Source organism: Periplaneta americana, chromosome 5 (assembly GCF_040183065.1).
Source record: "Periplaneta americana isolate PAMFEO1 chromosome 5, P.americana_PAMFEO1_priV1, whole genome shotgun sequence".
Classification (NCBI taxonomy): domain Eukaryota; kingdom Metazoa; phylum Arthropoda; class Insecta; order Blattodea; family Blattidae; genus Periplaneta; species Periplaneta americana.
In genome coordinates this window covers 64,079,433-64,196,895 of record NC_091121.1, presented here as the reverse complement: position 1 = coordinate 64,196,895, position 117,463 = coordinate 64,079,433, and the positions used below count along the sequence as shown (strand labels likewise).

At 35.4% G+C, this 117,463-nt stretch overlaps 1 protein-coding gene across 1 annotated transcript; it reads left to right on the top strand.

Annotated features, from left to right (window-relative positions):
* Nucleotides 1-35,854: 35,854 nt before the first annotated feature.
* On the top strand, nt 35,855-100,584 carry LOC138699778 (uncharacterized). The gene is made up of 4 exons (XM_069825906.1): nt 35,855-35,951; nt 84,223-84,292; nt 92,035-92,102; nt 95,444-100,584. Exons 2-4 carry the CDS (start codon nt 84,253-84,255, stop codon nt 98,741-98,743), a joined length of 3,408 nt encoding a protein of 1,135 aa, XP_069682007.1. The 5' UTR covers nt 35,855-35,951; nt 84,223-84,252; the 3' UTR covers nt 98,744-100,584.
* The last annotated feature ends 16,879 nt before the right edge of the window (nt 100,585-117,463 follow it).

Below are 117,463 nucleotides of genomic sequence, written 5' to 3'. Positions count from 1 at the left end.
TATAGACCTGGAACCAGTGGCGGCTCATGAACTTGTGGATTGGGAGAGCTGCAGTAGATTTCGGTACATACAAATTTCACTTCTTGGTACCATTACTAATAAGTATAGGACAAAAATAAATGCACTACATATCGAAAAACCAAAACTTCCTGACTTAGTTGGGAGACGTCTGTGGGACCATTTGCTAATCCCTAAGAAAAACTAATACCATCGATTTCAGTCTGAATTTCAGATCAGCAGACACTCAACTTACAATCTACCAGTTCATTCTGAATTGTCTTAGAATAACCTTAAACAGTGGCATGTTCCAAATGATTTTTGAGAGGCTCGTTTAGATTACTCACAAACTGTAGCAACCCACGAAACACATCAGGGTTCTTCTAATCGTTTTTTCATCATGTCCCCTAAGGGGAAGTTCATATTGGCCACAAAATTTGATACAATCAATTTTTTTTAATAATTTCACGATTTTTTTCTCACTTCTTGATTATGTTTGAGAATGTTTGTTCCGTTCGTTTCACTTAATTGCACAGCAGTATGAGTTGCGTAACATAGCCAATGAAACAACATTTTTCAGGTGAGACTGCAAAGATTCGTGCATTTTGCTTTTTAGGGGCAAATGTCCGAAATCTGTCACACCACTCCTAGTCCATGCAGCATCGCCACTGAAGAGGAGGCAAGGAAAACAAAATACAGATTTTTTTTGTTCACATCCACGTAACCACAAATGCTTAGCGTAAATTTCATTGTTATACTTCCTTACATATATGCACTATTTCGGCAGGATGAAGCTTAAGTAAGATTTAAGTCGGGTAACGAACGACCCTTCAATTTCACTTCATTACAGCAATATTCTCCGCAAGGGAAAGTTGAGAAAAATAAAATAATATTCTGTAATTCACACACACTCATGCTTGCAAATTTGCACTGGAGACGTCACACCAAAGCAACACTCAAATATACTGATGGTCAACAATTTTCTAAAACTGGAAAAGAAGTCTCTTTCATATTTTACGTGCTATATCAAAAGGATTCTACTCGTGCAATCATTTTGAGTTAAGGCAAATATTAGGTTTTGCTGGAGGCTCGATATATACGTAATAATAAGGCAAAAGAGAATTTAATTTCATAATATTAACTCGATAAGATTCTACAACAATAAGTATGTGAAAAGAAAATAAAAATTTTGTCATTAAGTTTCAAGGGAATAGAGAATCCATTTGACGCAGCATTACAATAGCGGTGTGGGAGGAGAGGAAAGATCCCTTATGGCCTAGCGGTGTGGGAGGAGAGGAAAGATCCCTTATGGCCTGGCTCTGCAAGCCATGCAGCGAGATATGGGTTTTAAACAGCGGCAGTTTCCCCTCTGCTTCCTTTCTCCTCTCTACCCCCTGACCAAGCAAGACACACTCTCTATGAGCTGACCACCCTGCAGATCCCAGGACGACTTTGAATGCAGTGTCAATACCAATACAGTCGACGCGCAAAAAGATTATGCATAAGATAATAGTACATATTCCCGGCCAGATAAAATATAAAGCACTTTACCAATAAAAGCTGTAACAATTCTTCTAAAAATTAAAATGAATATTATTTTTATTTTCTGTCAAAGCAGGGAGTGCTGCAGCTCCGCAGCTCTTATGGACGAGCCGCCCCTGCCTGGAACTGTTTAAAAAAAAATCAGAGCATGCTCCGTATTGACTTTTTTTCAAATTTTCTCGAACACTATCTCATGTCATACACTTTTCTGATTGTCGGAGTTCAACACTTTAATAGATAAAGGTAACTCCTTTAGATGCCATGAAGGGACATGCAGGTACAGTTCTGTGCTATCATGAACTTCACTCAACTTGAGAATGAGGTGGTATGGCTGGCATTACAATCTTAACTGTATTTTTACCTCTAGAAAAGAAGTACTCATGTTGCCAGGAGGTTCAGCAGACCTTGCTTGGCATGATCCATTTTTCTGAGAGAGTACTGCAAGGCCTTAGTTCTGAAGGTTGTCATTTATTGATATAGGGGAAGGGGAGACAATAAAGGTCAACCATTTGCAATGGCGGCTGATTGACTGAGGCAAGTGAGGCCGGGCCTCAGTCACTTGGCTTAACTGAAATCAAATTTTGTGTTTTTATATAATGTATTAGTTATTTGAATGAAGCATATATCGCTGTAGAAGCATTTGAAAACTTTGTGATGTATATAGACCTGTTTAGCAGTAAAATTTGCTCCTGAGGCCAGAATCGCTCGTGCCGGGTCTGGCTTGTGATGTATATAGACCTGTTTTGCAGTAAAATTTGTTCCTGAGGCCAGAATCGCTCGTGCCGGGTCTGGCTTCTGAATTTCCTCTATTTTCGCGGGCTTTCAGCTTGCGCTTAAAACATTGTAGCTGAGGCACAATTCGTCTGGCCTCGTGGCCTGGTCAGGTTTCACTCCTCCAATCCATGGGCCGGCCTCAAGGGTAGAGTGGGGTGGGAATAGCAATGGTGACTTGTCTTTCTAAATAGGCCATAAATAACATAAATTCCAGCTCTTTGGAAGGCAGAGACCCACACTATTCTCTCCCCTTATGTCTTAGTTTATAACTTAAGCGAGGGTGTTGTACTTCGTAGTACAGTAGTGAATCTGGGCCAATGTTGTTATGTATTTCGAGAAAATATAAACAGAAACAAATGCGAGAAATAATGCTGGTGTAGTTAATTCAATGTTAGAGCGTCCTTTTCGAGAAGAAATAAAATTCAAAGAAAGGAAGTTTTAAATAAAGAGAGAGTCTACCAAGATACCTACGACATCGCTGACAATTTTTCTGACAGATAATCTTAAAACGCGAGTTTCTATTGCATCCTGGTATGGGCAACATAAATGGTTAAGTGGTAATGTGGTGCAAAATAAACTTCTCTGTTGGCCTTGTTCGTTGCTGTCAAAGGAAAAAAATAAAATGAAAAGAAAGAAAGCAATTTTCAACATATAATGTGGGTAGCTTCATCACACTGAAACAATCACTGAAACTCACAGCATAACAGCTTATTTGGTGAAATTATTATTTTTCATTAATAGTAGGATGATATTAATAATATCATAAATAAACATTTCCTATCGGAGGCACTTAAACTAGTTGCATCTGGCCTCACCGAGGATTTCGATCACCGGCCGCCCATTTGCATGCTCATTGCAGCATAAAATTCTATGGCAGTTGTTAACTGCTTTCCACACGCGAGAATATTATTGATGACTAGATGCAATAAGAAATGAATGATATCTAATACGAAACAGGAGTTGGATCACCGATATAGTCTGTGCTATTCTTTGTCAACGAAGTCAGCACATTTTCTACCTTGTACACTGGTGTTCAAAGATACCTGATCCCTACTAATCGATAGTGGTCCATCATTTGTTCGTGTAAGTGTGGCTTCTTTAATTATTACTTCTGTTAATAGATGGTGAAGACGACAGTCAATGTCCCCAATAGTACATAAATATACCCGCATTATAAAATTCAAAATTTCATCCCTCTCTAATGACTAAAAAAACACTATATTTAACGGGAAACCGCTGATACTGTCAATTATAAGAATAATCTATGCTTAATCTACATCAGTACTTTCCCAAACACTTTTTACCCGTCACAATAAACCGGGAACGACAACGAAAACGAGAACGGAAATAATGTTAAAATAAATGCATTTAAATGTGAGCACAATAGTTAATTGTAAATGCTCACATTTAAATACATGTATTTTAACAATATTTCCGTTCTCGTTGTTGTTTCTGTTTCTGGTTTATTGTGAACCAGCCTTAATAGGCTTACCTAATGAGAACTAGCGGAACTATTTCAAAGTTTGTCAATTTGTTATTTCTTTGGTTCTGACTAATCCCGTGGTTAGAAAGTTCTCTTACAATTACATGATCAGAAAATTGAAGGTCAGATAGGCCTATCTTTGAACGCTAGTGTACGTACATACATTGCCCATCCTACTAACACTATTCAATTATCACCACACCATCTTTACAGCAATTCCTGAATAGCCTCTGAAGTTTAAAAGATCGTTAAGTGAATGTAGGCTACCTCCATACGTTTCAACAAGCACGGCTGTGAATACAAACGGACTAATAGTGGCATCACGAAGGGGTTACACTGCTTTTCACTGGTTGCTTACGTGAAACGAAATTCAATTAACATCATTTGAGATTCTGAGTTTCATTCTAGCGATTATGTTATGTCGATAACTCTTTCGTTATTTTTTAGTAAAAAAAAAATATGGGAAACTTTATATTTGTAATGGCGAAGGGTAATGGGAGAAATCAGGGAATGTCACTGGACAGCATTATTGAAAAAATCAAGTTCTAATACCTGAACATTCCTGGGTTTTAACCAGTGTAGCCTGCCAAATGTTTAATGTCACCTTATAGGCCTACGAACATTTTCACTTTTGAGCTCTTTGTAATTGGACAGTTCTGTAGTTCCAGTTGTCACTTAGAGAATGCGCTATATAGGCCTACCATAAAATTGCTAAAAATAGACAGTCCATGTTTTCTCCTCTTACCCTTCGTATATTAAATGTAACATGTTTCTGATGTATTTTAATTACAGTACTCATAAATATGGTTCGGATAAAGTAGCTGTATCAGAATAGGCATCCTTGGTCCGTGCGTTTTGTTTACAAACATTAACTAATTGTATCCCCCAGCCCAGTTCACTGATGTTTTAGCTAGGGAGTGGGGAACGCTTTTCTCAGAAAGTAGCTAGTGGAAGGGGGTAATGTTCTGAAGCAAGTCAAGGCATTATCCTATACAGCGTATCCTGATACAGCTACTTTATCCGAACCTTACTGATAAATCAATATTCTGTTTAAAAACAATACACGAGACAAGCAAACAGCCCTAATTCATGTAATAGGCCTATTAAAGTCCAAAACTTTCTCTCAACATTTTGATTGTGGTAATAAATCTTTCAACAAAAATATCATTGCTCCAAATTAAACATGTTTCGAGACAGGTCGTCCCCGGATGTAGGCGATAGTGGCTACCCTATTTGTCTCTCAACCCAAAGTATGTGGGTTCAGTCCCGGTTGAGGGTGATGAAGTATAGACTACATACAGGGTGAATACTAAATTCCATCTTCTTATTAACATGGAACGTTTAAGTAGGCGCCTGCTCGGGAAGAAAAAAGTCCGTTGCCATTTCTGTAACACTCTACGCGCCCCTTGCTCCTTTGTGGAAGCACGCCGATACAACCCGCAACATATCATTGCTCCTTAGCGGCAGCGGACTGATGCAACCCACAACATATCATTAAAAAGATAAATGAGGTTTGAATATTATCTTCGTATATGCATTACATTCAGGATACTATTAGCGACCTGAGCAACCATGTTCTATGCATTACAGGAATTCTACAATTTCCTGCCTTCCCTTTTATTTGAAAGATTGCTGCCTTCTAAAATACGTAATATATGTGATATCAAATTTATATAATTCAATTTAAGTATATAATTTTAGCTGTTTATATTTTAATTCTAAGATACCGTACCTGTAATGAAATCAAATTTTGCATAAATATGTAAGAAGAAAATCCACACACGATTAGGGAAAACACGGAAATTTTTACTTGAAGAAAATATAGCGATAGATCTGGAAGTAAACCCCGAAAAGACGACGTATATGATTACGTCTCGTGACCAGAATATTCTACGAAATGGAAATATAAAAATTGGAGATTTATCTTTCGAAGATGTGGAAAAATTCAAATATCTTGGAGCAACAGTAAAAAATACAGTATAAATGACACTAGGGAGGAAATTAAACGCAGAATAAGTATGGGAGATGCCTGTTATTATTCGATTGAGAAGCTTTTGTCATCTAGTCTGCTGTCAAAAAATCTTAAAGTTAGAATTTATAAAACAGTTATATTACCGGTTGTTCTATATGGTTGTGAAACTTGGACTCTCACTTTGAGAAAGGAACAGAGATTAAGGATGTTTGAGAATAAGGTTCTTAGGAAAATATTTGGGGATAAGAGGGATGAAGTTACAGGAAAATGAAGAAAGCTACACAACGCAGAATTGCATACATTGTACTCTTCACTTGACATTATTAGAAACATTAAATCCAGACGTTTGAGATGGGCAGGGCATGTAGCACGTATGGGCGAATCCAGAAATGCATATAGAGTGTTTGTTGAGCGGTCGGAGGGAAAAAGACCTTTGGGGAGGCCGAGACGTAGATGGGAGAATAATATTAAAATGGATTTCAAGGAGCTGGGATATGATTATAGAGACTGGAATAATCATGCACAGGATAGGGACCGATGGCGGGTTTATGTGAGGGCGGCAATGAACCTCCGGGGTCCTTAAAAGCCATTTGTAAGTAAGTAATATTTAGGTACATAAGTGTAGCTATCCATATCTTAATTCTAACATTGCTGTCCACTTCTGATGTGCCTATAAAATGCCTAAAAAGGTATTTATAGCCTATTTTAATATTTTAAAATATACTTTAGGTGTCTAAACGTGCTTTTTCTAAGTTTAAAAATATATCCACGGTATATGAATAAAATCACTGCTATGGACTGGGCGCAGATGGACGGACAGAATCACGAAAATCACTTATTCGTATTTAGTGATGATGATGATGATGATGATGATGATGATGATGATGATGATGATGATGATGGATGGGTTATTATTATTATTATTATTATTATTATTATTATTAGTAGTAGTAGTAGTAGTAGTAGTAGTAGTAGTAGTAGTAGTAGTAGTAGTAGTAGTAGTAGTATCACTGCAGTACCATTTACTGTTGGGACGCTACACACTGCGTTGAGAAGAGTACCACATGCTGCTTACTAATGCTTGTCGTCAATACAGCGGAGAAACGTCAGAAACAATGCTGGAAGCTATCAGAAATTACACACCGTGAGAGGTTTAATGAGAAGGAAAGCATTATGCTTCTGTATCTCTCTGTCTCCATTTCTCTCCCCAGCAGCAACCCATTGTCACAAGCAGGTAGTTGAAAGCTAACATCTCACATCGACCCGCGCGTTCAAATTCATCCAGAGTCAAACATGACACAGTACTCGTATAAACACAAAATGACGAAATACTGTGTAAGGAAAAGCAATAATAATTACTTCATCAGGTGTTAGATTCACTGATGGCGGTTGATGGACACTGCCACCACCTCTGCACACTGATGGAAGATCTGCTACAGCGCTGGACATCAATGACGTCATCCCTAAAATTCGGAACACCGTGATGCCGACTGCTCAGCGCTGAGATTCGGAATACGCTCTTACTTACGAATGCACAACACAACTGTCCTACTCCAATAAAATCTCACGACTGACAGCAAGCTTGAAGAGCCCCGATTTCATGCAGAAGAATGTCAGCGATCGCATGAGACTCGGCCCGCCGACCGACCGGGCAATGTTTCGGGACTTTTAAACTGCCCGCCCTGTGCAAGAGTCTAACTTATATAAAATATTACATATATTATATTATTATGGCGTTAATTATATCATTTATGTCGAAGAACGGTACCATGAAAATTCTTAAATAATTTAAACCCGCCACTGTAAACCGAATTGGCAGCACGTCTGATGGAGAAAGGAAGCGTGTGGGATATACACAGCACAACGACCTTGCTAAGTTTCCCAGGTATGTGTTAGAGGGATATCCTGAACTAGTACCAACAGATGCGCTTTGCATGTGTATTTGTCATTTGTTTTCCAGTATATAAACATTGAGGATTTACGTAGTGTACTAGTATATTAAATACTCTTAAAAACAACTAAAAATGAAAAATTGTTGTTGTGTTCCTATATGTAAAAACCAGGGAAAGCTTTTTGCCTCCAATCAGGTCCCGAAAGATTCTGAATATATGCTTTCAACCTTAAAAATATAACTAATTAAATTGCGCCTCAATATTAAACAAAAGAACTACTTCATGTAAGAATTGCTCGCTACAGTTCAATTTTGGAAGAGGGCAAAGAAAAATTGTAATAAAAATATATGCAACCCCGACACTAAACTATGTTTGCTTAGATTATATTCAGTAATGTCTTGTAGAAGTCTCCGAAGTTCATGCCTACATTTTACAACGGGGCGATACTAGGGCTACAGTACTCTCGAATAACTGGGATGATTATTATCCAGGACAATCCGTAGTGAAAAAATATATAGGCCTCTAAATAATATAGTCTATGTATAAAATAAGAAAGTAAGGGAACCTTGACTCCAAAAATCCATTTTGTGAATAAAGCCTTTAATGTAGACTAACTATTAAAAATCATGTTTTAATTTCAAATATTCCACACCTGTGGAGTAACGGTTGGCGCGTCTAGCCGCGAAACCAGGTGGCCCGGATTCGATCCCCGGTCGGGGAAAGTTACCTGGTTGAGGTTTTTCCGGGGTTTCCCTCAACCCAATATGAGCAAATGCTGGGTAACTTTCGGTGTTGGACCCCGGACTCATTTCACCGGCATTATCACCATCTCTTTCAGATGCTAAATAACGTAAGATGTTGATAAAGCGTCGTAAAATAACCTACTAAAATAAATCAAATAAATAAATTTCAAATTTTCCGAATTATCCTACATATTCAAAACTGCATGTCCTTAACCTACAAAACCCACGAATAATCGTGATACTACTGCGATCATATTTTATCATCCTATTACAAATTGCATTTGATCTTTCTGCAACTAGAGAAAAAATACGAGGAATTCCCTTCCATATATACAAACACATTGGTGGCTGCATATCATATTTTTCGCGTACGGTACTTACAATACTAATGATTAAAGAGGCAAAATTCACCTTCGACAAATTTCCTATTTTTTTATTCGTACACCTCGTTTAGATTCATAAACATTCAATTTACTCGTATCTATAGTATATTCTGCATACTGCATACATTTTTCCATCCATCCCTTAAGGGAAATCGCTCAGTATTATACAAATTTACGCTATTATCTATTGTGAATTAAATTAAATTAAATTATGAGGTAAGAAAGTACTGAATGAAATTGAATTATACTAGCTTATACAAAATAGCATAACTATAATTTTGACACGCACAGAAAACCAACAAACGGGAGAACATAATGAACTGTAGCATATGACATAATTATAGCCCTATAACATGTTGTGCCGTATGGAACGCCCCTGCCATCTAACAGCAAAACTTTGCATAAGATATCCCTATTACTAGAAATTCTTGGTTTGGCAACGATGCTGCTTGCTGCGACAGAGCTCAAGATAGAGCGACGCTTCTGTAGTAGATTTACTGCATGTATTAAGGTCCCTTCGTTCATGAATAAAGATAAATAAATGCAAAATTCGATATCCAGCCCCACGTTACTCTGGCCTCAGCTCTTGGTAACAGATGTAACCTAGATAACGAAGAATGGGAGCATGTTGGTTCATAATCTCGCTGGTCGCAAATCCCGCTCTTTTACTAGTACGAGGAACACAAATTGAAAATGGATATCAATTAACTCGAAATCAACCGAAATATACCCAATGCTGTAATTGTATAGTACTCAACCAAACATATTTAAAGACATATGTTTTACACTATTTCATTTGGAAACATTTTTATTTACAAAAATTAATAATAATAATAATAATAATAATAATAATAATAATAATAATAATAATACTAATAATAATAATAAGAAGAAGAACAATAACAATCATATTCTTTCACGAGTGTAGACCTAGTGATCTATTTTGGTTTCCAAGTGGATTTCGTCTGTTCGTCTTTTCAGGAGTCTGTCAAAACTTATAATATTGTTCTAGAACTAATGTAATTTCTAATTTCTGTACCTATCTTCATTTCTTTCAATATCCATTAAGTTAGCTATATCCCACTGCTTCCTGAGTAATTCCATTTCTTATGCTCTTAATCCAGCGGTCGGCAACCTACAGATGTGGACAAATTATTAGACCAAATTAATTACATGTGCAACGAAGCTGTATTTATCGGTAGAAATAATGAATAAAAATGTATTTTGCACAGATATAATGAACAGAAAATTGAGTCTTGAGGTTACTAATATTTTGTGAACATTTCCTTATTCTTTATTAACACGTTGATTTTGTCAAAGTTTGACACTTTCTTTGAATATCAGCATCATTTAGCAAGATATCATACAGTGTTTAAATGAGTCCATGTTTTATTGTAAGCCTCTTTTTGTACACTTTCTTCTTCATTATAGATCACAGATTTCAATTTCGTTCATGTCCGGTCTTCTTGCAGGCCATGGGCGAATATCTTCTACAGTATGATTATAATTAAAACGCTAGTAGTACCAACACAGCCAGAAAAAATATACTTAACCATTGGAAAAATATACCAGAAGATGTAAACAATCATATTTACAACAATAGAGACTCTGTGAATTACACTGATAGTTGATATGACGAATTATATTATGTTTCCAAGAAAAAGTTTTAGTCTAATAATTTGTCCACGTCTGTAGTATAGTCCATTTCACTTCATGGAGTGCAGTTTCATAGAAAGGACTTTTCCGACAGACCTTCTACTGCCCCCTTACTAATTGGTTGTCATAAATAAATGTCTTCCTTACTGTGACAAAATCTTGTCTTCGCCTGTTAGTAACAAATCACAACCCTCGTTCAGAAGAATTGACAGGCTCCCGTCAAATCTGAAGCAAAAGTTCAGGCAAATAGTAGCACTAAGTGAGGTATAAGATTGGTCTTTACATATCTCTAATCTTGCTAGCTTTTGGCTAAGTTACGAATAAAATGTAAGTTAAGTTGTGACTCTGGATACAAATTGTGCGTTTTCTACCTACTACGAGTAAAATCGGGCAAGTATAAGTGAAAGTGAAGTTGAAGCGATGTTCCTGAATACTGTCCTTAGTCTAGACCAATTTACCGTTAGGGATCTTCCTAAGCATAGTGAGATGTCTCTGAATTTAAATATACTCATATACTTTTCTCATCTCACTCTTCTTTCCCAGGAAGTTGTACGTATAATAGTTATACCGGGACATCATTTTATTTTACTAACATTTCCAATATTAACCTGCCTATACCATTGGATTAACGGTTGAGAACCGGACTGGAGTTCGATGATACTGGCGTAAAATACAAACAAATCATTTTACTAGGTAAGGAGGGAAGAAAAAAGTAGTTCATCCTTTTACGTAAACTATGAAATATCACGATTTTGAGTTTGATAATTTTCTTTAGGTTTTTGTTTAATCAAAATTCAGTACAGTATTAATAATAAGTGTTTTTACTCACAAACTGAGCTATCCATGCGGATGTATTCATTATGCCATGTATGTTATACTGTATACAGCGTACAATATAGAGAATGAAGTTAAATTGAAAAATAATTAATCATAATATGGATATTTAAACACATTTTTTTAAAATGGTGGCCGTTCATTTCGATACAGGCTTCAGTTCTTTTGTGAATATTATCGCACTATAGACTATTGTACCTAATTCCAATTACAGCTTCGTCCTTCGTACTAGTAACTCATGTTGAAATATTTCTGTACCTACTCCATAAAAGAGTACCTTACGTACTGTAAATTCAATCTTCACTTCTGCCCGATCCGAAAAGATAAAATTACTCAGACATGCTATCTACTGTCCGTCCAAATGGTTTTGTCGCAGAGTCGTAGAAAGAGGGGAAATCACGTGATAGTTAATTATTTAACGAGGTCCTTTTATTTAAGTTATTTTTAACAGTTGTATAATATTACATAGACGCCCAATTCCTAACAGACATTAATGTTTTCAGAAAAGAGCTAAGACAATCCAGCCACTAGCCTTTACAGAGGGGCGAGCAGAAGTGGGTAGGGGAAACCGGTATGCGATGTAGGCAAACGGACGACAGTACCTGTGCGAAAATATGATTCAATATTGAAAGCTCTTTCGTCACTGGAAAACGCGAACATACTTATTTCTGGAACATACTATACTCACTAACTCAGTACTGTTTACTATCACCGTAAGACGACTTTGCCTGCATATGCGGTCTTGGTTCTGTGTGGAAGACGGATGAAAGTTCACTAGTAGGAGGAGAGGGAGTGAAGTACGTTAAAAAACTCAGGTACAATAAAAATTGAAGTAAAAATAAAATGATGTCCCTGTATTAGTAACTGCAGTGCAGAAAGTTGTCTGCAGAAACATTTCAATCCATAGGTAAAATATAGGCAATAAATTACTGTAAATATTTATCAATCTCGTATGAGCAGCTCTACTTTCAAACACGAATATAATATGCTCCCTTCCGTACAATACCAGTTCAGGAGAGACAAAATAAATGTAATGCGAACTGTTTGGTTTCGAGGTGGGTCCGACCGTTGTTACGGAACGTAAACAAACATGCTGTAAAGAGTCATCCTACTTCGGCGCGAGCTTTCCGTTTTCAGATTCGCGGCATAAAACTTGCGTTATCAGAGCTTATAATGAGGAGGAAGTCGTGAGTCTTCCAGACAGAAAGTATTGGCAGGTGGCTAGCGCAACGCGCTACATTTCTGGAACACGATGGCGCTTCCCATTTTCCGGAAATCACTTCTGCTTCCAGAAATATGCACATGGCAATGACCGTTGTTTGCAACAGATTGTAAACTTTCATTAAGTTGAGGCTGCAGGTGATACGAAATCTCGTATGTAACAGGTACAATACTGTTTCCTTGTAAGTTACAGATAATTCATCTTCTGTATTGCCGCCCACCCACCCACCCACCCACCCATCCATCCATCCAACCATCCGTCCATCCATCCATCCATCCATCCATCCATCCAGCCATCCATCCAGCCATCCAACCATCCGTCCATCCATCTATCCATCCACTCACTCATCCATCCACCCGTCCATCCATCCGCTCACCCACTCATCCATCCATCTACCCGTCCAACCATCCATCCATCCATCCATCCATCCATCCATCCATCCATCCATCCATCCATCCATCCATCCATCCACCCACCCATCCACCTATGCAGAGTTACCAGGCGTTCTGTATACAAAGGACATGTCTAATGATTTTGTCTTGCATCCTGCATTGGCTTTGTCAAGACGCCCGAAATATCCTGTATCGGTATTTATATTTTCCCAATAGATTACACAAATATTATCAATGGACGGTATTTAAAAAATTCTTCATGAAGAAATGCAAACAAACCCTGAAGTATAGAAGAGCAAGTTAAGCCACGAAAGATGGTATTTTGTGCTTCAACAACTGAAATATGAGAAGCAATTCTCAGAATAATTAGCTTTGTGACAATATAGCTTCATAATGCTAATATTGAGCATGATGTGTCATTAATGCTGTATTGTATTGTATTGTATTTATTAACATTCCATGGTATTCAAACATTCTTACAGCTAGAATACGGAACAAGTCAAAAAACTTAATACTATTATAAAATCTTAATTTATAGTCACAGTCTATGTAGATGAAATATATATAGACGATATTTACAATATAGTCTACTAGTAAAACACAAAGTTTTTGTATCAATTTCATGAAGTGTTATTGAATGTCATGAATTCACCTACAGAATAGAAGGCGTGAGAAATTAGGTACTTCTTTAATTTGGCCCTAAATAATTTTATGTTTTGAGTTTCATTTTTTATATCGATAGGGAGGCTATTAAAAATTGTTACTGTCATATAACGCACTCCTTTTTGATACCACGATAGACTTGCCGATGGTGTATGAAAGTAATTTTTTTGACGTGTATTTATGCTATTAACTGTTAAATTAGTTACAAAGTTTTCACGATTACATACGAGGAAGATTATTAATGAAAAGATATAATGACAAGCCATGGGCATTATTTGTAGTTTTTTGAAAATAGCCCTACACGATTCCCTAGATTTTGCACCTACTATTATTCTAATTACTCTTTTTTGTAATAGAAATATATTGTTACTATCTGTGGAATTTCCCCAGAATATTATTCCAAAACTCATTACAGAATGGAAGTATGCAAAATATATTGTTTTTAAGGTATTGATATTTGCTATCTTTTGCATATATCTAATAGCAAAACAAGCTGAATTTAGTTTGGGGGTAATTTCTTTAATATGATTTTTCCAATGTAACACATTATCGATGTTCAATAGACGAAAGAGCGAAATAAGTTGGAACCAGAATTTGAGCTTTTATATGTCCAATGTCCAATGTTCAATAATAATAATAATAATAATATAATAATTTTTTATTATTATTATTATTATTATTATTATTATTATTATTATTATTATTAATGAAGTCCCGCGCTGTGGCGTCGTGGTCTAAGGCATCCTGCCTAGGACTCGCGTTACGGAATGCGCACTGGTTCGAGTCCTCATGGGGGAAGAAATTTTCTCATGAAATTTTGGCCAGTTGGTATGGGACCGGTGCCCACCCAGCATCGTGATGCACTTGGGGAACTACGATAGGTAGCGAAATCCGGTTGCGAATACCAGCTATAACGGCTGGGGGATCATCGTGCTAACCACACGATACCTCCATTCTGGTTGGATGATCGTCCACCTCTGCTTCGGCATGTGGGCGTGAGGCCAGCAACCGGCTCGTCGGTCTAGGCCCTTCACTGGCTATAGCGCCACGGATTATTATATTATTAATGAAAGGAAATTTCTGTAATAATAATAATAATAATAATAATAATAATAATAATAATAATATTATTATTATTATTATTATTATTATTATTATTATTATTATTATTATTATTATTATTACAGAAATTCTCTTTCATTTTCGGATGGAGCGGATCAAAATCCTTCTGTACTATTTTTTTTTATTAACGTAGAATAAATTGACGAATAAAACAGTAGACACTACATGTATTATGGACAATGGATCTCACCTTAGTCATCTTCGACATTGCTTATTGATCTATGTTTCTGAGCATTACAAAGAGAAAGTTGCGTAATGGCTGACCATTTTCATATAAAATAATATTCTTTATGAGAAGAAATAATATTTCTTTTTACAGATTTTTGTCGAAGCTAAATGAACTGGGAATTTATCTAGAATCGATTATATCTGTGATAGCGAGACGATATTTTGGCGAGTGATATTGAGAATTTTCCGAAAGATTATCTGACATTTGCCTTATAGTTGAAAAAAACACTTAAAAACCCAACTAGATAATCAGCATAAGAGGGATTCCACCACACGCCCGAGCTCACTCTCTTATCACAAGTTCGGCTCGGTATCCTCGAGCAACGCCGATGGTATGGAATGAAGCGAGAGTCAGAATTCATGCAATGATAAGTCCGTACTTTGACACAACTACAGGGAAAACATATGGACGTTAGCAAGTAGTAGAGACAGCATTCTTAATCACAAAAATCTTCATGCTTTCTATGATCGCGCATAACACATTAACATCAGAATAATTATCGGTCACAATCTTATAAAGAATGCAACTTTCCCTGCTGTATGAAGAGGCTCACTATCATGCAAAGCCATCATTACGGGAATCCCATTATGTGTCTAATATGTTAGATTGAAAAATGCCAAAAATGGACTTGCGGATGAAAACCCTACATTGGTGTGGAAAATCTTCTTTTGATAGATAGTTCACATCCATTTCACTTGCTCTTACGTCAGATAATTGTTCTTATAATTTGCTTCAACAGTTCGAAAGTTAACGGAGCGAGTGAAGTTGGAATATCACGAAACTTTAATGTCTGAAAGATAGCAATTAAGACTGCTCTTTTATTGTTTAACTGTTGACGAAGGAATGTAATTGGCGCGAATTCGTTTTAATTGCGTTTCATCAGTCAATATTAACAACAATTTAATTTCTGTCACAATTCCGCTAAAAAAATGCGTCATACGAAATAGAGTTGCCAGGGCACACACAATTATTTCAACCAACTTTGCGGGAATATAATTCGATATACCTATAGAATTATGACTTCAATCTAAATAATGAAAATAAGTTCCAAAACAAAAAACAAATCACAGCTGCACTAATACAAAAAGTAAGCACTATATGTATGTATTACGTATTTGCCTATGTATGTACATATAAATGTACGTATGTGCGTGCGTGCGTCTGTGTGTATGTATGCATGTATGTATGTATGTATGTATGTATGTATGTATGTATGTATGTATGTATGTATGTATGTATGTATGTATGTATGTATGTATGTATGTATGTATGTATGTATGTATGTATGTATGTATGTATTCATTTATTCGTTAAATTATGCAGTATGCTGTATTGTATTAATAATAATCAATGCTTTGTTTCTTTCCAAAATGTCCAAAAATCACGAATAAAATAGTCGTGTTTGTCGATTTCAAATGAAGACCCATTCATGTTTACTAAAAATCTTATATTTTATATGCATGATTTCCAGATAAATTGGCTCGTAGATATTTAATATGAACAAAACAACGTATAACAATTCAAGAGAAAAAAATGGTTTAACGACGCTCGCAACTGCAGAGGTTATATCAGCGTCGCCGGTGTGCCGGAATTTTGTCCCGCAGGTGTTCTTTTACATGCCAGTAATCTACTGACATGAGCCTGTCGTATTTACGGGGAGTCTGTACTGCCTATCCCAGCAATGTAAATTTCATCTAATTCAGGTGCACTTTTCTCAGGACTTACATAAGATACACATTTGAAATTTTTAGGGGCTATTCTTCAAGTATTATTGTATGTGACAGGCTAAAATTACGGTCATTATCTTTTATTACTCTGCTTTACGTTGATGGGATGTCAGTACAGACTCCCCTTAAGCACACTTAAATGCCATCGACCTGGGCCAGGATCGAATCCGCAACCTCGAACACAGAAGGCCATCGCTATATGGACTACGCTACTCAGGCCGACTTCAAGACAAATGATTGTACATAAAATAGACTGAGAGAGAAAGCTATCAAAACCTTTTCTTTTTTGGCATGAGGGATCCTGAAACATGTATTCCCGTGAAAGCCTTTCATTTTTTCCAGAATTTCAGCGCTTTGTCTACCTAAGTATGTTTCGTATTATGAGAAAATAAACTTCATGTTTCCTTTCTCATTGTGCCATTTAATTTTGTATGCATTATTTTAAATCCTAGCGTGTCTTAAAAACTGCATAGCAGTAATTTCTATTCGTATTTTTTTCTTTTCGATCGGTGTTCAACATCCACGCGTATAAAATAGCGAAAGTATTGCTAAGACTGAATTATATTTTAGAACAGCTTTGAACAGTTTTCTAACATTCGTTTTATTGTGCGGCGAAGAATACAACGATTCATTTATCTTGTATGTTAGTAGAAATCTTCCCCCTCTTTCCAATGTTTCATAGTCCTTTACTATCTTCTGCTCTTACTAACACTGTATTATTTATTTCTACAGAGTGTCTCCCAGCTGGGCTGAACACATATTATAGATATATAAATAAAAGTAAGATTTCATGGTTTATTATTTCGAATGTCTACACTTGAGCCCATGTAATCATAAAAGAAGTTGTAAACAAACGACTCTCTAATAGGCCTACTGTTGAAAGATGCAAGTCGTGATTTCACGGCAAATTTTCTCTCTTAGAAGACTCAACAGAACGACAGATGCTCAATAGTTGTCAGGAAGTCAGACTGTTTCCTTCCGATTTCAAGTGTCAAGTATTTAAACATATGGTGATGACACTGAATTTATGCCAGAAGTATAATATTACATTCTTTTAAACTGAGCGAGATTAAGTGCGACAAATTATTAGACTAAATTAATTATATGTGCAACGAAGCTGTATTTATCGGTAGAAATAATGAACAAAAATGTATTTTGTACAGATATAATGAACAAAAAACTGACCCTTGAGGTTACTAATATTTTGTGAACATTCCCTTATTCTTTATTAACACGTTGATTTTGTCAGGGATGCTGGAAACCAAAGTTTGACACTTTCTTTGAATATCAACATCATTTAGCCAGATATCAGACAGTGCTTAAATGAGTCCATGTTTTGTTTTAAGCCTCTTTTTGTTCACTTTCTTCTTCAGTATAGATCACAGATTTTCAATTTCGTTCATGTCCGGTCTTCTTGCAGGCCATGTGAGAATATCTTCTGCAGTATATAATTAAAACACCAGTAGTACCAGCATAGTCAGAAAAAATATACTTAGTCATTGGAAAATTATACCAGAATATGTAAACAATCATATTTACAACAGTAGAGACTCTGTGAATTATACTGATAGTTGATATGACAAATTATATTAACTTATGTTTCCAGGAAAAAGTTTTAGTCTAATAATAATTTGTCCATGTTTATATTTTATTAAGCGAAACATTATTTAACTGAATTAAATATGATATATTTTATAAAGACCTGATTTATGATTGTACAGGATATTCACGGAAGAAGTGATTATTATACAAATACTGTCTCATAAGTAATGACGGTTTTTGAAGCAAAATTTTTGTTGGAGTGTGTTGTGACAAGAAATTAATCTTCAAGTAAGGGCCATTAGATTCTATGGTCTTGAGCCACCTCTCAGCGAGGTTTGTTATCCTGAGACAGTACCAGTTTCTGGTTTCTGGTGCAAGAATTCGGTAACATCCATTCCAAGTTTTGGAAATTTTTCCAGGTAGAAAGTGGGCTTTCGATCAAAACAGATGGTAATCTGAAGACGCCACGGTAATTATAGTACGTATATCCATTTTTCATCACATGTGACAATTCTTCTGATAAATCTATCATCCATGGGATTAGCGATAAGCTGGCGACGGAGTTGAGCCTATTCAGGTGTCAATTCATCAGGTATGGATCTAAAACTTCTGTACGATTTTCTAAGCGTCTTAATATGGCGATATATTGTATCTTTTGAAGCACCAAGTTCTTCTGACAACCTACGAGTAGGCTTTTTTGTGGATTTTCTTCCAAAACTCTACGTGTATTCTCAATATTCCATACCTTAGGTCTTCTAGGACGTTGTAAATCTTTAATTTCTCCTCCATTATTGAAACACTGGAACAATGCTAACTAACGATACCTTCACCCTCAACTTCACATATTCTTAGAACTTCGGCGGCAGCTTTATAATCTTGTTTTCGGTAATACTTTAGAAAGACTCTAATCTCATACGTCCATTTTATATTCTTTGTATTAACAATTGACGGCTGGCAATAGTAACTACAGCGTCCTGTAAATTACATTTCCCGATTAAAGAAAATCATTAAAATCTTACAAAACACCAAATTTAATAAGCTCGAAGAACCAAATGCATAAATATCAAAACCGAAAAATCATTATTGACGAGATATCCAAGAAAATTAATCAAGCAAGTCTTGGACCAATTACCGAAAGAGTAAAACAGAGGTTACACAATACACAGTGTTCTTGATAAGAATGGTGGGTTTGCAGTGATGCATAACGTAATAAATATATCGAAAAACAAACAACAAATATCATAACAGCAGTCGTATTATTTATATGTAACTTTAATATCCTGTGATGTTGAACGAAAGTTCTCATAGTACAAAAACTATTTAAGTGATCGCCGCAGGAAGTTTACTTTTCATAAACTTGGTATGTATTTAGTGCAATGCCAGCAATGAAACCGCAGAGGAGGAGGGGACCTTGCATATATAAAGCATGTATCAAGTACTTCATTTTCAACTATAATCGGCCTGTACGACCTTTGTTTGTGTCCGACGCGTGTTGACGTATTGCGTCTTATAAATAAATGTATAGTAAATCGTCGTTGTTCCTGCAATAACTCCTATGTGACATATTTATCCATTTTCAGTTTTTTGCTCTATTAAATAACTTAAATAGTGATACAGCAAATAATAAAATCTCCTATATGTAATTATATTTCTTTCTTTAGAAAATGCAAGAATTCACAGTCTCCTATGTACGGCTGCCATAGGATGAATAAATGTGTTTTCCTTCCTACTGAAAAATTTTATATTTTGCACATAGGAGTTATTGCAGGAACAAAGACGAAATGCTTGCGTGCATTGATCCTAAGATATCCCGGATCCTATTCCTCTAAAGATTTAAACTGTTAAGTTCATGGTAACAATAGAAAAAATGATTGAAGTAGATGATGTCTTAATGACGTTGAAGTTAAAGTTAGTGATAACAATGAAGAATATGATTGAAGTAAAGAAGATGATAACTGTAATGACGTTGAAGTTCCGAAGTTAATAATAAACAATGCAGAAGACTATTAAAATAAAGAAGACGATTTAATTACGTTGAATTTATGTAGTTAATTATGACAACGAAAAAAATTATAATTGAAGTTATGAAGTTAATTATGATAAGAAGACGATTAAAGTAAAGATGAGAACTGTAGTGACGTTGAAGTTATGTCGTTAATAGTAACAATGAAGAAGACTGTTAAGTAAATATGAAGTTAACGATAAGGATGATGTAATGACGTTGAATTTATGTACCGTCGCGAGGGGTGACTTTGTGCCATTCGCGAAAATCATATGGAAGTATTCTTTAAGACCGTGACAAGGTTTTAAAGTCTACTTCCTTACGATTAGTAGTCTTTAAAACCTTGTGACGGCTTTAAAGACTACTTCCTTACGTTTTTTATGAAATTCGCGAGTGGCACAAAGTCACCCTCCTGGCATAAAGTCACCCCGCGCGACGGTAGTTAATTATGACAACGAAAAAAATTATGATTGAAGTTATGAAGTTAATTATGATAAGAAGACGTTTAAAGTAAAGATGAGAACTGTAGTGACGTTGAAGTTATGTCGTTAATAGTAATAATGAAGAAGACTGTTAAGTAAATATGAAGTTAACGATAAGGATGATGTAATGACGTGGAATTTATGTAGTTAATTATGACAATGAAAAAAAATATAATTGAAGTTATGAAGTTAATTATGATAAGAAGACGATTAAAGTAAAGAAGATGACAACTGTAGTGACGTTGAAGTTATGTCGTTAATAGTAACAATGAAGAAGACGGTTAAGTAAATATGAAGTTAACGGTAAGAATGAAGAATGGATTTAAAAAAGAAGATGATGATTGTAATGATGTTCAAGCTCTGAAGATTACAGTGAGAAATGTGATGAAAGTGAAAAATGAAGGTAATAAAAAGACGATGATAAGAACTATGGAGGCGATTATGGCGAAAAAAATGACAAAGAAGTTAAAAATGAAGAATATAAATCTAGTGACTATGAGTAAGTCGATACTTTATTAGAAGTAATAAAAGGGGCTCATATGAAAATAAACGTAAAGAAAACTAAATAAATGAGATTAAATAGTAAAAAGACAGATAAAGTTATAATAAATAATAATACCATTGATACTGTTCAAGAATTTAAATATCTGGGTAGTATAATTGACAAGGATGGTGGAGCCTTTGAGGATGTAAAAAACCGAATAAAAAATGCAAACAGTGCATTTGTCCAGTTGTACCCAATATGGAAATCTTATATTATATCTAGATCTACGAAAATTAAAATCTTTAACAGTAACGTGAAATCAGTCTTATTATATGGCTGTGAGACATGGAGAACAAGTAAAATTATACAAAATAAACTGCAAACATTTGTTAATAGATGTTTACGGAGAATCTTAAAAATTAGATGGCCAGATATAATCACAAACTCAGAACTATGGAAGATAACAAATCAGAAAGAAATCACAATAGAAATCAAAAGACGAAAGTGGAATTGGATAGGGCACACAATCAGGAAAGAAGATGGAGCAGTAGAAAGAATGGCTTTGGATTGGAACCCCCAGAGTAGTAGAACAAGAGGAAGGCCAAAAAATACATGGAAGAGAACAGTTTTGGAGAAAATTGCTAGGGAGGGGAAAACATGGAGCGAAGAGAAGAAGTTGGCTACAAATAGGGTCCGATGGAGGCACTTTGTGAATGCCCTATGCTCCTCATGAGGAGATACAGGAGTTTGATTGATTGATTGATTGATTATAGTAACTAATGTACTTTCCATATGCTGTAAGACATCGAACTCAATTTGTTTTTACTAGTCTCAAATAAAGAACAAATGAACGTCGTATTGTTAGACGATGGCTACCGTGCAACAAACGTTCAACGACCCTCAGTCGTTCACATTCCAGTTAATACGAGTAAATAGACCAGCGCGCGTGCGCCCAATCTGAGGCCCACATCTCATTAATTAAACGGAGCAATTATCACTATGCAGCACGCACACCACCATCTTCAACAAATTGGATGAAAGGACGAAACTTGAAGACGATGTCAATGTTCTCGCGAAGAGAGTTCCATGGAGTCTCCAACAATTGTGGAGATGTCCACCGCTGTGGAACAGCAATAGTGCATAATAAATGATATCAAATACAACGGTCTCAGACTCAAGTGAATCTCCTCATGGGAGATAGCTACGCGAATCTTATCTGCAATTTTCCATGGAGCAATAGAATGTTGGAAGTAGTCCCAAAGCTGCGCTTTAAACAACACAAATCTCATAGCTGTAGCTGATTCTGTGGGGGATAAAATTCCGGTGATGTTCTATGAAATCCGCAGCAATCTAAGGCCGGATCTGAACCAGTGATGGAGCACAGTTAGTAAATGAATACCAGAAAATGGAAAGATTCAATTTGAAAACTCACTACTAAATCGAAATACAAACAACGAGGAAGAAGACGCAGTTACAAGATGAAATACCAGACAAAAAAGTATAACTGGTAAAAAGGGCGAATGGATATGTATATGAGGAAGGAGAAGAAAATTAAAATTTAGGTATGATTTGAAACTTTTACATACAATAAATAATGTTAAAATGTTCAATCTTATGACTTATCAATTTAATATTAACATTTGTTAATACATATTAAATATAAATAATGTAAAAACGTTTTCGCCTTTTACGGCATCATCAGATACAATTTGCTTCTACGATATCTCAATTACATAGTGGAATTTTTGTTTTCTCTTATAGTAAACCATCAATTTGGTGTTATAATAATAAGTAATAAAGACTCACGAGTTTTATGTATTTTACTTGCTGGATTTTTTTTTTTGTTTTTGTTTTTTTTTTGTTTTTTGTTTTTTGATTTTTTTTTTGTTTAACTTTTATGCTGTTCAATATGCTGCAAGAGTTTTGAGAATCTGCACCATGTCATAGGTATAGAGAGATACAAAGTTTCGCGGCTATATATCCGCCCCATCAGCAGGAAAAACACGGAGATTAGCTAAAGGATCCAATAAATAGGCTGTTACTTTTCTGCTTTCTCTAATGATAGAGCCGAAATGTAGTTCCGAAAATTTGCATGTTTCTACACGGTACAAGTACTCAAAAACTCTGACACAGAAATTAAAAATACGAAAGAAGATTTGTTGTGATTAGTAGATTTAAATCATAAAATAAAGGTAGTAGTAGTAGTAGTAGTAGTAGTAATAATAATAATAATAATAATAATAATAATAATAATAATAATAATAATAATAATAATAATAATAATAATAACAATTATGTAGGCTTATTATTAGATTTATATAAAAAGAAGACTGCAAGTATTACTATTTATGGGTCGATGTCGTTACAAAGGAGAAAATGAAAGCTTTCATCTTACTGATAGTTCGATGTATGCAGGAGAATGAAAGAAAAGGAAGAAAGCTTCACTCATTTAGGTCGATGACATGAAGAATAAGGACGATTCTCTCTTATGATAGATCGAAGTTGTAAAAGAAACGAAAAGGAAGAAGAAAGTTTGTCTTTTTGACAGATCAAAGTCAAGAAGAAGAAGAAGAAGAAGAATACGAAGAATATAGACAAGAAAAAGGAAAACCTTGTCTTACTAGTAGATGGAAACCATGAAGATAAAGGAAATGAATATCAGAAAGGAAGAAAACTGCTCATCTTATTGGTAGGTCGAAGTCACGAAGGGAAGGAAAAAAAGAATAAAACAATACGAAGAAAACTTCTACCTTATAGTAGGTAGAAGTCATACAGAAATAAAAGAGGAATAAAGTTATCTTTTAGGTAGAAATCACAAAGAAACAGAATAAAAATGAAAGGAGTAACATGAATTTCTTTATTTAAATGTCGAATTCATAAACAAAAGGATGATGGCATAATGATAATGGTGATAGTGATCGTGTTGTTGATGAAACATGGTAATGGTGATGATGACAATTGATATTATAATGGTGGTAGTAGTAATGATGATAATGCTTACAATGTGGTGATCGTAATGATCACTTTGATGATGATAGCGGTAGTGATGTTGTTGATGGTGATGATAATGATGATAGTTTTTAGTTGGTTATTTAATGGACGCTGTACCAACTATTAGATTTATTTAGCGCCGATAGAATTGGTGATAGCGAGATGGAATTTGGCAAGATGAGGCCGTTGATTCGCCATAGATTACCTAACATTCGCCTTACATTTGTAGAAAGCCTAGGAAGAACCCGACCTGATGACCAACCCAAGCGGGAATAGCGCCTACGCCCGAGTGCAGCCCCGGATCAACAGGCAAACGTGCTACTGCCTGAGCTACGCCAGTAGCTCTGATGGTAGTGGTTGTGATGATGATGATGATGATGATGATGATGATGATGATGATGATGATGATGATGAGGATGAGGTCAACGTCTTGCCGGTAGGACGACGTCTAGGTCCGGGAACAATGAACAGAAAGCGAGTGTCTTGAGGACTCGAGCGCACGTTCTCCTAGATGGCGCGTTTGGTTATATTGGACACTGTGACAATGTAGACGTGCTGCGCCACTTGCCTCGCATGGGCGTGAAAGCGCGCGTGATAGCATGTCGAGTCACTCCCAGCGCTTATTCGGGATTCGATCATATATCGTGTATCATGTGCTGCTCGCTGGTACTTTCGAGAGAATGCGTCTTACAGGTCTTAAACACACATAAGTTAAGAGTTTCTACATACAGTACTCAGCTCGTTAACCGTCTAGCGTGACTTACGACTGACTATTGTAAGAATTAACACATACGCCATAACAATAAGTTATCAACAACATCAGTGCAGTGCACTTTGTATTTAGTCTCCACCATGCAAATTACTCGTATTATCTGAATACATTACACTGCACATAATGCGATTTAGTAACGTAGGATAGGATAGGATAGGATAGGATAGGATAGGATAGGATAGGATAGGATAGGATATGATAGGATAGGATAGGATAGGATAGGATTAAAATAGACATCATGGGGAGACCTGGAATAAAGAAAACTATGAAACGAGTGTAATGGGGTGTAATATGAAACAAAATGAAGTACAGTATAATGTAACGGAATGGAATGAAGTGAATTGTAATGGGGTGTAATATCAAAGAAAATAACATTGTGGAACGGAATGAAGTGGATTATAATGGAGTGTAATATCAAAGAAAATAACATTGTGGAACGGAATGAAGTGAATTGTAATGGGGTGTAATATCAAAGAAAATAACATTGTGGAACGGAATGAAGTGGATTATAATGGAGTGTAATATCAAAGAAAATAACATTGTGGAACGGAATGAAGTGGATTGTAATGAGGAGTAATATCGAAGAAAATAACATTGTGGAACGGAATGAAGTGGATTGTAATGAGGAGTAATATCAAAGAAAATAACATTGTGGAACGGAAGGAAGTGGATTGTAATGAGGAGTAATATCAAAGAAAATAACATTGTGGAACGGAATGAAGTGGATTGTAATGAGGAGTAATATCAAAGAAAATAACATTGTGGAACGGAATGAAGTGGATTGTAATGGGGAATAATATCAAAGGAAATAACATTGTGGAACGGAATGAAGTGGATTGTAATGGGGAGTAATATCAAAGAAAATAACATTGTGGAACGGAATGAAGTGGATTGTAATGGGGAGTAATATCAAAGATAATAACATTGTGGAACGGAATGAAGTGGATTGTAATGGGGAATAATATCAAAGGAAATAACATTGTGGAACGGAATGAAGTGGATTGTAATGGGGAGTAATATCAAAGAAAATAACATTGTGGAACGGAATGAAGTGGATTGTAATGGGGAATAATATCAAAGGAAATAACATTGTGGAACGGAATGAAGTGGATTATAATGGGGAGTAATATCAAAGAAAATAACATTGTGGAACGGAATGAAGTGGATTGTAATGGGGTGTAATATCAAAGGAAATAACATTGTGGAACGGAATGAAGTGGATTGTAATGGGGTGTAATATCAAAGAAAATAACATTGTGGAACGGAATGAAGTGGATTGTAATGGGGTGTAATATCAAAGAAAATAACATTGTGGAACGAAATGAAGTGGATTGTAATGGGGTGTAATATCAAAGAAAATAACATTGTGGAACGGAATGAAGTGGATTGTAATGGGGTGTAATATCAAAGAAAATAACATTGTGAAACGGAATGAAGTGGATTGTAATGGGGTGTAATATCAAAGAAAATAACATTGTGGAACGGAATGAAGTGGATTGTAATGGGGAGTAATATCAAAGAAAATAACATTGTGGAACAGAACGAAGTGGATTGTAATGGGATATAATATGAAATAAAATAAACTACAGTGTTATAGACTGGAATAGAGTGGAATTTAATGATATTAACACGAAGGAAATCTAAACATAAAGTTACGGAATGGAATGAAGTAGATTGTTGTACGATTAATACGAAACAAATTGAACTAGAATTTTATGGAATGGAATGTAGTGGACTGTAATGAAATTTATTTTAAAACCAAATTAACTAGAATGTTATGGAATGGAATGAAGTGGGTTGTAATGCGATATAATATGAAACAAAATTAATTATAACGTTACGGATCGGAATGAAGTTGACAATAATGATAAGTTATATGGACAAAAGAAAATGAAATGTTATGGACTGAAGTGGATTGCCCTGGAATCTAGCTGGAATAGTATAGCATGGAATGAACTAAAATAGAATTAAATATAATTAACTAAAATGGTATGATATTTGTAATGAATTGGTACGGGTGAAATGTAATCAGATGGGATAGAATGGGATGTAATGAACTGAAATGGTACCAACTGTAACGAATTGGAAATGTATGAAATATAATAAACTGGTATTGTATGGAATGTAATGAACTGGAATGATATAAGATGTACGAACAAAAATTTTATTGAATAGAGTGATATGGGACCTTTGGAGTGGTAATATCGGAGGTTAAAGCGAACGATAATTTTATTGATTAGTGTGAATGAGACTGATATGGGATATAATGACTGGAATTATGTAAGATGATATGAATAAGAATTTTACTGACTAGAATTAATGAGAATGATATGGGATGTAATGATCTGGAATTTTATACGTAGATGAGAATGAACAGGAGTGGTATGTGGTGTAATGAACTACAATGGTATGGATTGTAATGAATTTATATGCCATTGAATGTAAACAACTAGAGTGATATGGACTACAATGAATTGGTATGGCATTGAATGTAAAGAACTGGAGTAGTATGGACTATAATGAATTGATATGACATTTAATGTAAAAAACTAGAGTGATATGGACTATAATGAATTGATATGACATTGAATGTAAAAAACTAGAGTGATATGGACTGCAGTGAATTGATATGCCATTGAATGTAAACAACTAGAGTGATATGGACTGCAATGAATTGGTATGGCATTGAATGTAAAGAACTGGAGTAGTATGGACTGTAATGAATTGATATGACATTGAATGTAAAGAACTAGAGTGATATGGACTGCAGTGAATTGGTATGACATTGAATGTAAAAAACTGGAGTGGTATGGATTGTAATGAATTGATATGACATTGAATGTAAAGAACTGGAGTGGTATGGACTGTAATGAATTGGTATGACATTGAATGTAAAGAACTGGAGTGGTATGGACTGTAATGAATTGGTATGACATTGCATGTAAAGAACTGGAGTGGTATGGACTGTAATGAATTGATATGACATTGAATATAAAGAACTGGAGTGGTATGGACTATAATGAATTGGTATGACATTGAATGTAAAGAACTGGAGTGGTATGGATTGTAATGAATAGATCTGACATTGAATGTAAATAACTGGAGTGGTATGAACTGTAATGAATTGATATGACATTGAATGTAAAGAACTGGAATGGTATGGATTGCAGTGAATTAATATAGCATTGAATGTAAATAACTGGAGTGGTATGGACTGTAATGAATTGATATGACATTGAATGTAAAGAACTGGAGTCGTATGGACTATAATGAATTGATATGACATTGAACGTAAAGAACTGGGGTCGTATGGACTATAGTGGATCAGTATGGCGTTGAATGTAAAGAACTAGAATGGTATGGACTATAATGAATTGATATGACATTGAATGTAAAGAACTGAAGTCGTATGGACTGCAGTGAATCAGTATGGCGTTGAATGTAAAGAACTAGAATGGTATGGACTATAATGAATTGACGTGATATTGAATGTAAAGAACTGGAGTAGTATGGACTGCAGTGAATTGGTATGACATTGAATGTGGTATGGACTATAATTAATTGATATGACATTGAATGTAAAAAACTGAAGTCATATGCACTGTAGTGAATTGGTATGGCATAGAATATAATGACTGGAGTGGTATGTACGGCAATGAATTGAAATTATTTGGTTTAGAGTGGGCAAATATGATATGGAATGAAATTTAATTGAAGGAGTAGAATTAACTGAGAAGGTGTGGAATGGAATGAAAAGGAATAAAATTAAATAGAAAGGAAATTACTGTAATGGAAAGGAACGGAATAGAAATACTATACTAAAAATAGTAAAATATAATTGGATAGTAGTTAAAGTACAAGACAGGTACCGTACAATAGTCTTGGTTAAAATGGGGTGGGTAACGATAGAACCGATTAAAGAAGAACAAAACAATATGCATCCTGTCAGGATATTTATCCTTCTATATTTTCTGAAGGCTCTTCAGGTTAGGATCCACTCGATCGGCGTCCATTTCTTCAGCAGGAAACGCACCGTGACAGTTCGCATGTATGAGAATTCGCCGTGACAAAGATGAGATGTCATAATTGTGTTGGACACAGCGCCTAACACTCGCGTGTTCGAGCGCGGATCGGTCACTCAAGACGGCATCCATGGCCTCAATTCATTCAGCATGGACAGCCCATTGTTGTAATGTCAAGGTTGCAACAAGCCGTCAATACCGAATTTTGTCTGGAAGGATGCTTTCTGTCCTGTTTCAGACACTTGTAAAAACTACTGTATGGGTGATTTACATGGAGAACTAGCATCATGCATCACTAGTTTGAGACATTTTCATGAAACCGTACAATCTTCTTCTTCTTCTTCTTCTTCTTCTTCTTCTTCTTCTTCTTCTTCTTCTTCTGGATAGACTTAATTTCAATTCCAAAGTTGAACACTCCCTCTTCACCTCTGACGTTCATTATTACTTCATCTTTTAAGTTTATAACTATTTTTTATCGTAACACTCCAAGCAGAAATTCAATGGGTTCGATTCCCGATGGGATTACAGATTATTTTTCCATTGATCTAATCCTTTCTGCCGCATTATAGTCCTCGGTTTGCTCAGACTCTTAACTTAAATGAGTACCAAGTGGTATTTCTGGAGGTAAAGTCGGCGGGCACGTGGAACTAATACCCCTACTGCCATTAATGCCTGTTGGCTGTACAACCTCCCGCTACTTCATGGGTCTTTATGGCGTGTAATGGGGGTAATCTTATAAAAATATTTTACACTAGCCGTACCCGTGCGCTCCGTTGCACCCGTTAGAAATAAGTATAAAGTAATTACATAATTAAAATAGGACGTTTGATCCAGGGAACATTCGTGTTTGATAGAAAGATAAATCGTTTAATATGTTACTTAATTTAAATTGCATCCAAATAATTAAAATGCGAGACACTCATTTGGTACAATGACAATTTCTTTAACCTGTTTCTTAATTTTTATTACATGCAACCATAGTTTAATGAAGATTGACATCATTTAGATTTAATGTGTATATTTTATTTTACTTGTTATAGGTTTCCATTGAATTATGGCAATAACTTAATTTTAACCCTTGTTTTCTACGTATTCAGTAAATGGCGCTTGGCCCACTATGGTTGTGAACCCTTCAAATAACTTAAATATTACATATTATATTATATTATATTATATTATATTATATTATATTATATTATATTATATTATATATTACATTATATTACATATTATATTATATTACATATTATATTACATATTATATTATATTATATTATATTATATTACATATTATATTATATTATATTATATTATATTATATTATATTATATTATATTATATTATATTATGTTATATTATATTATATTATATTATATTATATTATATTATATTATATTATATTATATTATATCAGAAGTTACTGTAATAACATTATAGCATTATGTCCATCTAGAGAAACTACACTTTCCAATGGTGAAATAATAATTAATTATACAAATCGGTTAATTTAGCTTCCGATATTACTTCATACAAACACAGAACATTCTCTGTAGGCTATCTTTCATAGCTTTCGATTGTTGCTGTCCAAGGCCCCTTATAGACGAAGTCATTTGTTTTTTAATTCATTACACGGCCTTAGATGGCAGTTATTTTAATTTTAAAACTCATTTATCTCATTAAATATCAGTCCTATCAAAATTTTTCAAGGAATAAAACTTATCGCAAATTAGTTTTAAAGAAACGTTTGTTATGTAACATTTTTCACAAAAATCAATAATAAGCGAGATATTTCGATTTATTTAATTCAGGCCCCCTTATAACCTCCCTTTTAAATAAAGTATTTTGAATGTCATATAGCCTAAAATCTAAGTTACAACGAACTTAATTTATATTCCAATGTTCATCGAAATCCGTTCAGCCATTATCGCGTGAAAAGGTAACAAACATACAGACAGACAGACAAACAAACAAAAATGTCAAAAAAGCGATTTTCGGTTTCAGGGTGGTTAATTATACATGTTAGGACCAATTATTTTTGGAAAATCGAAAATTACCAGAAAAATTTCGGCTACAGATTTATTATTAGTATAGATTATATGAATAAAAACACTGCACTATTGTATGACTTTAAATATATTTTTATATGTGAAAATTTGATTTTACTATTTTTACAGTCATGTTCTTTCCATCATTTTAAGTATTATTTTCAGTAGGACGTGTAGTATTTAAGGTATGTAAATTAAATTGTTTAAAATAAACAGGAAATTATGCTTATGTTTCCACAGCCCTCTTTGAAATTAAAGTTTACATAAACTAAGCATATATCATTATAATTTGATATAATTGTGCCGACATACTTTGATCCGAACAAATGTAACATTTTAAAATTCCTTTGCAGAATGAAAAGTTACATTTGTTTAGATCAAATTTCTGCACAATCAAAGGACAAAACTAAAATTCTTTCAACCATTTATTAACATAATACACTGCTCTCTTAAATTGACTTAACATACTTCCCAAAACACTCTATGGAATGTTTCATATAAAACAATTTCTATCTCGAAAAGGAAGCACAAACGAGCAAAACTGTATCAAGTCTTTTTCTGTTTGAAATACCTCAAAGAATAACCCCCTGAAATTAATGGCATTACTTACGGTTCACCTTGTATATTTGTAATAGCAATTCCATTTCTAGTTCTCGTTTTAATTTTAACTTTTAAGGCGATAATCGCTTATTACATAGGACCACAAAAATTGCCATTATATTTTGTGAATATGGGAAAAGGTGTTCACAATTTCTGATCGGTCAATGAACGTATGTATAATTATGTAGGTCTACATGCTCTAGTAGAGGTCGAAATACAAGTTCACGTAAATATTTCAAGGTCAAAATTCGTAGCTATGTAATACGTTCTTCTAATTCATACCATATTATGACGAAAACAATAGAACAGCGAAATGTCCCAAATGCTAATCTCAGAGAAAATCGTATCTTTGAGAGTGATGTCAATTCTTCGTGCTGATCTGTTAGCAATTCAATTGTCCAGCAGTGAATTTTATTCATCCCATTCTTATTCGTGCTGTGCTCGAGAAAGCGACCGAAGAATTTGTAGAGTACAAAGAAACATTCACATCTTAAAATGTCATTACAGAGAAATCTGTGACAATCCAAATACAATGAACCGTAACGCAGGGGAGGTAAAAGGAATATTTTTACAACTGCAATTATAATTCTGGAACATGTCTGTAGTTTGACTGTATCTTCCACACCACGGTGTTCAATGATAGATCCGGTGTTCTTTATTACAGGCATATACTCTATGTTGTCTATGGGAGTTGAAGTCATAGACAGCATTCAGTCCTACATTTTTCAGACAAGAAGCAGCACATGAATGATCGAAAAAAACACTCGAGGCATTTCATACATTTGAATAGGCTGTATGACGTCATGAACAATGGCTGTTTTAATTTCCGCCTTGCAACTGGACATGACTGCTTGATGTATCTCCATCGCTTCGATATTTATCCAAATCCAACCTGCACCCTTTGCGACCTTCAAGAATCGATGAATAGGGATCATCTCCAACGCTGCCCAGCTCTAAAATCACTGACAGAATGTGCCAGATACTGGGAAGTGAGAAGCCTCATGCCTCTGTTTAGTTCTTAATTCTTTATGGATTTTGTTTAGTTACTTTTTCAGATTTAATTTTAAGTTGTATAATTTTTTTTTGGTTTTAATCTTGAGATTGTGATTAGGTCAAAGATAAGTTATCTATGTACCTGTGATTAGAATGAATGAATGAATGAATAAATAAATAAATGAATGAACGAATAAATAACTAGCCTAAATAAATAAATTAATCAATTAAATAAATCCATGTATTGTGGGTCCCTATCACCACGGCATGGCGCGTCCTCAGGTTGCGGATAGAGGAGACTGCCTCCAGATATGGAGGGTAGCTACGAATATATTGAATAAGCAGTCGTGGACAGCCGATAAGGGATGGTCCTCCAGCTTAGCGGTTGGGCGAAGGACTAACAACCTATCACCGTAAAAAAACAGCACGTTACGAAACCAAAAAATAAGCCTCGGAATGGGAAAAAGACCTTTGGGGAGGCCGAGACGTAGATGGGAGGATAATATTAAAATGGATTTGAGGGAGGTGGGATATGATGCTAGGGACTGGATTAATCTTGCTCAGGATAGGGACAGATGGCGGGCTTACGTGAGGGCGGCAATGAACCTCCGGGTTCCTTAAAAGCCATTTGTAAATAAATAAATAAATAAATAAATAAATAAATAAATAAATAAATAAATAAATTCATTCAATCAATCATTCATTCATTCATTCCAAGTGTAGAAAATATCGAATGAAATCGTACTCGGTCGGAAGAAGTCTATTACGCAATTAGTCTTTATTGCTTAAAACGCCATGTTAACCAAAAATAATAAACATAGTCGTTGTTACCATCGTTATAGTCGTCGTCATAATCATCATATATGGTGTATGCTATAAGCCTGTTTCGACTTAGGACAGTTGGGACGACCATCTCTTTCTTGAACTGGCCTGATCTCCTCTCCCTTCAGGGATATAGTCCAAGATTAGTCTTGGTATTTTTTTCTTGTTTACAAGGGTTTTATTTTAGTAGCTATTTTACGACGGTTTATCAACATCTAAGGTTATTTAGCGTCTGAACGAGATGAAGGTGATAATGCCGGTGAAGTGAATCCGGGGTCCAGCACCGAAAGTTACCCAGCTTATATTGGGTTGAGGGAAAACCCCGGAAAAACCTCAACCAGGTAACTTGTCCCAACCGGGAATCGAACCCGGGCCACCTGGTTTCGCGGCCAGACGTGCTAACCGTTACTCCAAGGTGTGAACTGTTTACAAGGTGATCATTCCACTCTTTCATATAGTTTCGTAATTTATTTTAGAGGGCAGTTACTTTAAGTTCCTCTCAATTATTTTTATTTCATACTTGGTCCAGCAGTGCACATCCTTTAACACTTCGTGAGAACTTCACTTCCGCTGATTGTAATTGTTTCTATTCTATAATTCTCATTATACAGCTCTCACAACCATATAAAGTAGGACTGATCTAACCGTGACTTTATAAAATTTTAATAGTTATTTCTCCATATAAAGTGACAAGGTGTGACAGAATCCCTATGATTGTATATATAGGTACGTCTTCGTTTTGTTTTGTATTTTTTGTTAGTTGTTTTACGATGCTTTATCAACATCTATGGTTATCTAGCGTATGAATGATATGAAGGTGACAATGCCAACGAAATGAGTCCAGGGTACAGCGTCGAAAGTTATCCAGCATTTGCTCTTAATGGGTTGAGGGAAAACCCTGGAAAAAAACCTGAACCAGGTAACTTGTCCCAGCTAGGATTTGAATAAGGACCTGCTCGTTTCGCGGTCAGGCAAACTAACCGTTACTCCACAGCGGTGGACTTGTATTTTATTATTAGTATCGTTAGAGATGTTGTTTAGTAACTGTCCGAAGATAGGTCTGAACCTCACAAGTGATACCAACAAGGCACAACTTATGAGGCAAGTAGGCCAGGGAAATAAAGAGGTAGGGTGGCCAGTTCCTTTTCCTCTCCATTGCATACATCGCCGATTAGCTACATATTACACTAATCAGACTTCAGATGCATACAAACAATAATATTGTTCTTCCTCTGACATATAATATGGTTTTTTATTGTTTAATTTTTTTATTGTATTTGGTTTTGTTTTAAGGATATGATTGAGATTTTCTTTAGTCTCTTTTTACTTGCAAGTACTCGTAGATTACGCAACAATTGACAGATGACAGCACGCGTAGCTCTATTTCCATAATAAAAACGTGAAGTTTTATCGGGGTCACCAGTTATTTGGATAATAATGAAATCTTTATTACTTTCACAAGAAGATAAATTCAGAATTATTTATTAATATAAAACATACACAACAAAGTAACCAAGACGAAAACATAATCACGGCCAACTTAATGTCAATAGCTACACTAGCTTTGGAGTATGCGTGGCAAAAGAAGATCTTTTACATAACGACAATTCGACTGCGCATAATGTATGGGTATCCAGCTTGGACATCGTTAAAGAAAAATTAATGTGTAAATTTCAAGATGTTCAAAGAACAGTTCTATCGTTAAAGAAAACTTAATATGTAAATTTCAAGATGTTCAAAGAACGGTTCTATCGTTAAAGACAACTTAATGTGTAAATTTCAAGATGTTCAAAGAACGGTTCTATCGTTAAAGAAAATTTAATGTGTAAACTTCAAGATGTTCAAAGAACGGTTCTCCGTACATTTAGCGGAGCTGATTATAATTATCTTACCTCAAATGAATTTCTTCATGCAGTTTTTAACATTGATTCTATTGAAGATTCTTTCTCGAAATCATAGAAGTAGTTCACTCTATCAATTTTAAGCAATTCAAATTACTTAATAAGTGAAAATAAAATATGTTTATACCCAGTCATTACTCCGACCACATCTAACAAAGTATCGGTATCATCAGTGACAAATATCCAGAAACAGGAAGAGGAAGAAAACAACGTAAACAACTTCAAAGACGCAGCTCCCAATAGGAGTCAAAAACTACTCAGTTTGATCTTCAAAACCAAATCACTGCTAAAATTGGGAAAGGAGCTCCAAATTCTTACAATTAGCCTACACTTTATTGCTCCTTTATCGCTGATAAAACTTTCATGTGTCTACACAGAGCAATAATTGGTTTCTACATTAATCTGCTTACTAACATTAAAATTTCGGCAACGTCTTTGTACTGGAATTGAACCCCGAGACACTTTTTTTTTTTCTTCTCACACAGCGAAAGTGCGAGATACACCCCCTACTACCCCCACCTCGATCAGCCGGTGGACCTACTTTCCGAGCCGGAGAAGATGCGTCGCTCGTGAAGGCTCGCAGTTCATTGTCGACCCAACCGCTCCGCAAGCATCACACACACCGCACATCAGCTGGACTCTGCGAACACACTTCTACCTACCGGTGAGTTTTTTTTACACATGACGCGTGAATCACTATTCAAGGATTTGGTGCACTTTTATGGTAAGTCACTTACTGTATTTCTACAGGAAGCAGATTAAATATTCAAATTTCTACTTATATTTGTTACTTTTTGATCTACAACTCTAAAAAAAAATAGGGAGTACTTTAGGGCTAAAGTACAATGTGAATTCAATGTGTATTTAATTTTTAAATAACTGTGTTAATAGATTATAGTGACAGGAAGAAAATCATCAATGCAATTGAGCCAATTTTCTATGAATTCAAAATTTGCAGAAAACTTGTTATACTAAGTTATTGTTATTTCTCAATTTCGACAGACATCACGTTGTATTGAACGCTTCAATTACTATTTATTCAAGTTTCCATTCACAGCACAGTGTGTTACGAAATCAATGACAAATGAGTGACTACAAGTTTCTAGGTTATCAAATTTATTTTAAGACTAAACATATAATTTAAGAGTCATTTTCAATTACATATCTCAATTCAGAATTGTAACACGAAAGCTATAACCCCAAAATTTTTCTCAAATTACCTAATGTAGCCGTTTAAAACGTAGCTTAAAAAAGTATAAACATATTCGAAGTATTATTGAAAAAAAAACAGCGTACGAAATATTATCCCTGCTTTAATTATATCATACATTTCTCTTTATATTACATATACAGTGTTTGAATTCTAAATTAATGTTTATAAAATGACTTAATTAAGGGAAAACAAATACTTAATTTTAGTGAATACAGTCGAAACCGTTTATAGGGACATCGCTTTTAACGAAATATTGGCTATAACGTCGAAATTTAACGGTCCCGTTTAATTCTATATCCTATAAACACTGTATTTTAAAAAATTGCTTAGTACGACATCGCTTATTACAACTTATCGCATAAAACGACGTATTTTTATCACATTTTCGGAGAAATTTATCGGGTATAATGTCCAATGTTAATTTTTGTTTGTTACGTATTTGGGGATTACTGACAATGTAATGCTTATTTTCAAATTCTTGTTTTCAGTTAGATTGTAGACAGTCTTTGCTGTGATTGTAGAAAACCAGAGAATTAAATTCCAATAATGTGTTATTTTTTCCAAAGTACAGAGGTGGAATAATAGTGTATTCGTTATTGATGCTTTGTGGTTATGTGTGTTGGATTTTTCTAATGTGTGCGGTACAAGACATCACATTTGTAAATTTTAAAAAAGAAAACAGGAGAACGTGTAGGCCTTCGTATAAATTAAGTATAGGTACTGTATTTTCATTTTTGTACTGTTAATTACGTAATTTTTGTAATACAGTAAACTGGAACGAGGATGTGTCATTCATGACTATTATACTACACAGCACTTTCACTAAGTTTAAAACATGCTCAACATTTTATCTCATTCATTAGTCAAGACCGTGTGTATACTACATTATTGAACAGTTTACATTGTTGCTACTTCTTTTCTCACTTATAGGTTTTATATTTTGCTGGCATATTATTGCTGTACGTACTGTATAAACATTAGAAGAAAAATTCCTCTTCAGTCCCTCTCCACAAATACTGTATTATAAATACCGGTACTATACGTACTGTACTTCTGTTATTTTTTTTTAATTTTAACTCTATTCTGTTCATTAGCCATGTAATTTACAGATATGAAATTGTTTAGCAAAAAACAAAAAAACAAAACCGGTTTGTGAGACTATCGGCTATAAAGATCGTAAACTGGCGGTCCCTTCGGAGTCGTTATAACCGGTTTCGACTGTAGTTGCATGTAATTTAGATCCTCCTTTTAGGAATAGAATAGGCCTATACTTGGTGTTGCACTACAACTACAAATGCGTATTATAAATTGATTTTTTTTCGATTAATACTTAAAATGTAGCTTCATAACGTATTTAAAAATTTCCTGCCACTTACGTCAAAACGATTCACGTACATTCTAAAAAAATTGCCGGTTCTGGTTATCTCACAAACTTATATTTGTTATAGGCCTACGTTGATTACTTTGCTTGTGAATTTTATTGAATTTAAAAAATATCTAAAAGATTAGAAAAATGCCTTTAAAATATTTGTGCTGTCCGCTACTCGTAAAAAACAGTAATATTTCAAGCTTAACAGTGTATCAAAATTTATTTAAGCTTCCTTATAAAATGAACTTAATCTATCGTTTTAAATAAAATCGAAAATAATAATGTTCATGCAATATAACTATTCGGACAATTAAGTTACCACTACTTTTAAGTATTTAGAGCATGAACAATAACTTTTATAGCGTTTCAAATATTAAATCACGCGTAAATAACATATAATTCCGTGCAAGTCACTGTAAAAAATGAAATATTATGTAGTCAACAGCGAAAGTGGAAGTCACAACATGCGACTCGGTATGACTACAGAACTCTTCCTCTAATTTATTTCATTGCAGTCATTATCTTCGGAATTCATTTGTGATTCAATTATGACTTTGGACTTTGGCGTTCGAACTTCACATAAATTTAATGAGAGAAAGTAAAAAAAAAAAAAAATAGCAAGAACAAGTTTAGTTAGAAATGAAAACGTACTCGTACAATACGCAATTTAAGACCTGAATTGATGAACATCCCAAGTCCACTGAAGTAAAGTTTTCAGGAGAGCATAAAAACTATGTACAGCGTGATTAAGTGAACTTTGGGGATCGATAGATCTCGCAATGAGGATCATTTTTCGAAAGTTCTCCGATGCCTCGTTTAGGAGCTAAGAGACATCGAAACAAAGACAGGTTTTAGAGACATTTATTTGAATATACAATTTCTTGAACCCTATTAGGGTTATAGTTATAGCCTGAGTTTATATTATTATGAGAATTCTTTTGACGCGGGTAACCCAGTCTTGCTACTTAAAATTAACACTTATATCTACTACAATAATTTGAATTATTTACACGTTCTTAAATATATTACATATAAAATTACATTGACGTGGGTAACCCAGTCTTGCTACTTAAAATTAACACTTATATCTACTACAATAATTTGAATTATTTACACGTTCTTAAATATATTACATATAAAATTACATTGACGTGGGTAACCCAGTCTTGCTACTTAAAATTAACACTTATATGTACTACAATAATTTGAATTATTTACACGTTCTTAAATATATTACATATAAAATTACATTGACGTGAGTAACCCAGTCTTGCTACTTAAAATTAACACTTATATCTACTACAATAATTTGAATTATTTACAAGTTCTTAAATATATTACATATAAAATTAAAAAACTCTTTATAACAGCACGTTTTTGTGAACACATTGAATAGTGGTTTGTCATATATTACATTACAAAAATGTAAATGTCCGACCAAAATAAATCTTTTGTTTTCGAACACTGGACAGTGATACAAAAGGTGATCCACAGATTGCTGTTTGGTGACAAGTTGCAGTTGTTCAAAGTGTCTACCTTGAACCTCATTACATTCATTACACCGTCGTAGCAGTGGTTATCGGCCTGTGTCGAATTTGATCAAAAACAGCTAATACTCGCATAGTCGGTTCCTCTCCAGTGTAAATTCTTGTAGTGTATTACTTCAAATGTCCAAAAAGAAAAAAAAAAGATTAAGGGTGTGAATTCGGGTGATCACGCTGGCCACGCAACAGGTCCTGCTGTCCCTATCCATTGCTCCCCGTAGATGTTGTTCAGATGTGCTCGTACAACCAGGATGAAGTGCGTTGGGACGTTATGTTCAATCACATGTTCCCTCACACCGTGAAGAGTACATCCTCCATGAGCAGCGGAAGGGTGTTTCGAAGAGCGCTCCATTCAAACGGGGCAGAAAAATGACAGGATATCTGTAACCTGTCCGCAAGGGTGCTTGAAGAAATAAATGAATAAATATTTCATAATGAACTATAAATGTCACTAAAACCTGTCTTTTTTTTTTCGACGTCGCGTAGCTCCTACTTGAGACCTGCAAAACTGCGCACACAACCGGTTTACATTCGACCGGTCGGAGCTCAACCGGCTACGATGAACATCGGGCCGAATAACTCGGTTGTCGAGCGATTACGCCTGATGTATTGCGGAGTAGACAGAACATCAGGCGCATTTACATGAAAATAACGTTTTTCGAGTACACAACCGGAGTAACAACGAAATTTACGTTGTCTTATTGAAAAAAAAAAAAGTGTTTGCAAGTATTCTTACAGTTCATTCGACACTATAACACATATATTTTCTTTATTATTCTGAACTTGCAGTAACTTTATAAGTATCCTTTATATTTTAAACTTTTAGAGTTTAACTAATGAAAGTTGCTTATAGATATGTTAAATAATGTTATAGTTTTTCACAGAACAAGACGTGCACGAGCCATGTATATTTTTCTTACCAATAAACGCTACATAGCTGGCGTTGTTCTATACCAGTGTTAAACAGTATACGTCATAACTTCATCATTTGATTACGTTGTAACTCTTTCTCGTCACATATTGACTGAATCTTGTTCGATTTGTATAACCCAATGATCGATATTACATAAGTTAATGTAAGATCGCGGATTATTTAGAACACAAATCTCACACAGAAAGAAATGGTAAGGAGGAAGAAAATACGATCTCCAAATAACACCAGGTACATTTCATCATACAATAACTCTAACACTTTCTCAGTAGGCTATACAAACAGAGTAATAACATTGAAGGATATTTATTTTGTTTAATTACAAAAATATGTTTACTTCAAATAGGAATACAAATAATTTAACACTTTAATACATTTATTTTTGTATTTCGAACTTGCAGTAATTTGACTAGTAACAAATAAATGAACAATGGATACAGTGACATCGAAGGAAATAGACGTAATATATAATATGAAATATCATAATGCAAACATATTCAAAAATATAATTACAATTCATTATAAAACAAAATAGGAAAGAAGTACATAAGTCCATTATGACTTTTGTACTTTAAACTAAAAAAAATGTATAGGCCTACCTCTAAAACAATAGTTGCATGCTTTTTAATTATTCTAATCAGTTGCAATATTATTTATTAAGAAATCAATTAAAAAGATAAACAGTAATGTTATTTTCAACAATACGATTACTTTGGCTCTCAATGGTTGTTGTTCTGTACAAAATAAGTATAATTTACACATTTCTAAACTACGAATAACAAAAGAATAGCAAGGTTTAGAAACAAATCATTCTGTATAGAAAAGATCTACTTCAGAAAAAACAAGTGTCATTAAAAGAACTATTTCATTACACACGTGCTAATATCAACTATTTGATGTTCACAATTATTATTAGGGCCTATTATCATAGACTACATGATCAGAGTTGACTTCTTGTGTTTATGTATTAATAAATCTCTGTTACTAGTCTAAAGTTACGCTCGGTGGAAACACTTATTCATGGAATGGCCAATATTCGTTTCACAAGTGTTGCTAGAGAGGCTAGAGTTGTTTGGTGATCTTTCCATCAATTTAGTATGTAGAAAATGAAATGAGCATAATGTATAATGTGAGATATAATAAGTAAATAAATCCAAAATAGAATTACAATTAATCACAAAACATAAAATTAAATAATTATTAACTCTAAATGCATTCCTCCAAAACAGTAGCTATTCATACACAGAGTAGAAATGAAATAACCCTGCAGATTGTACGGGGCGATAAGGTTCACTTAAATGAATGGAAAACCTATATTACGTTTAATTCTCTAGTCATAGTAAACATACTAAAAGCATTGGTTGTAGTAGGTTTCAGAATATATAAAGTTATTTTTGTTTTAGTTTTACTATTGATCGAGTTTACTGTTTTTTAAGTGTGTCATTATTGTAATATTATAATTCAGTTTTCTAGTGTAAGCAAAAATTACAACCTTGGTAATTTGTGGATACCGAAAGTTTTTTTTTCTGCAATTTAAACTTTACAACGTCTGTAGTTTCACGCTGCATGCTGTTTGTTCCTCTTGATGATCCGCAACTATGATATCTGAATGGTTCACTGTGATCTCCATTTTATACGCCAAAGCCGTCCACCCACAGAGAGATCGTATCAACTCGAATACACGTTAAACCGAATACTCAGGCAGTACGCAAGCAGATGTACTTCGCATACTGCCTATAAAGCCAGGCGTTCAGTAGCGCTATGCAAGTTGGTTCGGTTTTCAACCTGTTTTGGAGGACTCTAGCTCCTACACGAGGCATCGAAGAACATGGTTGTTCTACAAAAAATGACCCTCATTGCAAAATCTATCGATCCCCAGAGTTTGTTGCAGCAGTCCTGTATAGGCTTGCCATATAAGAATATCGAAATAAATATTTTTTCATGATCGTGATTTTTGTTGTATTTACAGCTGTTGTTAGGCGTTGAAAGTTAGAATTCCCACACATAAAACTTGTTGCTAGGGATATCATTATTCATAACATAAAACTATACAGAAATAGATCCATTACCTACATTGTAGTTATTATTACTTAGTTACCATTAAAGTATAGTTTTGCGAAGGCTTTGGAATAATATTGCTCTAAATTTTCAATACAAAATATATTGGATTTACAATTTTAAAAATATGATTGTACAACAATTGTTTGTGAAGTGCATTACAAAATCTCAGACATTGAAAAACTTGCTTTACTCGTTTTTCGAACTTTTCCTAGATTTTGTAAAAGGTATTTCCTAACCTTGTATCGTAATAATACTATTGTATGGCTAAAAAAAACACAGATTTAGAGTCGGACTGGGATATTCTTTTCTACGAGATGGTAATCTATGCAAAACAAAACATATGTCGGGTAAAAAGTCAAATTAGGTAAATATTGGGCTTACGATGTTTCCAATTCAGGTCTTCAATAAATTGTGTTAAAAACATCAATGACAACAATGACAGTGAACACCACGCTTCAGGGTCGAATGTTTATTGCTATGAATAATAATTTCATCAACTGCATATAGCAAGAAAACGTTTACTATTTTCGTTAAAAACAATCACACATGACATGTCTCAAGCCACTCTTCAGGTTTATTACCAATTCTATAGCGTGTCTGGTCATTTCATGGTCTTCTGTAACGGCAAAACTGCAGTCAACAGAGCGTATCTGACACAGAAAGAATTCTAACAGCTTAGTATCGTAAATATTGCAGCCAACACCGTTACTGAAGGAAACGGAGAACTCTATTGTCCTACAGCATAGTAGATCCTATACATCATTAAACAAAGAATGAGATGTTAGCAAAGAAATCCGAGATAATGATTTTAGCCGCTGACGTTCTAGAATTATCATGCTTCGTACGAATTTCAATTTTATATGGAACCAAAAATAATTTGAAATTTAAGCTCCGGTTCCCCTGTGACATTCAAACAAATCATCTCATCTCATCGCGCGTGCAACGTAGACCAACCTCTTATGGCGTATGATGGGCAACGACTCTGTCGATAAATTGGTCTATACTACTGGCTTCATATGGGTGAATGATGAATAGTCAAGTATCTTCCATTAGATGAAAAAAGAACAATTTGTAGGCCTATATTCAAGCTATATGCCACAAAGATTGGCACAAAATTTAGTCAATATATCAGAACAGGAAATAATTTTGAAAATATAAGGCAATACATTATTTTTTGGATTGTTCATATTTTATTGTAAAAGAATATAACACTTTCCGGATCTGCTTTTTAGAAAAAACTAGATGTAACTGGAGTGGAACTTCGGTTAGCGGATGCCTCGTGTTCTTGGTAGGCCTTGGAAAATCAACTATTTAACTGTCAACTTTAAGTTGTACAGTTGCATAAAGCTTGGAAAATTAACTCTGTAACCTGCCAAATTTAAGTTGTACAGTTGTACAGAAATTATTGGTAAAATAAAAATCCAACTTGTAAATTTTAAGTTGCCCAGTTCTATAGACCTCGGAAAATTAAATAGGCTATCTAAATTCCAAATTTTATATTGCACTGTTGTGTAGGCCTACGAAAAATTTAGCATATAACTCGTAAATTTTAAGTTGCACAGGTGTATACATGTAAGAAAATTGAATTAATTTATTCGTATTTTAACTTCATAATATGGCACCGGGACATATCTGACCGAGCTAATTCGTTTAATTGTCGATAATATGTAATCCAGTAATGAAAATGTAAATATTGCTGTTATTGTGATATTTTACCGTATTAAATACGGTAGTTGACAAAGACAGAAAAACTACCTTATATCAGTACGCCACATGAAAAGTGATATCGAAAGTGTTGCAATAAATATTGGACGAATTCCAGTGACAGTCTCCTAGCTTTCACTGACAGTTCATGTGACTATTTAGGTTACATATGCATTGTCGTCATATACAATATTGCTCAATTTATTATTAGATTACTTCTCTGTTTTTGAAAACCTGTTCTCTTTCGCAACAAACTATTTACGAGTCTACTAGAATTATTGTCATTTTCAAATATTTACGCAAAATGTGATTACAAATTTTATTCTCCATGTAAAACTTAATCTTTGAGTTTATCGGAGAAAAGTTTAACTCCAACAATCTAAGGCTCCATTATGTATCCTCATTCATTAAAGAACATAAATTACGAAATTTCGTAAAATAATTGTAATGAATTGAACACTATTCAATAAGTAATCATCATCATCCTCATCATCCTTAATTAATATCAGACCAAGGTCCTATTCATGATAGGATAACTAATAACTTCACAGGTTGATAAATATACATATATGTTACTGTAAGTTACAGTTTACATGACGTGTTACACAGAAGAGAGAAGTTAATACTTCTTCCTTTTTTACTCATGAAAATGGTTATCAAGTCAGTAATAATTTTGTCAAAAGTTGTTTCTTTGTTATCTTCAATTTTTTTAATCTGCTAATGACAAAATGACTGTTTAACAACTTCAGGGAACTTAATTAATTTACTGTTTACACAACCGTATCAACACAAGAAAATACACTAATTTTAGGAAATATTTTTCCACGTTTTCCACTATATGGCACTAACTCCCAGTGTTTGTCCAATATTAAGCCACATAGATTGAAAGTGCAATTTTACTGGTAAAGTCTTACTTCTACAGATTGGATGGTGAAGTAAATGCTTAATGTAATTGAAAAACGACTCAACTTTTTTTATGCTCGGCCATGCCGAAATGTAGTAATTATACACCTGGTAGCAGTCCTTTAATGTATGTCATTAAAGTACACCTATTCATTAAAGTTCAGCTTTTCGATTATTCTCGGATATGCAATCGAAAGACAACTAGGAAAATGTCACGCAGGCTGGAAATCCAATACTGTCGCAGAAAGTTATGTTCTGTTACTATAATAATTAGCGTTAATTGTAAATAATATTCAAATAAAATCAATTTGTCATCTCGTTTTTCAATGTCGAATTCAATTTCAAGGTTATATCAAGTTTAACGTTTATCTTATTCTCTAGATTATATCAAGGTCGTCGACATTCGTTGCCCGGAAAAAAATCAATACTTTCGCGTCTGCGCACATCTCACAATTTACGAGGTTGCACAAGATCAGTTCGCTCCCCAGTCACATAAGAATAACATGAATACTTATGAATAATTTCAAGTTAGAAATATGGTCGAGCATAAAAAGTCGTATGAAACTTACCTATAATGGTAATTAAGACACTCTTATGAAAATTATGAAACTCACTTGCGCTCGTTTCATAAACATCCTCGCGTCTTAATTACTATCATTATAGGCTCGTTGCATAATGTAGCCTACTATTAAAATTAGGTCTGAAATGCTCAGGGAATTATACAATACTGTAAAAGTAAATGTTAATGCGATTTCAAAATGTTCTTGGACTGTGGTAAAGACGAAGTTCCTTTCTTCCCTCGTCATCATCAAAACATGAGTTGCGCTCGAGCGTGGGTCGAATCCCGCTTGGGCTGATTATCTGGTTATGTTTTTTCGAGGTTTTCCCCAAATGTAAGGAGAATGTCAGGTAATTTACGGCGAATCCTCGGTCTCATCTCGTCAAATAACATCTCGTTATCACCTATTCCTTAGATACTAAATAACCTAGACGTTCATTAATCATATCTAAGTAACGTAGTTAAAGATAAGTAAGATGATCAGATTAACATAATTACAGTATTTATGTCTCACTAACATTTCACTTACCTACACAAAATCAATTAACTTTTATGTGAACATAAAGTGCAAGAACTATTAAATTATTTCTACGACTGCAAAATGAAGTTTCTTAGCTTATAGACATTATTTTCGAATCAAACTCAGGAAGTTCGAACTATAACTTATAATTTTCCTACTCAACTTAAACTCTAAGGGCCGTATTCAAAGACATTCTTAGCGCGGGCTTTCGGTGGATGATCAGCGAACTAACGTTTTTCGTATTCATAAACCAGTGTCAGCGATACGATGTGATATGAATCCTGTTTAGCACGCTCGTAGCCCGGGCTAGCGAAATGTCTATGAATAGCACCCTAGCTATAGTTTTGTGAATCATCTATAGGTAACAATATCTAAAGTTTGTTAAATATTTACTCTTAACATGAGAAGGAATATTGGAGAATGCTAGGTTTGAAGTGAAAGACTTGCTCTTGGACAGAAAACTATGAATGAATGAATGAATGAATGAATGAATGAATGAATGAATGAATGAATGAATGATAGTTTAAACTTTATACTTTTGTAAAATAAAAACTATGTGGTCTATCTAGAAGAAGAAATTCATTTCGTTTCTAAAATGCTTCAGAATATAATATTAAAAAAGTACAGAAAAATTCAGAAAAGGTGTTGGCAATACTAATTTAAATATTTATTTATCTCGTAACAAAAATTAATACTGGACATTCGTAATTTATACAATGCAAATTTAATCAGTAAAAATATTATTATTATTATTATTATTATTATTATTATTATTATTATTACTATTATGTAGTAGTAGTAGTAGTAGTAGTAGTAGTAGTAGTAGTAGTAGTAGCGGGAGCGGTGACGTCGCGATTAAGATGTTACGCTGCAATCTGGAAGGTCTTGGGTTGGATTTCCGATTCGGTCATGAATGTTTTCTATGGGTTCCCTCTGCCTCTAATAGAAATGAATATCAAGTAGTTTTGCGGCAAGCAAGTAGGGCCGACATCCCTACTGCTACTAAATACCGATTCGCAGCAAGATGGGAGACTTAACTTTCCGCTACCCTGTGAGCCTCCATGGTATTTAATAGTATCCGCCTTTAATTGCAGGAGCAGTATCAGCAACAGTAGTAGGCCTAGTGGTAGTAGTAATAATATTCTGCTCATTATTAGCTTATTATTATCATTAGTATTATTAGTACCGGTAGTATATTATTATTTAGTTGGTTATTTAACGACGCTGTATCAACTACTGAGTTATTTAATGTCGATGACATTGGTGATAGCGAGATGGTAGGCCTATTTGTCGAGATCAGATCGAGGATTCACCATAGATTATCTGACATTTGCCTTACGGCATGGGGAAAACCTCGAAAAATCCCAAAGAGGTAGTCAGCCCAAGAGGGAATCGAACCCACGCCCGAGCACAGCTCAGAATCGTCAGGCAAGCGACTCAGTCAACTGAGCTACGCCGGTGGTCTATTATTATTATTATTATTATTATTATTATTATTATTATCATCATCATCATCATTATGTAATATCTGTAGTAGTAGTAGTAGGTAGTAGTAGTAGTAGTAGTAGTAGTAGTAGTAGTAGTAGGCTGATATGTGTGGAAAATCATAGGATTAATACATTTTAAGATCCTATAAAAGGGGACATAGATTGTGAACATACGTATGAATGTTCAAGGTGAAGTTCAAAATATTCTCCAATAAAATCTGAACGGAGTTACACGTCATCAACGGTACTTATAAGTCATTCGTTACCTCGTGAAACCAAATGCATGAGTGCGCCATAGCTTACAGTAGGGACGTTATGGTGGAGGTAAGCGAGCAAGCTATACCAGTAAATCGAAGCATAGCGAGGGAGGGAAGCTTCTCAGTCCACCTTCTTCTTCCCCTTACGCGCAGGTTGGTTTCACGAGATAACGAATGACCTATACAAAAAACAACTAGATCATTCAGACTGCCAATTAACAATATGCAATGGTTTATCTGTGTTGTATCTAATTGGAACAAAATGTGGCGAGGAGTAAAGAGGTTACTAAACAACGTCTGGTGGTTATAGGTACGAGATTATCTGCGGTGTCAGTCACGTCAGGCGTCCAGATTCGAATTTGAGCGCAGGAATAAACATGAAGATGTAATACAAACAGAGCGGAACTAAGACGGTGCGAACTTTAATCAAGTCGTGATTACTACGTACACAACGGAAAAGTCGGGTCCGCTCCCTGGAGGTTGGACACGTTTGTTACAAACGTCATACCGAGGCGGTTAATATTGGTTAGAAATGCAATCATAAGTCAAGCGCAGAATTATGAAGATGGTCGGTTGGTTTTCAATGCCGAGCAATTGACAACCAAGTCGTTGGCTCTTCTCAATTGGTCTGGACTTAATTTATGATATTTTAAAATTGTGTATGGCATACTAGTGTGTCGGTGGAATCATTATACATTTGGTTCTGGATATGGATGCATTCTCCTTTAACAGAGGTCTCTAGAATTTTTACAGGAGTGACATCTGTTATAAATAATTAAAAAACTGAAGAATTCCCGATGATAAGGATATAAGAGAGAGAAAATCATTTCAAGAGATGCAGTTGTGATCCTGAAGTGAAATCTCATATCGTTAAGGATTTTACCAGAATGTCAAGGACAAGCACTGGATAATAGTGGAGAAACAATGTAACACATCGTTTCTAAAATAATTATATTGATGTTGGTAGCCGAAAAACAGAATGAGTTTGAATATGTGTAACTCTCATCTATTTTGTTCTACTCATATTACCCTTGTTCTCCATGCATTCCTCTTTCCCTTCTTGTATTCCCTTCGTTCTTATCGCATCCCCCCTATTTTCCTTGCATTCATCTTGTTCTTCTTATATTCCCCTTGTTTTTATTGTCTTTCCCTTATTTTCCTTGTATTTTTATTGCTCTCCTTGTATTGTTATCCTTGTATTCTCCTTGTTCGCCTTGTCTTCATTTTGCTCTACTCGTATTCCCCTTGTTCTCCTTGCACTCCCCTTGTCCTCCTTGTAGTCCTCTTGTCCCCCTTGCATTCCATTTGTCCTCACTGGATTTCTCTTGTCCTCACTGCATTCCCCTTGTCCTCCTTCTGTTTCCATTGTCCTCTTTGTATTCCCCTTGTTTTCCTTGTTCCGCGCGCTTTTCAACAAGTCCTTCTACGTAAAGATGTGCACCTGTCGACAGGCGATCGAACCTACACAATGTTTTACATAAAAGTATGTAGCACTGTAAAGGTATGTACTTTTCGATTTATTCCCTTCAAAATACTCGAAGTTGCTCCAACGGAACGGCGAAAAACGGGATGATACAAGTGGCCAACAAGCTTGGAGCTCACACACATTCTTCCTCACAACCCCAAATTCCTTTGCAAGATCGCGCGATCGTGTATCTTTTAATTGTTTATCCTCCTAAATCCTACATATTAATTAATTCATTCATTGTTTCAATCAATCATTCATACATACATACATACATACATACATACATACATACATATACATACATACATACATACATACATACATACATACATACATACATACATACATACATACATACATACCTACATACATACATACATACATACATACATACATACATACATACATACATACATACATACATACATACATACATACATACATACATACATACATACATACATACATACACTCATGCATTTACGAGTATATGTATCCAAATACGTCAGCAATGGTTGGTTAAGTAATCTAAAAATTAAATGGATATTATATACAAGATTTTTGTTTTCTTTAATAAAATATAAGCCTTTCAATAACACCCCTTTAAATTTCTTTTGTTTATATAATTTTCCAATTGACCGGTATAATCGAAATGTGTTACTAATTCCAATAATAAAATGATATTCAACGTTTTCTAGAGAATATAACCGCAATAACAATAGGTAGATTCTGATGCAATGGGCACACTTCCGCATTTATTATATCAACTATAGCTTTGTCTTGCTAAAGAATGCTTTCTACCTCGCAAAGCGCCATATTTGCTCATGCGTGTCGCATTTCTCTCATTAAACTAAATTTAGAGATCACTCTTCTCAATCAAAAGGCTCAACAAATTACTATTTCCATCATTAACCAACTTTTTTAAAACAAATGTACCTTATAAGATGTATGAAAGTACTGTTAATAACTTCCGCATATTTAAACGACTGTAATCAGATTTAGAATGCTTACGATATCAGTTCAGTTTTCTGAATATAATCCGAAACATGAAGACATGATCAAACTCGGACGAAAATAATCGAGATGTATGAAAATAATAATTAGGATCTATATGTTATGCAAAATTATTATGAATAATTTCCTCTGATTTCACTAACCCAAATTCCATAAATTCTGTAAGATCTCACGTCATATAAAGCAAACATTATAGGTAACAATAGGAAGTTTGATTGTGGATTCTGTTGAATAATGGGGCTTCTTGGACTGTGAGATCCGATAGGCAGTGAAGTTTGACTGCGGAGTCTGTTGAACATGGGGCTTCTTGGACTGTGAGATCCGATAGGCAGTGAAGTTTGATTGTGGAGTCTGTTGAACAATGGGCTTCTTGGACCGTGAGATCCGATAGGCAGTGAAGTTTGACTGCGGAGTCTGTTGAACAATGGGGCTTCTTGGACTGTGAGATCCGACAGGCAGTGAAGTTTGATTGTGGAGTCTGTTGAACAATGGGCTTCTTGGACCGTGAGATCCGAAAGGCAGTGAAGTTTGACTGCGGAGTCTGTTGAACAATGGGGTTTCTTGGACTGTGATATCCGATAGGCAGTGAAGTTTGATTGTGGAGTCTGTTGAACAATGGGCTTCTTGGACCGTGAGATCCGATAGGCAGTGAAGTTTGACTGCGGAGTCTGTTGAACATGGGGCTTCTTGGACTGTGAGATCCGATAGGCAGTGGAGTTTGATTGTGGAGTCTGTTGAACAATGGGCTTCTTGGACCGTGAGATCCGATAGGCAGTGAAGTTTGACTGCGGAGTCTGTTGAACAATGGGGCTTCTTGGACTGTGATATCCGATAGGCAGTGAAGTTTGATTGTGGAGTCTGTTGAACAATGGGCTTCTTGGACCGTGAGATCCGAAAGGCAGTGAAGTTTGACTGCGGAGTCTGTTGAACAATGGGGCTTCTTGGACTGTGATATCCGATAGGCAGTGAAGTTTGATTGTGGAGTCTGTTGGACACTATTGCTCACAGTCTAAGGAATAAGTAGACGCGTATGCTTAAAAGTGAGTATCAAATCTGGGAAGGATCCTGAATTTTTCTGGAGAGATGAACGTAAAATAAAATCAATGTGTACAGAATGCACTAGATATGTTGTGTAGTACAGTTTGGGACGTTTAACAATTCTTACTTTACGAATACGAACTATAAAGGATTGTATAATATGAAGCATTATTCGAAATCCCCCCCCCCCAAATAATCTTGATTTTTACATGATAATGCTATTTGCAAATCTACAATAGTCCGCCATGATCATGAAATACTCTTGATTAACCACCAGAATATTTTAATCTAATTGTGGTGAAGTTCTAAGTGCTGCATATTTACCTTCATTATTCACGAGTTGAAAATACTGTCATCGCAGAAGCTGAAATTTCTTTGTTAGTGTCATATTGAAACAAAAATTATGCTAGAAGCAACAGATATATTGGAAGTTACTTTCAATTCTAAGAATCATTTTAAATCATCTGGAACTCTGAAATAAATAAAATAGCGACAGTGACAGAAATGTTGACTTCGAGAGTGATAATAAAGAATAATGCAAGGGAAGTGGATGACACCATAATGATAAGAAACATGCCAAATTTGCAAATGGCCTTGTGTATTGTCACAAAATATGTGGAGCGTTGTTCCGTGAGTCATATTCTTTGGCCCCTCGTTACACTTTGGGCCTCCAGGCCCTGTTATATGTGATTAATTTCTGTATTATCATCATCATTATCATTACCATTATCACAATCACTACCATATTATTATTATTATTATTATTATTATTATTATTATTATTATTATTATTATTATAGAGAATGAATATTGGCTCGAATAGATCAATAACTTAGTCTTTCTCTACGCCGGAATTACTTTCAATACTACTTTACATTAGTGAGATAGAAATTCAATAAGCATCTGTAATCTGGAATTCTGTTACAACTGACTCGGCTAATATAACCTGTGTATCTTTCCACCTTTGAAAACGCATTAAAACTGCAAAATTGTGTAACAAAAATATTATCCATTCACATTATAAATTTATAATATGCACAATGGTAAATACGAGTATACAGCATATTATGCATTACTATTGTAAGTATTGTTGTTATGAAGATTGATAAATTTTACATTTTTATTATTATTATTATTATTATTATTATTATTATTATTATTATTATTATTATTATTATTATTATTATTATGGTCATTCCTTGCACTCACTTACTCTTAGCTAATAACTATTGGATAGCATATTAATATAAATAAATGAATAATATAAGCTTAGTGGTAATCTGGTAACGAATACACACTTGTAATTACCATATAAATAAATTAAAAAATAAGTAAACAAATAAACAAAAATAAATAAATAAATAAATAAATAAATAAATAAATGTAATTCTTATTCCATTAGTTTCAAAAGCAGACTGTAAAAGCAAATATTTACAATTAATGTAGCAGTAGTAGTAGTAGTAGTAGTAGTAGTAGTAGTAGTAGTAGTAGTAGTAGTAGTAGTAGTAGTAGTAGTAGTAGTAGTAGTAGTAGTAATAATAATAATAATAATAATAATAATAATAATAATAATAATAATAATCTGTCCTGTCCGACATTCTGAAATTCAACACAATTTCAGCAGATGATAACAAGAAACTAGGATACCGGTACCTACTTTCCATCAATCTTTTTCTTATCTTTTAAGTGGACTTTGCTTCGTGTACGTTTTCTGCTAATTTCAGAGTACTGTATGTTTATAGCAAGTTTCTAACAGTTGTAACTGTAAAAAAAGTCCTGCTAAAAGAGCAATTTCTCTTTACCTACAGAAAGTTACACATATTCAAACGCATTCTGTTTTTTCGGCTACCAACATCAATAGAATTATTTTAGAAACTATGTGTTACATTGTTTCTTTACTATTAGCCAGTGCTTGTCCTTGACATTCTGGTAAAATCCTTAACGACGTGGGATTTCACTTCAGTATCGCTGACGTGTGAAATGACTTAAGAGATTTCAGACTGATGAAATTCCAGTACAAAACTTCTCAGTTCTTTTGTTAGCAATATTCTTAATTCCCATTGTTGCGGTGTTATTATGGCAATTGTCTTTGCGTAAAATGCAAAAGAAATGTCATAATCCGTGTCGTTTTTGTTTACGCTAGGGTTCATGACCAGGAATATCTTCCCCGCTACCACAACTATAATCTATACTAATAATAAATCTGTAGCCGAAATTTTTCTGGTAATTTTCGATTTTCCAAAAATAATTGGTCCTAACATATATAATTAACCACCCTGAAACCGAAAATCGCTTTTTTGAAATTTATGTCTGTCTGTCTGTCTGTATGTTTGTTACCTTTTCACGCGATAATGGATGAACGGATTTCGATGAAAATTGGAATATAAATTATGTTCATTGTAACTTAGATTTTAGGCTATATGGCATTCAAAATACATTATTTAAAATGGAGGTTATAAGGGGGCCTGAATTAAATAAATCGAAATATCTCGCTTATTATTGATTTTTGTGAAAAATGTTACATGACAAATGTTTCTTCAAAAATAATTTCCGATAAGTTTTAATCCTTGAAAAAGTTTGATATGACTGATATTTAATGAGATAAATGAGTTTTAAAATTAAAATAACTGCCATCTAAGGCCGTATAATGAAATAAAAAACAAATGATTTCGTCTATAAGGGGCCTTGGACAGCAACAATCGAAAGCTATGAAAGATAGCCTACAGAGAATGTTTCTGTGTTTGTATGAAGTAATATCGGAAGCTAAATTAACCGATTTGATTAATTAATTATTATTTCACCATTGGAAAGTGTAGTTTCTCTAGATGGACATAATGCTATAATGTTCTTCTGATATGATATAATATAATGTAATATAATATAATATAATATAATATAATATAATATAATATAATATAATATAATATAATATAATATAATATAATATAATATAATATAATGTAATGTAATGTAATGTAATGTAATATAATATAATATAATATAATATATGTAATGTAACATTATAGGATATAATTTAAGTTATTTGAAGGGTTCAGAACCATAGTGGGCCAAACTCCATTTGCTGAATACGTAGAAAACAAGGGTTAAAATTAAGTTATTACCATAATTCAATGGAAACCTATAACAAGTAAAATAAAGTATACACATTGAATCTAAATGATGTCAATGTTCATTAAACTATGGTTGCATGTAATAAAAATTAGATACATGTTAAAGGAATTGTCATTGCACCAATGAGTGGTCTCTGGACCAAAATGATCGCATTTTAATTATTTGGATGCAATTTAAATTAAGTAACATATTAAACGATTTATCCTTCTATCAAACACGAATGTTTCCTGGATCAAATGTCCTATTTTAATTATGTAATTACTTTATATTTATTTCTAACGGGTGCAGCGGAGCGCACGGGTACGGCTAGTCATAAATATAATCAAAATCATCGTCAAAACAATCAAAGTAACACCACTCATGTTAATATTTAGTTTCATTTTCAATATTAAATACTGCTGCTGCTGCTACTGCTACTGCTACTGCTGCTACTACTACTACTACTACTATTAATAATAACAACTAATAATAGTTGATATAATAAGTTGATATAATTATAATTATAATAATAATGACAGGATAATAATTATTATCCTGTCATTGCTTGAAGAAATAAGAAGAGAATGCATAAGCGTTGTTATTCGAAATTGCTAATACTTTCGAAATCGTTTAAACTTAGTTCAAAATAAGATCTCATACAAATAAAAAATAGTTTATTCGGTCAACCAGTTAGGGTAGAAGTGCTACAATGCTGTGTATTCACACAGGTGTTATTAAACGGTTTCTCTTGACCATGAGTTCACAGGCAATCGTGGTCCTCAGTTTTTGCCTTCAAGAGGTGGGTTGGATCCCATTTCAGATCCTTTAACCTTGAAAAATATTTTGTGTGATAGCTGGACCTCGGAATTTAAGCTCTAAAAATGTAGATTTAGGCACGTAAAATAAACTCCAAATCTGTAAAAATAGCTTCTAAAAAAAAATTTAGGCTTTTAAAATGTGTAATACCACATAATATCACTATCATTAACAGAAAAATGGATGTAAGAAATATGAAATTAATAAAATAAATAAAGTTAATTAACTATAGTAAATCTATTTATTGACCACAAAATAAAATTTTTGTCATGTTGTACATTATTTCAATGCTCTCATTCTCCTGGTGCTATCTTATTCATAGGAAGCATTAAAAGTCAACAGTTATAAAAAAATTAACATAACTTTAAATATGATCAAGTACATATACTAATTTTAATATGTGGAGTGTTTAAGGGGTTAGGTACAACATTTAACATTTTTTTCCTCCATTACTGTACCTTGTACAATAATCAAAATTAGTATGTATAAAACATTGTTCTTCTGCTATATGAAAAAGAAATATATTTTTACGATTAAAAAAAATTATTTACATTTATTTTAATTCAGTTTACTGTGCAGTGATGAGCTTTTCCCATATAACTCAAAACTAACCAACATTCTGTGATGAATTTTTTGTGTGTATTTATGCATGTCATATATGATGCAAGATCAGTTCTCTACCTTTGGTAGATTGTCTGATAAAAAATAAATTCATTTTAAAAAAGGTTAAATATCAGTATTTTCTTCTAACACAAAATAAAAAAAATATTATTTATTAAGGAATGTAGTTGAAAGAGCATGATATTGTAAACATGAGTTTCAGCAATGAAATAAAAGAGAGAGAACATGAAAAAGTTAACAAGGTTATGAGTTATGAGGGAAACGCTTCATCACTGCATAATGAACTGCCACAATTTTGAATTTTGAAAAAAATTATATATAGTGTTAAATTATAAAATTATTTTTTCATATAGCAGAAGGACAGTGTTTTACATATACCAATTTTCATTATTGTGCAAGATACAATAATGGAGGAAAAAAATGTTGAATATTTCCAAAAATTTTACTGCTGAAAGCTGTACTTAACCCCTTAAAAATATCGAACTTTAATTTTTCCCGCGTAATTAAATGGAGCATGGTATTGGTCCTTCGGTGGAGATACGTAGGGGATATTCACGCTCATACGTGATTTTTTTCCAGCTCGCAGAAAGGATCAGTCGCTGGCAGTGGGCCTATAAGTGAGAAAGCGTAGTGAACACCCCGTCGAGTTGTTAAATGAAACGAATTGAGCAGCGATATTGCATGTCATTTTAGTATAAGTATGGCGATATCAAAGTGGAAACTATTCACAAGATTCAAATAATTTCATTAATGAAAAAAAAAATCCCTTGATTACAACTTAACTTCGTACTTTCCCGAGAAATTAAAGATCTCCATAAATATTTAATTTAGGCAATTTTAAGCTCAAAAAACAAAATAGGTACTAAACGGTAAAATAGGCATTTTTAGCCACAATTAAACTCTGCCAGGTGGTGTAATTTTCATGAAACAGTTTTTGTTTGAAAAAGTCAGATTTTTTTTAAACACACCACGTGCTTTTTGGCTGCCGTGTCTCGTACTCTTTGAAGCAGTTAGCTGAGTAGCTCCTGGGGACCTTGGGGACCGGCCGGCCCAAAGAGTTTGTAATACTTACTAGAGACACATACCCGTGAGTGGCAGGCAAGAAAAATGTCACAAATTGAATCGGCTAGCATCCGCCATTAAAGGGAGTGTTTGCGGCGCGAAATTAGAAAACAGTACCACAATACATTGATGTAGCCTGGTGATAGACACTGTTTTAAAAATCTTTTACAAAGGATGAGTCGTGATGAAATAAACATGAATGGCATAGGAGCGCTATATTTATTAAAGTATTATAGTGATTCATCTTTGGCGATATTCTCAAAAATAAATTAAATCACCCATATACACTCGGGATAAGTATGTGAAATATTGAATAATGGCAATAATGGTATTACTAGTATTGTTTTAAGGACATAATAATGGATATTTACTGTAATATTTAAAATGATCTATATTTCAGACCTTTCATGCAAAGGAAGAGGAAGGTATATGGTGCTTAGAAAATATTTAGTGGTGAAATAAGAGATCATAAAAATTCTGGAAACTGATTTAAAATATAATGAGAATAAATTTTATCATAAAACAATTTATTCATTGTGTAGTTGATGACCACCAAGTTAGAGGTCTGTACAGACTTTTTAATACAATTAGTAGCGGTAATAGTAGGCCTAGGAATAGTGGTGATAGAAGACCTAATAGTAGTGGTAATAGTAGGCCAAGTAGTAGTGGTAGTAATAGGCCTAGTAGTAGTGGTAATAGGCCTAGTAGTAGTGGTAATACGAGGCCTAGTTTTGGTAGTATTAGTAGGCCTAGTAGTAGTGGTAATAGTAGACCTAGTAGTAGTGGTAGTAATAGGAGTAGTAATAGTGGTAATAGTAGGCTTAGTAGTAGTGATAATAGTAGGTGTAGGAGTAGTGGTAGTAGTAGGTCCAGTTTTTGTGGTAATAGTAGGTCTAGTTTTTGTGGCAATAGTAGGCCTAGTAGTAGTGGTAATAGTATACCTAGTAGTAGTGGTAATAATAGGCCTAGTAGTAGTGGTAATAGGAGTAGTATTAGTGCTAATAGTAGGCCTAGTTTTAGTGGTAATAGTAGGCCTAGTTAGTAGTAGTGGTAATAGGCCTAGTAGTAGTGGTAATAGGCCTATTAGTAATGGTAATAGGCCTAGTAGTAACGGTAATAGGAGGCCTAGTTTTGGTAGTATTAGTAGGCCTAGTAGTAGTGGTAATAGTAGGCCTAGTAGTAGTGGTAATAGTAGGCCTAGTAGTAGTGGTAATAGTAGACCTAGTTTTGTTGGTATTAGTAGGCCTAGTAGTAGTGAGACCTAGTTAGTAGTAGTGGTAATAAGACCTAGTAGTAGTGGTCATAGTAGACCTAGTAGCACCGGTAGTGGTAATAATAGGCCTAGCTAGGCCATCAGCTATATTTTCATTAATTTCTTTGCATTTAATACAACCAAAAACTAGAAGTATATACTGTAAAATACGGAAATTACATGATTAATTCATTTATTGTGAAACAAAACAGTTTTAGACAGATATAGTCTGAGGATTTTCTTATGCACTCTGCTGTTATAATCCACTGTAATATGATGGCACCTAACCCTTGCATACATTGTTGGAACCAACCTTATAAACCTGATTAATGTGTTTCTGGAAAAACTTTATCCAAGAAATATTCCGACATTTTGTAAACACATTCAAAGGAGAAACTGCATTTGGAACATTCTTCCAAATATTAAGATATGCATGGTTTCCTGAGCATCCTACAATAGTAGCTATGTTCGAACAATCATTTGCGGCGCAGTATTTCACCATTTTCTTATTATTTCCCTTCAAGTGTGCTTATGTTTATTCGTACTCCTCAAAAATCATGAACTGCTCGCACTCCCGGCGAAGCATCAACTCCCTTTAATGGCGGCCAAACAGCGGTTCAATTTTGTACACGAAACTAGCGCCGTTGGTGTCTCTAGTTATATATTACAAACTCTTTGGGCCGGCCTCACGGTTAAGCGAGACGGTGAATCGAGAGACGATAATCGAGGTTCTACTGTATATGGATTGTATGCAGAGACGAAGAGAAGGGCTGCAAAAAGGGACAATTGACGAAGAAGAACTTGCCCTTGGGCAGAAAACCATAAATGAATTAATGAAGCCTATAGAATTAACATAAAAATGAACAACAAGAAAATATCTTTACATGCTCACTCACATTTGTGTTTCCATGCAGGCCCATATTTAGAATATTGTTCTTTTCTGCTGTCAGAATTGGTATAGGCGGTACAAAAGTGTGTTTGCCTGGGATACAGAACAGTGTTTCAATCAAATTCCGGGATAATCCCGCCGAAAGCTGGACGGATGGCAATCCTACTTAAAATTATGGTAAAGGTTACTTATGTCCCGACCACTATAGGAGACATAGGCTAGTTTTACACTAATGCTAAACATCTTTAGTATAACTTGTTGCTTGTGAAAAACCCCGAACCCCTCCGCCAATCCTAAGAGCACCAGTCATACTCGTCAGTCAAGGTCTATTGTTAACAATAGATATCTCAGTCATGACAACCTCATAAAATATCCAGTCAACTGAATAATCGATCTTGCTACGTACAACATTATTACCCATTTCAGCGAGTACTGACGACCATTGCTGAAATGGGTAATAATGTTGTACGTAGCAAGATCGATTATTCAGTTGACTGGATATTTTATGAATAATCGATCTTGCTACTTACTGATAATACTTACTGTATTATGGGAAGGAAACGATAATCACCAATTAGGAACAGGATTCTCTGTACATAAAAGAATAAAATCAGCAGTAAAAAAGGTCGAATTTATCAGTGACAGGTTATCGTATTTAGTACTTAAGGGTAGATGGTGCGATATCGTAGTTATAAATGCTCACGCCCCTACAGAATAGAAAGACGACCATATAAAGGATAGCTTCTATGAGGAATTGGAACACACTTTTGATCAGTTACCTAGATATCACATGAAAGTTTTATTGGGGGATTTCAATGCTAAACTAGGAAGGGAGGATATTTTTAAACCTACAATTGGAAAAGAGAGCCTGCACGTAAGTAGTAATGACAATGGAGTTAGGTTAGTCAACTTTGTCACATCAAAAAATTTAATTGTCAAGAGTACAACATTCCCCCATAAGGATATACATAAATATACTTGGACTTCTCCAGACGGAATGACTCATAACCAGATAGATCACATCTTGGTAGATAAAAGAAGGCACACTAGTATAGTAATCATTCGAACTTTCAGGGGGGCAGACTGTAATTCTGACCATTATTTGGTAATTGGAGAATTAAGAGAAAGACTATCAGTAGCCAAGCGAGTAGAGCAACAAGCTAATATTAGTAGATTCAATATTTTGAAATTAAAGGACGAGGAAACTAAGCAACATTATCAGGTTGAAATTTCAAATAGGTTTGCTGCTTTAGCGACTGTTGACGAAGCTGAGGAAGAGTTAGATGTTAATAGCGTGTGGGACAATGTCCGAGATAATATCAAAATTGCAGCTGAGCAGAGCATAGGTTATTATGAAACTAAGAAAAAGAAACCATGGTTTGATGAAGATTGTTCCATTGTAGTAGATAGAAGGAAACAGGCAAAATTGAAATTCTTCCAGGATCCAGTTGAGGAGAAGAGAGATAATTATTTCAATGAAAGATGGGAAGCAAGTCGTACACTTAGGAATAAAAAGAGAGATTACTTGAAGGAAAAACTGAATGAGGTAGAAACAAATAGTAAGAATAAAAACATTCGAGATTTATATAAGAGTATAAAGGAATTTAAAAACGGATATCAGGCAAGGGTAAACGTGATCAAGGATGAGAATGGTGACTTACTTGCAGACTCTAATTCAATCCTGAACAGATGGAAAAACTATTTTGGGCAACTACTAAATATACATAGGCCAAATAGAAATGATCAGGACGAAATTCAAATACAAACTGCTGAGCCATTCATACCAGAATCCACACTTTCTGAAGTCGAAATTGCGATAGAAAATCTGAAAAAGTACAAGTCTCCAGGTATTGATCAAATTCCAGCAGAATTAATGCAAGAGGGTGGAAGGGCATTATCTAGCGAAATTTATAAACTTGTACTTGCAATTTGGGAAAAGGAAATTGTCCAGAACAATGGAAGGAGTCCATAATCGTACCTATTTTTAAGAAGGGGGATAAGACTAACTGTAGTAACTTTCGAGGAATATCACTTTTGTTGACGTCGTACAAAATGTTGTCGAATATCCTTTTGAGAAGATTAACTCCATATGTAGATGAAATTATTGGGGATCATCAGTGTGGTTTTAGGCGTAATAGATCGACTATTGATCAGATTTTTTATATTCGACAGATATTGGAGAAAAAATGGGAGTATAAGGGTACAGTACATCAGTTATTCATAGATTTCAAAAAGGCGTATGACTCGGTTAAGAGAGAAGTTTTATATAATATTCTTATTGAATTTGGTATTCCCAAGAAAATAGTTCGATTAATTAAAATGTGTCTTAGTGAAACATACAGCAGAGTCCGTATAGGCCAGTTTCTATCTGATGCTTTTCCAATTCACTGCGGGCTAAAGCAGGGAGATGCACTATCATTTTTAACTTCGCTCTATAATATGCCATTAGGAAAGTTCAGGATAATAGACAGGGTTTGGAGTTGAATGGGTTACATCAGCTTCTTGTCTATGCGGATGACGTGAATATACTAGGAGAAAAATCCACAAACGATTAGGGAAAACGCGGAAATTCTAGTTGAGGCAAGTAAAGCGATAGGGTTGGAAATAAATCCCGAAAAGACTAAGTAGGCCTATATGATTATGTCTCGTGACCAGAATATTGTACGAAATGGAACTATAAAAATTGGAGATTTATCTTTCGAAGAGGTGGAAAAATTCAAATATCTTGGAGCAACAGTAACAAATATAAATTACACTCGGGAAGAAATTAAACGCAGAATAAATAAGGGAAATGCTTGTTATTATTCCGTTGAGAAGCTTTTGTCATCTAGTCTTCTGTCAGAAGGTTTCAGAACATAGTGGGCCAAGCGCCATTTACTGAAGACGTAGAAAACAAGGGTTAAAATTAAGTTATTACCATAATTCAATGGAAACCTATAACAAGTAAAATAAAGTGCACACATTGAATCTAAATGATGCCAATGTTCATTAAACTATGGTTGCATGTAATAAAAATTAGATACATGTTAAAGGAATTGTCATTGCACCAATGAGTGGTCTCTGGACCAAAATGATCGCAATTTAATTATTTAAATACAATTTCAATTAAGTAACATATTAAACGATTTATCCTTCTAACAAACACGAATGTTCCCTGGATCAAACGTCCTATTTTAATTATGTAATTAGTTTATATTTATTTCTAACAGGTGCAGCGGAGCGCACGGGTACTGCTAGTTCTTTAATAAATCACTGGAAAACAAAAATGTGAATATAGGACGTGGATTGAGTACGAAATTATTATTATTTTTTTTATTTTTTGGCGCATCATTTTTAAGTGAATAACGACAAATAAAAACTAACATGCCACCTAACATTATTTTAAGAAATACAGGAAACAAGCATGAATAATATTCACCATTCTTAATGATTTTGTGACAGAAAGAAGAACGTATAGAATAGAAATCACATACAAATATGCGTGTAATAAACAATAACCAAAGCATCTTCGATTAATCATTTCAAAACAACGTGAATATAGCGTGGATTGTGTAGGAAAATAATTTCTTATATATTGCCCCCAGTGTGCAACATTGTTAACTTATGAAAACAAATTAAAATTAACATGGCACATAAACACTATTTGAAGAAAGATAGGAGATATTAAGTAATATTCATCGTTCTTAATGGTATTTGGGTGGAAAATAACAATTAAATATGTAAAAAATAGAAATTACATACAGGTGAGCATATAAAAACAATAAGTAGAATCATATTTGATTAATAAGCTTAAATTACTCCTGGTTTAGTGTAAGAGGACCTATATCCAACGACGTCTCTTAGCAAATTACCGATTGCCGAAAATTGGTTTATAGCGCCACATTGGCAGTGATAAAAGTGTGAAATATTCGTTCAGTGGCCGGTGGATACTCTACACTGTCTTTTCCATAGTAATGTATTAGTGTGATATTTAAAATTCCACTTCTTAGAATTCACCTCAAATAAAGGAATATTGTGTCAATAAAATTAACTTGGCATTATGAAAGTGAGTTCGCTCAGTTTCTAGTTTGAAGCTAGTGCTCAAGCACGTAATCTGGGTGCGTGCCGCTAATTGCTCCGTCATTATATCCACTTCACGGCCCACAAACAAGAGCAATTAGAAAACGACTTGCCACTTCGCACTCGGCTCAGTGTGGACATCTTGTTTCCATTTACCATGAAGCAATTTCGCGTTCTCCCTTAATCAACGGATTATAATGACAGTATTTAATATTGAACTTTACTATAATATTAAGCTTCATTCCGCCCAGCAGTTAACAGTCCATGATCCCCTTTCTTTTCGCAAGATAAACAAAACATAAACATGATATACGAAACAATGGTAACACAAGAATACTAACATTATGCAGACGTAAGTTACAATATTATTGTACAATGCTGTACAGAGTGGAAGTAGTAAAACTGTGCAGATTTTAATATCCTATTCCTTGAATACAGTGTAACAAAAGTTATAATACCATAGTAGTTCCAAATGAATAATTTTCTCAGAAAAAAATATATAGAGAAACTGATAAGCTATGATTTATTCCTTTTATTCCGTATGCAGACGTAAGTTATAATATTATTGTACAATGCTGTACAGAGTGGAAGTAGTAAAACTGTGCAGATTTTAATATCCTATTCCTTGAATACAGTGTAACAAAAAATTATTATACCATATTAGTTCCAAATGAATACTTTTCTCAGAAAAAAATATATAGAGAAACTGATCAGCTATGATTTATTCCTTTGCAGTTTTTTTTAATGGACAGTTTTCTTGCAAATTAAATAAAAACATTAACACGTATCGTTACTTCCACCAATAGGAAGTCTAGCAATCTTAGTGCAGTGACTGAGGGGCGAGATGCTGCTTTAGGTACTTGCACAAAATCTGAACAGACGACTTTATTGTTATCTTTTAAAAAATAATAGTGCCAAATTAAACAGCATAGACGGCATATCTCCAGAAATGTTTGGTTCAGAACATAAATGTCTATAAAATTAATTCAAAAATAGGAAATCTCAAACGAAAATTTTTGGATTTAAAATCCACAAGAATTTCTATCCTAAAGCTAATGTAAAGGTAAGCTTTTATTATCTCACTTCTTTCATTTTAGATTTTAATTTCAAATGGTTGCTGAAACTGTAGCAAAATTATTATAGGCATCATCAAAGATTAATTGAAATTTTGAATCTTCAGTTTTATTTTAAATCCCAATACTTTAATTTGATATAAATTTTATTTGTTATATATATTTAAGTATCATTGTTATAATAATATGTGGTGTATCTGATGAATTTCTTATGGGCATGATTCAAAATGTTCATTTTAATTAGAAGTTTGCTATCACTGCTTTTTTTTTTTCCAAAATTTATACACCATCTATTGTGGTTCAAATATTTGGAAATTTCTGTTTTCTAAAATTCAGGATTCTTGTGATCTGCCAATGTTATTGGTCTGATCTTAAAATATGTATAACTATGCATAGAATGCCATTTTCAGTTACAAAACAACACTTAAGAAGTACTACAGAAATGCCGGACATCGGGAGGGAAGGAGGGTGGCCGATTGCATTATCGAAGTCGCGATGATAAGGTTCCGCTACAAGCTCCAGTTGCCATGGCTACAACCCTCAAATTATCAGTGCGGACAAGAGACGCGTCGGCGCGCACGGCGGAGCTCAGCAGAGGAAAGATTTGTATACTTACGTAAAGAGTCCGCCTGCATTACAACTAGCGCGTAAGATTGTTTATTTCGGAATAACATTCAAAGAGGAAAACAGGCGGGATAATAAATATTTCCAAGTATCATAGTCATAATCCTTATTAACAAAGGAGGATTTCGAATAAATTATTCCTATATTAACAAAAATGTACCTGGTCCGTTTTCTGTGCGTCTTCTATACTCTTGTCGTCCATTAATTCTAACTTATTAAGTCGTGTAAAATGTTTGTTTCTATGCCTGCGCTTCTGTCAATTCATACGGAGTGGTGAGATGTATTGGGATTTACTAGGTTTGGAATAAATATTTTCCAAGTTTTAGTCGTGACAATGGATTGCACCACTACGGTTAAATACAGTGTAGGCCTATTACTAATACAGTCCTTGAAGGTTACAATGCATACAAGGACCGAAGAGTTTGAGAGTGAAGGTATTTATGTATCCGAGATGAAAATGTTAATGTGCAAATTCTGTAATCTTAGGACAGATTGGGGGAATGTGATACAGTGTTCAAATATTGTTTTAAGTCTAAACAACATTTGAGACAAAAGAGAAAACGTAACTTAAAGGAATTGGCAAGTGATAAATGTTTCCTCCCGTAAATCTTTTTACTGGTCACAGACTCTGATATGATATGATATGATATGATATGATATGATATGATATGATATGATATGATATGATATGATATGATATGATATGATATGATATGATATGATATGATATATGATATGATATGATATGATATATGATAATGATATATGATATGATATATGATAATGATATATGATATGATATGATATATGATATGATATGATATGATATATGATAATGATATATGATATGATATATGATAAGATATGATATGATATATGATTATGATATATGATATGATATATGACATGTGATAAGATATGATATGATATATGATATGATATATGATATGTTATATGATATGATATGATATATGATATGATATGATATGCTATATGATAAGATATGATATGATATGTGATAAGATATGATATGATATGATATATGATACGATATAATATATGATATGATATGATATGATATGATATGATATGATATGATATGATATGATATGATATGATATGATATGATATGATATGATATGATATGAATTTTGGATGGAATGGATTTGTTCCCTCTGATAAGGAAACATTCTGACGAAGGCAGATAAAAAAGTTAAATTTTTTTCTTCTACCATGTTAATAATATCAAAGAAGTGCTATAAAAATGTTGGCCACTCGACCGCAATTACGAGGCCGTCCAGAAAGTGATTTTCCCTGGAGCCGTTTACAGAAAAAAAGGACAATTGCATGAAAAGATTGATTGAAACATACACAATTGTTGCGCTATTTGTCAACATATCTCCCACTGGAATTGAGACATTTAACATATCATGAAATGAATTTTTGTATCCTTATGTCGTAGAAGTCAGCTGTCTGGGATCGGAATCAGCGTTTGACAGTCGTCTGCACCTGTCTGTCGATATCATGATATGACAAATGTCTCAATTCCTGTGGAGAATATGTTGAAAAATAGCTCAACAATTGCTGAGTAGGCTCCAATAAATTTTTCCAATGAAATTGTGTTTTCTATCTGTTAACGGCCCCTGGCGAACTTATTTTTTACGACCCTCGTAATTGCGGTCGAGTGGCACTTCTTTTGACATTATTAACATGGTGAAAGAAAAAAAATAACTTTTTTATCTACCTCATCAGAATGCTTGCTTGTGAGTGTAACTGGTTTGAAAAGTATCTTGGATTTCACTAGACTTTTTCGGAAAAATTCCCGGAATTACTTAATACAGTTCATAACCTACTACTTACAACAGTAATGCAATCTTTTTCTAGAAGATTATTAATTATAAATACTGAAATATAAAAATGTCTTCTTAACCCTTCGTAAAGGGAACACTCTTCATGCTCGGGTTGGCCTAGAGGTCGCAATTCGTTTGGATATGCTTTTTTCTCGGCTTTAACTAAGCATCCGTAAAGAGTGAATGTATTAGTGGGCTATAGCCGAAACGTATTACTGAATTTGTATTTACACAGGAAAGTCATCTGAAATACGTTAAGACGAGACACATCAAGATCTTCTTCAAACCTACTTAAGAAAATTCAAGCCAAACACATTTTCGCCCTTGCAATTTTTTTCTAAACACAGTTCTTGGATATTTATGCAGAGTTATTTCTCCCTCTTAAATTCTTTTTAACAGTAATACTTTAGTTAACGTCTGTAAATTTTAAGACTTGTTTCACAAATCAATTGCCTAGAAAAGTTAACTGCAGAGTTTCACCTAATTCCATTCAACAGGAACGAGGTCGGTGAATGCTGAGTAATGGTCGAATTCGCAGACGCAGCCAAGAAATTTACTATTACATCAAGGCAGCAAATTTTAATACCTGGACTGCAGTATTACTCCAAGTTCATTATACAGTATGTAGCTATAATGAAGAATTGCTGAACATTTTTCATTTTCACAAATATTTGTAACACAACTGCGAACAGCTTATCAATATAAAAATACGGAAATTAAAAGAATTCACATTTTTTCGAAGAACTACAGGAAAGTGTTTTCTTTATGACTAACACTTTTAAAAAAAGAAAGAAAAGAACATGTAGGATGAACCGTAAATAATGTCATTAATTTCAGGGGGTTATTCTTTGAGATATTTCAAACAAAAAAGTTTAATACAGTTTTGCTCGTTTTTGCTTCCTTTTCGAGATAAAAATTGTTTTATATTAAACATTCCATAGCGTGTTTTGGAAAAGCCAATGATTTAATTCCCAATATGCTCAGTGAATTTAAGAGAGCACTGTATTATGATAACTATTACACTTTTGCTTCGTCATACTACTTTTGACCAATAAAACGGTACGGAACAACGTGTTTCAGTCAATCATGGCTGCTTATCCTACAATTTTTATCACATACCTAGCATTTGTTTTTTTTTTTATCAACTTCCTAGCATTTCTTTCTTTTTATCACCTCTCTAGCATTTGTTTCTTTGTTTGCCAACATTATACTTTTAAAAATTATTCACGTTTATTTCATTATCCTTAATTAAAACTTTTCTTTCATTTATCTTGTTTATATTTTTTAGGTTATGTTATAGCTTCTGCTGTATGAGATTATGGATAGTCACGTATCAGAGATTGTTTAATATAGCCTATTCATATAATTGAAGTAGAATGCAACTGTTTTAATAAAAATGAAACTGAATCAACAAAGTCTTCTTGACCAGTAATCCTCCATAGAGTTCAATGAAGAATGTATAGTTAGTACACTGGTAACCAGAGAACAGCTTATCATTACACACTACTGCTCGATCGTGATTTTTAACAACCTTACCGACGTTGTTCTACCAACAACATCGGTAAGGTTGTGTTGTAAGTAAAACTTACAACATACGTGCGGTAAGTAAATAAATCAAATCAACGTTTATTTATTTACTTAAAAGTAACGAACTATCAATGTCGCGCACCACTATGTGCTATAAGGAAATAACTAAATGTCTTATTATATCTATAAGTTCACTCTTTCTAAATTAATTTATTGGAGTGGAGATTTGTGAAAAAGCATGAATTAATTCAGATAAAACGTATGCGTGAAAACCATTTCTTACGACTTCCGGTTGTTGCTCTGAGCGCCACTCGTGGGGTCGTGGCAGAACACGAAAACATCCATGGAGTAAAATACGTGTTCAAGCATTAACCTATACCAGTAAACTATGCAATTTACTTACACTGATGTATAATTAATATGTCACTACAAAAATTTTCTATATGCTATTTATTTATACATACTAGGTTCAAAAAGTTCCCGGAATTTGCTAGCATCATAGAAACAACGTACCTTAAACACTATTCTACAGCATTTCCTTCAAAATAGTTGCCTTCCGCAACAACACACTTTTGCCAACGCGTGTAGAGTTCCTGGAAGCAGGCCTGGAAGCCATTTTGTGAAACCCGTCTTAGTGCTCTCGTCGCGTTTGCGATAACCTCTTCAGCATTGAATCTCCGTCCTTTCAGATGACTTTTCAGACGGGGAAACAGAAAGTAATCAGGTGGTGAGAGATCAGGAGAGTATGGTGGGTGATCCAAAGCAGTTATGTTGTGCCTGGCAAGAAAATTCTTTACAATAATTGCGCGATGAGCAGGTGCATTGTCATGCATAAGGAACCAGTTGTTTTCTACCCACTTTTCTGGACGTTTTCTTCTCACTGCGTCCCAGAGGCGACGGAGGGTTTCTACGTAAATTCTTTCGTTACAGTACGGCCTTCTGGAATGAACTCATGGTGCATGAGACCCTGAGAGTCGAAGAAAACTTCCAACATAACTTTGCTTTAAGTGTGCTTAAATGCGACAGGCTCATGTCAGTAGATTTACTGGCATGTGAAAGAACTCCTGCGGGACAAAATTCCGGCACATCCGGCGATGCTGATATAACCTCTGCAGTTGCGAGCGTCGTTAAATAAAACATAACATTTAAAATAACTTTGCCTTTGGAAGTGTCCCTAGGAAATTTTTGCTTCCGAGGAGATGTTTTCGATTTCCACTCACATGACTGTCGTTTAGGGACTGGGTCGTAAAAGTAGCACCAGTTTCATTTTGTTTAAGAAATCACCATCTTCATCAGCCATACTGATCATGTCCCCAGCAAAACACAGAACTTGATGTTTGTACTTTGCTCTGTGGACATAATTACAAAATGCGACGAACAAACAAAACACTATGATAAACAATTGCCTACAACTCAAAACCAACAATCGCCATTACCAACAAACTTTAAGGAAATGACATCATGAATGTTACCAACAAAACAAATGTATAATATCCCTTGTTATATATTAATACGAAAATGGTAGTAAAATTCCGGGAACTTTTTGAACCTAGTAGTATTACTATTTATATTATGTATAATTACTATGTCACCTACCTACTTCTTTGAAGACAAAACTAAACGTTGTATAATTTATTTTATTACATTTTCAAAATCGCCTCCGAATAATAACAAATGAATAACACCTATCGACAAATACCTGAGACAAATACAAATAATAACAAATGAATGACATCTATGACAAATGACAAACGGCGATCACACATGAAAATGTTGGCGTCCAAAAACAAATTATTTATTAAAATTAAAATTATTAATAATAATTTATTTTTATTAAGATCGGCCAATAAACAGTACCGTGCAATACATGTGTTAAACGCATAACAGAATCTCGGAAATAGTTCCTCGATTCTGTTATAATGTACTTACCACGCTTGTATGGCAATATAGGGCTAATATTTCAAATTCAAATTAAAATATATTCACAATTTAACATTTGAAATGATACATATGAATAGATACCCGAAATGAGCATATGCTCGTGCTCGGGTACAATCCAGTAGTCCACATAAATTTTACAGAGATCAATGATAATGTTGATGATAGTAATAATAGTAATAATAATAATAATAATAATAATAATAATAATAATAATAATAATAATAGAATAACCGTGACGGAGAAAGATACAAAGATAGTAATACAAATTAATTCAATAATAATAATAATAATAATAATAATAATAATAATAATAATAAAACAAAACTATTTACAATAATAAAATAAAATAGAAAACCACTTAACGAGAGTTAACACAACTTAAATAAGCATGCAATAACCAGGGAAGACAGTTTAGTTTTTTAGTAAGTCAATATTTTATTGTATTAGAGTACTTTATTTCTTCTAATCTTTATATACCTTCTTCTAATCGTGTAATAGTCAATTAAATCCCACTCGAGTTTTGATTTTCTCTAGATCAATCGAAATCTCAGTTATTTAAACTGTCAGAGGAGCAGCAGCGAATGATCCTAAGTTGACCATGAAAAAAGCTGCAGTGGCGAACTTAAGAACAGTTTCAATATTTAATAATAACGTCATAAAGTAAGACACCACTAAAGTAAATATAATTCTAAAAATACAGCCAAAAAGTGCACAAAATAGACTCTAAAGTGGTATATTACAATCTGTAAATACATTACTTATTCCGTTGGATGAAAAGGATACTTGCGGAGCAAATCTTATACCGGCAATCACAGTTAACACAATATGGCGACTACCTCATAGCAAGAGATACTGGTAATGCACCTTACATATTCAACGAAGTTCTAACACATTATGCATCAAGTTACTGCTGCCAACTTTTGGTCAAATATCGTATTTTAACGAAAATGACGAGTGGCAAACTTTGGAGACTTGGCGAACTTAGAGACACCTACCTTATACGAATCAACAAATACGAAAGTTCATCTTCCGCCTACAAACCCATTGGTGAAAAAGCCACGGCACATGCTAAGGTCACAGGATAGGTCTTGCCTCCTCTACTGTACTATGGGTCCAGAAGCAAGGAAAGTAGCCTCTAAAAACAACTTTCAAGAATAATATATTACTTAGTAAATGAAACATATTACAGTAAAACTCTGTCTATAATCTTATGTGCTAAGTTTAGGGAAAATGTAACTTCATTGACTAATCACCACATATTCAGGTGAGGTCAAAATTAACATGTGAAATTCATAAGCATGACAAGTCCCTGTGGGCATGAAAGTGGTCCTGTGGCTTACAGCTCATTTGTGTCAATTAACTTTTATTTATTACGTGAACATCTATAAATCTCTGCGGTGAAGTAGTGTCACTGTTTCTTTGCATTTTGAAAAGGCCTCAGCCAATGCTATGCTCCACACATAATTTTTCCTTAGTATATTACCTTAATTCCGACACATTATTGGATCCATTATCCCATAATTTTCCATACATGTTGCGTAATTGTTACAGTCGATAATGTAATGTTAAGTACGACAGAAATTTTTAAAGGTTTGTATGAACTGGGGCATAAATCTGGGTAATGGCTACTTAATTGGGATTACGCTTCAGTTACGACGAGGATCAATGCATTCTAGTGACATCCACTTGCTTCTGTCACGCAATGAGTTTATTTTCGGTGTTTTAAGTAAGTGCTTTACTATGGCTCTAATACGTGTTAATACTTCCGTCTACAAAGCTCGAGGATTCGGGTTCTATTCTGTGCTAGAGTGTTCAAAGAAGTTGGGTGTGCCTTTCTTATTTATTTGTTTCGTTTATTTTAAGAATGACCCTGCAACAAGTTAAATGCATGGACAGAAAGTTCTGTTGCTTATGACTATAGTTGATTCAACATTCTTACTAAACTGAGGCTGAAGAACATAATATTCTAAGGATGAATATGTTGATGCTAATACACTTCCAAAATTCTTAAAAGAGTTAGAGACGAAATATACCGGTTTTGATGATGACGTTAACAATGACAATAAATCAGTTATGACGATGATGATTCTGATGTTTATTACAACGATGACTTCATTACTATAACTATTACCATGATAAATATGCGGATGACAGCGGTTATCATATTAATTACTACGGAAATGACAACGATAATGATTATACTAAGACAGATGTCAAAGATAATGATAACGATGACGAAGATATTGACATAATAACGATGACAAGAGCTAATGATAATCACATAACGAAGATACTGATTACGACGATGATGAGAATAGTGATGACAATGACGAGACTGGTGATAATGATGATAGTGATAATGACGATGATGGGATAGTGATGATTACTATGACGAAGATATTGATAATGGTGATGAGGATAGTGATGATGACGAGGATAGTGATAATGATGAGAAAGATAGTGACTATGATATTGACGAGAATAATAATGGCAATGACCGGTATAATTGAACTAATAATGAAGATATTGATAATGTTGATGACAATGATGGTGATAATGAGAATGACTGAGATACTGATAATTATGATGACGATAGTGACAATGACCATGACAAAAGTTTTGATGACAAGAATAATGATAATACGATGACGAAGACAGTGATAATTACGATGAGGAAGATATTGATAATAATGTTGAGAATAGTGATAGTGACAGTGACGGAGATACTGATAATGATGATGAGGATAGTGATGATGATGAGAAAGATATTGATAATGATGACGAGAATAGTGATATTGGCAGTGCCGGAGATACTGATAATGATGACGAGGATAGTGATGATGAGAATGATATTGATAATGATGACGAGAATAGTGATATTGACAGTGACGGAGATACTGATAATGATGACGAGGATAGTGATGATGATGAGAAAGATATTGATAATGATGACGAGAATAGTAATATTGGCAGTGACGGAGATACTGATAATGATGACGATAGTGATAATAACGATGACAGAGATATTGATAATGACGACGATAGTGATAATGACGACGAGGAAGATATTGATAATGATGACGAGAATAGTGATAGTGGCAGTGACGGAGATATTGATAATGATGACGAGGATAGTGATAATGACGATGAGGAAGATATTGATAATGATGACGAGGCTAGTGATAATACGATGATGAGAGATAATAACAATGACGAAGATATTGTTAATGATGACGAGGATAGTGATAATGACGATGAGGAAGGTAGTGATAACCATGATGAGTATAGTAATAATTACGATGATGAGAATAGTGATGACGAGGATAATTATAATCATAATGATGAAAATAATATAATGATAATGACATCTATGATATTTACGAATACTTTTATTATAATTTTTAGATAGTTCTCTTACCTTGTAAGGAACAAATTTAACATTACGAACCAATTACCGCCCTCTTCTGTCTCAGAACGCCCAGCTCGAGACGAACGCACTGCTAGTAATAATAATTGCACTAGGATTAAAAGATTGACTACGATTTACTCGTACATAATCGTGGAATTTAAATATAATTACAGTAGTAAGCCTATATGAAACCGTTTGCGTAATGAAAACAACTTGTTCTAAAAATAACTTTAAATTCCATTTTACAGTATTAAAGCTATTCTAAAATCGAAGCGAATTCTTCATTCTGCAGGTCACAGAAGCAAAAGTGAAAATGTTTGTACACCCCCTCGTATTACTTGTTTAAGATTCAGAGGTAGGAATGCTAAATCCTGAATAGTGTTAGACTATTTTAAGCATGTTTTTAGCTTACGAGAGCATATAGTCTTCTTTGTTAAATACGGGCACAAACGTATAAGTGAGTTATTGTTACACACCACTTTCAGATAACAGAGAGGGAGAAGCAAGGCAAATATCGCACTAGCCGTGAGTGAATGAGTAGGGAGCACTTTCTCCAGACAATGAGATGCCGCTCACGGCACGTACCGTATGTCATGCAAGGATGACCAGCAGAACGCCACGCCGCCGATCAAACGGTTTCACCGTGCGAAGTGGACCACCTCACAATACTAAGGAGGGCGTTACTTGTATTGACACACATATATCACGCCTCGATCGGGTCTCGACCCCAGGACTTTCCGTTTCTGCCGTCACGCGTATCCTTCCTTTATACTTACTGGGAGTCAGTAATGATGTCATTAGAACACTGTGGCACGCCACACAGGAAGTGAGGTTACTGGTTTAGGAAGAAGGAGAAATCAAAACGATTGATTGATTGCCGCTCTCATAGGCGATCCGACGTGACGGAGGTTACTGACTTAATAATCCGCCTTCACTGTTGTGAAGATATGAATTAATGAGCATTCGTTGAGTAGTGGGTTTTCCAGCCAATGGAAACGTCACAGCCCAAAACACTACGCTGAACAAACACAGGACTCGGTATAGCCTACACTAAAAGTTCCCAAAACATGTAGAGATAAATCTTCGCTCCACCACTGGAGACGGAAGCCGGGCCCTCTGAACTTACAGCTAAATAGGGCGTCATAAATAATAAAAATTTCAGTTGTCTCGGTACATAAGATCAGAATGTTAATATACTTACAGAGTACATTAGGCCTTTCGCTACTCAATGCAATCGGACAAGTTAGTTACTGAAGTTACAAATTGATTACTAATTCATGTTTAGCACACGGCGTTAATAAATGTGACGGAATTTCAGTAACTTTCCGCTTAGAGTAAAAGTTGGTAATACTGTGATACGAGTAATATTGGGATAATTCTTTTTGAGAATTTTTTACAATTTTACTGAGCGAAGGAAGGACTGGTTTTGTCCACGGACATTCCCTTAATACAGGCATGTCGATTGATGCCCACAGGAACAAGCGCGCGCTTTAGAGCCCAGGAGAGCCTGAGCGCTTTACAGCGGAAAGGAAAGAGTCAGACGAAAGAGGTAGTATATGAAGCTTGGTCGAGCTATATTCAGGGATGGCCAGCACTGATTTAATAGATAAAGGGAAGAGAACTTATTAAAACTGTATCCATGTTAATTTTTAGGTTTGCCTGAGAAGTATAAGTGCATTATAAGAATGTAAGTTTTAATTTTAATGTTCATTTTTCACAAGTTTGATTTTTTTATTCAAAAGAAATATTTTCTCAACTTTTCGTATAGAAAAGTGAAATTTTCAGGTATAGGCCTATTTATTTAGTAGCCTTACAGAATGTTTTCGTAAATCTAATATACCGTATATACGTATTACTGAAGATAGTGTATGGAAAATTTTGAAAATATTCTCATGAAAATTGTTTGTAAGGAAATGAATTAACAAAGCAACTACTGTTACATCATAAGCAAAAGATACGTGCCCATGTGTTGTAAAAATGTCAGCTCTATAGCTTCAGCAGATTTCGAGAAAATAATTTAATATTCTGATGATAGGAAGTTGCTCACAAATATCACCTTAAAAGCATAATACGATAAGAGTTTTGTTATGTAATATTAGTTACACTTAAAACAGATACAGTACCTAGGTAACTTTGCTTTGTACTGTAATATTGTTTTGATTAGTTTATTGATTACTTTTGTAAGGCTAAAGATACCATCAATATAAATTCCAACTTATCATGTCATACTCAATCTCTTTCTTTGTAATATCACTTTCTTTATGAATGATGTGTTTCATCCACTTAATACAGTATAATAATAAACTACTAAGGAATTTAAATGAATATTTCTTTTTAACTCTCTATTATGTTATTAAGATTTAAAACACAAGTGCAATATTAAGAAAACAGTGTTAGTACTTTTGTTTTACAGACAATATAGATAATATTAAACAGAAAGAAGCCATATAAAAATAACGACATAAAATTTTACGTTCCGTTTGAAGTTTGTGCACCACTGTTTTCTTAATCCAACAGGTTGCTTATTCATATACACAACCCTTCCTCTTTCCATACTTAGCGCTTGCTGCCCGCGCACGACGTCAAGGTCAGAAAAATGCGCTTGCTTTGACATCATTGCCTTAATACGTTGACTGAAAAAAACCGATATTCCTCTCGCTCAGTAAAATTGTAATAAATTCTAAAAAAGAACTTCACAATATTACTTGTATCACAGCATTACCAATCTTTACCCTACAAACCAGTGCTCTGAGATATTCATTCATTCATAGTTTCCTGCCAAGAGCAGATCTTTCACTGCAAACCTAACATTCTCCAATCTTTCCTTTTTCCGCCTTCCTCTTAGTCTCCGCATATTATCCATATATCTTAATGGTATCATCAGATATATCTTTCTGCTCCAAACTTTTCTCCCGTTCACCATTTCTTCCAGCGCATCCTTCAGTACTTAGTTTCATCTTAGCAGTGACCCTACCAATTCCTTTTTATCTTCCTGATTAGTTTTAGCATTATTTTTTCCTCATCAACTCTTTCAAGTCAGCTTCATTTCTTATTCTGTCTGTCCATTTCACACGCTCTATTCTTTTCCATACTCAAATTTCAAATGCTTCTCTTCACTTCGTTGTAATGTCCACGTTTCTGCCTGATACACTCTACACAAAGCAATTCACTAGTCTCTTCCTTAGTTATACGATGAAAGAGTAATGGAAAAGGTAAAGGTAAAGGTATCCCCGTAACATGCCATGAAGGCACTTGGGGGGCATGGAGGTAGAGCCCCATGCTTTCCATGACCTCGGCACTAGAATGAGGTGGTGTGGTCGGCAACGGAGAAAAATTCTCTCCGGCGCCGGGATTTGAACCCGGGTTTTCAGCTCTACGTGCTGATGCTTTATCCACTAAGCCACACCGGATACAACTCCGACGCCGGTTAGAATCGTCTCAGATTAAGCTCCAACTCTTGGGTTCCCTCTAGTGGCCGCCCTCTGCACTACGTCATAGATGTCTATGAACGCAGGACCGAAGTCCATACCTGTGCTGAGGTGCACTCGATATGAGTGACTAGTTGGCCGGGATCCGACGGAATGAGCGCCGTCTTAAATCACGAAGTGATTTTACGCATATCATATATATTATTCTAATGTACCGAAGTACATATGATATTTCCATGCAGATATTCTGCGTCATCATACGATGAAAGAGTAATGGAACGGAGAAAATTCTTCCTTAGTTGTTTTTCCAGAGGTCTGTAGAAGATGCTAATTTTCTATTAAAAGCTTCCTTGGTCATTGCCATTCTCCTTTTGACTTCCTGGCAGCAGCTCCTGTTACTACTTATAGTACATTCCAAGTATTTGAAGCTGTCAATTTGTTCCACCGTCTCATTTCGAATTCGCACGTTTACCTTCTTTATTTTTCTTCATATAACCATGGTCTCCGTCTTATTTCCGTTTATCTTCATCGTATATTGCTCACAGTTGTTATTTAGCTCCACTATCATATCCTTTAGTATCACTTCTTCTTCTGCTAACAACGCCGTGTCCGGGAGATTTATACGAGTAGTATATGTCCTTGAAGGTTGCAAATAAATTTCCATCTCATATTTTTTATTTAAACAGAGCTGCTCTCAAATTTTACACCTCTAGTTGGTTAATTTTAAATCCGTTTTATAATCTTGACGAATTTTTTGATTGTACAATCTCTTTGTAATTGTTACTTTTTAACTGACCCGTCTATACATTTGTTTTTAGACATGTAATTTTAAACTATTAAACTATGAGGGGCCATATTCATAGACATTCTTAGCGCGGGCTTCCGGTGGATGATCAGCGAACTAACTTTTTCGTATTCATAAACCAGTGTTATCGATATGATATGATATGATATGATATGATATGATATGATATGATATGATATGATATGATATGATATGATATGATATGATATGATATGATATATGATATGAATCCTGTACAGGTAACCAGTCGATAGCCGTGGCTAATTTAGTACGCTCTTAGAGCGGGCTAGCGAAATGTCTATGAATAGCACCCTTAAACATCATTCTGCACAACTATGTCTGCAATAGAGAAGATGATGTTCAATATACGTCAAGACACAATACCATCACTAGTAAACCTGTCATAAAACATTCCAATAAACATAGGTGTTAAGAAATTATTTAGCTACTTTGTTATTCGACGTACAGTAGTGGCAAAAAAACCGGACCGACCCTTGTAGCTGATACAAAAGAATCCTGTGCTGTGTATTGTGTCAAACTGTGGTAATTTCAATATGGATAGTGAAGTCAGAGGTATGTACTGCTATTTAAATTAAAAATACGCAGTTATCTTTGCCGAATAGAGGTAGAAATGTAATATTGATGCCAGATGAAAATAAAACTCTCAAAGTTTCTTCGTCTGTAAGTTTGAGGCACTGAAGCAAACAAAAGACGGTAAGAATCGAAGAAATGCAATAAATTTCATTGTTACAATTAATTATACAAGATGGATGTGTTTTGTGACTAGCAAAATTTGACTCTGTGACTCTGAAATCAACTACAAGAGTCGGTCCGGTTTTTTGCCGCTACTGTACATTACTTCCAACTCTGTTAAAATAACAATGTGATACAGAAAATTATATATTATTGCTGTAATATCAATGTAAGACATAATATTCAATTACTGAAGAGTTTTTTATTCTCAGCATACTATTTTCCCCATCTCTTTCCAGGCTTTATTTGTTATACCTTTCCGCGAATATTCTCGTCAGCTAATAATTATAATATGTTGTTTGCATACATCGCCAATTAGCTACATATTCCACTAATCAGACTTCAGATGCATACAAACAATCGTTCTTCCCCTGACACATATCGGCAAGTGAGATGTACTGCCTGATAAAATAGATGTACATATCAGCTAGAACGTCAATCAGAGGATAACAATTATATATAAAGTAATATATACATAATACTTATCAGCAACAGAACAATTTTCTTCAAACCTTCTGATTAAACTCCCGTAATAAACTGCGAGTCAAACACGGGCCTTCTCTTAAATTTTTAAATGTTCAAAATTTTCTGGCACCTTGAGAAAGCTCCAATTTAGCACTGGATCAGCTATATCCCAACATGACTAGGAACTTCACAATTCTTGTAGCGGTGCTAATAAAGTCATTAATGTTCGGCTTCGTCATCCTTTCATGGAATTTAGGCCAAACTGGCCTCTTTCCGCTCTCATGCCATCTCTTCTTTGGTCTGCCCAACCGTCTTTTTTCTGTAAGCTGGTAATATTTTTTAAGTATTGGTAGCTTGAAATTCACATTCTTTCACTGTAACTGATCCACTTTGATCTGTAATTTTCTATATGTTATAAAATTGGAGAAATTTTTAATTGTTTCACAATTGTTTTACTTTCTATCGTCTCCATTAGTATAAAACTTGCAGTTTTTCTCATAAATCGCATTTCTGCGCCGTTCTGTATTCTTTCAATCCCTTTGTTTCAGAGTCCATGTTCCGTCTTCATTATAATGATGCTGTTTTAGCCAGAATATTATGTTGTGTAATCTATTCCTTGAAGTTGCTTTGTTTGGACAGATGATGTTTAAAAGTGTTGTTAATACAACCAGTTATCCTTACATGCAAATATTTATGTTGTTTTTTTTTTTCTAGCGTCTTTCTCATCATGATATGGTAAATCACATCCTAAATACTGTATTTTAAAGCAGCGTTTTTCAACCTTATTTAATATATGGCACACTAAAGGTGCAATTTAAAATAATCTAGTATATAATCTAAACCAGTGGTTCCCAACTAGGTGAGAATTTTGAGTTTTTAGTCTGTTTATTTAACGACGCTGTATCAACTACTAGGTTATTTAGCGTCCATGGAATTGGTGATAGCGAAATGGTATTTGGCGAGATGAGGCCAAGGATTCGCCTCTCGGCATTTGCCTTACGGTTGAGGAAAACCTCGGAAAAATCCCAACCAGGTAATCAGCCCAAACGGGGATCGAATCCGCGCCCGAACTCAACTCAAAATCGGAAGGCAACCGCCTCAGCCGACTGGTAACCGTGAAAATTCAAAAAGTAGCAAATGAAAAGCCCATTGTTTGCCCAACACAGTAATTTTCTGCACCTCAAAAAGGCCTATTATAATATTATTTTATAACGCTTTACGGTTTGAAGTGACTTTTGAATGACCTAATATTTCAAGAAAACAAACTATAAGCGGTAATATAATTCGTCATCTGACAAAGGAACTCAACTGTTGTAAAACGCATAATCGAGAGAGTACCTATATCACCTTCACATTCATTCTTTTAAGGTAACAAATTGCGCTGTTTGCCTATTCCGCCACTGGTCTATATAGTGGGTACCATGCTTCTCACTGGATTCTAGATCGGGCTTCAATCACGACCGAGATGATGAATTTTTAGAAACGAAGAAACTGTTTAGCATGGTTTTCTTTCGAAGGGAAATGAAGACTGTGAGTTCTTATCTTAGATATCCGAGGTTGATTAATTTTTAGGAACGAAGAAACTGTTTAGCATGACTTTCTTTCGAAGGGAAATGAAGACTGTGACCTCTTATCTTAGATATCCTAGGATGATTAATTTTTAGGAACGAAGAAACTGCTTAGGATGACTTTCTTTCGAAGGGAAATGAAGACTGTGAGTTCTTATCTTAGATATCCGAGGATGATTAATTTTTAGGAACGAAGAAACTGCTTAGCATGCCTTTCTTTCGCAGGGAAATTAAGGCTGTAAGTTCTTATCTTAGATATCCGAGGTTAATTAATTTTTAGGAACGCAGAAACTGTTTAGCATGACTTTCTTTCGAAGGGGAATGAAGACTGTGAGTTCTTATCTTAGATATCCGAGGTTAATTAATTTTTAGGAACGCAGAAACTGTTTAGCATGATTTTCTTTCGAAGGGGAATGAAGACTGTGAGTTCTTATCTTAGATATCCGAGGTTAATTAATTTTTAGGAACGCAGAAACTATTTAGCATGGCTTTCTTTCGAAGGGGAATGAAGACTGTGAGCTCTTATCCTAGATATCCGAGGATGATTAATTTTAGGAACGAAGAAACTGCTTAGCATGCCTTTCTTTCGAAGGGAAATGAAGACTGTGAATTCTTATCTTAGATATCCGAGGTTGATTAATTTTTAGGAACGAAGAAACTGTTTAGCATGACTTTCTTTCGAAGGGGAATGAAGACTGTGAGTTCTTATCTTAGATATCCGAGGTTGATTAATTTTTAGGAACGAAGAAACTGTTTAGCATGACTTTCTTTCGAAGGGAAATGAAGACTGTGAGTTCTTATCTTAGATATCCGAGGTTAATTAATTTTTAGGAACGCAGAAACTGTTTAGCATGATTTTCTTTCGAAGGGGAATGAAGACTGTGAGTTCTTATCTTAGATATCCGAGGTTGATTAATTTTTAGGAACGAAGAAACTGTTTAGCATGACTTTCTTTCGAAGGAAAATGAAGACTGTGACCTCTTATCTTAGATATCCGAGGATGATGAATTTTTAGAAACGAAGAAACTGCTTAGGATGACTTTCTTTCGAAGGGAAATAAAGATGTGAGTTCTTATCTTAGATATCCGAGAATGATTAATTTTTAGGAACGAAGAAACTGCTTAGCATGCCTTTCTTTCGAAGGGAAATTAAGGCTGTGAGTTCTTATCTTAGATATCCGAGGTTGATTAATTTTTAGGGACGAAGAAACTGTTTAGCATGGCTTTCTTTCGAAGGGGAATGAAGACTGTGAGCTCTTATCCTAGATATCCGAGGATGATTAATTTTAGGAACGAAGAAACTGCTTAGCATGCCTTTCTTTCGAAGGGAAATGAAGACTGTGAATTCTTATCTTAGATATCCGAGGTTGATTAATTTTTAGGAACGAAGAAACTGTTTAGCATGACTTTCTTTCGAAGGGAAATGAAGACTGTGACCTCTTATCTTAGATATCCGAGGATGATTAATTTTTAGGAACGAAGAAACTGCTTAGCATGCCTTTCTTTCGAAGGGAAATTAAGGTTGTGAGTTCTTATCTTAGATATCCGAGGTTGATTAATTTTTAGGGACGAAGAAACTGTTTAGTATGGCTTTCTTTCGAAGTGAAATGAAGACTGTGAGTTTTTATTTTAGATATCCGAGGTTGATGAATTTTTAAGAACGCAGAAACTGCTTAGCATGCCTTTCTTTCTAAGGGAAATGAAGACTGTGAGCTCTTGTCTTAGATATCCGAGGATGATGAATTTTTAAGAACGCAGAAACTGTTTAGCATGGCTTTCTTTCGAAGAGAAATGCAGACTGTGATCTCTTATCTTAGAGATCCGAATCTGTGAGAGTTACAGACTGAATTATGGACTAGCGCATTCTTGCAGAGGCCTCTAATGGACCAACGAAACAAAGTAAAAATATTAAACGGGCACAGTAAATCAATAGGCTGCAGTGTTTTCGAGAGTGAACAGTGAACAGACCCTTGGAAATAAAGAAATAACTACACTTTTTTTTACTATTTAATCTTGAATGCCGTGGTTGTATATTTTGTCTTCCTTATTCTTGCTTTTAAACGCGGAGAAAGGGAAGTTCGCGTAGAGGTCTCTCCGCAACATGCCACTGTGCTGGTACAGCTCTCACTGGCACATGTTCAGCACCCATCAAATGTGGAGTATGTAACCACATGAGGGAAAGTACTCACTTTTTACAAATTAGAATCTAGGTCCCTTATTAGCAATGCGGCCTCTAAGGAGGTTGACAGATTTCGTTTTCCTGTAAGATGCGTTGATTTAATATGTAAGTTTCTCAACATAATGATCAAATTATTTTCAAGCTTCGTGTTTCATACATGGGCAAAAAATAACTCTGTGGGACAATAATCGCGGTATATCTTGAACGATAGTGACCGTTAGATTGGACATGGGTGGACCTACTACGCATGCGTTACATTAATAATAGTATTTATTAAATACGAAGTCCCGCGCCGTGGCATTGCGGTCTAAGGCAACCTGCCTAGGACTCGCGTTACGGAATGTGCGCTGGTTCGATTCCTCATGGGGGAAGAAATTTTCTCATAAAATTTCGGCCAGTGTATGGGACCGGTGCCCACTCACCATCGTGATTCACTTGGGGAGCTACGATAGGTAGCGAAAATCCGGTTTCGCAAACCAGCTACAACGGCTGGTGGATCATCGTACTAATCACACGATACCTCCATACTGGCTGGATGATTGTCCATCTCTGCTTCGGCATGTGGGCACGAGGCCAGCAGCCGGCTGGTCGGTCTTGGCCCTTCGTGGGCTGTAGCACCAAGGATTTTTTATTAAACACTAATGTATACAACTTTCAGCGAATTACTTATTTGTTGTGAAGGTAAGGCTCGGGACCTTGCTGAGTGATGGGTGATTATGGAATATTGGTATAACCGCATGTGTTACACTGATATCCACATTCTAGTTACAACACATCAGTTGTATTAGAGTAGGTATGTGATCAATGTTTGTACTAGTTTGCCGTACAGGAATGACCGTTCTTATACCATTCTAACGTCCACTGACGTCATCAGCGCCAAAGATATATCACGAGATGTTTACAAATGTTATCCTTGATTATAATTTATTTAGTTCCATTACATTCTATTCTATTTCCGTTACAGTAATTGTGTTGCTTGAACTCTACTTGATTTTAATTATACAGAGTGACTCAGAAAGGAATGCGATTTTGTTGTTTAAATACTGTAACGCGTCAACTATTAGGGTGTAGTGGGGAGTTTGCGACAAGCTTCCAGAGGTAGAAGTGTCCTTGGAAAATCAGTAACAATGGATCGCTTCACTGGTGAACAACGTGTTTAGTGTAAGGACATTTTACGAAAAGAACCATTTTTCGTGCACATTATTGGGGTGTGCTGGGTTTTCAGTGAAAGATCTGCACTTTGTATGTATGTACGCATGTATGTATGTATGTATGTATGTATGTATGTATGTATGTATGTATGTATGTATGTATGTATAGCCTGAACAACATTAATCATTGTCCAAGTGCAAATCTTATTTAACAATGGGCGAGGAAGTTTGAAGTCAGTGGCTCCCAGCCACATCTCCGTTAATCAGTGCATTATTGTGTTGCAGCGTGCAGAGCCTGAGTCCGGAAGAGCGGCCATGACTCGCACAATGACGATCCTGCTCACCGCGCTATCTGGTGAGTGTTCAGCTAATGAGAGCAGCACAACATTAAGCATAGATATAGGGAGCTTAGATTGCATTGCCCACATCTTCCTATAGATTAACTGAAGCTTAATAAACCATAATTTACTATTTTATTATTATTATTATTATTATTATTATTATTATTATTATTAGTAGTAGTAGTAGTAGTAGTAGTAGTAGTAGTAGTAGTAGTAGTAGTAGTAGTACGCTTTACGCTTCGAATTTTTCTTTATATTTTCTCCCGATTAATCAACCACTTTTGTTTTGTAAGTCAGTGCACTTTGATACCTGTCTGTTGTAATGTTACTATTGATTCCATCGAAAAAAATTAACTGGCGGTTAAGTGCGATAGTTTGTATACGATAATTTTAAGCCGTTTTCGGTAATCTGATTAGCTATTAGAGTCTGTGTGATGTATCTTGTCTCACTGTGAAAAGAGAGAGAAAGGAGATATGTCTTACTTCGTCTGTATTGTTATGGCGATGGGGCAGTGAAGCGATGCCGTCCATCCATCCAGTGGCGGAAGGGATTAGTTAATACATTCTGTAGCACAAAATAAAATTACAAAATATCTCTCTTCGTACTGTGTAGTTCCGTCACTGAGCTTGTCTTTCAAGAAACTGAGTTCCGGTAGCCTATACAATAACAAGGTTTTGAAAGGAATCCTGAAAATTTACAGCCCTCCTATAATCTCCACCCTCATTTGAAGGGACTTGGTTTTATTGCTACTGAGACAAGGTAAACCTTACCAGGTATAAAAGCGTTCAAGGTAACACACAATTATGGATTTCCAAAGATGGGAAAAATTCTTGGCAAGACTCACCTTTGGAGGGAAGTAAATACAGGGATATCATGTCCCTGCATAAGACAAAAACGCTTCCCTCCCGACGTTTACCGTTGTAGTGATATTTTGTGTGTTGTCTCAAGTGGAAACTGAGCATCGTGTTAACTCTTTGTCTCAAAAGCAGCCTTGATTACAGGTCAAGGAAATACGAAAATCTCGATGCAACATGGTGGGAAGAGAATGCAGCATCTTTTACAAACGGTACAGCGTGAGTTTTTTTAAGTATCGCGATCTTCTGTCAGTGACGTCGTCGAAGTTTGTTTTGACAGAATTACAGTCACGCTCCATGTTAACAAGCTGCGTGCGCATCATTGACATGTAATTAATATTTTTCTGATATCAATTTATCTCCCCCCCCCCGGATTTCAAGTCTTCATAAATTAAAACATGAAGACAACTATACTTTTTTGGCCGACCTATGCAAACAGTGTCAATTACAGAGATGTAAAATAATACGAAAAATTACGTGTAATTGTGAAAGTTTTTTTTGATACAGCGTAGCCACGGGAAATAATGTTGGGGTCGTGAGAGCCTGAACCCAAAAGTTTGCAAACCACTGGAATAGAATATGAACTTTTAGTGAGAAGATGTCAGCTGTCGTGTGTGTTCGAAGTGGCTAAATGAAAGCCTGTGACCCTGTTGGGGCGAATGCACCCAACGGACGGTGACAATAACAGAATGCACGTCGCAGTTTTTGTGCACACGATCACGGATCGTGATGCGGAACGGAATCTGACCCACAAACACACAGAACACAACTCGGTTTTGTCACATTCCTAATCTCTCTCTTTCTGCACAAATGAAAGTTTCATTTTTTGAAAGAGATTTTGTACCTAGTCATCTCGCCGGGGCCAAATGTCATAACTCTCACATCTTCGCCAGCTTCCAACATAAACAGTTCATAACCGGTCGCACAAAGCTGCATCTCAATGAGAATGCATATTTCATGCAGCGAGTACCCACTAGTCTACTTTACCGCTGTTATTTCTCCGATTAAGATCTTTTAAAAACTCACGGGCTATCCTCAATCTGTGAGGTGATAGCATTACAATGACACAGCATATTTTAATGAGAATAACAAGAGAAAGTGATGTAATACGAGAAATCCTGACCCAAAGTCGCTCAAGAATTTCACTTACAGTAACCTTTATATGAAACAACGAGTCAAAGTAAGGATAAGAGAAAAAATATCAGAAAAAAGTTAAATAGCGAGATGAGTACAACAAAGATGCCCTTTACCATCTACTCTGTTCAACATCTACTTCCAGTATTTAGTGAAGAATTCTTTTCACAACATGGGAAGAGCGGTAGTAGGAGGAAAAAGAATGAAGTGTATAAGATTTGCTGATGATATGGCGTTGTTAGCAGAAGAGGAGATGATACTAAGAAATATGGTACTGGAACTAAATAACAGCTGTGAGCAGTACGGAATGAAGATAAATGCCAACAAGACGAAGACCATGGTCACAGGAAGAAAAGTAAAGAAGGTAAATTTGCGAATTCTAAATGAGACAGTAGTGCAAGTGAACAGCTTCAGATACTTGGGATGTACTATAAGCAGTAACATGAGCTGCTGCCAAGATGTCAAAAGAAGAATAGCAATGGCAAAGGAAGATTTTAATAGAAAAAGGAGCATCTTCTGCAGACCTTTGGAGAAAGAAGGAAGAGACTAGTGAAGTGCTTTATGTGGAGTGTAGCATTATATGGGGCAGAGACGTGGACATTACGGCGAAATGAAGAGAAGCGAATAGAAGCATTTGAAATGTGGATATAGAGAAGGATGGAGCGTGTAAAGTGGTCAGACAGAATAAGAAACGAAGCTGTGTTGGAAAGAATGGGTGAAGAAAGAATGATGCTGAAACTAATCAGAATGAGGAAAAGCAATTGCTTGGGTCACTGGTTGAGAAGAAATTGCCTTCTGAAGGATGCACTGGAAGGAATAGTGAACGGGAGAAGAGTTCGGGGCAGAAGAAGATATCAGATGATAGACGGCATTAAGATATATGGATCATATGAGGAGACAAAGAGGAAGGCAGAAAATAGGAAAGACGAGAATGCTGGGTTTGCAGTGAAAAACCTGCTCTTGGGCAGAACACTATGAATGAATGAATGAATGAACGAACGAACGCATACCTCAAACATAGTATCTTTAATGAGAAATATTCATCTTGGCTAGCGTATGACTCTTGATCTTGTAGATGTCGTTGTAAATATGAAACATTTAAGTGTACAGTAGACCTTTTATAAATGGCCAGTCATCTCAATTTGGGTCCCTTAAACGCTACGTCGTAGTTTTATATTATTTCGTTCTATGCTATAGAAGTCCCTTTAGTTTCAGGCGACGCGACGTTGTCCTGTAGAAATATATGTGCTATGGCCAGCAAACAGTTAACCGCAAAATTTTGCCCGGCCAGATTTATTTTAAGAACTGGTACCGTAAATCTACAACATGAAACTTACTGCTTCATTTTCTTTCTGAGTTCAGTTAAGATTTAACAGTTTTTTTAATACACCCTTTGACAAGAAAAATGGTTTCTCTCCTGTAGCGTGAAATTGTGTAAGCGTCATTCGAGTTAAGGAAATTCACAAGGAGGAATATTAAGCATCAAGATCCTAGGGTGCTCTGATTGAGGTTCTGGCGGATATATAGTCTTAGAAAAAACTTTTGTCGTACCACAGACATACAACGAAACAAAACTAATTTTATTCCTCATCTAGTCCTTCTCTTGTGTACCAGGGTGCTCGTCCTCTGATCATGCGCACTGCCTCCTTTCTGGGACTAAATAACCTAAGATGTTGATAAAGCGTCGTAAAATAACCTACTAAAAACATTCATAAACTTCTAACTTATTTAGCGAATAAAACTGTTGTTTAGTCAACTGTCTGAAGACAGGGTTGGACCTCATAAGTGACACCAATAAGACATCATTCATGAGGTAAATAAGTCAGGAGATAATGGGGTGGGTTGGCAGATTTCTTTCCCCCTCCATTGCATACATTGCTGACTAGTAACATATTACACTAATCAGACTTCAGACGAAGAACTTAATAAATGTAATTTTTCAACAAATTTTTACAAAATACTCCGCAATCTAATAACTAAATATATCTTTCATACTTGTAATAATGTACCCAGTAAATATAAAAAAATAAAACCCTGGATCACTTCGGGTATTGTTAATCAATACGCACAAGAGACAGACTAGCCAAAAAAGTAAAACGTGAACCTTTGAATGAAGATTTATCAAAAAAATATAAAAGGTACAGAAATATCTTAACTTGCGTTATAAGAAATATGAAAGTTAGTTACTACTCAGAGAAATTTGTCAACAATAGGAATGATCCCAAAAGATATTGGCAGACTATTAACGAAGCTACTAACGTTTCAACAAATAAAAGCTGCAATATTATGGAAATAGTAAATAAAGATGGCTCAATTATTAAGAATCATTATGATATTGCAAACGAACTTAATGCTCATTTTACAAACGTAGCTCACAATATAGCATCAAAAATAAACAAAAACACAAGACTCTCTTCTCCCTTTTCTTATCCATCATCATCATCATCATCATCATCATCATCATCATCATCATCATCATCATCATCATCATCACCACCATCATCAATGTTCATGTTTCCCGTAAGTGATAAAGAAATTATAACTATTGCTAAAACTTTAAAAAATAATGTGGCTCCGGGTGTTGATGGTATCACTACTAGAACACTCAAAATGATTATTGAACCCATATCGAAACCACTAACCCATGCCTTTAATTTGTGTTTATCACAAGGTGTATTTCCAACTGATCTTAAATGTGCTGTAGTAATACCTATATACAAATCTGGTGACAGAAACAATCTCAGTAACTACAGATCCATCTCACTCTTACCAAGTCTCTCTAAACTATTAGAAAAATGTATTAAAAGCAGGCTAATTAATTTCTTAGAAAAAAACAGTCTATTAAGTCAAAAGCAGTTTGGCTTCCGTACTAACATGAGCACGGACGACGCCATTATGAACGTAACATCAAGGATTATCAAATAATTAGACTCGGGTAAAAAATGTTTGGGAGTTTTCCTAGATATTCAAAAAGCCTTTGATACTGTAGACTATAATATACTCACTTCTGAACTTCATGCCTACGGTATTAAAGGAATCGCTTTAAATTTATTTGTCATACTTAAGCAACAGATCCCAATTAACGAAATTTAACGACCAACACAGTGAAATTCGTAATATAAATATAGGTGTTCCACAAGGTACAGTTTTAGGCCCACTACTATTTTTAATATACATCAATGACTTGCTAAATATTGATATAGGAAACACATCTGGAGATATATTTGCATATGCCGATGATACAGCCGTAATTTTTAGTGGATCGAATTGGAATGATGCCTACCTAAATGCTAATAGAGGTATAAATATAATTAAGAAATGGTTAGATGAAAATTTGCTCTCATTGAACATTTCAAAAACAACTGCAGTTCCTTTTACATTAACGGCTTATAGTCTGAGAAAAATCAAACTCGATAAGGATACAAATTTAAAAATACACAATTGCAGTAACATAAACTTGATTGATTGTAATTGCTCTTCCTTGACAGAATCCACGCAAGAAAAAAACTTAGGTGTTGTCATTGATCAACATTTAAGATGGAATAAACATGTAACATATTTATGTTATAGGTTATGGAAAACAATTCACAACTTTGTAACCCTTCGTGCATATATGCCTATCTATGTTCTCCGTGTAGTTTATCTAGCCTTGTTTCAATCAGTCATCCAATACGGAATAATAGGATGGGGTGGAATGACAAAGACTGTCTTAACTCCATTAATATTACTACAAAAACGTATCATCAAAATTTGTCTGCATAAACCACTTGATTATCGACACAATTTATTTATTCTGATTTCCAAGTACTAAAAATTGAGCAAATATATAAACATACATTACTAACTTATTTTCACAAAAATCGAATGAATTTTATAACTGAAAAACATATACATAACACCAGAAGAAATGTCCCAACTCTTTTGGCAGAACCTAAATGCCACACTACAGCTGGATTAAGACACAGTAGGAATTATGGACCAAGACTATACAATTAAGTATTGAAAAATAATCCAGACCTAAGCAATTTACACATTCTTAAGTTTAAAAATAAAGTGAAAATGTTTGTATGATATTTGATAAATTTTATTATAATTTTTTTAAGTGTTACTAGCATTATATGGTACTAATTTTTATTGTATTTATCTGATGCATGTACCCTATAAGATAAAACATTGTAATAAATATAAATAGACCGTTTTCTTAATTAATAACAGTGTATATCTCCAATAAATGATTCCTTAGCATCGCCACAGATACACTTGATTGTACTTGTCACTATATCTTGTCACTAGAAAGTTATTGAAATTTATATTTTCCCCGCCATTCATAAAATATTTTGATATGATACCTCTTGCACAAAAGGAGAGATCTATAACTGAAACTCGATTAATATATTTCAGTATTATTTGTATTTATCCTGGTAATAATGAACAGTTTGACTCGTAGACATTTTGTTTTTTCAGCATTAACTTCCCATGATTTTACGAGAAGATTCCAAGAGAACGGCAGTTACGTAGATTTTCAGCTCCCCACTACTACCATTAATGCACTACACAATGTCAATATGGCGGTTGCTGTCGTCTGCGATACAACGAACTTTTCTGTTGATTTTCGAGTTTGGCATTTCTTCCGGTTATTATATGCTTATTTAAGTTGTGTTAACTCTCGCTAGTGGTTTTATATTTTATTTTATCCGTCTTAGTATTATTATTATTATTATTATTATTATTATTATTATTATTATTATTATTGTTAATGAATTATTTTGTATTACAATCTTTGTATCATTTCTGTCACGATTATTCTATTATTATTATTATTATTATTATTTTTTTTTTTTTATTATTATTATTGTTACTATTATTTATATCATCAGCATTATTATTTGAACCCTGTAAAATTATGTAGACTGCTGGACTGTACCCGAGCACGAGCATTATGCTCATTTCGGGTATCTATTCATATGTATTCAATTCAAATGTAAATTGTAAATAAATTTGAAATTTGAATTTTGAACATGAAATTCAAAGGACAGAAAGAAATGTTAGCATTGATTGTACTATATAAAGAATGATCTTTAATTCTTTAGTAAATCCTATAGGATATCTGCACTTTTTCTAAGGTACTTTCTTATAACAAAATGAGAATGAATTTTTCAAAATTGGCCGCAACATTTTCTACTGTGTAAATACATATATGAAATGGTAATCTTATCATCTATCACTTAAGTCTGTTGAACATAAGAATAAAGTAATGTAAGCAAAAGCAGGTGCTCTTGAGATCTCTCTGAATTCGCAGCGAGTTTTGTTTATTGTCATGTGAAAAGATCTATTGGTGTTCTACAGGCTATATCACTTTATTATTTCACTGGATAGAGTATAGTCTGCCTAACGGACTTGGTGACTAGTACAGGGGACCATTATTCACTCGTGGGAATCGAAGAAAATTATTACAAGAGGAAACTGCTGCAAGTGCAAACGCCTATAATAACAGAGGAATAAAGACAGAAATGTAGATAATGTACCCGACCACTGTTTTATTCATTGTATAATATCCACTTTAATTCTCTTTGGCTTAAAGTAGATATTCAGCATTGGTATCCAAGACTATAGTTTCTAGGTAGTGTGTCGCCACGGTTTTTGATTTCGCACAAACTTTAAACATATTTTCTTTCAACTGTCTTGTTAAAATTTATAAATAGTTTTAAGGAAAAATGAGTAATTATAAAGCAGTCCTTGCTTCAATAGACTTTTATGTTGTGTACAGGCTGCGTGCTGCTATTCGGACTGGGACGCTGCGACCTCCCGAAAGTACCTGACGAGGACATCACACCGGTACGTACAGCTCAATCAATTCTTTGTGTTTCCATTCAGGGCAAGTTCCACAGTAAGTCAGTGTCAGTTCAACATTTTTTCCAGAGTCAATCAATAAAATGAAAATATAGCCAGACAACACAAGGATAAACTAAAATTAATATCCACGAACAGTTACTGTAGTATTTAAAATGATGAGGTTGACATATTCTCGCACCAGAAAAAGTTGTGCGTGTAAATTTAAGGGTTATATTTTTAATAAGCATATATATGGGACCTAGCCCTGTCAGAGCTGAAGAACGGTGGACCATCTGTGAACATAAGATTCACAAATGCCACTCAGGCTGTCAAATTCGACAGGTATATAGTGAGGAACACGTAAGAGTAGTTCCTAAAAGGCTAATTTGGCCGTCTCTTCAGTGTTGCCAACTAATATCAGATATCACCAAAAAAGGATAAAATCACAATGCCATGTACAATAATAATAATAATAATAATAATAATAATAATAATAATAATAATAATAATAATATATTATTAACAATAACGATATCTTCCTTATTTATTTACTACATTTAATCTTTATGTTGGAAGGTGTTTTCTAAATGGTTCAATAATTTGTCAAACAGTAGGCCTATATTTTTCTCTCCTGGACCTCTCACACATTATGTTGGAAATTAGTAGATTAATATATGTAATATTAAAATGTATTTTGTCTGACAACATGAAATGCATTGCCTTGACTAAGCAGTTTATGTTTCACGAGATCTAATCTAAAAATGTATTTTGTTTGATCACGTTAAATGATTAGTACAAACTCCGAAAACCAAATGTCACTTTGAAATGTATGCTTAAGAATACTTACTTACTCCTAATAATGTTTGCTTATTTTAATTATAATTGCTGTCTCCGTGCGCATTTTCTATCGATCACCCAAGTGCATGTATCACACCATATGTCATATTTATTTACACTTATCTGACTATAATCTTGAATTGTAACCACAGCGCAACGCAACACATAAAATAACTATTATGTATTAATATAATACTGATATTAATTAATTATTAGTATGTTCGAATTTCACTAGCTTCCAGTAATCGGCTCAGAAATCTAGAACAATTTGAATTTTCAAAATTTGCATTGCCGACAACAGCTGTTCCCGTTGTCATTATAACAGTTGGAAAATCACTACCAGTTATAGTATTTCTCAGTATCGAAATTCGAAACGAAGTTGGCAAAAGAAAATTCAAGCTTCAAACGAGAAAATCACCATAATCCATTAGCCTATGCAGTAATGGGGGAAGAATGGTTAGGTTTCACCCTTAAGATATTAAATAAGCTGATCCGGACTATATATACTGCGCACAACGAATAAAACAACCCTAAGTACCAGGATCCCGTCCTCGAAAAGCCAAGCCAATCGAAAGGCGATAGTCTCAATCGTCTATTTGTATTTTCATAATACTAGTGTGTAGGAGAAACTGAGCTCTACAAAATACCAGGAGGTCTGTGTTCTGGCTGATAACTAGAGTCCAGTGTTTCTTCACATTTAACTAAAAGTTAAGTGAACACATACCTATGTTGTCCATTGTTTTGTGCAACGAATGAAGGGACAAAAACCCAACTACTGATACTGGGCATGTATAAACTTGTACAATCACCTCACGAAAAAAAATTACGCAGTGTATTCATCTTTGTTCTAGCAAATTATTATTATTATTATTATTATTATTATTATTATTATTATTATTATTATTATCTGAAAAACACTGTTGTACGAAATGATGACTGTTTATATTATAAGAAAAACATACATGATTGTTTAGAATTTTTAAAAAGAAATGGACATATATAAGAAATTATAGATCCAAATTGTAATTTAAAAAATTATAACCTACACGGTAATTTCGTCGACTACGATAATTTAGTTTTTTGGATATTCATTCTGATACATAATGCTAAATGTTCACAATTATTCTCATTGTAATTTCTTCCTTTTATCTAGCATTATTTTAAATACATTAACACTCTTTATTAATTATTGGATTAAATTTGCTACACAGTTTGTGTTGCAGAGTTTAACTCATAATTCATGGTATTTTACTGTTTAATTCATAACTCATGTACACACGTAATTTTTTTCGAGCTCAATTTTCTGTAATCTTTGTAACTTGCAACTATATTCATATGTATGTGCACTTTCTGATGGTTTGCATGGAAGAGAAGACCTTACGGGCTTAACATTATTATTATTATATTATTATTATTATTATTATTATTATTATTATTATTATTATTATTATTATTATTATTATTATTATTATTATAAACTTTGTTCAAACATGAAAAACAAATTCTACGACTGATATTCAGCAGCCTTCTTTATACCCATCAGGCCTACAATGAATAAGTAGGCCTACATTTTAAAACATGCAAATCTTGACCAATTTGTAATAGAGTCAGGTGAGGTGGTGTGGGTTGTGTGTTTATGAAATGTTTCAATTTCTATACAGGTCGGCAAAGAACAGTTTCAATCAGACTAATAATCAACACCTAACAATGTTACCCTCGGTTATCTTTTTCTATTATCTTCTGCGCCGACTATACTGGGTGTTCAGTTCAAAGTGTGTCATGGCTCGCTGTATGCCGTCACGTGGCTAGCCGATGAGCCTAGAGAATTCAATCTTCCTACACTTCCGCAAAGGCGAATTACCTACGTGACAGAGAAGTTGCCTAGCAAGTACGGCGTTCATTCTGAAGAGTACGTACCGATACGTACGGTAACGCTAGTAGTGGCAGGAATGTGAACTGTTTAGAAACACGTAGTCTACTGAGGTAACTTTTTTCTTACTGTCGGGATATGAGGAGAGAGTCAAGAATCTTACTTACGTATTCATTGACATTAACTTCGACGGTCAACATGGACACGGAGCATTTGATTTGTATTGTGGAATGTTGCCGTACACAACCGATTATAACAAATACCCTGCGTACGACCTGCCCGCGCAAAACACAGTTTGAAAGAGGTTATGGTAGCACACAGACCGTACAGACCGCCATCTGTTGCTACGACGTTCAAGTTATACCGTATACGTTCTCAAATTCAGATTGAACGCCTTGAATATAGGCAACTTCTCTGACATAAAAGCTGAAACTCGCTTCAAATCAGTGACCAAGCGCTGACCTTTACTGATAACATTTAAGATCGTATAACGAGAGAAAACGTGGATTCTTTCAGAATGCACTAGTTGTGTCTCCCAATGGTAGATGGAGACTGAAACTTAAATTTACTCGATCCTATTTATACTGATTGTGTCTCAATACTGCATGCTGTAACACTATCTCACTTTCGATTGCAGCCCCCTCTAGCTGTAAACTCGAATGGCTGGAGACCGCTGCTTCCCTCGTCAGAGAAGACGACGATCCCGCCTAGCAGTCGCGCAGTGCCGGTGCCGGCGCCTGCGCATCCCGTGTTGAGCAAACTGCAGGCGCACATGCAGACGGCCGAGCGCAACAAACGCCTGCAGAGCGCCAGCGCCTCCAACAAGGTGGAAACGTACGCTGCAGCGCCACCCAGCATCCTGGGCTCCTTCAGCGTTTTCGGTCACGCCACCGTGAAGACGCGCGACAAGAAGAAGAGCGTGGCGGAGCACCTTGTGCCGCCCCCAGTGCAGGCGACGGCCGCCGAGAGCAAGCAGCACTTCCGCTACGAGCGCCCCAAAGAGGATTCGCGCCCAGTGTACTATTTGCCACACGCCGAGAGCCTGCTGGCGCCCCCCAAGTCACCCGAATCAACCAAGAGTAAACAGTTCTTCCCCTCTCAACAGATCGGGGAATTTCCTGCTGAGACATCCTCGTACTCGACGTTAGGGGGCGCCGAGCACTACCAGCCCTTTTACAAAGGCGAAGTCTCTTCTCCTTTCGGAGGTTCCTTGTCACATACGACCACTAAATTCGGAGAAGGAGACATCAAATTCTTTCCGCAGTCCGTGGGCATCCGTGTGACCGGTTCTACCTCATTCTCGCAACCCGGACAAGTGCATGACGTGTCACTACGGACGCCTCTGTACGACACTAAGGACACCAGGCTGCAGTTCGACAGCCGTAAGCAGCAATTCAGCAAGCCATATAACACCAAGGAAAGTGCACCGGGTTCTTTCTCGACAGGGACCCACCTGTCCGATGGGAAGAGACCTTCAGTAGTGAGCCACGAGACGCATTCCTTCATCCTTCCAGGGTCCACACCGTTAACATCCTTCGAGGACCAAGTATTCGTTACTACATGGCCACCCAAGCCAGAGAAACGACCGGAAGAGGAATACCAAGTGGGGGCGGAACAGCAGTTTTTCTCAAAGCCATCTCTACGACCAGTCGACAAATTCCGTTTTACGCGACCTTATTTCCAGGAAGAAACACCTACCACTTACGTCAAGGAAGCTAATAAAAAACGGCGTCCGCAGTTCGTCGCAGAGGAGGAGAATCCTTTCCTGCCAACGCAAACTCCAACCAACCAAGCATTTGTTAGGAAGCCGACGTTCACGGAGTTCACTACCGTGCCACCCCCACACTTAAATGAAGTGCGCGTGCGCAAGCCTCTATTGCCCACGCCAGTCACTGAGGAGGAGAGCGAGCCTGTCAAGGATCTATACATCTTTCCGGAGGAACACAACGAGGTCCACACGCACCAGGCACAGAAAACGCGTTTCGTGACATCGCCTCCTATATTCGAGGAGGAAGAGAAGCAACAGCCGGAGTCAGAAGAGCAGTTATACCAGCCCCGGCGACCCGTGAGCAGGCGTCCTACACCGCAGCCCGAGGAGCAGAATAGCAGTACACGGGGCCGCCGCCCTTCTTACAACCGGCAGCCGACTGGCGAGGGAACGAGTTCGCGATACAGGCAGTCCCAAACTCAAACCCGTCGACCTCCAAACTACCACCGAAACAGGCCGTCCGAAGAGGAACAATCTGACTTCCAGAGGAAGCAGCAGCAGAGAAGACGCAGACCGACTGTTGAATTAAGCTCCACAGACCAAGAACTAACCACCCCGCCCGTACCTTACACCCCAACCGAGCCCGAAGTCGCTCCGCCTACCCCAATCCCAATAGACTCACCAACATTCCACTCCAGAAAGCGCGTTCCAAATGAGAGAGGAAGAGTGAAGGAAAGAACCCGTAACCGTCTGCCAGCACAACCTCGTCCACAGACCACTGAGAAACCGTCCACTGAATCGCCGTACTATCAGTCGTATGACAACACATGGGGCAGCGATGACTACGTTTACGACCCAGAGACTCAGAGTACGTCCAATGTTTACGAGGAGTCACACACGTTCAATGAGGTCACGGACGATGATTTCATGTCTACCAAGACAGCCTTCGCTTCAAGTAGTTCGACGACCACCAGTTCCACAACCACGACTACCACAACTACCACGACAACTACGCCGCCGCCGACTACCTCGACTGAAGGAAGTGTGAAACTGCGACCGAGGTTGAGGTACGGAACCAACTCGACGCGGCCTCGATTCAGCGTCAAAGACTACCGGGAGCGGTTGAACCGTTTATCGTCCCTATCGGGCAGCAAGTCTAGCACAGAGCAGACTCAAGACGTCCAAAAAACGAAGCTGGTAGAGAGTGACAGTAGTAGAGGACGAACTCGTACTAGGGGCACATCACACTACAACAGCAGCAAACAAGAGGAGAGTGGGGATAGAATCAGGTCGAGACAGGAGGAAAGTGGAGACAGAATCAGATCGAGACAGGAGGAGACTGGGGACAGAATCAGATCGAGACAGGAGGAAAGTGGAGACAGAATCAGATCGAGACAGGAGGAGAACGGGGACAGAAGCAGATCAAGACAGCGCGACTCTCAGCGCTTTAGCAGCCAGCGGCAGAGGGGTACGACTAGTACCACCACGACTACCACCACAACCGAGCTACCCATCACGACTGAACCCAGCACCACGACTGAACGCATCAACTCGTTCAAGCCTTTGACCAGTCGCTACCGCCCGGGCGCTGGGAAGTACTATAGCAAGTACCGCGCAAGCACTGAGACAGCTGACTCAGAAGCTAGTCCGTCGTCTACCACCCTCCGCACAGTGGTAAGACCCAAGCCTGTGTTCTCCGTGACCCGCAAGCCGTATCCTCTTCGCACCCGCTACGGAACCAGCACAACCCGCACCAGCACCACGGAGCAGCCACCACCATCGCCTGCTGAGGACTCAGCAGTGAGCGCCAGCGAGCCGCAGGTCATAGTAACGGACAGCATGGCGGTGACGGAGGCGACGGTCCAGGTCTCCAGCGAGGACACTCTGAAGTCTACACAGAACGAAGTGGTGCCTGTCATGTCGGAGAAGTCTGACACCACGACCACCACCAGCGCTGAAAACACAGACACACAGGAAGCGGACACAGACCCACAGAAAGCGGAAGTGGCCCCACCTGTCACAGAGCCTCCCACGCCTGTTCAGGACATTATTGACCCTTCTCAAATCGTTGCGGACCTTACATCATCGGCCAACTCCGGCGGGTACTTCAAGACAGCGTCTCCACCTAGCAAGCGTTCGAATCTCAGAATCACCATGGCAACCGAGGACCCTATTCTGCCTATAGAAGCCTTCTTCCCGGTCAGATCGAACAGAGATGTCATGAGTTAGCAATCTGTGAGAACACGAACTCTATACAAAAACCATTTTATTTATTGAACTGAATCGCATATTTCCATTGTGTATATTTATTAAATATATACAGAATAACTCGTGAATAGCTGAGAGACCACATCGAATTTTAGAGACATCTATATGCATGTCTCGGAAATATACCAAAGTTCATTTTGACTAACAATATGCATGCCATTTACCGTCGATGTTGTTCTTGTTATGAGAAAGTGTACAGAAGCAACAGAGATGTACCTTTTAAATGTAGGATATTAGATAGCTGCTTAAGGTACAATTTCCCATAACAAGATTTATTTGTACAGCTCACTCTTGTGTCGTTTATAGTACCGAATGATAATTTGTAAATGTACTTGAGGGGAGAATGTTGCTACAATAAACACTGTTTATGTAAGTGCCTGTAAGAACACACCAGTAAGGTAAGTGCACATATCACGTCATTACATAACAGGAGGCATGGCTCTGTCACGATCTTATTACAAATATGGCATTAATAGCCACACGGAAACAAAACGTTGGCAGTTATTTAACATTATATTATCTGCATTTGACAAGAATATATGAGAACATTCTCTGTTCGTTACTCTTTTACGATCTAAAACTCGACAATATTGATGTAACAGAACGAAATATTTATCTAACAAACTTTCAGTTCTCATTTCACCCATTTCATTTATAGAGTCCGAAACTCAAAATATGCGTCAGTCAGTACTACATGAATTACAATGTATGTTCATGTCTTTAGTATCTTTTGTATTTGATTACAAATAACTTAAGAGATTATACATCTCCTGATGCCAAAAGTTTTATGTATTCCGCTGTTGCTGAATGAATAAATAAGTTATGTATAATAAATATAAAGAAATACACAAAGATTTCATTTCCGAATCAGCATATCGTCGGTTTACAAGCAAAACACATTAAGTAAAAAATCATGCTTCTTAGAAAAAGCGTATATAATGATTGTGTATGAACTTAGAATTGGAACATTAAATACACATAAAAAACAACTTACCAAACATAATATGTTGAGGATTCAGTTTTGTCAAGAGTTTCCAAAATGCCTTTTTCTCAGAGGTAATATTTTCGACTTAATGTGTTTCGTTTGTAAGTCGATGATATACTGTACAAGATAGTATAATGCATGAAACACTGCTTTTAGTTTTCCTATTTTTAACTGTATGAAGAAACTCCATATACATACAAAAGTTATAGGGAAATTCTGAGCACGTATTAAAGAAACGTTTTCCATTTATAGAGTGTATCAGGGAGTTTTTTCAGATAGAACAAATTAATTACTTTTAAATTTTTCGATTTTTCAGGTGTCAAAACGTACAAAATCGTATTTGTTTTTTACCATTTATGAACTACTATTTTGTAAAAACTGCCTCAAATTTATGAGCATAATGTACGTGCATATAATAAAGAGGAATACTTCTGTATATTAGTTTAATGCTGTGGGAAACAAGGAGGCTAGAAATTAAATAATCACAAATAGCTGCTAATCAAAACAAAAAAAAATTAGATACAAGGGTTACTGTCCAGTTCCCAAGACTTATGATCTCGACGCACTAGATTTTTTCTTGTGGGACTATTTGCAGCAACGGATGTACCACGACTTAGCAAAAGATCTGGAAAAGTTGAAACGAAGAATTACGGACCAGATATAGCAGATTAACCGAACAGAGTTGCTGAAACCATTAAAAATTTCTAAGACAGGCTTATGCATTTTTTGATAAAGAATGGGTGCCATTTTGATCATCTTGTGTGAACTGATATCAACACGGGCACAATAAAAACATTGTAAATTTGTTTCGAATAGACTTTCGTTCTTTAAATTCTATGCCTTTTACTAATATTGCAGTTATAGTCCCGTCGCTCTTATTTCCGGCAGCCAATAACGTTGCAGGTAAAATACATTTAAACATGTGCGTCTTGTCTTTAGCTGCTGATGACGTTATGCACTTCCTAAGGCTCTAAAGTACTTAGTATACCTGCCCGCCATTTTAGTTCTTTCGTTGGCGTTCGCAGAAATCACACGAGGGCGTTACTTGTCGCTTAATTATTTGCTCAATTACAGTGCGTTTGATTTATTATCATAGGAGCTACGACATGATAACGTTCATAGTGCGCCAAATAGATTCCTCGTCTGGTAGCTCGGCAACGAAAGAACAAAAATGGCGAACGATACTATTACCTACCTAGACTTTATAGAGCCTTCACTTCCTAAAACGTAAGCAGAGAGGAGTCACGCCGGAAATAACAAAAACGCGTTTATAATTTCAATGGTGAATATTATTCATTATCTCAGCCATCAATATGTTTTATTAATATAAAAATGTGTTTTTATTTAGTATGTTTTGAAACCCGAAAAATCCAAAAATGAAAAAAAAAATACATAGTGTCAATGAGAAAGATTCCTTGGGACACATTTTATAAATCAAAAACATAGTTTCTGGAAGCATATTGAAAATGTTTCTTTTTTCATCCTATATAACGTTTGTGCAGACCAAAAAACAAAACTTGGGCCACCTGAATTTTCCAAGTTCAAGTTCAATATATTGGGAATGCGCAGTAGGTTTCTGGGTCTGTACATAGAGTTTATACATAAAATTAAAAATAGGAAAGTTTCAAGCAGTATACTGACCTTGTACTGTACTTAAAATTGGACAAGTAAACACAATCCATTACTTCCCGCATTTCTCAAGCTGGCCATCATTATTATCTTTAGTATCACGAGTAACAACGGTCGTGTCTCAGCGCTAGTACACTCGTCTTACATCCAGGCGGACCGTGTTCGATCCCAGCTTGGTCGTGATGGAATTTGTGGTGGGTAAAGGAGGCGTTGCCCCTTCTCACTTTCTCATCATCATCATCATCATCATCATCATCATCATCATCATCATCATCATCATCATCATCATCACTCATTTCATACACTACACATACACACACAGAAGAAGAATATATGAGAGATGACATTAAGATATATGGATCGCATGCGGAGACTAAAAGGAAAGCAGGAAATAGGAAAGATTGAATAATGATGGGTTTGCAGTGAAAGACCGGTCCTTAGACAGAAAACTATGAATGAATGAATGAATGAATGAATATAATTATGCTATTCATGTAGACATAATGATGACCACTGAGTGGTCGAAAACGTTAGTCACTGATTGATCATTATATAATGGCTTTTAAGTCAATTAACTGAAGTAAAGGTAAGTTTATAGACTGAAGATATCCAAAATTAAATATATATTCATTATTTAAGATGCAACTTATCTGAAAATACGGCATTAAAAAGTCTCCAAACTGCCTGTCATGCCATGAATAAGCTACTGTGAATGATCAATATCTCGTATCCAATAGAGTCCTCACAGAAGAAGAAAACATCATATGCAAATACTGAAAAGCTAGATGATCGCTATTGGCTTCATTGCTAGACGCGACTCAATATTAGAAACCATCCAACCAATCAATCATAAAGATGTTGATGTTGCAAAACTGTGGACACTGCAAGATGTCTCTATCCTATTCCGTGCAGACCATATGCTTTCTGAAAAGTTCTCAATTCGACCACGTTGCAAAAGTTCGAGAGTTCTGCACAGCTAGTTCTGACGGTGAAAACTAATGTGAGAATTACTTGTTTAAACATGAGCGGCACTGGAGAAATCTGGCAGAGTGACTCAACGTGAAGCAAGTCATAGTCGACAGCCTACTCTATAGGCAACTTCTTTTACATGAGTGCAATGTGTGTTGCAGACAGAAAACAGAAATGTTTACCGGAGATGACAAACAAGCAGGGTGCGAATTAACGGGGGGAGATGGGTGGGACTTCCCCCCTATTGGAAAGTTATCCCCTTCTCATAAATTCATATTAACATCCCTGCCGGGGATAACTTCTATACCCACTTATTGTTTTAATACAAGTATATTTTATAAAGTATGGTATAAAGTAAACAAAGAAAATAATATTGATGTATTATCATCACCGGCAAGCTGACAACGATCAATAACTTAGGAATTACACATCTTATCTTAAGCCTACTCATGAATATAATTAGGCCTATTATTATAATCAAGATGCAAGACAAGCATTGAGCCGTATCGAATGAGGATAATAATAATTTTATGTATAGTATTCTCTATCTAGGATTCTATCCCACCTCATCAGAAACCTTAATTCGCATCCTGCAAACAAGTGCACGAGCGATCTGGAGGCCTAGTGTAAGATATTTTGGTAACTATTGAATATTATTAATAATTATATATAATAAATTTTCAGTCAAATACACTTTTCAATTTGTGAGGTCAGATAATCTGTTACATCACAATATTTAATACGAAGTCACTAATATTTTCGACTTTAAAAAGTCATCTTGAGGTGCATGAGATGCAAACAATTTTTAAAATTAGGTGATAAGTTGATCTAGCAATTAATAACGTAATAAGTAATGCACGTACTGGCATTTACATTTATATAAATTTCGTGCCTCTTGAGGTAAACTGTACATGGTAAAGCTGAACACTGATGCTAGATTCTCGTATGTATATAAGACAAGGAGAAGGCACAGCATGATATTAACCTTATACAATTAAAGGCTAAGTATTCTCATTAGATCGTATCATTAAAATTAAATTTGTACAGTTTGATATTAACTATGTTAAAATGTTAAATATTATGTATAGATCTAAAAGAGATGGAGAAGCTGTGATGCAAATGCTGTTGGTGGGAGAGCACGCAGTTTAATTCGTCGTGGTGAATGCCATACTGCGTGTTCAGTTCAAAGTGTGTCATGGCTCGCTGTATGTCGTCATGTGGCTAGTCGATGAGCCTAGAGAATTCAATCTTCCTACACTTCCGCAGAGGCGTATTACCTATGTGCCAGAGAAGTTGCCTGGCAAGTACGGCGTTCATTCAGATGAGTACTTACCGATACGTAACGCCGGTAGTGGCAGGAATGTGAACTGTTTGGAAACACGTACTGAGGTGAGTTTTTTTTCTTATTGTCGGGATATGGGGAGAGGGTTAAGACAATTACTTACGTACAGTATTTGTTGACATTAACTTCGACGGTCAACTTGGACACGGAGCATTTGATTTGTGTTGTGAAATGTTGCCGTACGCAACCGATGATAACAAATACCCTGGGTACGACTTGCCCGCGCAAAACACAGTTCGAAAGAGGTTATGGTAGCACACAGACCGTACAGGCCGCCATCTGTTGCTACGACGTTCAAGTTATATCGTACACGTTCTCAAGTTCAGATTGAACGCCTTGATTAATAGGCAACTTCTCTGACATAAAAGCTGAAACTCGCTTCAAATCGCTGACTCACAACAGTGACGTCATGACACACTATGAAATGAACACCCAGTATAAGCTGTAAGCCAATTGGTCAGTTATCTCAGTCCAGGGTACATTCTCCTGCTAAGAAAATTTTCGAAGATTTCTGAAAAAGGGAAAGCCGGCTTAATCAACTAAAATAGAAAAAACCATGCAGATTACAGTCATATTCTTTTTTTCAACCTCCCGGAAAATTTGAGTTGAGATGTTTCTTTCTTGGAACATGAACCCAAACACATTCACAAATGAAATTACTTTGCTCACAGACAGTCGAATTGGAAACATAGTTATTGTACTTTTGTCTTTCACTTTTATAGGTTAACATCAACAAACCCGCCGACGTGGCTCAGTCGGTTAAGGCGCTTGCCTGCCGGTTTGAAGTTGCGTTCGGGCGCGGGTTCGATCTCCGCTTGGGCTGATTACCTGGCTGGTTTTTTTCCGAGGTTTTCCCCAACCGTAATGTGAATGCAAGGTAATCTATGGCGAATCCTCGGCCTCATCTCGCCAAATATCATCTCGCTATCACCAATCTCATCGACGCTCAATAACCTAGTAGTTGATACAGCGTCGTTAAATAACCAACTAAAATAAAAAATAAACAACAACAACATAGAAGGTTTGGAGACGTAAATTTTGTAATATGGGACATCACACCGGATATGATAAGTTATTTATATTTTATTATACTGATGTTCAGGTTACAATGGCAGAAGATGAAGGTATAAATTATACACTCAGAAAACTGGACGAGGAATATAAAAATGGAATCAAGCGTTAATTCAGCAAAAAGTGGATACACTGCTCTAGGGAATGTAACAAGGATCTAACTTTAGTTAAAGGTAGACCTACATCTTGGAGTTACATTCAATAGATATGGTACCAACGACTCAGAAATTAAGAAAAGAAAAGCCTTAGGAAAACAACAAGACGTAATAATCTGTTAATTCGGAATAAAGTTGTTAGAAAAGAAACCAAAAATAAGGACAGGCCTATATAAATATACGAGTAACATAAATACAATATAAACTTCTGCACAAATAAAACAGAGAATAAACACTATAGAAATGGTTATCATGGAATAACATTATAGGAACATGTAAGAAATGAAACAATTAGGAAATTGGTATGAGAATTTTAGTTATTTAATACAACAGAAGGAAAAAGAATTAAGACAATAAGAACAGAGTACAAAGAACGAAACTTCGTAGATCTAAGTTTCCTATCTCAAAATGTTCTATGGAGCATCCCCTATTTCATGTTTAATTTTTACAGGCTTTTCCTGGATCACCCTGTACAAATACAACTAAAGTTAAATATTATTATATGTTATTTTAATAGTTCTTATTTTAATGCATTATATTTGAGGAGTTGAATCGAATAGGAACGTAACTCATGTTTTGCCCCTTTTCCGTTCAATGGATTTATGAATTCGCCATTTTGCAATTGGTCATCCTGAGAACTTTCGTTTCGATACCTCAACAGGATTCTTCAACAGGCACCGTGTCCGCCTCTGTGAGTTTCACGGGTCCTTACCGTCCATTTGCGTTTGGTAAAAGATCACAGCACGCAATAGATGTAGATATCTCTGGTGTCACACTAAACGCTGTGAAGCCTGGGAAGGAGAAAGATGTTAGGACTCCCTACACTTTCATGACCAAGGAACAGAAGTCTTACTTTGATTAAGTATTTGCCAAGTCTCATGAAGCAAATCAGGTTTTTTCAATATATGGTATTGCATAATATTGATTCATTTCTTGTGTTTCTTTCTCATTTATTTTGAACTATTATTTTTCATTTGAAGTGTAAACTTCACTATTATTTGGAAACAGTGCTTTCACTTGTTTGTATTATATTATTTTGAAAAATATATTTATCAATATATTATATTCATCATATTCCTTATGTAAAAGCTGCCTTTCTTTCAGTTAATACTTCAATAGAGAATGACAGTAATGTGTAAATTTTGCTCTTCTTACACCAAAAAATCCTATTCAATGGAAAAAGGGCACTTAAATTAATGTTTTGTAATAACAGTATCTCCCTTAATTTAAATATATTTACACTAGTGAAAACGTTTTTATATATCTGACATATTAAACAATAACTTGAATTACTCATGTATACTGCAAGTAAAAACACCAATTTTATGTATCTACTAAAATATTTCAAATGTTAGTATCTCAATACTTGGATTTTTTTAGTTATGCCCATATTCCATTCAACTCCTCATTTATACTTACTTAGTGGCTTTTAAGGAACCCGGAGGTTCATTGCCGCCCTCACATAAGCCCGCCATTGGTCCCTATCCTGAGCAAGATTAATCCATTCTCTATCATCATATCCCACCTCCCTCAAATCCATTTTAATATTATCTTCCCATCTACGTCTCGGCCTCCCTAAAGGTCTTTTTCCCTCCGGCTTCCCAACTAACACTCTATATGCATTTCTGGATTTGCCCATATGTGCTACGTGCCCTGCCCATCTCAAACGTCTGGATTTAATGTTCCTAATTATGTCAGGTGAAGAATACAATGCATGCAGTTTTGTGTTGTGTAACTTTCTCCATTCTCCTGTAACTTCATACCTCTTAGCCCCAAATATTTTCCTAAGAACCTTATTCTCAAACACCCTTAATCTCTGTTCCTCTCTCAAAGAGAGAGTCCAAGTTTCACAACCATACAGAACAACCGGTAATATAACTGTTTTATAAATTCTAACTTTCAGATTTTTCGACAGCAGACTGGATGATAAAAGTTCCTCAGCCGAATAATAACAGGCATTTCCCATATTTATTCTGTGTTTAATTTCCTCCTGAGTATCATTTATATTTGTTACTGTTGCTCCCAGATATTTGAACTTCTCCACCTCTTCAAAAGATAAATTTCCAATTTTTATATTTCCATTTCGTACAATATTCTCGTCACGAGACATAATCATATACTTTCTCTTTTCGAGATTTACTTCCAAACCTATCTCTTTACTCCTCATTTATAAACACCTTAAATACATCTTAGTTCAAAATGGTCATAACACTTACTTAATAATGAAAATATTAACGATAAATTAACATACTATAGTTCATTCGTTATCTCGTTAAACCAAATGCTTGCGTGTGCTGTAGCATATAGTAATAACCTTATGGTGAGGGTAAGTGAGCTCGCTTGCTACTTGTAGAAGTGCAGCGCAAGCGAGGGAGGGAAGCTTCTCAGCCCCCATAGTTCTTCCCCTGACGAATGGTCCAAGAACACGACCTTGTGGAGCCACAGGCGTAACTCAGTCGGCTAAGGCGCTTGTCTGCCGATCCGGAGTTGTGCTCGGACGCGGGTTCGAATCCCGCTTAGACTGATCACCTGGTTGGGGTTTTCCGAGGTTTTCCCAAACCGTAAGGCAAATGTCAGGAAATCTATAGCAAATTCTCGGCCTCATCTCGCCAAATATCTCGTTATCACCAATCCCATCGACGCTAAATTACTTTGTAGTTGATAAAGCGTCGTTAAATAACCCAGTAAAAAACAATGCCTTATGGAATTCCTGAAGCAAAATCAATAAACAAATTGCTATTAGTTTATCCATAAAAAGAAGAAGAAGCTACGATGAAGAAAGAAACAACCGAATATATATAATATGCCTTGTAATCACTGTAATTATTTAAGCACTGCAAGACACGATTTATTACAATCTTTTACAGTTTCTACAGATTTCACATCATCTCGCCTCAGTTCACCTGCTGGAATCAAATTCACGACTCTGTCTTACTCATAACTATGGGAGTGCACATACCAGTCCGTGCCACAAGGATGGCATAATAGCGTGACATGACTGCAGAGGTTATATCATATTACGTGCTGGTAGTAAAAAAATTAGCCTCCGGAATACAATATTACAGCTCCTCGCGGCCAGTAAACAAAGAGAACAAATCTGCAGGCGGGGTTAAACATATGGATCAACGTGTAGGTACCTGCGAAGTGTTTCACAAGCGCAAATGTTGAGTTCGAGATCAGCAGGAAACCGATTATAAATGATAAAACACTGTATGCGTCAGTAATTACTTGAAAAGAAGTAATAAACATCATCATCATCACTATTATATTCTATCACGATCTGTTTCGGTCTCTAAGTGGATTTTGTCTGTTAGTTCTTTCAAGGATCTGCCAAGTCTTCTTTTTCCTCTGGGTTGACATTGGAGAACTATGCTGGATATCTAGCTTCTGACATGAAAAATTATGTATGCAATTTGTTTTGTACTTTTCAATTATTTTTTTTAAATGAGGTGCAAATTCTAATTCCTATATTATGTTTTGCTTTTCTGAGAAATTTCATGCAATTTGTTTTGTACTTTTCAATTATCTTTTAAAAATTGGTGTAAATTTTAATTCCTGTATTATATTTTGCTTTTCTGAGAAATTTCATTTCAGATGTAATTAATTTGTTCCTATTCTGTTTTCGAATGGTCCAAATTTCATTTACAAATATTAAGTTTGAAACTGTCATTGTGTAGTAGGCTCTTTTTTCTCTCTCTCTCTCTCTCTCTCTCTCTCTCTCTCTCTTGTACAAAGGAGGGACCCGAAGGCTTACACTGCAGCCCGAGCTTGGATAGCCGAACGGCCGCGCTCTTGTACAAGTACGGCACGCAGCACCGTGAACTTAACCCGAGCTGTGGTATGGATGATGATGATGATGATGATGATAATGATGATGATAATGATATGTGAATTAATGATGGCGAAATGAGTCCGAGATCCAATGCCAAAAATTACCCAATAATTTTGCTTCAATTAGTTGAAGGAAAACCCCGGAAAAAACCCCAATCAGGTAATTTGTCCCAACCAGGATTTGAACTTGAATCCGGGCCCACTCGTTTCATAGTCAGACGTGCTGACCGTTACTCCACAGCGGTGGACTAGTTGGCTCTAAATTTGATTGTTCGTTTTACTTATCTGGACTTCAAAATATTATTTAATAAGCATATGATTTTGGGAAATGTTGTAATATTTACTGGCAATCTTTCAGGTCTTTATATGATAAGTTACACACCAGATAGCTCAATGTGTTCATTTATTTATCTTCAGTCATTATTTTACTTTGTACAAGTTGTTGATCTAAAAATGGACTTTATTATTACACGATATCTTCATTCCAAAATATGTTAAAATTGTGTTTAAAATATGTACTCCTCTTTCAAGGTTGTCCCATGAATTAGCTATAATTATTTGGTGATCGGCATAGAACAAAGCATTTAAAGAAAAGATACAGGTTCCACCACATGACGCTTTTTCTCCTCAATACTTCACATCCTGTAAATGTTTATTCACTTCTGAAATCGCTGAACTTTGTTAAACACAAATCTAAAGTTCGTTTAAAAATAAATACGCCATTTATTCACAAAAAATACGGTTTGCTTAAGTAAAATATGATATAAATTAAAACGTGACAGCTATTCTGTTCTTAACAGTAGCATACAATGGGAAGGGGGGGGTCAGTTACTGACCCCAAAGGATAGTTTTAATAATATCTCTTTATTACAGGGAAATTTGTTTTATGCTTTTATGACTTTTATTATTGTTATATTATACACGTTGTAACAAAGAAATCAAGTTTCGGTAGCAGTTAATGTTGAGTAAAATTAATTTTTGTTGGATTTCTTATTTTCATATTTATCGTAATATCAGACTCAGTAACAATAATTGCAGTTAGAAGGTTGTATTTCTTTCTTTCTCTTTAAATATGTCTAAGAGGAAGTATTTGGCGGACGTAGATATTGAAATGGAGTTTCAGAAACAGTTTACTCGATAGTTCTAGTAGTGAAAATGAAGCTGTTATACAGCAGCCTACAGAGGAAGATGTAATAAAAGAAAAGAGCGACTCGAAGAAGAAGGTAACTTCTATTTTATCCCTTTGAAGAATTACGCCATTTTTATTATTTTCATAAATATTTACTATTTTTATTAATATAATATTTAGAGCTGTAACAGCATGTGAGAATGTAACAGGTTTCTGGTTATCTACTGCATGTAAATACTTATTGTTTTAAAAGTTCAGCCAGTACGAAGGCGTTCACGTCCAGAGGGAAAATTTGATTCATTGTTTTGCTTACATGATTATTTATGCTTTGTACATAACTATGCATTACCATATTACATGAATGTGTAAGTAAAATTGTATATTTCTTAGAAGACTTATTTATTTTGTATGTGTTGAAAAATTGTTTTGTAATATGAAAATAAATGTAATAAAATTTATATGAAAGATCCTTAAGCCTTAACGATTACAAAAATACATCATTTATCTAGTTTTTACTGCAGAAACCGTATGAATTCCGTGGGGCCAGTCACTAACTCTGCCATTGATATTAGTTGGAGTAACAATGGGTATTGGTATGCGACTATTAAATCTTTAACGACCTATCTTTCAGGCCCTATGAAGCATTCAGAGTACAGTATTTAATCATTTCAATAAAATTATTCAATATAAGAAAGATGAAAACGAAAAAATATTTCATTTACATGACCCAAAGCAAGGACTCAGCAGGTTTATATGTGGTGAAGATAGGATAATTCAGATTTATGAAGCGATTCTCACTGCACATTTCCTATTGGGAATTTTTATGAATTCCCTGGACTTCTTGTAAAAATCATTGCTACATTTACAATGTGTTCTACAGATTGTGGTCTGTCAGAATTTATATTTGTGTGCCACGAATCGATCTTTCAAAAGTTTCAAACAAATTTCCAGAAAGAAGAGAGACTACAGGACACATATCATCATCATCATCATCATCATCATCATCAACATCATCATATAGAAAAAGAAGAGGTTTGGGTTACGAATGTCCGTTGTTCCGATCTGCCCATTATTTCTTGGATGTACCCAAGGAGCTATGTCCTCTGGACTTGTAGTTTAAGGTCTGTTTGCCTAGCTGTTATTTTCGAGTCGTAGTTCTGAATGTTATTTCAGATAAGTCTATATTTAATATATATATTGATGTACCGAAGTACATATGATATTTCCATGCAGATATTCTGCGTCATCACATGATGAAAGAGTGATGGAGCGGAGAAAAATTCTCTCCGGCGCCAGGATTTGAAGCATCAGCACGTAGAGCTGAAAACCCGGGTTCAAATCCTGGCGCCGGAGAGAATTTTTCTCCGCTCCATCACTCTTTCATCATGTGATGACGCAGAATATCTGCATGGAAATATCATATGTACTTCGGTACATCAATATATATGATATGCGTAATAAATCACTTTGTGATTTAAGACGGCGCCCATACCGTCGGATCCCGGCCAATCAGTCACTCATCTGAGTGCACCTCAACACATGTATGGACTTCGGTCCTGCGTTTATAGACATCTATGACGTAGTGCAGAGGGCGGCCACCAGAGGGAACCCCAGAGATGGAGCTTAATCTGAGACGATTCTAAACGGCGTCGGGATTGTATCCGGCGTGGCTTAGTGGATAAAGCATCAGCACGTAGAGCTGAAAACCCGGGTTCAAATCCTGGCGCCGGAGAGAATTTTTCTCCGCTCCATCACTCTTTCACTATATTTAATACTTTTTTTAGATTAAAAAATAATTAGTATTTCTCTAATGTTATTTTTATGGTCCAAACGTGTGCACCTAGCTACTCTTCTTAGGAACATCATTTCGGTTGTCTGAATTACGAGATAATCTCTCCACGTCTCATAGCGATACGGAAAAACTCGTAGTAATATGATCTTATACAATTTAATCTTAGTACCTTTTCGAACTTTCTCTTTTAGAGTGGTTTTTATTGTGCCATAAATGTTACGTAATAGGCCTACAGTATTGCTATTTTCCTTTATAAACCGTAGGCCTAACGTTATTCTTTGCAGCTTGCTTTTCTCCAAGTTCTAAATATTCACTTTTCTCCTTCCATACTTCCCAATCAGTTTTAAAGAGCGGACTTATCATTTCGAGCTTGTATTTTAATCCCACTTGACTAGGATAGAGTAACAATTCTGGCGGGTAAGTTCGGGAAATGAGGGTTTTTCCGTAATTTTCTCATTTCGCTCAACATTACAGGTTTAATGAAATTCCAGCAAAACTCTCGGTCCATTGGCTTAGGTAAGGGGCCGCTCTTGGGCATGATTTCGAATTCCGCTTGTGCTGGTTGCCTCGGTACACCACGTTTTGAAGTATAAAATTGAAAAGTACACAAGTGCACACTGTTAGCTACGATACAAATGAAATGTACGTTTGCTTCATTGTATTTCAGGTTAGATAAATCAAGTTTTGGCACGTCGTTTAGAACTGTAACTGAGAATTCTCAATATTCTGACATCCAGTAAGAACTATGGAAAAGGAAAATATTTTCTACAATAAAATCAACATTTCGCATCGCATCATACGGACTTGCGATTGCCAGGATAAATGAACTGGTAAGGTTAATATGTTGTTTTATTCATGCTGTTTATAAAATTTTACTTTATCATCTTCTTCTCCTCGTTTCAGGCCATCTAGGGTTCACGGGAAACAACCGACTGTATTTATTTTAGTTTCTTCTCATCCACTTCCTTTCTGGCTTTCCAATAGTTCATACTGCCACTTTGTATTTTCTTTATATATTTTCTGTCCAGATGATGTTTGTTTGTTCCCTTTCCTTCACCCGTAAACATTTAAAGTTTTGTATTAATTTTCTAAGCCTAGTACTTTACTTTATAATGTTCACATTAAAAATGGCTTTTTTTGGTGCCTTTATCACTTTCTTTAAATCTTATAAATGTGCTGGGCAATGTCAACAATTGGTGAATGTTTAATTTATAGCTTTGTAATAGTATTCCACTTCTTAGATAAACTATGAGACAAAATTGGCCAATGTTGTACTCTTCATACTATTTTATTAACTGATTTTGTTTTTGTTTTTCTGAATTTCCGAGTATCTTAGGCAAATATTTTTCTTAATTGAATTAATTTTAAGTCTAGTTTCTTGTAAATTGCAGGAATCACATGCGTGCAACTGTACGTTTGCTAGGATGCGAACTGTACAATTTTTTGTTGAAATGGATATGGAAAGTCTTTGGTCCATCGCTGAAATGAATTTCACAATGTTGACCAGCCCACAAACTTCGTGGAAATGAAGAATTCTTTGCGGCATAGTTGTCAAGCAATGCCACTAAATTTGAACAATTCTCGAAATCCCACACTTTATTCAGTTTGCCGAAAATAATTGCATAGGAACTGGTCATAAGGACCAGTGCCGAAAATTCAATTAAAGGTTTCTGCTCTACTTCGCTGGATGGCCAGTAGAAAGCGCTGCGGTACTTTCTAGCCGGCACAATGCATTGTGGGTCGAGGCCTTGGCATTGAAACCGACTTTCCTCCGTCTTAGTGAATGACCCTGCTAATGATGTCCTCTCAGTGAAAGTGCAGTGACTTATGAAACAGCAACACGTGGACAGCATGAATGGTGAATCCTATACACATCTGTGAAAATAACTTTCTTCAAACCGTGCACAACACCTGTGAATGGGTCACCCGTCGAACTTGATCACTTCTTCAAACGTCTGTTAACAAATATCGATGGATTTAGGTGAAGAACAACAATTGGCTTATCATAGACTTCAGATATTCGTGGTGGATTAGGTAATAGAAACGTAAGATTTGGATGGACATGTAGAATAAGTGAAGAACGTGGATTAGGTGTTAGCTGTGGCTTCTTCAATTCCTGTGATAGACTAGGTGATATAATGATTTTCGTTATTCGAAATATTTGAGTGGCTGTGCAGATTAAGGTAACGAACACGGATTAGGTGATAACATCGGTTCAGATTAAGGTAACGAATACGGATTAGGTGATAACATCGGTTCAGACTATGTGCTATAAATGAATTCCTTTAAATCCCTGCAGTACTCGCTTACTTTTTCATAACATATTCAGTCGCGTGGGGGACAGCTATCACCCAAGTTATATTCTTGCTTTAGAGAATGAATTTGAACGTTCTTTGTAGTGTGAATGGTTACATAACTGTGTTACTACGGAGTATATACAGTTTATTTATAAATAAATATAAAAATAGTTTTGAAACCGAATTAGTTTATTTATAATTAATATATAATTATTTATGTACAAATTTCAAATCTTTCCACATATACCAACCAAATTAATACTGGGAACACGTTTACAGTCCTTGCCTTCGTGAAAATATTTCTATACAATAATACCTGAATATCTTGTGCCCTATTGTCCAATTTTCCTTGTGTTACCCTTCAAAAGCCTTTATTCCTGAATGCTTTCTGTGGAGTAATGGTTAGCGCGTCTGGCCGCGAAACCAGGTGGCCCGGGTTCGATTCCTGGTAGGGGCAAGTTACCTGATTGAGGTTTTTCGGGGTTTCCCCCTCAACCCAATACGAGCAAATGCTGGGTAACTGTCGGTGCTGGACCCCGGACTCATTTCACCGGCATTATCACCTTCGTTATAGAATTTATGTTTTATTTAAAGACGCTCGCAACTGCAGAGGTTATATCAGCGTCGCCGGATGTGCCGGAATTTTGTCCCGCAGGAGTTCTTTTACATGCCAGTAAATGTACTGACGTGAGCCTACCGCATTTAAGCACACTTAAATGCCATCGACCTAGCTCGGGATCGAACCCGCAACCTTGGGCATAGAAGGCCAGCGCTATACCAACTCGCCAACCAGGCCTACTCCTTCACCTCATTCAGACGTTAAATAACCTAAGATGTTGATAAAGCGATGTAAAATAATGTACTAAAATAAAAAAGACTAGCTATTTACAAGCAATTTACACATATCCCTCATAAGATCGTCCCATGTTCGTTTTGAACATTTCACCAACCAATTCCAGTCGTTTTGTCTCGAGACCTACCAAATTGGTAACAACGGCCCCTGGATCCATTCCTTTGTTCTGGGGATGGCGTAGCGGATTCTTGATTTCCCAGTAATACTTGATAATGCATTGTAATCTCTGAATGAATCTGATAAACGTAGATCTGCAAGCCTTCGAAGTTAAATGGAACAAATTATCCCTAAAAATATAGTATATCACTAAAAAAAGTGACGTAACGTAAAAGTCACGTGGTTGACAATTCTTAACCAGAAGAATAAAACCTTAGCTACACAAGTTATATGAGCAACTTCAAAACTGAAACTAAAGAATGTTATTATGTGAGCTTGGTTTCGAAGGTACCTAAAGCCTCACAGTTGTAAACCCTTCCTAGGAAATACAACAATGTAAAGAAACACGCTAGTTGACAAGTGTTCCCTAAGCGAGTACTGAAGGGTTAACTCCGAAACACATATGTGTTCAGGCAGATTAAGGTGACAAACGCAGCTTAGGTGATTACGAGTGATTAGATAAATTTAGTGTTGCGGGATGAGAAGGATTTACATGGCCAATTATAATTAGGTAAAGAAAGTTGATTGGATGATTGTTCAGGACTAGATGGTATAAACTAATTTCTCCATTCGAAAGATTCATAATTCTGACAAAAGTGGGTACGAAACAGGCTAAAAAGGTCGATCCATGAAGAGTACAGAGAAAGGAATAATTATAATTACACATAATTTCTCATTAATGTTTCATTCTCAAAATGGCGAGTTAAAAAACCAAGATCAAATACGTAGCTCAGTCGGCAGAGACGTTTGCGTGATGATTCGAAATTCCACTCGGACATGGGTTCGATTCTCGCTTGGGCTGATTACGTGGTTGGGTTTTTTCCGAAGTTTTCCCCAACCGTAGGGCAAATTTCAGGTATTCTGTGGAGAATCTTCGGCCTCATCTCGCTATCACAAATTCCATCGACCTAAATGACCTATTTAGTTCTTAAAGCGTTCTTAAGTAAACAACTAAAAAAAAAACAAATATGTTCGTACTTCTTAACTATTTATCATCAATTATTTCGGAATATAAATTATTATCAATTATTTATCAGAATTTGTTAATTTGAATTCTAAACATTCCAAATTATATTGCCATCTCTACTAATGCCATTATTAAACTTGCTCCAAGTTATATCACCGTATGTGACTCCAAGCTGGATTTCATGGCACATACTTTTTTCGTCACAATACTGATGCTCTAACTTTACCATCAGTGTAAGGACTCTCTCAATGGTGGTTCATAATTTGGCATTGGATACTATACTGTAAGTCGTGTTCAACTGCAATATGTTTTTTTTTTCTGAATGATTGCTTGTTCTATACCCGATAATATTCCTCCTTCAGTGATATAGCCACCAAGAAACGCAAATATAACCTATACTTTTAGATAAAAAACATTGAAAAAATAAGCAATGTTGAACATGTAAAATAATGAATGTTGGACTACATTAAAATTATATTAATGGCAATACCCTTCTCACCATGACACATGTTTTCCAGGACTTCAGATCAGAAGAAATAATTCAGTAATTACATAAGGCTGGGTTGTAATGACGACAGTAATAAATATGATAATGAAGTCGAAACTTACTATTTTAAAATTCAAAATAAAAATACATTAGTACATACCATGGTCGGTCGCTTCATAGTAATTACACCAGAGACAAGCTGCGCGTGGAATCTGATAAAGAAGAAGCTCGAGAGCAGGCAAGAGGGACCCATCTGACCGACTTCTGAGTTCTGACCAAACATGCGACATAGCGTGAGCAATTCTCTGCACCGTTATTACAATGCGACTATTCTAGACTGATTGCTGTCGCTTCATTTTGATACAGAAAGTAAAACGCACAGCCGAAGGCACAATTGGCAGACCGTGGTGTACGTAACGGCTCTAGAGAGCGCAACACTAACGGTGCACGAAACTCATGGTCGTAGATTATAGAACCACATATAACACTTTTATCAGTGTTTTCAATGTGATGCCTCTTATTTTTTATTGCTTTATTTTAAGACGCTTTATTAACTGGGATGGTTATCTAGCATATGAGTGAGATGAAGGAGATAATGAGTCCAGAACGTTACCTAGCATTTCTGCTTAATGAGTTGACGAAAAACCCTCGAGAAAACCTTCAACCAGGTAACTTGTCCCAACCAGGATTTGAACCCGAGCCTTCTCGTTTCACGGTCAGGTATGCTAGCCGCTACTCCACAGCAGAGAACAATGTCTCTGATGATTACAAGTGGAGAACAAGCGTCATATCACGTAATATGTAAGTTTGTTAGTTGTCAATGTGGTGTCTTGTATTGTTGCAAATGGAGAACAGAAGTAATGCTAAGCGTATGTCACAAACAAAAAATTTTCAGTTGTCAATGTGATGTTTTGTATTGTTGCATGCGGAGGTAAGTGTCATATCACATGTGCAAGTTTATTAGTTGTTCATGTGATGTCTTGTAATGTAAGTGAACGACAGGATTAATGCTGAGCGT

Coding starts and splice junctions, on each gene's coding strand:
- LOC138699778 (XM_069825906.1), top strand. CDS start 84,253: ATGACTCGCACAATGACGATCCTGCTCACCGCGCTATCTG. Junction 84,293..92,034: donor CCTGCTCACCGCGCTATCTG/GTGAGTGTTCAG, acceptor TGTTGTGTACAG/GCTGCGTGCTGCTATTCGGA. Junction 92,103..95,443: donor CTGACGAGGACATCACACCG/GTACGTACAGCT, acceptor TTTCGATTGCAG/CCCCCTCTAGCTGTAAACTC.